The sequence below is a fragment of the Pantherophis guttatus genome, chromosome 3 (assembly GCF_059756535.1).
Source record: "Pantherophis guttatus breed Tessera chromosome 3, ASM5975653v1, whole genome shotgun sequence".
Lineage (NCBI taxonomy): Eukaryota > Metazoa > Chordata > Lepidosauria > Squamata > Colubridae > Pantherophis > Pantherophis guttatus.
Window position 1 is genome coordinate 54777746 of NC_142065.1, and position 144179 is coordinate 54921924.

At 37.8% G+C, this 144179-nt stretch overlaps 7 protein-coding genes and 1 non-coding gene across 9 annotated transcripts in view; 4 read left to right on the forward strand and 4 right to left on the reverse strand.

The window, feature by feature from the left end:
• The first annotated feature begins 4464 nt into the window (after positions 1–4464).
• On the forward strand, positions 4465–11234 carry RBM15 (RNA binding motif protein 15). The gene is made up of 2 exons (XM_087889607.1): positions 4465–7528; positions 10865–11234. The coding sequence occupies exon 1, from the start codon at positions 4645–4647 to the stop codon at positions 7459–7461; it is 2817 nt and encodes a 938-aa protein (XP_087745733.1). The 5' UTR covers positions 4465–4644; the 3' UTR covers positions 7462–7528; positions 10865–11234.
• A 1260-nt stretch (positions 11235–12494) lies between these two features.
• LOC117664063 (uncharacterized) lies at positions 12495–36073 on the forward strand. 2 transcript variants are annotated; one of them, XR_015733070.1, is made up of 7 exons: positions 12495–13517; positions 27769–27829; positions 28845–31073; positions 32164–32272; positions 33851–33908; positions 34689–34811; positions 35289–36073. It is a non-coding gene; the product is annotated as an uncharacterized LOC117664063 (transcript). The 2 variants fall into 2 exon arrangements; XR_015733071.1 differs by lacking the exon at positions 12495–13517 and adding an exon at positions 28555–28649 and having other exon boundaries at positions 17262–27829.
• SLC16A4 (solute carrier family 16 member 4) lies at positions 28429–44383 on the reverse strand. Its single transcript, XM_034414805.2, has 8 exons — positions 44218–44383; positions 39894–40026; positions 39306–39449; positions 37802–37963; positions 36441–37001; positions 34686–34897; positions 32755–32848; positions 28429–28647 (listed from the first exon to the last, which is right to left on the reverse strand). Exons 1-8 carry the CDS (start codon positions 44347–44349, stop codon positions 28523–28525), a joined length of 1563 nt encoding a protein of 520 aa, XP_034270696.2. The 5' UTR covers positions 44350–44383; the 3' UTR covers positions 28429–28522.
• Positions 44384–47394: 3011 nt separating this feature from the next.
• LAMTOR5 (late endosomal/lysosomal adaptor, MAPK and MTOR activator 5) lies at positions 47395–52250 on the reverse strand. Its single transcript, XM_034414806.3, has 4 exons — positions 52121–52250; positions 51884–51945; positions 49211–49328; positions 47395–48215 (listed from the first exon to the last, which is right to left on the reverse strand). The coding sequence occupies exons 1-4, from the start codon at positions 52153–52155 to the stop codon at positions 48155–48157; spliced, it is 276 nt and encodes a 91-aa protein (XP_034270697.1). The 5' UTR covers positions 52156–52250; the 3' UTR covers positions 47395–48154.
• An 18007-nt stretch (positions 52251–70257) lies between these two features.
• Positions 70258–87001, forward strand: PROK1 (prokineticin 1). The gene is made up of 3 exons (XM_034415298.3): positions 70258–70393; positions 84324–84449; positions 85184–87001. The coding sequence occupies exons 1-3, from the start codon at positions 70322–70324 to the stop codon at positions 85301–85303; spliced, it is 318 nt and encodes a 105-aa protein (XP_034271189.1). The 5' UTR covers positions 70258–70321; the 3' UTR covers positions 85304–87001.
• Positions 87002–94047: 7046 nt separating this feature from the next.
• Positions 94048–104752, forward strand: LOC117664335 (embryonic pepsinogen-like). Its single transcript, XM_034415264.2, has 9 exons — positions 94048–94103; positions 94731–94902; positions 95360–95477; positions 98031–98149; positions 99352–99551; positions 100772–100885; positions 101286–101421; positions 102233–102331; positions 104615–104752. The coding sequence occupies exons 1-9, from the start codon at positions 94048–94050 to the stop codon at positions 104750–104752; spliced, it is 1152 nt and encodes a 383-aa protein (XP_034271155.2).
• A 5027-nt stretch (positions 104753–109779) lies between these two features.
• LOC117664068 (adhesion G protein-coupled receptor E3-like) lies at positions 109780–126055 on the reverse strand. The gene is made up of 14 exons (XM_034414809.3): positions 125952–126055; positions 123197–123273; positions 120074–120166; positions 118593–118770; positions 117812–117928; positions 117266–117462; positions 116726–116884; positions 116130–116324; positions 114991–115226; positions 114760–114820; positions 113528–113619; positions 112450–112618; positions 110993–111091; positions 109780–110022 (listed from the first exon to the last, which is right to left on the reverse strand). The coding sequence occupies exons 1-14, from the start codon at positions 126037–126039 to the stop codon at positions 109960–109962; spliced, it is 1824 nt and encodes a 607-aa protein (XP_034270700.3). The 5' UTR covers positions 126040–126055; the 3' UTR covers positions 109780–109959.
• Positions 126056–142250: 16195 nt separating this feature from the next.
• Positions 142251–144179, reverse strand: part of LOC117664067 (adhesion G protein-coupled receptor E3-like) — a 15898-nt gene continuing 13969 nt past the window's right edge. Inside the window, exon 16 of the mRNA XM_034414808.3 lies at positions 142251–143463. Coding sequence (XP_034270699.2) covers positions 143401–143463 — 63 coding nt within the window. The 3' untranslated portion in view covers positions 142251–143400. The remainder of the gene's footprint in view (positions 143464–144179) is intronic.

Below are 144179 nucleotides of genomic sequence, written 5' to 3' on the forward strand. Positions count from 1 at the left end.
CAGGCAGATTCATCTTATATGGGTTATAAGGGGAGTTGAAGGGTGACTGCAGGATTTCTGGTAATTAACACAGTAGTGTCCCTGCAGGATGTTCCACTGTAGATAATAGGGAAGCTTTTATGTTACTTTGTATGTTTACATGTACCAAAGAAGATGACCCGCTTTGGGTGATGGCTCCTGGAATATCTCACCTCCAGAACTCATGACAGAATATTGGATGTTATTGTGAGTTCTTTGTCTGATTTGCAGGGAATCTATAACTCCTGTTGCTAGGACAATCCTTGTGTGCTGCTCTTCTATATTGTGGCTTATCTTTGGACTGTTTTTAAAACTTATGGTTGTACTTCCTTGCCTGAGCTGAACATCCACTGGTTATGATACCTATTCTGATTACGTATTTCCATTATAGTATAAGCACAGAATTTATTTGGTTAAAATAGTGGGATCTTCTGTATTGATTCACTTAACAACCATGTTACTAATTTAACAACTGCAGTGATTCATTTAACAAATGTGGGAAGAAAAGTCGTAGTATGGAGAAAAACAACAAATTTCTCAGTAACATAAATTTTGGGCTCAATTGTGGTCGTAAGTGAAAGACTATCTGCATTTCTCTTCACTGATGGGATAACTATACTAGGTTTGGTTTCTTGCATATTAGAAGTCCAATATTCTCTCTTATTGTAGTAAGGTGGGCGGCCAATAAATTTAATAGATAAATGAATATTGGACAGAAATGTAATCTTGTATTTTAGTTTTGGCAGAAAATGTATTTCCATCCAGTGTGTTAAATGTCGTAAATGGGGGGGGGGGGGGAGAGAAGCAACTGAACCATATAGTCTTCAATAAGGATGCTATATATCATTCAAAAGAACTGTAAATACAGTTATATAAGAATACAGTCTCAGTTCCATTATGATCAAATTCAGCCTTGTATGCTCTTCTGCTATGTCATCCTTCTCCAAACCCAATAAAGCTGCTCAAAATAGAAATTAATGGAGGTTCTGTCAATGTGATTTCAAAATAGATTCATGGTAACCATTAATTCGTTTCTATGACACCCAGTCTGAGTATCTTCTTCTGCCTGACTCCCACACAGGCTCTTAGTATTTTGTTTGGATGAAGACAAGTTATATTGAAATGTGAAATTATCTGGCACTGATTTCTAACCCTAATACTTCTCAGGTTAAATCAACAAATGATTCCTATATAGATTTCATAATCTAACCTAGTGATAATATGTAACATTGCCACTTTACAAAAGTAATCTGATCACATTTTCATACCATCACTACTTTCACTCCCCAAACTTCCAGAATCGCTATGAAGAAAATCTGTGGTTATCTTCAGTTCTGAAATATTCAAATCAAAAAGCAAAGTCAGTCCTGATCTCAGATGTTGCAATAACAAAAATCTGACCACCACCGAATTCCCTATAAAAGGTATAGAAAATATAAAATGAGAAAACCCACTAACTTGACATGCACCTTGCCAGGCCTAAAAGGTGGAAATGGACAAAATACGGGTAGTCCTTAACTTACAACCATTCATTTAGTGATTATTCACAGTTACAGTGGCACTGAAAAAGTGATTTATGACTAGTCTTTGCACTTATGGCCATCAGAACATCCCCATCAAAATTTAGGTGCTTGGCAACCGGTATGTATTTATGATGGTTGAGGCATCCCAGGATCACCTTTTTTGACCTCCCCAATGGGGGAAACTGGATTCACTTAATGACTGTGTGATTCACTTAACGGCAGCAATTTGCTTAAGAATCATGGCAAAAAAGGTCATAAAATCCATGTAACTCACTTAACAATCGCCTTGCTTAGAAACAAAAATTAATTTTTAAAAATTTGATTGAGCTACTAAGGAGACGCTGCAAAGCTGCCAACTAGCATTCCCCTTACAAAATTTCTAACTCAGCTGGGTGTCAAAAGGAGGCAAAAACTTCCTCCCAAGGGGAAGCAGAGCCATGATATCTGAACAAAAAGTCTAGCTTGGCAACCGTATCAACCATGCCCAGAAATAAATGTTTTCAGCTAATTCTGTTCACATCACTGAAACAAGAGATGCACAGTTGACACATATTAAATAATAATTAATAAATAAAATATTAAAGACTAATAAAACTAAGAGAGAAAGTTTGGTGTACAGGAGTGGTTAATGCATCAAGATAGAAACCATGAGACCATTAGTTCTACTGCCACCTTAGGTACTAACACCAGCTGAGTGGTCTTAAATTTTTATGAATTCATTGATGCATCATTATCTGAGATTCCATTTTTAGTGCATGTTTGAAATAATATCCACACTTTAAAAATATTCTTGAACAAAATAACTAGGAAGTAGGAAGGAAGCCATATCTTCGCAATGATAGTGTTGAAGATTGCTTCTTTACTTAGCAAAATTAGGAGTAATTTGTTTCCCAATACTGCTTGAAGACTGGTGATTGCTTCTGTCCAGTCCACTTGCCGTGAATCTTCTCTCCTTGGCCAACATAATGTGAATCTTGGGCAGAGCAGCATCATTTGGAGGGAAGGTTTCTTGGAGAAGTTAATCAGCAACCCTGTTTACTCAGAATCATTGCATGCTGTTGGAAAAATAGGCTAGTTGGCCCCAATTTTCTCCTCCCTTCGTTTTATTATTTAAGTAAGCAGAAGTGGTTTCTCTGAGGACAAGTAAACAAGAAAAATGGCTGGCAGGTCATAATCTGCACTAGAAACTTTACCTTGAGAAAGATGTTCTAGCTAGTAGTCACTAATAACTAATAACTAACTTGTGAAAATCATGAATATGATAGTCTGCTAAAAAAATTGTTCAATAATCTCATTAGAGAGTAAAAATAACATCAAATCAGAGTGCTTTGCATCTTGTGCATTATTTCCATTTTGTGTTTTAAGTCAGTCTGGACTCCTGGAAACTACATGGACAAGTCACCCAATTTTTTCAGCACAAGTTTCTCTTTGCTTTCTATCTGGGGATTAACTGATGATTAATAACTGGATTTGTGCTTAAAGCAGAACTAGAACTTGCAGTCTCAGTTTCTAGTGGAGTAAGTACTTCAACCAAACTGGCTTTCACTTCTGTACTTTCCATTAATTTCAGCAAATGTTTCTTTAAAAATTGCAAGTACTGCAGTACTTTACACATTTGCTCATTTAAAATGATAACTTTGAAATGTGATTACAGTATACAAGGGCAACATTTTGTGCAGTTCTAAATAAAACAAACTAACAAGTCAAGACAGTTCTGAGGTTTAGCCCTCTTGTTGTTTTAGTGTCCTAAAATCATACTTAATTTTTGCATGGCAATTGTACAAAATAAATTAAATGAACAATTTCTAGGTCACGAGATCCTATTCCCCGAAGGATATAGGAAGAAAAATACCCAGCAGTAGTATTGCCTTTGCGGTTCATTTTCTTTTTAGCGCTATATTAAAAAAAATTTCCAGCGAGCCTTTTCAGTCGATTTTTTAAAATTATTATTTGTAAATGCTTTTCTTGTTACGGCCATTTAATGGGATTTATGGATTTAATGAACGCGATTTCCGAGAAGAGCAACCAAACTACTTTAATAAACCGAATAGCTCGGCCCGTGCTTCGAAATATCAAATTCTTTCAGGAAACCACCGAAGATGGACGGTGCTTTCTATTTTCCATGTGTTTTTACATTCCTCCTGTTTTATAGCCTGATGTTTTTAACCCTTTGTAAGCCCCCAGAGTAGCTTAGCGAGGAGGCGGCCTTGGGAAACTAATTTGAATGGATTCCGGGTAAAAAGCGCTTTGCGTTTTGGACGGGGTTCAGATATGCGAGGAGGCAGACTCGCATCCTTTCCGTGATCCGTTAAGCCCGTGTTTCTCAGCTTCAGCAACCAAGATGCGTGAACATCAACTTCCAGAATTTTCTCGCCAGCACTGGGTGGAGAAATGACCTGGCTGGCGGCAGGGGAATTGTGGGAGTTGAAGTCCACACATCTTAAAATTGCTGAGGCTGAGAACCGTTTCCCGCCCAGACGAACACACGCCCGCGTTCGCTGGGGAAAAAACAGAGAGAGACGAAACTACATCCATCCGACAAGTCTTTTCCCGCCTAAGCTAAAAAAAACTCGAAGCTGCGTCCACTGCAGACCCCAAACAAAAAAACCAACTGAGGCCCCCGCTTCCCCGGCCATCTCGTTCGTCTGTCAAACCCAAAGGCTCCACGTGGTCTGAGCACTTTCGCGCGGGTTCAGGCCGGCGGGGAAACTTGAGGCCTTCCACAAAAACCGTCAATAAGAGCGTGGAGGTGGGGTGGGGAAACAAAGAGTTGGGATTCCTGCTTCAGCCAATGGGATGGAAGTTCTTCCAGTTCGGACCATTACCGCTCAAGAAACCGATGAGTGATTGGCCGTTCATCCAACGGCCTGGTGAAAGTAGCGTAGGAAGGCGAAATTTCCGTTTCCGGTGCTTGGAGCGCTTCAGATTCTACGCTTTCCTTCACCGACAGGTCCTTTGTGCAATGAACACGATGGGCTCCGATTAAACTGTCCAATGCCTGCCCAGTGGGCGGAGTTCCAGCCTGCCGGAGGTTCCAAGATGGCGGCGGGTGCGTGAGGCGCGATACTCCGCGCGCGATTCCCTCTTGCTGGCGCTTGCCGCCATGAAGGGCAAGGAGCGCTCGCCTGCCAAGGCCAAACGGTCCCGCGGTGGCGAGGATTCTTCTTCGGCGCGGACCGAGCGGAGCAGTAAGAAGCCCAGCAACGGCGGTGGGAAATCTGCGGGCGGCGGCTCGGGCGAGGGCGGTGGCAGCAGTAGTCGGCGGAGCCTTCATCTGGAAAAAGCGAGCCGGGCCAGTAGCCGTGAATATGAATCGGCCGCGGTCGGAGGCTCTGGGAGCGGCAGCGGCCGCCACGGCTACGGCGGGAGCAACAACAGCAAAAACGCGGAGTCTTCCTCGTCCTCGCGTGGCAGCAGCGGCCGCGGCGTCGATTCCCGCGCGCCCCCCTCCGACTCCGCCGGCAGCAGTGAGTACAAGACGCTCAAGATCAGCGAGCTGGGCTCGGCGCTGAGCGACGAGGCGATCGAAGACGGCCTCTTCCACGAGTTCAAGCGCTTCGGAGACGTCAGCGTCAAAATCAGCCGCCTGCCCCCGGGCACCGGATCCGGCGACGAGCGGGTGGCCTTTGTCAATTTCCGCCGCCCTGAGGATGCCCGGGCTGCTAAGCATGCTCGCGGCCGCTTGGTCCTCTACCATCGGCCGCTGAAGATCGAGGCCGTTTATGTAGGGGGCAGCAGCGGAGGGGGCAGCAGCCGGCGACGCGGCAGTCGTTCCCCAGCGCTTTTGGACAAGGAGTCTCCCTATGGGGCCTCAGCAGTGGGGGTGGCGGGGGCATCTCCCGCCACTATCAGGCACCCTGCAACTGGGGCCACCCAGAGGGCCCTCTCGCCTGCTGGCGGAGGGGCAGGCTTAGGGTACAGAGACTTCCGATTGCAGCAGCTTGCCCTGGGTCGTCTGCCCCCGCCGCCTCTGCCCCGGGAGCTGGAAAGAGAACGAGACTACAGCGGTTTCTATGATCGGGTGAGGCCCACCTACAGTCTGGATCGAGTTGCTGGAGTGGCGGCCGCTGCGTTTCGTGGGGTTGGTACAGGAACGGCCACTGAAGAAGAGATCAGTCCTGAAGATGACCAGAGAGCTAATCGCACCCTGTTTCTGGGTAATTTGGATATATCGGTTACAGAGTCAGACCTTCGTAGGGCTTTTGATCGCTTTGGGGTTATCACCGAAGTGGATATTAAGAGGCCAAGCCGGGGTCAAACTAGCACATACGGATTTCTTAAATTTGAGAATTTGGATATGGCCCACCGGGCTAAGCTTGCCATGTCTGGTAAAGTGCTGTTGCGCAATCCTATTAAAATTGGTTATGGTAAAGCAACCCCCACCACGAGACTCTGGGTGGGTGGTCTGGGACCCTGGGTACCATTGGCTGCTCTTGCCAGGGAGTTTGATCGCTTTGGTACTATTCGTACCATTGATTATCGTAAAGGTGACTCATGGGCCTACATCCAGTATGAGAGTTTGGATGCTGCACAAGCTGCTTGTACCCACATGCGTGGCTTTCCTTTGGGTGGGCCAGACCGTCGCTTGCGTGTGGACTTTGCTGACACTGAGCATCGGTATCAACAGCCCTATTTGCAGCCATTGCCACTTCCACCCCCTGCTCACTATGAGCTGGTAGCAGAAACATCAGCTTTTGGAGCACATCGTGGAGCCCCACCAGATCCACTCCGAGGTGCTCGGGACAGAACACCACCACTGCTCTATGGTGATCGTGATAGAGACTTATATGCTGAAACAGACTGGGTGCCTCCTCCACCTCCAGTTCGGGACCGAGGCAACCGAGCAACTGTGTATGATGCACTTGAAAGTCTGGAAAGGCGTCGAGATGGTTGGTCTTTAGAAAGAACTCGTGGGGAAAGAGAGCTTGGTAGTAGTAGAGACCCACCTAGGAAGCGAAGGCTAGTGGAGGATGGGGGTCGACATTTGGATCGATCACCAGATAGTGAACGTTCATCTTCATCTCGTAAGCGTCACTGCCCTGCTGTAGCATCTCCTCAAGATCGTAGTCCTGAAACAGGCTTAATCAGAGACCGCTATAATACTGATACTGATCGGCCCTCTTCTCGTTTACTCTTGTTGGATCGTCCTTCACCAGTCAGAGAGCCGCGTAAGGGGAGTTTGGAAAGAGGCCAGAGTGAGAAGCGGGAACATAAGAGTTTGATGGAAAAAGAAAGAAAACATCGCACACTTGCATCAACTGCCATCCAAGAGTGCAAGAGTCCAGCTAAAAAGGATGAGCATACTTCTGAAGGGAATAGTAGCAGTGGATCTCGGCTGAAGCCACCCCAAAAGCAGCAACAGCAGGATGGAACCTCAAAGTCGGGATCATCTACCAAACTCTGCTTAGCCTGGCAAGGAATGCTTCTGTTGAAGAACAGCAACTTTCCATCAAACATGCACCTGTTACAAGGTGACCTCAGCGTAGCTAGCAATCTGCTGGTGGAAGGAACAACTGGTGGCAAAGTGGCCCAACTAAAGATCACACAGCGTCTTCGTTTGGACCAGCCCAAGTTAGATGAAGTTACCCGCCGTATCAAAGTAGCAGGACCCAATGGATATGCTATTCTCCTTGCTGTGCCTGGTACCACAGACAACCGTGCCTCATCTGGGGCTGGTGAAGCTAATACCACCTCTACCCAGCGGCCATTAAGAAACCTGGTGTCCTATCTTAAACAAAAACAGGCAGCTGGAGTGATAAGCCTCCCAGTAGGAGGCAACAAAGACAAAGAAAACAGTGGAGTCTTGCATGCTTTCCCCCCCTGTGATTTTTCTCAGCAATTCCTGGATTCTACAGCAAAGGCCCTGGCTAAATCGGAAGATGACTATTTGGTCATGATCATTGTTCGTGGTGCTTCTTAAAGTCCTAATGCTTTCTGTGCTTATCCTGCTGCTTCATACAACTCCCCCCTCCTCCAGTGTCTGCCAGGTGCTAAGCCTTAGCCAATACCCTAAGTATAATTTTAGATCTGTAGTTACTGTTATTTTCCCTTTATTTTCTATAAACTCTAGAGAGCAGATATATTAACTGTTCACTAGGCTACCCTCAACTGTCTTGCTAGTGACAGTATAGTAAAAGGGATGGCTTGCTTTCACTAAAATATGAAATATTGAACAAGCTTGCCTCCCTCTTTTTTCTTTTTTCTTTTTAATTTGTCCTTGTTCATTTCACAACTTTAAAGTAGGTATAAAATCTTTTCCTATACTTACGTTCTAAATTGCCATACTTAAAACAAAAATGGTTCATGCCCATTCTGAGAGCTGCAGCTTCCATTAAACTATAGTTATGATTTCAGAATAATTCCTAGTTTACAAAATGTAAAATTAAATTGAATTAACTCATGGTCGAGTCCATGTAACAGCTGATATTAAGCCTTGATGGTGCACTGTAGTTTTCTTTCAGTTGGGTTTTCAGTTTTTGTTCCCAAATTCAGAGAAATGAATACCCTTGAAAAATGTTCCTAAATGGTATTTTGCTTTGTTGATTTTTTTAAAAAACTTGTGTGCATTTAAGGGTTGTAGTTGTAATGAGAGCTTTACTATAACCCATGAACATCATGAACTTCTGTATTAAAGAAGCAGGTGGTTACTGGTATCATTGTTTTTGCCCATTACTAATTGTAATAGGCACAATGAATTCTAAAGTATAACTTGGGAACACAAGTTTCAAAGATGGCACTTAACTTTCATGAAAAGTTCTGCCACATAACCATTTCAATTATCATTCTATCCCTGTGGAAATAGAAAAGAAACTTAACTGCTCAATATTTTCCAGGTAAAATATAATAGGCATTATGCGAGGTTTTATAGTCTGGTTTGCACTGTTTTAATCTTGACACTTTTGCATTCACTAAAAAAACATAATTCGATTGAAAGTAAGCCTTTAAAAGCAGTTCTTTTTAAAATATGTGATAAGACTTAGGAGGAAAGAATCAACAGTTTAAATGTGTGACTTTTTGCTTGGTCTCTTTTCTAGTCCAATATTTTTGTTCATTTGTAAAGCCACTGTATAGTAATAATATGTTTCTCATGTGTAAACCAATTCTCAAATTTGAATAAGTACAATTACGATAGTTGAAAAGTGGCTTAATGAAACACTGCTCAATGAAATATTGGAAAATATGCTATTCTTAAAGTATTTTTTTCAAGTAGAGCCTCACTTCTGAAACTATTACACCCTTTCACTCTTTAAAAATGTGGGTATAGTAACCTAAATCCCACAATTCTGAAATACAAACTGAAAATATAAATTGTTCTGTAATAAATGAAACTTGGAACTGTGAACCAAATTAAATCCAGCCACTGTTATAGGCAGAGTCACTAAGACAGATTTGTGTGCCTGTACTGCATAATATTATTGGATTATCCATAATACTGCATTTGTCAAATGCAATATGCTAGTGGCTACATAAAGAGTTTTCTTAGTGTATTTATTTGGATAGGGAATTTGCTCTATGTTGAACTAATATATTAATTTGAAAGCCATCCTTGTATTTTTTTGGAAAATCTTTAATATCCGATTCGAAAGTCAAACTTGTTGGCAATAGTATGCATACTGATGTGCTCTCCTTGTTAAAAAAATCCTTCAGAACTTGAATTTGAGGAAAAGTGAACATACTGGCATTTTAGGCAACCTTTGGGAACCGGTGTTGGGAAACCCTACACCATGGATTTCTTTTTCTATTTTAATTGAAAATTATGTTCAGTGCTGCTTCTTATGATTTGAACTGGGTTAAGGATATGTGAAATGGGCAATTCAGCTTTCCAAACCTTTTATCTAAGATTTTTTTTTAAAGAAAGAAGATAGTCCAGTAGTAGCTATAGAAAGAAAGAGAATGTTAGGAGTCCAATTTAGACTAAAATGATAACCAACATTGGATGGCTCAGCACTTAGTTATAGCTGCTATAGCTTTTTGTTTGTATTAGAATAACAGCAGTGCAATTATTCATTTGAGCCAACCTCCAAGACTTCAGCATAGCAAAAGTTAAGTTTTGTGACACATCTGTATGCAGAAAAAGAGGATTGTGATCTTTTGTATATGGTATTATGAAGCGTTAAGGCAATGTATATTTGAATGCTGCAGATGTTCAGAAATTTGTTTCCAGAGTTATAACATTAGGATGGAGAATGTGTTTTTTCCTGACAGTCACTTAATACCACTTTTGGGGGAGCTGGGTAAAAAAATCTTAACTGGCTTGATGTCCTTAGGATTTAAATTCTATAATTGGAAACTTAAGAGTTTGGGTCACCCCCCTCCCCCAAAGTTAACTAGGAGCTTTGCATTTTGACAGTTCATCATACATGGCTGGCTGTCAGTGGAGTATCAATTTAAGGCTACCTCATTTACCAGGATCCACTTTTATGTTTATACAATTGCCTCCCAATTTGGATTATCAAAATTTGGAACACCGGGAGGCAAGATTAGCATTTTTAAAGCCAATATATTTAGCATGGGTCTTTTCTTCCCAAGATATATAAGGGGGAAAGGAAGAAGCCTTCCTTAGGAATTTAAACAAGTAGTAGGAGTTTGACTATGTTTTAAGAGTAAAAGAATGTAGGAATACATCTGAATTGGATAAAAATGGAAAAGTTAAGGGTAGCCACTTAAGTGTACAAAAGAATAATCCATGTAGGGTGCCTGATTGAATGTATTGCAAAATTATAAAGTAATTTGATGTATGTTAATTTTTCTTGCCTTCGGTTTTCCCCCCTGTAAACAATATTAGCTGCTCCAGATGTGTCACTGAAGATAAACATTTCCCTTTACATTATCCAAACTAAAGTATTTTGGAACAACTAGAAAAATGTACACAGATGTGGGTTGAAGCGAATCCGATGCATATTTTAGCTAGTTTTCTCCAGTAAGTAATGAGTCTGTAGTTGGAGATAACATAGCAATGTGAAAAAATACACTTGCAAACAGAACACTAAATATCATGTTCTTGTTTGACTTTTTGAAAATGAGAGAAATTGTATGAATTGTGAAAATTCAGTTGATTTTTCTCCTGTATGTTTTTTTTAACTAGTACAGCTGATTTTTTTTCAATCTCTACCCTATATTTTAACTCCCTGAACTACTATTTGTGCATTTATATACAGATGTTAATTCATTTCAAAAGCTTTGTGCCAGTGAAGGGTGATTGGTGTTTTCAGACATTACTTAGAACGTTAATAGCCTTGTAGTTCGAACAGTTATCTGTAAATGTAGGGGGAAGATCTCTTGTAAACATTTGTACTGAATAACCTCTTCTTTCCTCCTGAAAGCAAGGCTAGTGAAGTGCTGAAGACCACAAGGGATTCCAAACTCTAATGGACCTTTGCGAAGAAAAGCGTTGGCTTATGTGGAATTTACATGGGCCTCATGGAAGAAAGCTTATCTGTTTAGTATTTGTGCATTTTACTAAAATGGCAGCTTAAAAAGTTGTGTATCTGCTATTTGTGATGCCAATGCCCATGTTTTAAAGTGGAAAATTGACCTCTTTGCTTTGTGCTGTGTACACAAGATTTCTGCAAAAGTAAAGGAAAAAAAACCTTTTTATGGCTCACACAGCTTAAAATAGCTGTCACTCAAAACATGCGCTCACAGTCGAGCTGATTTTGTTTCATTCTAAATAAATTGTTTCTTTTGAGGAAAGTGGTTTTTCTGCCTGGAAATGAATTGACGACAAACCTTTGACCCCTTTGTTTGCAGCTGTGGGGGTACTTTACAACTGCTCCTGCTGCTCCTCCTCCTCGATCTGATAGTTGTGGGTCTCAGACAAGAAACAGGGAAACCTTCGCTTTGATATTGACCATCTTTTGTATCAGATCTGAAGAAATCTAGTTTGTTGTGTTGCTGTGTCCTCTTGTGTACGGTGAATGGGGATCAATGGCTGCTATCTCCTCATCTTTACGAGGAAATGGTGCTGTTGCTGGCATGCAAGAAGCAGGGAAAACATCTTAAGTCTCAGAACAGTGTACAGATCTGGGACTGTTGATTTTGAAGAGCTGGAGTTCCTGAATTTTAAGTTCTTGATTTATTTTGTTCACCTAACTTGTTTGGCCTTAGTTCTGATTTTAATTTGAAGAAAGTTTGAAATTGCTTTGCATCTTGCTCATAACCTTTTCACCAAATTGAAAAGAAAAAATAACTCATAAAAAAATATTAAATGATAGCGCGTTTCCAGACACAGTTGAAGAGCTCCTCCACCACCAGGGGCTTTTCTTCAGAGTTATGCAGTCCTGGGTGTAGTTCTGAATGGAAGAAGAGTTCCTGAGAGCTAGAGCGCTGTCATTTAAAACCTGTACGATTGTTATTGGTGCTCTTACTTGACCCGTTTTGAAGCAAATGGTCTACACACCTTGGATGTGCATGCAACCTTGATCGTAGGTACGGCTGCAAACTTTTTAGTTTGTAGTACAGATGATATCAGGAGGAAAAAAAAAGTGGTGAAACTTTGAAAAAAAAATGTGCTATATTTCCTGCATTTGGGGATCTTGAGCTTTGGAAAGCTGTTCCCACTGTGCAGGAGTACAACTCTTTGCTGCAGGAGACTTCGGGGCACAGTTGACTACACATCACCAGAGGTCAAGAGGAAGCGAACAGTGCTGCACCTGCATCGTGGCTGCAGAAACTGCATTTGTTTCCCAAGTCTCTTAGAATTAACTAGTTGCCATTTGACATGCAGATGGAAGACATCTTGAAATGCAAGCTTGCTCTGGTTGCCTTGAAATGCTTAACCTATTGTGGATAAAGAACACTAGTGCGGTCCTATATCCATGCACGATGATTGCTAGGCAGCAGGTGCTTATCAACCAAGGATGCTACGATTGTGTTCCACAAAATATGGGTTCCCATGGCAAACTGCTGTATAAAACTCTTAAACAGGTAAGGGGGTTTTAAGAGGTCAAAGTGAATTGTAATTATAAGGAACTGGGTTGACTGCTTTTAAGGCTTTGCTCATTGTAGCCTTCCAAGTTCTTAAATTATTGGTTCTTACTAACTTTTACAGTACCCCCTCCCCCAATGCAATGAGGTTTAGTACAATTAAGTATTAATTTGAACATCTAATGCCACTTTCATATTGATTCCTGAACTTTTTAAATGATGTAAATAGTTGAGAGGGCTGAGCATTTATGGTGACATTTCTATTCAGTAAATTACAGAAGCAACTAAGAGGCTTGTATCAAACACAGTAATCTCTAACAAGGTCCAGGCTATCCTTTCTCCGTAAGAAAAGTAATGTAAAAAAAGGTGGATATGTATTTCTGGGTACATACGTAACGAAATATATTTATGTTGTGATTGGTCCCTTTCCTCTGTACGGTGAAAGTCAGTGGAATGTGAAGAGGATAGTTTTTAGATAATTCAATTTTTTCAATAGTTAGATTGAGATATGACTAGAAATACAATCAATCTGCTTATGGAATGCTAGAGGATATCAGTAGAGAAACTACTTGGCAGAAATAGTTATAATTCTAAACTTTAGAATTTTTCTCGATTGGTAAGTAACAGGTTCCATTAAGCATCCTTTATTGGAAGAAAGCAGCTAATTTTAATAAATAGATGAAAAGGTTTGGTTAAGTATCCTCTGATTGTAATCTAAAAAATTGTATTCCTAACAACAGCCTTGCTCCTGTCTACTCAGAAATAATTCATGTAAAATGGAATTTACTGCTACATATTTCTCTATAGAATTGCAGCTTAAAAGTTTCTGATGAGGGAATGATACAGTTGAGTTAGCAAACTGAAGAAAATTCTTCAGATCAATTAAATCAAAATATTTGATGTATTTTCCTTTTTATTGTTCAACCCAGTATATAACTCCAGTGCATTTGGTGCTGGGAAATGCTTTTAATAGTTGTTCCATAATAGTTATTTCTTCACAGGATTGGTCAGCCCCTCTGGACTGATTAGAGGGACATCTTTATCTGAAAGGTAACTATTTTTCCCATAAGAATGAAATGCTGCTTAGGTTGGCTTTGACTATGGCATAACAATATAAAAATGGACGTAGCTGTGTAATCATTCAAAGCAGACATGAGAAATTTGTGAAACTGCATTTCCTTAGAGCACTGTCTTAAAATTGTATACTCTAAAACTAAAGTGGAATAGCACAGTTTTAATATTAAACAGCATTTAATATACTAATTTTAGAAAATCTTACCAATTTCATCAGAGAAGAAAATTATCCCACTAAAACCAATGAAATTGAAAAAAATGATTAACTTTGGCTAATACTGTATATAACTTGTACAGTTAAAGGCAGCTTTTAGTTACCAATACAAGCATTAGGGCTATACATTTTTAAGATTTCAGACAGTGAGTATTTCATTAAAAAAGGCAATCAAAATGAAATATTGCCCCTCATCAGAACATACTCTGCAATGGTACATAATCCTTACATTTCTCCATTTTTCTAGCTGAATATAACAAACCTAACTCTTTGTTCTTCTGACTTGTGTACAGTCTTAAAGGTATAGGTATAGTCTTAAAGAAGATTTTTTATGTTTCAACATAATGAACTACAAAGATAGCTACTCTGATTACATTTAATGTCATGATAAACCAAGATTTTTTGTAATGTGCATGACTTTATGAAGCCTTGGGATTATAATACATTCTTTAGGAGAATAGGTTTGTATAGCTTTTAGTTTGATTGTAGTTAGTCACCGAATGCTCTGATGTTTGCATTAATTATATTACATAAACTTGTGTTTTGAATTGGCTTGTTTCAGAAATATTTATAGATGCTCTGGTTAGCTAGAGTTAAATGTTTCTACAAGCATTCTTGGGATCACACAAAAGGAAAGATCCGGGCATTCTGTGATTGGTGTATGTCATGCAATGATTGACTTTGTGTCCATAGTCTCTTTTTTTAGACTGGCAAATTATGTTAATTTTTTCTGCACTAATTTAACAATGGAACTAAAATTTGTTCCATTATTTTATCCCAGATATGCTAAGATGGGGGGGGGGGAGCCTTCCTGATTGTAACATATAAAAATTAATTGATCAGGAAGTATGGCTGTTAATCAGCAGAAGTTAAAAGGACATCCCTAGGGAAATAGGGCTTCAGGCTAAGCCAGGAATTCAAAAAGCATCCCAGAAGATAATGATATCTGTAATGGTTGCTAGAAACTATGCAATTACTGGGATAGTTTCTGCAGTTACTGGGATAGAACCAGGTTTGGTTCAAGGGTATCTATGCATTTTTAAAAATATCTTTACAAAGTATTTTTACAAATATTTTGATTCCAGACTTAAGCATATTTAAATAAAATCCTTTGAAATCAGTGGGTCTTTATTCCTGATTAATTTGCATCAAATTAATCAGGAAGAACGCATAAATGCATAATCAGGAAGAACGCATAAATGCACACTCTCCAGTGGTTGTAGAGTTGGATTTTTTATCCTGGGTAATTTCTTATGTCATGTGAACCAGACTGAATTATGCAAAAAGAAGAGAGAGGGAGAGGGAAAAGAAAGAAAAAGAAAGAAAGAAAAGGCAACTCTGTAGATTTACACAATTACATTTGATTTGAGCAGAGAATACATAACTTCATTTAAAGCCAATCACTATTTAGTATGGCAGATGGGGTCAGAATCAAATTAAAAATATGAAAAGAAAATTCCTTGCTTATATTCTTAAATTAAATTTGCATGCTTCTTGAACAGGTTGAACATTTCAGGCAAATCCTTAGTGTTTTCAAGTGCATTATTTACTAAGTTACTGTCCCCAGGAGCCTGAATGATAATCTTGGTGTTAAGTCTTCAAACAAGGCAAATGTAAATGCCCACTGGTGGTAGGTTCTGGTGATGACAGACTTTGATTATTAAGGACAGTAATGATTGGGCTTTAACTCAAAGAATAATAGGGCATAGAAGACATCAAGGCTTCTATATACCACTGATGACACGTCTATGTACCAAGACATTCAAGTACCACTGAATGCATTTTATACCGTTGGGATGTAAAAAGCATTCAGTGGTACTTACCAAGATACCTTGCACAGTGTGCTGTATATTCATTTCTACTTTCCATCATCATATATACTTGAGATCATTTTTTAGTGATAAAGGTATCTTAATTTCTGAATGAATCTGAAGTATTTAGGAAAAGATATCACAGATTGTAGTATATTTAATTATTTTTTAGATTTTTTTTTAAAAAAACCATTACTTTTTAAGTAACTCAAGGCAGCAAACATACATAATATTCCTTTTATTTGTCCCACAATAACAATCCTGTGAGGTGGGTTGAGCTGAGAGAATGACGGGCCCAGAGTTACTCAGTTGGCTTATATTGTATCTATTTGGATTTTGTTTTTCTTTTTTGTCTTTGGGTCAGCCTTGTTTTGTGGTCACCACATAGATACATCCTTAAGATCTCCAGACAATATTTTCAGGAATAGTTTGTCCTTCCTTCCTTCCTTCCTTCCTTCCTTCCTTCCTTCCTTCCTTCCTTCCTTCCTTCCTTCCTTCCTTCCTTCCTTCCTTCCTTCCTTCCTTCCTTCCTTCCTTCCTTCCTTCCTTCCTTCCTAGTCCTGAGAGTGTGATTGGCCTAACGTTACTCAGTTCTTGAGCCTGAGGCAGGAATAGAATTTAGGTTTCTCAGCTCCTAGTTCAGCATCTTAATCACCAGATCTTACTGACTCTATGTATTTTCTATTAGCAATTTCATTGTTCATTTTCTGGGCCACAGTTGGTGAACAAACCACCCTCACAGTTTTTTAAAAAATTATTATTATTATTATTTTCTTTCTTTTTTGAAAAAGTTTTATTTTTTTCTCTCATAAACATATCTTAAATGTAAAATTTCTTATCTAACCTACACATTTTCTTTTAACTTTCATACTAATACAATCTTCATCCTAAACAATTTAATTATATTCGGGGTTGCTCTTCTACCATTTCATCTCTCTTGTTTTACAACAATCCTTCTTCTCCCTCTCCTCTCTTCTCTTTCCCTTCCCTCCCTTCTTCCATCTACTCTTCTACTTTCTTCTTTCCTCCTCTCCTTTTCCTCCTCTACTTCCCCTTCCTTTACCCCACCACCCTCACAGTTTTTGGAATGGAGAACAGTATTTTAATTTATTTATTTCAACTTAACGTAAAAATAAACAGTAAAGATGGCATATGCCCAGCAAAGGAGTTCAATGACTCTAGTCTGGAACCTGGAAAAAGAACCAGATTTTTTAAGGCCATCCAGAACAGCATCAGAGTGAGTTCCACCTTGATCTCAGAGGAAGGCTTATTCTAGTAGGCAGGTGCTGCGACAGAGAAGGCATGTTTCTGGGGTCCTGTTAAGAGGGCACTACTTAATCAAAGGAACCTGGAATGCCCCAACCCTGTCATGTTGAAATGCCCAGGCTGATATCTGACACAGGGGAGAGGTAGTTTCTCAAGTAATCCAATTTCCTACCAAGTAGATCTAACCAGCATCTGAATTGCACTCAGAAGCAGATTGGAAACCAGTATAGCTTGCAAAGGGAGGTTCCACATGGGCACAAGGGCATATCCATCACTGACTGCACCAGTTGAAGGTCCCAATGAGCTCTTGAAAGGCAACCACATGTAAGATGCGTTGTACATCAAGCTATGATATGACTACATCGTGAATGACTATCTGAAGAGTGTCTAGGGAGATTCTCAGTCATCCAGGTCATGGTTGTCCCAAAGATGCTTTTTCAAGAGGCAACTGGACTTTCTGGTAAGTAAGTAACCAGAAAGTCCAGTTGCCTCTTGAAAAAACACCTTTAGAAAGGCGACTATCTGAAGAGTCTTTGAATCTAGGAAATGATGCAACAGATGAAGCTGTTCAAGAACTTTCGTGGCACAGTGTTACCTGCTCATTGAGCAGGAACTGTGCATCCAGGAGACCCAAACATTGCACACTACTACAAATTGGGGAAAGTGAATACAAAGTGAATACAGGATTCAGAGCATTCTGTTTTCTAGATTAAATGGTTAAAAGAGAAAGCATTTTGATGCAATGTGGCAGAAGAGATAATGTATATTCTAATTTTGTATCACACCATTACATTATCATTTTAGCCAACTATAGGCATGCTGAGTGTATAAGAGGTTTTTTTTTTAATCTTGGAGGATAAATGTCTTGGGTTGAAAAGGCAGAGTTAACAGCTAATTGACTTAGCTGTTGGAAGTGGAAGACAGAGCACAAAAATCATTTTGAGGATATGTCTCTAGTTCCTTTTTAAATCTATTCATGCTTAATTATTACAGTGGATGGTGATATCTTTTTCTTTTGTGTGAAGACAAATAGTGAAGAAAATGCCAAACAATGTTAAAGTTTTACTACAAAATTAAAGAGTAAATTTAGAGATCTGGGCTGCAAAAATCTGAACAAGCATCATAGTTAATATTTTTCTTGCTCTCTGTGCTGCTATCTAATGGTTGTTTGGATAATTGCAGACCAGTAATTGTACTGCCCCCAGAGACTGGGGGCAGTAGAATGGCAGCACAATTGAAACATGAAATGCCCTGGACTTAAAAAACATCACTGTTTCAGCAGTTTCTGATATGCAATGTTTATTTATAACAAGAAAGATCCCCCAAATTAGGAATTCCATTAATATATTGCTACCCACCAAAATGTTCTCAAATATTTTGGAAAGCTTTTTTAGAAAATTCTTCTTGATGACTGGAGCAAGGTGTTGGAGACCATTTAATTCCTATATTAAATTGGATATTTTTTTCACGAAAGACTAGGTTCACACGTGAAGATTCAGCTAAATTAATTTATCGCTAAAAGCCACAGGCTTCAGTTGGCACAGGAATCAGTCGACACCTACTTAGAATTAGATAAAGGTCAGTGGCACCCAAGGGGAGGTTGGACTTGGTTCTCTCGTGGCTACTACATAGGGTTTCTAGGCTGATCCCTCTTTTCACTCCCCTCCCTCCCCCCAGATTCTAACATCCCTTCTACAGTTTTAAAGGCAAATTGCCTAGAAGAAATGTTAAGAATTGGTAAGGTTACAGAACATTATATGAATATTTCTATTGATCTATTACATAAGATAGAATATTGAATTTAAAACTTCAAGAAGGCTTCTTATAGCATCCTTTTTTAATTTATAACATTTTTTATAACTGGATGGTTTACAGTTACATATACAGTTAAAAAAGTTAAGATCAGACATTAAAACCAAGGACACATGGGGAGGTTGTGGGTAGGTGGGATCTGTTTTGTTATTTGGTTTGTTTATAGAAGAATTGGGTGATTATTTAGAGTTCCATACTGGGTTATGGTTAAGCTGCACTTCAATTAAAATTAAAAAACACTGTAAAATATTTGCTGGAAGAAAGTTATAATTAATCAAGAACTACCATTCTTTACGCTGTCTATATTATTCTGAGGACCTAGATCGTTAGGGGCAATATGTTGACTCTAAACCACTTAGAGAGGGGCTGTAAAGCACTGTGAAGCAGTATATAAGTCTAAGTGCTATTGCTATTCAGTAAAAGAAAATATTAAATTTGCCTTGATAATTATTTTTAATATGAAAAGTTCTTACAATTGTTATGATTCTGATAAATGCCATCTAAAAGTTTTGTTTTTTGATATACTGAGTTAGTTATGGGATTTCTGCCTAGGACAATCTGATGCTCCCCAGATGCGCTGGAATTCCCAGTCAGGATGGACACATCTGGAATGCACCAAGTTGGGGAAGTTTAGCTTTAGTACCAACTTTCAGTTTTGTATTTTACTATTACTTTTTTCAATGTATAGTTACAAAGGTGGTATTTGATGATATCTACCAAAGAGACAAGCTCTTCTTTTCTCTTTTCTTTTATCCAGGTAATTTAATGGTGGTATCCCCAACTTGAAAGGAGTAGTTGAGAAATTAATAGCTCAGAATCAAAAGGAATATGGATAGCCTCAGATTGTTACCTAGGTTAGAGCGTGGGTTTGAATTCAAGTGACTGTGTTAATGAGATACATTCTGGGTGGTTCATGAATCATAAAATATTTTTTGTGTGTAAGTCTAGAGTACATGCATATTTATTCAATTTACCATGAGTTTAGACCCTTCTGGTTTGCATTTGACCAAACAGATTATAGAATCTTCCATGTAAAGAAAAAGCACATAAGTTACAACTTAGTGTATTAAAGATTATTATCAGTAAATTTAAAATAGATAATAAATGCTATTATGTAAGTCTATAATGGTGATAAAAATTTAGAATATTATGTGTACTCTCAAAAAGAATCTAAATCCTTTACCATCATATTATAGAAACCCCCATATGTTAAATATTGTTATGTGTAGCCCTAAATCTTATCAACTTCAGGAAGCGATTCCAAGTATTTAAGAAGGATAAATACCAATTGCTCCAGCACTCCTTTTAGATTTTTTGTCCTATAGATAAATATTTCATTCCAAGGAGGAATAACCCATAGTTTATAGACCACAAGAAACCCTTGGTTCCGTTTTCCTACTGGCATCCCAAAGATACTTTTCAAAAGTCAACTTTGTTTTTTCCTTGAAGACATTTTGCTTCTTATCCAAGAAGCTGCTTCAGTTCTGATTAAATGGCAGGGAATGGTTCCATTCAATCACATTGATAACATGGCTAGTGGGAAAATGATTGTGGAGATTTTGGATTGTGGTCATCCAGGTCATAGTTATTCAAAAGGTACTTTTCAAAAGGGAATGGTTTCAATCCCTGCCATTCAGTCAGAACTGAAGAAGCTTCTTGGATGAGAAGCGAAACGTCTTCAAGGAAAAAACAAAGTCCAGTTTCCTTTTGGAAAAACACCTTTGGGACAACCATGACCTGGATGACTGAGAATCTCCACAAGCATTTTCCCGCTGGCCATTTTATCAATATGATTGATTAGTGGGGACCAGTTTGCTAGTTTACTATTAATAGTAACAGAAAACCAGAATCTGCAGTGATCCTTAGGGGATGGAGAAAGCCTTGTTTTCTCTCTAATGCTGCTCACAGTCCTTGGAGATATGAATGGAAAAAGGCCATAAACCAGAAAAAAACTCTTGAATTGTGTGACTGGAATGCCGTAACCAGTGTGTGTGCGCGCGCGCCCCACTGTTGGAACTCTGGAACCAGTTCATAAATAAGCTTTTTTTGGGGGGGTGTCCATCGTAACTTCAAATTATGATGGTCGCTAAGTGACTGTTAAATGAGGACTATATTCTAAAGTAGATCATATGTCTTTTATGAAACTTGGTATTTTATTTTCAATAATCTTTCTAAGTGTATCTCATATCATGGTGTGACACAGAGTTCTGTGGTCGCATATGAACAGTGTGGCCTATATTCATGGTTAGGAATTACCCTTTATAGCAGCGATCAAATATGCAATCCTGTTGTTTTTGGTATATGGAAAAGAAAAGGAAAAAGAAACTTAACTTGATATATTTTTAAACAATTCACTATTAGTGGTGTGTCATATTATGGGAGAATAACCATCAGGATCATTTCTTCTTGTACTTCATACATTAAGAGTCCTTTCTTGCTGATGTTTTCAGGAATGTAGGGATTTGCAGTTCTTTGGATTCAATTTACAAAAAACAACTTGTATCACATGAAAATGAAAACCAGCCATGCTTTTTCATAGGATTGTTCAGTCATGGAAAAAGGTGGCTACTTAAAACAACAACTGCAGACTGCTGCTACGTTTGTGGCCTTGCATGCTTTGAAATATTTTTTAAAATCCAATCCAAAGCATTATACAGCTTCATCGTTCATGTACCTTGATCCTAAGCATAGCAAAAGATTGCATCACGAGGAGGAGAGTTTATAACATTATTTAATAAACATTGACAAAACAAAGTTCTAGGCCACTAAACAATTATACTTCCATTCTGATAATCTTTGATCTTAAGTATAGTAAAGGAATTGTGTATGGATATCATTTCTTCATTGATAACCTATTGGTATGATATACTGCACATAAGTGTAATCACAATCCTAGATATAACTATCACTCAGTCATGCTTATTTTTTCACAAAATTTTTCTTCTTTATGTTAATGATTTTATATTAGAATGAGTTTGAATCTAACCAACAAGTGGCATGTTTGAACATAGTCAATCTAGCAAATGGAATCGGAATGATAGTGCTGGTTGGAGTAAACTTATTTACATCAAGCTACTCTGTTTAGAGACAGGCCTCACAATTGGCTGACAATCTGAGAATGATCCTGCATCATCATATGCGTTTAAATTTTTTTTTAAAAAAAATTTGATTTATATGCCGCCCTTCTCCGAAGACTCAGGGCGGCTTACAATGTGCTCAGCAATAGCCTTCATCCTTTTGAATATTTATACAAAGTCAGCTTATTGCCCCCACAACTGGGTCCTCAATTTACCTACCTTAGAAAGGATGGAAGGCTGAGTCAACCTTGAGCCTTGGCGAGATTCGAACCCTGCAGTAATTGCAGGCAGCTGGTCTTAATAACCAGCTTAATAACAGGGTGCCTTAAACCCCTGTACTACCAAGGCTTTTGGTAAATTTTGTAGAAAGCAGTGATGATTAAGGTAAATTATGGTGGGGCAGTGGCGAAACTGATTAAACATTTAACCTTTCCAGTGAATGCAGCAGATTTGAAAAGGAAAGAGCCAGGAAGAAGATGTCACTTCAGTGCATGTTGTACTGTATTTCATTCATTTGATTTAAAGAACCATTCTAGAGCTAAAACATTGCAGAAAATAATGTTCAGAATTGCCTTATTCTGTGGATGACATCTTAGGCAGTTAGTAATAGTAATAGAAGGAAAGCAGATGACTTTATTTTTCTTCCCATCCTGATGAAAACTGGGAATTGGTGATTCTAAAGATTATATACAATCCTTACAATATCATAAATCATATAAACACACCTTGACAAGTTGAAACAATGCTTTTTGCAGTATCTGCATGGAAAAGTGGCAATATTCATAAATAAGCACAAATTTCATAATGATCAATTAGACTATTAGAGCAGAATTTCAGCTGACATAAATTCCTTGATGACCACTCTACACTGGCATACTTGGAATCAAGATTATTTCCCTTGCTTCTTTTGTTAAAGAGGAACAAGTTTATGCTGAAAAAGCTGAGGAACCAACTATATTTCTTGATATGCTTGTAAAACAATGTGGATGAATCAGGTATTTTCTGAGTAGATTTAGTCAACTGATTTTGTTAATATTGGGATCCATTTCAGTACTTTGTTTTTACCTCTGTTACGCCTCAGGAGAAGATTCTCATTCAAAGTGGGCCTTTACCAGCAAATAAACAACTTTTAAGCTTAACAAATGATAAGCCTGGAATGGGGAGTGGAATGATGTAAGCAAATATTTTGCATCATTATAATTCAGTCTTAAGGAAATGAAACTGGTAGGCACTCTTAAGGCCATCAGTCATTATAGAACTGCACATTGGGATGTTGAACAAGCCAGATAGCGGCCAAGAGCCAAATAAGATAACAAGATAAGCCTGAAACTGAAAAGAAACTGTTGAACATATGAGAAACCACCATAAATGACTGAAGGGCTGCGGTCCTTTAACTGATATTGCCATCAGATAAAAATAATACATTCTACTATTTTCACATGCAGTTGCAGCAACAGGATTGCTACCTGCTAGAGTGTAAATATGTTTTTGTATTGGTCAGTGAGCTCCTTCACATGGCTAGAAAATTAGCAATTGCAACCAGCCAAGCAAACAAAGCACATATGACACAAGAAAACAACTGTACTTCAGATTCCAATTGGAAGCATTAAATATACAAATAGAAAAGTGTCATCAACTTTGGCACTTTTTTCTAAAAATTTCACAGCAAATGTAAGTATTAAAAGGATACTGTCAACTTGATACAACATTATGCAAGATTTAATCTGTTATGCTGGTTCAGTGTGAAAAAGCTCTATTCACTAAGTAGAAAGCCTATTTCACATGCTTCATACTTCTTATTTAGAAGCATGTGTTCATGCAGTATGTAATGCTTTTCCTAGTTTAAGCAAATGACCTTTAAGAATAATACTGGATTGAATCTTAAATCTGACTATTTTATTTTTCTAGCCATTGACCTGTGTTGAATTTCAACTATATGGTCAGTGGCTGTGTTAGCTTGAGAATTCCAGCCCAATGCATTTGTAAAACAGCTACAATTGGTAGGCACACACAGATATTTCCTATTATCTATGAGCTGATTCTTTTTAGATTAAAATTGATAAGATATAAGTACAAAGGATATAAAAAGTCTATATAGATAGTCCTCATCTTACAACAATTCATTTAGTAACTGTTCTAAGTTACAATTGCACTGAAAATAGGGTCTTATGACCGTTTTGCACACTTAGGACTTGCAGTATCACTACGGTCATGTGAACAAAATTCAGACACTTGGCAACTGACTCATATTTATAACAGTTCTAGTGTCCTGGGGTTATCTGATCACCTTTTGTGACCTGACAAAGTCAATGGGGAAGCCAGATTAATTTAACAACCATGTTACTAATTTAACAATTAGTACTGCAGTGATTCACTTAACTGTGGCAAGAAAAGTCATAAAATGGAGCAAAACTCACTTAACCGTCTTGCTTAGCAACATAAATTTTGGGCTCAATCGTGTTTGTAAATTGAGGATTACCTGTACACATGCCAAGTTTGTGAGATGTAAAAAAACAATAGACCAAGATAAATCACTTCAGATTTTTTCCACCTTTAATATATAAACAAGAATAGAATAGAATTCTTTATTGGACACACAAGGAATTGGACACACAAGGAATTTGTCTCTGGTGCATATGCTCTCAATGTACATAAAGAAAAAATATATTTGTCAAGAATCATAAGTTACAACACTTAGTGATGGTCATAGGATACTAAAAAGCAATCAAATCATACCAGGAAACAATAAAAACAATATAGGTTTTAAAGATACAAGCAACATGGATATAGCCATAAGTGGGAAGAGATAGGTAGAAGCTGTTCAATTCAATTGAAAAACAAATCATTAAGAGGGAAATATAAAAATAAAGTACCTACAATAACATGGTTGCATAAGTGTACCTTAAACTAATATTTTATTGAAGCATCTTTTGAGTTTTATGACAGCATTCAGACTTTTGGGGTAGGAGCATATTAGCATGGCATATCTTGCCTTGGGAATTTTGCCTACTCCTTGCAAAAGTGCTCCAATCAGTCAGATAGCAAGGACATCTGTGCACAACCCTCTTCAGGTCACCCTAGAGATTTTCAATTGGATTCAGGTCCAGGCACTTCCTGGGCCATTCCAGAACTTGGATCATCTTCTGGGGAAGACATTCTTTTGTTGATTTGGAGATATGCTTTGGGTCATTATCGTGCTGAAAGGTGAAATTCCTCTTCATCTTCAGCATTTTAGCAGAGGCCTGAAGATTTTTGTGCCAAAACTGATACTTGGAATTGTTCATAATTCTCTCCACCTTGACTAAAGCCCCTATTCCAGCTGAAGAAAAGCAGCCCCAAAGCATAATGCTGCCACCCCCATCCTTCACTGTGGGCACAGTGTACACAGTGGGTACAGTGTACAAAACCACACATGCACAGAGTTGTTTTTACATCAAACATACTTTTTGGAATTATGGCCAAAAAGTTCAATCTTGATCTCATCAGGACCATGGCATATTTTCCCACATGCTTTTGTCAGACTTGATAATAGGTTTTTGTTATTGTAGCTCGGTTTGGATGTTTTTTCTTGCCACCCTATTCCACAGCCCAGACACGAAGAATACGGAAGATGGTTGTCACATCTAGTATACCATCAGTATTTTCCAGAAATTCCTGATGTTCCTTTAATGTTAGGTTAGCAGGAACTAGGTGAGGATGGGAGCTCACCTGTCGTATAGAGCCCGGATCTTTGAAATAGGTACTATTTCGGTAAGATAACAGCATTCTGTGATGTCATGCTGGGCACATAACCTTGGAAATGTCTTCGGAGAGCTCTAGCTCAATGGCCTTAAAATGAAAATGAGTACTGCCCCCTATAACTGGCAACAACTAGCGGAGTAAAATCCATAGGGACTTCTTTTTAACCTTTATTGTTGCTATAGGCCTCTTGGCAGCCTCTTAGACCAGTTTCCTTGTTGGTTTTTCATCAAGTTTGGAGGGACATCCAGTTCTTGGTAATGTCACTGCTGTGCCATATTTTATTTATTTGCTGATGACTGTCATCACTGTAGTTCCATGGTATATCCAATGCCTGGGGGGGAAAATTGTACCCTTCCCCTGACTGATACCTTCCAGTGAGATCCCTTTGATGCTTTGTAGGCTCTGTGCAGACCATGGCTTCTGCTGTAAGAGGCAACTGAGCAGATATCAAAATAATAATAATAATAATAATAATGATAATGATAATAATGATAATGATAATGATGATGAAATATTGTGTCCTGGCCATCGAAACTACACGATTATGAATGAAACATGTCATAGTGATACCCATTGTCATCGGAGCACTTGTTATAATGTCCAAGAATTTTATAAAATACATCAATAAATTGCAGCTTCCTGCAATAACACCAGCGGAACTGCAAAAAACTGTGCTACTTGGAACATCGTACATCTTAAGAAGGTACTTGGTTGATAACTAAGATGCTGGCAGCAACCCATATCAACTATCTGCGCCAGTCAATATTTGTGATACATTTTTAAATGTTCAGTTGACTGAATTAATAAAGATTTATAGTAATCTGACTAGAACAGCTGAACTTTATATGGGCTTGATCAGAGTCACTAATTGATGGCAGGTATGTACTGTCAACCTGTAAATGGCTATTTAACATCACTTTGAATGTTATTGGTTAATTCTGAACACAGCCAAGGCCCTACTTCTGAAAGGGTATGCACACTTATACAACCATTTTATTGTAAGTATTTCATTTTTATTTTCTCCCCTAAAAGACTTAAAATTGTTTTTTAGTTGTTCAGCTTATAGGTTGTATTAAAAGTGGAAAAAATTCTGAAGTGATGTATCCGGGGCTGATTTTTTTTAACATCTCAGAAACCTGGCATTTCAACCACGTGAGTGTAGGCTTTTTATATCCACTGTATATATCTCTATAACAGCCTTAGTTCCCCCCCATCCCCCCAAATTTGTGTCTCATCTCAAACACATTAGGAAGTGGTATAAGTACACACATATATATGTAACAAACTACAATGATTTTCAGATCTGAACAAATGCAATCCTATTATATAAACTTTGTAACGTGAGATAAGCACATTCATATAATAATTCAAAGATTTTCTTTTTACTTTGGGGTGAATATTCCTTGTTGGACATAAAGCCAATTGAGTTTTCTAATTCTGGTAGCTATCGATACGTCTAACTTTCTCCAGTTTCACACTTTCAAGAGATATTGGATTACTGTACCCATAGATCTCCCAACATGAGGCCTTGTGGATGTTGAACTGTAAATCCTACCTATGTTAGTTGAAAATTAAAAGGCACTTATAATCTGACATTTCTGGAGGACATTGTTTGGAAAAGGTTGGAGTAAGATCAAAGGAGTGAAAATGACTTATATTCTCAAATCTTTCTCACACTAAAAACCTCAATGCACAGGTAATCCTCGATTTACAACAATTTGTTACAGCAAAGTTACAGCAGCACTGAAAAAGTGACTTATGACCATTTCTCACATTTATGACAGTTGCAGCAACCCCATGGTCCATGATCAAAATTCAGACACTTGACAACTGACGTATTTATGATGGACAGTGTCCCAGAGTTATGTCATCACCTCTTGTGACTGTCTAACAAGCAGAGTCAATGGGAAAGCCAGATTCGCTTAGCAGCCATGTTACTAACTTAACAACTGCACTGATTCACTTAACTGTGGCAAGAAAGGCCATAAAATGGGGCAAAACTCACTTAACAACTGTCTTGCTTATCAACAGAAATTGTGGGCTCAATTGTGGTTGTAAGGTGAGGACTACTGGTATTGAATATGAATGACAAAACTTGCTTCCTTATTTGGTATGATATTATGGGGAGGAAGTTTTTTCTTTTTTGCAAAAATGAGATCTTGTCCTAATTCTCAGAATATAGTTTTATTTGCTCTCTAAAACAAGGGATGATTTTTTTAGTATGTGTGCTTATTTTTAAATGAAGACTGATGATATGCTAATATGAATTAACTGATGGTTAGCATTTTATCCTGCTATTTCTCCAGGAACTCCAGGCAACGTACATGAAGATAGGTCTTCATTTTATCCCCACCACATTCCTATGAGGTAGGTTGGACTGAGAAAGAGTAACACCATGTGAGTTTCTACATCAGAGATGGGATTCAAATCCCGGTGCTACCAGTTCGCTATTGGTAGTGCATGGGTGCGCATGCTTGCTTTGCAAGCGTGCTGCGCTTCTGCGTAGAGCATTTTTGATGATGTTTGGGTGAGTGGGCGGAGCCTCCCACCGCTGCCGCTACTGGTTCTCCTGAACTGGGGCGAACTGGTAGAAACCCACCCCTGTTCTCCATATAGCTGATGTTATACTTAAACCTGCATCTCTTTTGTTCCTCTATTTTGAGATATTGATCAAGCAGCTGTCAAGATACAAGAAGGGATGTCTAATTTAACCTTTCCATATGCTTTGGATGATAACTGCAATAATTTTCAGACTCGAACACACTTTGCTAAATGAAACAATTCAAAGAGGCCATTTTGACCATGGCATTCAGACTCTTCGGGGGTTGCAGGAATCAAATTAAAGCATCCATAACAAATAGCTGAGCAGCTTCTATTTGACCACATGCAACAATACAGAAATATATAATTACAGCATAGCTTATAGGCATGCAGAATATTAATATTTTTGAAAGACACCTTGTAGCCACTGTCCCATAATTAGTTTATTGTTGAAAATTTATGACTTCTACAAGATGAGTCTTGGAGAATTGCAGAATCTTGTCTGCTTATATAGTGGATTCAATTTTCTTGTCTCCATTTTTGGGCTAAAGGTTCCAAGAATAATGAAATGGATGAAACAAGGAAACATATACCAGTCAAAATGAAGGACCATGCATATGTCTGTGTGTAATCATACAGCCAACCTGTAAGTAAGAGGAACATGAGGATTTGGTTATTAAATCCTTCTCGTTTGGTGTAGTTGTCTTTTCATATCATTACTAATGCAACACTTTAAAACCATGTAGATACCTCAACAATACTGGGTTTGCATCATTTAACCTAAGTGGCAATAAATATTATATCTTATATATTAATCCACCTTAATTGGTTTAAATTGCAGGAGCCGATGTCTTATTCCAAGGTAAATATATTTCATCCCTTTAATATTTCTTCATGCCATGTTTATTAAATAATAATCTGTTTCAATTTTTCTTTCACCAGTCTGTTAATTTTTCTGCTTGCTCAATCTCTGTATGTTAGGATCTGCTACTGCATCCCACATTTGAGTACATTGTTCGACAGCAAAGAAGAGATGGTGGCTTTTGCAGCAGTATTGAGCTATGGAGTACTTGAGTGGTGCAGACTAAACATTCTTATACACCCACATATAAGGACATTTTAATTTTGGCGAATTTTATGTAACGTATATAGAATGAATCCTGGTAATACTCTGTAATATGATAAACTTTTAAGTATTAATAATTTTGAAAATGGGTAAAACACATCTTTTGAAAAAATATATAAATTCATAGTAATGATCTATTATCCTACCCATAACATTTATAGAACAAACTGATCTCTTATTTGGTGAGATCTCATTGGTGTTCACACAGTTACTTTAGGAATACAGTAAATCCCCAGGATCCCATAGCAATTAGGTTGTGGACGATTTTCTTGCTTTGGCAAACTATTAAAATTTACCACCAGAGGGCTTGTTCCCACATTGAAATAGTATGGCTCATATTTAAAGCACTCTGGAGTAGATCCTGCCTGAAAATTTGCTTCTATTTATTCACACTTATGTGGTGCTTCTATGTATTACATGTACGAATTGGATTACTAGGGGATCATAAGATCCTTGACAGTCTAGTTCTCTTCATTAAAATAACAGCCATATAGATGCTTCCTGTATGCAGAAAACAATCCATCCCCTCCAATTAATCTCATACACAACAGTGTCTGAACAAATTCTTTTTATCCCTTAAGGCTTAATACCTATCTGCTTTTATAAAAATGTAGATTCAAACATGAATTTGGCTGTAAATGTCACCCTCTGCTTGTTAGCTTGGCTATTTTGTACCTTAAACCAGGGGTGTCGATTTCATTGAGGGCCGCATCAGGATTGTGTTTGACCTCGGGGGGGGGGGGGCAGGGGGGCATGTTACTCATGTCTGTGGCAGCCCAAGAGCCCTGCCAGCGAAAATGGGCTCCTGATTCTCCATTTTCGGTTGTAACGGTCTCCTGCATGCTGGCCGCATGTGGCCCTCCCAAGCTCTATTTTTGCTGGCAGAGGCATTGCGGGCCGGTCCGTTGCTGTTTCCAGGGTGGCCCCGTGGGCAGATCTAAGCATCCTGTGGGCCTTGAGTTTGACACCCTTGCCTTAAACTATGTTTTTTTTTCCTAATTTAAATCTACAGCAGATAACTTGCACTGAATGAACTCAAATGTTAGAGATATGAAAGAATATGCACATTTACCAAGTATACATATGGAATTCTGACCCTATTCTTTTTTTGAAGTTTCAAGTGCCTTAACATAGTGTATACGGATATGATCATATTTCTGATTATTTCACTTACTCTTTTCTGTTTTTTTCAGGGCTATGAAATACCTTCTGAAACATATCCTGATTATACCAAATAATATTACCTACAGAATTATTTAAAAACAGTACTTGCCATTTTGTTTTCAGTTCTTTTCCTAATAAATCCAGTGTTCATATTTTACTCCCAGTGCATATTATAAGGAATGTTTACCTCAGGTGAAAATCTTTGCAGTTAAGCCTCTACTGTCTTAAGAATATAGGTTTTATCAAAGTATATAACCATGTAGTTTAATGGCTCATTCATTTTTTAAAAGTTCTTCTGCTTTAGGTTTCACTATCTTGAATCACTGAATCCACATCCAATGGATACTATTAATCCCAGTTATGTAGATAAGATGCATGGATACAATTGCAATATAAAAAACATACAAACTTTACAATGATTGTCTTCTGGAAATGAATCCTGTCTCACTAGTACTTCTCAGAATCCACTCTGACAACAGGACCATACCCCAGAAAGCAAGACGGCTGTGGGTTTACTATTTTTGTTGCTAGCTGCTAAGGAAGGGCTAATAAACTAGATTTAAATGTTAACACATTTAAATTTAATTAATTATTTACTAGAAGTTCTTCAAGAATTATGTTGTCATGTAGTTATTAATGTGTTAATTTTAAAACCTCTTACATTTTTTCTATTTGGCACAGCTCTTCAGAGGCAGTCCCTGCCCCATTCCCTAGAATATGCTTCAGGTGTGGGTCCTGCATTAACATCTTTCACAGTGAAGACTGATGCAAAGATTCCAGGTAGAACCTGTACAATTTCCCTATCCTCTTTCTGCATTTCTATTACAAAGGTATTAAGTTTCTCTGGTTAATTTCCTATTCCTGGTTCAGTTCAATAAACATTTTCTTCCTTTTTCCTCATCGGCTGACACTGGTTTTATCAAAACTTGAATCCTTTCCTTATTTTCCTCATGGGTGCTAAATAAAATTTTAACATTGTTGTTTCCCTTAGATTGTTAAATTGTGTCATTGGCTTTTGAGCTTCTATTACAATAGCTTTAAATAAACCTTTTAATTAATTCCCTTACCACATAGGTCGTGTCATCTCAAATGAAATGTAAGATCCTAATTCAGCTCTGGAAATATAAACAAGGATTGTATTTCATCTACATTTGGTCTAAACTGGATAAATGTAACTATTTAGCCTGGGCTAGGATGAAAGTAGACAGTGAAACTGTTAAGTGTAGCCGAAGAAAACATTAGTTTAGCAAATCGGGTCTTTTTTTCTATTAATACAAAATACTTGTATGAATACGAAAAACACACATTTCTCCCCCCCACCTATCTGCCTCTTACACACATACACACACACACACACACACACAGAGAGAGAGAGAGAGAGAGAGAGAGAGAGATGGATGTAAACAACTTGGTCTAGCTGTAGCATTCGTGCTGTAGCATGTTTATTGTTACTATTTATTCATGTTCTACTTATCAACATCTTTCCCAAAGGATATCTATTCTGAACAATAGCTACCTTCATTGCTGCCTTTATAAAAAGAAATGCATTGTCTGTAGTACAACATGAGTGTTTTCTTTTATAATTAAGAACTGACAAATATTTTATATTCAAATTATTATTTCTAGGGCTGTGCAAAGGGTTCATAAGGTGTGCTTTACAATGTTTGGAGGCACCCCTCTTTCTGTTGTAAAAGCAGCTGTAGAACCTCCTTTGAAAATCACAGAATTTCACAGCCTTTTATAACTGAATAATCTTTATGGCTTAAATACCATAAAGACTGAAAAGTATTATCCTTAACCTACAAACAAAGAAGTTAAAATCTATCTATGTAGTTTACCTCGACTTTCAACTCTTTTTTCATAATTTCAGTGATACATCTGTTTGGCTGACAGCTATTTAAAATACAGATTTCGGCTGTGTGTACGCCCATAAGGTTTTTTTTTGAGGAACTAAGCTACTCATTTGGACCTACAAGGAGGTAATCTTATAATAGTAGAAAGGAATAATGCTCTGATATCTATTAACAAAAGTTTAAAAGAAAATTATAATGTAAGAAAAGATAACTTTACTACAAGAAGAGATTGAGGAAGAAATAAGGAAGATAATGATTTCTTCTCTGTAGTAATTGTGGGTGATACATTCTGCTATTATTCTTTACACAGACCGATCAGCATATCTGGCATTTTATGAACAGAAAGAAATCTCTGCTCTTTACTAGAAATAGATTTAAGGGTGATGAAATGAGGGAAAGAGTAGAAGAATATTTAAATATGAAATGTAACACTAAGTACAACATTGCCAAATTCTACACAGATACTTTGTTTACACTTTTGATAGGATTTTTCCTAAATGTAAAATGCATATATAAGTCAAATTATAGTTTGTATTTTGAAAGAAAAATGCAGTGCACTGTACGATTAGAATTATTTTTTCAAGGAAAGAAAATGATAATTATGTTACCTGCTATAGGAGGTCCCACAATAACTCCAAACCCAGCAATGAATGAAGCGACTCCCAAGGCACTATGAAATCTGGCTGCACCTACAAGATCTACCTGTTAAAGGAACCAGTATTTATTATTCAAAAGACAAGTAAACAGATTTATTATAGTGCATGGAGAGAGAAAGAGAGAGAGAAGAGAGAGAGAAGAGAGAGAGAGACACACACGGAGAGATATTTGTTGTATTCTAAGCTTGATAAAGCCATGTTTTTATATTACTATAAATACCTTTGTTGTAATTTAATAAAATTATAATATAGCTATAACAGAGCAAAACCAAATCATATGAGTTAAAGAACCTTAAATTTTCTTACATTGCCAACATTAAAAGACAAAAAACGTCTATCCCTTGTTAAGCATTCATACACATGCACATTTTAATACTGTACAAAAGTGAACTGTTGGTTTCAGTTTATGAACAGCATCTCTTAAAGAAGCTAAAATTTCAGATGCCTTGGAGGCTGCCAAAGCAACCTGGTGATACTGATAATACAGGTTTCAGTTTTACATAGTACAAAGTATATGTTGAATGCAAATTGAACTCAAAAGACAATATCTCAAAAAAATTTAAATAGCCACTAAAAATCAACAAAAATTTTAAATATTAATTCCTATTAGCCGAACTATTCCAAAACAACTTCTCTGATAAATTTCAGATTTGAACTATACCACAATGTCAATGTGTTATGTGATTTGGGATCACATTCTAGCTGCTTGTCTATTAATAGTCAAATATGCCTAGCAGCTTTCAAAGCAGGAAATGAAGTCCCTGACACCTGACTACATTTCAGAGGTGTTACATCTTTGCTTATTGTTTTATAAGTATAATAAGTCTTATTCCACAAAAGTATAGATGGAAGATAAAAGGTCAATGACATAAATGTTTTAAAATGTATTTATCAAATTTATATAGTCATTGACTCTAGGCAGTGTTGAAAATCAAGTAAGTTAAGTTGTCCAAATATATTTTAGGGGGTTTAGCTTTCCATAAATATTTCTTATTAATTACTCTGTATGAAGTATTTATTGAAAATGAGCATTGTTTTTTTGTTTCAGTGCACTAATATGAAATACTGTGAGTGGGTTGAAGAGGATTACAATCCAGGAAACTCAGGTTAGGAGAATGCAAATATGGTAAATGAATAATTAATTTGAAGAAATAGCAATATCTTCAGTCTGGAGCTGTGTTTTCTTTTAAAACCTAATAGTTAAAAGTTAAATATGTAATATTAAAAACAGCATTTTTTGAGTCAGTGTTAACTCCTGGCAACTGTCTGAACTAGTGCCTGCAGTTTTCTTGGCAAGATTTCAGAAGTGGCTTACCATTACCATCTTCCTCAGCAGACTGTTCCCAGCAGGACTAGAACTCACAGTCTTCTGGTTTCTAGCCTAGTACCTTAACCCTTCCACCAAACTGGCTCTTAAAATAGCAGTAACCTAATAAAAATATTGGCTCTAAGATAGTGCAGATCAGTGTCTACAGAGATTCCCAATCATCCAGGTCACACTTGTCCCAAAGATGCTTTTCTAAAAGACAGCTATCTTGAGGTTTTTTTTCCTTGAAAATGTTTTGCTTCTCATCCAAGAAACTTCTTCAGTTCTGTAAGTTCTGAAGCTTCTTACATGGGAAGTGAAATGTTTTCAAGGGTAAAAAACCCCAAGAAAGTGCAGATCAGTGCTTAACTAATAATAAATTAGGATCAGTAAAATATATTTCAGTGTTTCTGTGCAGTTCTTCTCTGCCTTCTAAGTCCATGTTTCTGACTGGACCTGAAACGTGCAATTCTCCAGTTCTCTAGCACTGACTGAATTGAAGCAAATTTCATCATTTGGAAATGTAAAGTGCTACTGTTCTAATATTTTCATTGTTCAATTACTTTTTTCCACTTACCAGCACAGGAAACAACAGTGCAAGATATCCACCACTGAAAATGGCAAAAGTTACAGAGTAACTCATAAGTAATGGGAAGGTTGTAGCCAGAGGACACAGCAGATTAGTGAGCCCGCAAAGAATGAGGTATGTTTTATGGTAATGATATGTCTTAGTCCAGTTTTGATTAGCAATCCAGCCAGAGATCAATAAACTGACTGTCTCTACTATCCCTAAAAGAAAACAGAACAAAAACACATAATGATTTCTAAAACAGAATTCTTTGGGTGCTAAATAAGGATCAAAAAGACAGAACTGGCTCTTTGTAAATTTCTAAAACCTAAGCCACCAATATAGTACCAGTGGACATAAATATATCTAGCAATAATATCTAGGTCCTAGTATCAGATTTTGTGCTCCCCCTAATTTTATTTTGTATTATTTTAATTAAAACATTAATAAACAGAAAAAGAATCATGCTGCAAAACACTGTGAAGAGCCATATGGTAAATATTTATAAAGTGGTTTATAAACTGTCATTCCAAGTCTGAGGGTAACCAGATTATTCTAATTCACATGAAGCAAAAATAATCTGCAAAATATCCTTTTCTATACTACTTATAGACTTGCTGGTAGATGCTCATGCTGCTTGGCTGTGGCCTCGTTTGTCAGATTTCTTATCTGAGAGGTAAGTCTTCCATCCATTTATATTTTCAGTTCTATCATTATCAAGATTCAACACCAAATTCCTGATGACTCTCATTCTCCCACATGTCTCAAAAATTGCCCAGTACGCTGTATGAAAAATTCCTGGATGTTGTAGTGGAGCATCTTTTCACCATTAGAAGACTCTTTTTTTCCCCTTTCTTTTTTTCTTCAGCTCCACATTCGATTGATTGAAGCCCAGTACATGTAATTATATGAATGTTGAATACTACATTTTTGCTTTATTTTTGTTAGGCATATGGAGCTGAAGTTCTGTTTCTATCTGATATATTCATATCTGAGAATTCTAAACATTTCTTCTATGATTAAACTGTACACTTATTCACAAGCTCTGGTCAGTAATTTTATGGCAAAATGCTTTGTTAAATGAAATTGGAGTTTAGAATCTGGAGTAATTGTCCATCCCCCAAATTGCCCATTGGTAAGTTGTCTTGCTACATAAGCTACTTGGTTTTTCCTCGAGAGTACCCAACATCAGGTTTAAGGTGGATTTGGCTCTGATACCTCAGTTTCTTAACCCCTATTCCGTTTTCAGGCAAAATTTAAAGGATTGGTTTAAATTGAAAATGAATAATAAAGTTATTTTAACTATTGGTTTATCTCTTAAGAAAAATATGTAATAAAGATGGAAGCAGTTTTGTACTGAGGCGATTTTTTTAAAGCTAATAAAATATAAGAACATATTTTGTTGTTGTCAAGATGGATTTCCAAAACTATACACAATTTTAGAAGTATGCCTTTGAATAAAAGGTCTTAATAGTTACAGCATAACCACATTTCATAAAGCTATATATTAAATATTTTTTCTAGTGTTATGTTGTAATTTCTTCTTCACTTCAGTATTCATCTAATAATGGAGTTAAGGTTTTGAATTTGAATCAACACACATGCCTTGATTTCTTTTGAGTCGACTTTTAAACCATAAACAATTATACATTTTGATGTGCTACATATGTAATTAGTGATTACATAATTAATATCATGATTTGCACTGATAGGTAATGGTGACATTTTACAAGAAACATTTTAAAAGTTCGAGATTTTTCTTACCAGCTACTAATATGATGTAAGCAGTATCCATTGGGTCAATACCCAATGTTTTGGCTCTGGCTGCAAGGTGGAAAGTTGGGATAAAATAGGCAAGCTGACTGAAGAGAAAGGACCACGTGAAAATAAAGAAAAAGGGATTTTTTAGGTGACAAACAACAAGATGGCATTGCTTCTGGATAAAAGGCTGCATCCTGGATTTTCCTTCCTCATTTGATTGGATGCAACATTGATCACCAGTTTGGCTATCATTCTTGTAGGAGTCCACACAACTGTTTTTCTGTGGCGTTTCAGAAAACTTGTAGTTAATTGGGGCTAAATTATCAGACTGTTGTAGGTTGTCTGATTTAACACATTCTTGATTAGGACGATCCAGAATGTTCAATTCTCTGGTGCAGATTTTATCTAGACTGCCTTTGAAAGTCTCTGGAAACATACTTAGTAGAACTATTTGGCCTTCACTTTTAGGACCTATGTCTCTAGTTTTTCTCTTATAAACTGGCCGTAGTAGCAGGCTCGAAGGTACAAGGTTCAATATGATGCCGCCATATATCAATAAGAAACCTGAATGAATGGGAAAAGATATTTTTAAAAATCATTTTTAAAAAATCATTAGTCACAGAACTAATTAACATCTGGATAAATTTTCCTGTTCAGGGCTATTTATTTTGGTAGTTTTCAAGCAGTATCCAACAATTTCCTTATTCCCTATGCTGTATGGAATCTACTTTCAGCACTGCTTGAAATTATGTCAAAGCTTTTTCTTTTTGTTGAAAGAAAAAGATAAAATTGACCATCATTAGTAGATATGGTAATTATCACTTTAAGTGAATAACAATATTAATAATAATGCATTTGACAATCATCAGAGATTGCCCATCTTTCCGAGATGTCCCCCCCACCCCCACCCCTCCCAATAATACTGATGAACACCCTAGGCCAGTATTAATTTTTATATTTTATAAGTGAAATTTAAAAGAAAAAAAAATGTTTTCTAGCTATTTAAAATGAACCTCTGTTTTAATCTCTCAAATGTTATTTTGGCAGTATTTGTTTCCCGTGTGTCTCTGAGGTGACAAATGAATAGCAATAACTTGGTTTCTATAACTTTTTCTAAAATTGTCCTGTCAGAAACTCAGAGCAATTAAAATAGAAAATCTAAAGCACAATGTATCTTTCCTTTTGTATCAGAAGGATACAAAGCAGATTTCTCATTTCATTTATCTCACTGAGAGGAAACTCAGAGGAAACTGAATGACTGAAAGAGAATGAGAGCTCCGTTATTATTTGACTGTCATTTTAAGTTTATCAACTTACTTTCACATATTAACAGTGTAAAGATATAAGAAATGAAGATGACTAACCTTGCCAACCATACATTTCTATCAGGAATTGAACAAGTGGTGTTAGCACAACACTCAGCCCCATTCCCGAGCGGCCAATTGCATTGGCTAGAGCCAAGTATCTCCTGAAGTACTTAACTACCATGACAGCAGCTATCTGATATAACAGACAAAAACCCAGCCCTAAAGAAAGAAAACATCATGAGCAGAGGCAGAATCTTCTATAGGAATGTATTTTTATTTCATTTAATCAAACAGCCTTTCATGAATACAAGTAGTGAATCGCACAAATACACAATGATTTCAGGTGGACAGTTTTTAACTCTGAAGCAATTGTATTTTAGTCTTTACTTTTTTCTCCATAACAAGATAAATAATTACTTCCAACGATGTTGTTGGAAACAAAAGAAAAAAAAAGTTTGGATTGTTGACTGCTTATGTTGCATTCTAGAATTTCCATATTAATAGCCACAGACAGATCTCTAGTCTGAGGTTTGGTAAGTTTATTTTGAATGCAGTAATCCTTAATTTGAAATGATGTCATGTAAAAAAAGAGTAACTCAGTTGCTGACATAGTACACATTTAGGGACCATAATTCTGTGATATGATGTTACTATGTCAAAGGCTTAATCTTCTCTAAAACAAAATACATACAACAAACATGGAAACCTTAAAACCCTGGCTAATCATTGCCTTATCAGAATCAGCATCATGCCATCATTCTATATAATATTGCAATGTTGTTAAATATCTAACCAGCTTCTTAATGTGAAGTGATATAAAGGTAAGAATATATTTCTAAGAGTAGCAATATAACAAAAGCTTTTGTAGTATTTTATCTTTGTATCTGTCTCCAATACAAGCATTCAATTTAATCAAGAATTTTTAAAGTTTTAAGGACAATGTAAAGAAGTATGATTGAGTACTCTCTGGCCTTGCCTCAGGTAAGGAATTATTCATGTTCCTCAAAAGATGATGCAGGAAGGAACAAATTAAATACCATGGTTTTAAGTATTCCTTAATTACTTAAGGACAGAACATCAACTTAAAATAGTCAGTTGTTGTAGTATTCCATTTAACAGCCTCGATTTAGCAGCATGGATTTAATGTACAAATTTTTTTGGATCTTGTTATTGCCCAAAATTCAGGCAGAAACAAGATTAAGAATGATGTGAATAGTTAATACAACTGGCTAAAAGCAGCATCTGACATTGATTCCTTTCTCTGCCTTTCCTGAAGTACAAAGCCAAGTGTATTTTTGGGCTGGAAATATCTCTTTCACCATTTAATGGATTCCTCTTCTCTCTGAACAGTCCACTAAATTGAGGGGTTTCCTTTTGTTTTGCAGCACTGCCAGTCCAAACAGATTACAGGTCTTTTTGATAGGGAATAGCATTATGAAAATGCCCAGAAAATCCAACTTTCGACAATGAACAGTTGATACACATTATCTTCCTGTATAATTTCAATTTCTGGAAAGTTTCTGGAGGGGCTTCTTAAATATACTTGACATGGTACGCTTACCTGTTAGGAGTCCCATAGAGACCCAAAGAAAAGGAATACTTGTGGCCAGAGTGCTAATAAGAAAACCAGCACCAACCAGGAGAGCCCCTAACAAGGAAGTTTTCCGTTCTCCTAGCATTTCACACACTGTAGTTACCAGAGGTGCTGGAACAGAGCAGATGGAAATTGGCATTAATGATAGCTCGAGAAATAGATACCACTTCTGGGACGGAAAACACCGAGGGGAAAATATTTAAGCTTTAAGGAATTACCAAACTATCTATTTTTGTTTATTAAACTTACAATGGTTTTCATAAAGACTTTGATTTATGAAAACTACACATGAGAACTCTAATGTGTGAGTTATGGTCAGTAAACCAGATTGGCAAATGACTAAAAGATGGGTAAATTGTTTTAACTCACAGATATAGGTAGGAGGCTTGGGGTTAGGCTTTTCAAGCACAGTTGGCATTCTGAGTAAGAGTACCACCTTCCCCCCAGCTCTAGGGGCAAGACTTCGCAAATTGGACACCAATCATGAATGGGCCTTACACTGACATAATCTCAACACAGTCCAGTCAAGTGCATTTAAACCAATATTATACTAACCTGCTAGGAATCGAAGTGAGGACATAATGGAGCCAATCCAACTGACATGTTCAGAAGAGCCACCAATGTCTTCTTGAAAAGCCACAAAGAAAATGGCAAAGTTTTTCAGTGTTCCAATTACAAATACATTTACCTATAAAAATCATGAGTATCATATTAATTGAAATGCAAAATGGAGTATTAATTGGCACTCCATTGTGAAACTCTGCAGTGTTACATTTAAATGATCAGAGGATGAAACTAGGCATCACGTTGTCAGACTCAACAAAGTCCATTTAGTAACTGATCTGAGAAAAAAAAATTAAGGGAAGAGGAATGGGTGACCTTTGCTGAAAGCTTGTAGTTTTATCATGAATATTTTGAAACCTGTCATGTTTGCTCAAATAATGGTGATATGAAGTATTTTTAAAACATAAATTTCATGTTTTGGACTACTTTGGCTGAGCTATGATCTGTCAGCCTTAATAACATCACAGACTTTTGTGATGGTGAACAGAAGAAGGGAGGAAACTGCAAAATTTTCATACAAAATTGTGATAAAGATCAGGCTGAGGAATCCTGGTTTGGCCAAGATCACCAGAAGAGATGAATTCAGATATAATGAGAAGTCAAATCTATGTTTTCAAAAATGGAATGCCCTCAGAACTTAAGCATAAAGGAAAAATATATCTGGAAGAAGCATTGGATACACATTATAAACAATAATAACAAGTCCTTGTTTAACAACTGTCTGCAGTTGTGATGGTGATGAAAAAGTAACTTTGCAACCAATCCTCACATTTACAACCTTCCCAAATCTGTAAAAACAAAGGAAATGTGAAATAGATCATAAGCACAGTAGCAGTTTCACCTAGCGACCAAGTAGACTGTCCCAACTGTCACTAAATGAGGACTTCCTGTATGAGCAATTCCTACTTTATGCCAGGGCTTTGTTGGAGAAACGGTTATATAGACTAGTTTTTGCACACATGAAATCATTGCACAACTGTATGAAAATGGTACATAATATTGGTCTCCATTGGAATTGCATAAATAAAGATGTGTAAACCATGGATTCCCTGAAGTTTTGTTTTAACTCATTAAAAATCATTTTCGTTTCTGAAATGCTTCTTGCTTTCTATCCTTTATGTTTCTACACACCTGAGGCACAAATCTATTACTAGGAGGACCTTCTGATTTCTGAAAGTAATATCTTTGCAGCCATATATTCCCACATTTTGTTTCCTGTCCTTTATCCAGGACAGGAATAGAAGTATTCAATAGCAGTAGCACTTAGACTTGTATACCACTCTACAGTGGTTTACAGAGTCAGCATAAATTCATAAGAATCGAGCTTATTCAAAATTCTTCGGTGAGGGTTTTTTTTTCAGAAGTTGTTTGAACTGTCAACTGTACCACCTCTGTCTGTATCCTGTCTATACACATTCAAATAATGCCCTCTCTCTTGTGCCTCAGTTTCTCTTTTCAGGCATGGCAGACAGCAAATGAGATGGGATGAGTGTTTAAGCTTGCTATGGAATTGACCCAGGGTCAGTATTGCTGGTGGTGGGCCCACAATAGGGCAGAACATTTTCAATCCCATTTCTAAACAGAGAAAGGGATGTGGTTTAGGCACTGGGCTGACAATGGCTATTGTCACCATAGGATAAGGTTGGCCATTAAAAAATATCCTGAGAAACATGATTGTGATGAGAAAGAACTGTGATGGGCTTTTTTGGCTTTCACTTTACAATAAAATCAACCTCCAACTCAACTAACCCATCAAACCTATACAGCCTAGGCTTTTCTTGGCATTGTCTAGCAGTTGTGTGCTTCTAATAAAATTCTAAACAGCAACATTTCCCTTGCTGCAAAACCCCACATTACAGTGATTCAGAGTGCAGACTGTGCAGTGGTCGTTTCTATTCTTTTAGAAACTATTCTGAGTTAAATAGAACTATTTAGTTTTGGATAAGCTTGCTAAACAATCCATTGTATCAAGAATGCCATTGGGTTGGTGGGAGTGCTATAATACCCTTCTCCCTTTGCATTCAGTTCTGCTTCATATATTTCTCTGCCCTTCCCCACACTTTTCTCTCAGACGTACACAGCTTTCTGCTTTTCTTCTGTTTCTCTGATATATCACACAAAATATTTGGGCTTTTTGACAAAGCCCATTGGCAGTCCTCAGTGTTGTGGATCCCAGTATCCTTTTGAATCCCCTGTGAAAGCTTGGAATTGGCTTTCTTTTAGGATACTGCTACTTTGCAATTGGATGAATCTAGTTGGTAGTGACAATTGGGGAATGGATGTTCCACAGATCACAGACACAAGAGTATACTCTGCTTACATCTACATAAAGTGTCTGGGAAAGGTCATCACTTAGTTCAAAGTGAGAGATGAGGTACCTGTGTTTCCCCGAAAATAAGACCGGGTCTTATTTTCTTTTGGGCCGCAAAATAAGCACTAGGGCTTATTTTTGGGAAGTGCTTTATTTCCCCCCCCCCATGTACGGGAGGCCCACTTCTGCTTGCTCATGGTGGGGCAGAAGGCTGTGCAGTGCACCAGTGGCACTGCTGTGAGGCAGGGGAAGGTGGAGCTGCCCCAAGTGCCCCACACAGGCTTACCTCAGGGCCCCCGCAGCCAGGCCACCCATGCCCCAACATCTGCCTCGCCTCACTGCAGCAGCTTTGGCAACCCAGTCCATCAGGATCCTGCATGGCCACTGGGCCACTTGTTTGCAGCCGCAACGGAGCAGGAGGCTGAGTTACGCACTGGTGCCACAGCCACAAGGTGAGGCAGGGGGTGGACCTGCCCCAGATGCCCCACACTCAGGGCTCCTGCAGCCAGGCCATCCATGCCTCGAAACCTGCCTTGCGGCCGCGGCACCTGCACCACTCAGCCTCTTGCTCCATTGCAGCTGTGAACAAGCAGAAGTGGGCTGGTGGCCATGTGGGCTCCTGGTGCACATGGCTGTTAGTGCTGCCTCCGCAAGGCAGGTGTCAGGGTGTGGATGGCCTGGCTACGGGGGCCCTGAGGTAAGCCAGTGTGGGATACATAGGGCAGCTCCACCACCCGGCCTTGTGGCCGTGGCACTGCAAGCAACCAGATGGAATGGGTGGCCGGACAGCTGCACAGGCTCTTAAGTGGGGCTTATTTTAGGCGCACACATAAAACATGCTAGGGCTTATTTTCTGGATAGGTCTTATTTTCAGGGAAACAGGATATTAGGTATGTTAATAATACCTAATTGTATATCTCCTCCTTGGGCCAAATGGGAGATATCCTGATTCAGTGCTTGCAGGCAGGGTGAGACTCAAGCAAGGGGTGAGTGGCTGTTCACTGAGAAGCCTAGTGATGTCAGGATTATACCATCTTTGATTCTTGAAGTTGTGCTCCTTCAGAGAACACCGGCTCATAATATTAGGGTTCTCCTGATTTAGAGTTCCTGGTAAAATAGCAGGTGGCAGCCATGACTTGGAGGGCATTTGCTCAGCTCTGGTTAAACTACTAATTGTAGCCCTACCTGCAAGGATGCACTGAATACAGTTGCCTACACTCTTGTCATCTCTTTTTTACTGTAATTCACACTATATGGCACTGTACTATTTCCCTTTCTGTAGGGAACTGTAACACACAACCAAAAGCAAACTTATGTCAGAGTTAGGCAGATGTTAATTTTTTACAGTAGGAATAGAGCACGATCAGCATGATCTGGAGAGGACTACCTGATTGGTATACCACATTCATCACCAAAAATCAATTGTAACTTCTATACAGACCATACTTACTATGTCCTTCAGAGTAACACAAATTGTTTATTACCAGAGACAGCAGGAATTTCATGGATTCACATATCAGTCTATATGCCATGATTTACTCAACCATAGTTTGCTGCATAAGCCAAAATGTCTGGCTAAATGCTAAAACCAAGCAAAATTATAGCTAAGCACAGCACATGATTTCAGCTAATAGTTCTCCAATTAAATTCATAGTACTAATTCTAAAGATACTAGCTCTAGAAAGATGCTAGTGTATGGATCTTGTACTACAATTTGTATTCTTTGATGTTTTCCATTCTGTTAAGAAATCTGCAAATGATTGATAAGTTCTTACCAAAGGGGCAACAATTCTTACCCATTCCTTAAGTTCTTTGTATAGTTTTAGATTTTGGTGACATGTTACAGGCCATTTAAACTGAGAAAAACCTCTCCTTTTTTCTTCAATATTTTTAAATTTCTACACACATGATAAAATCAAGTGCCTTTTGCATTTGTCATGACTTTTAAGCAACACCAAACCACGCACTACATAGTACTGGTAATTTATCTGCTTACTTACTTACTAGAAAAAAGTTGAGAACAATCAGCCAGCCCCATCCTCCATCAGGAACTGCTGTGCTATCGGGACCTTCACTGTTTTTATTACTTTCAACGGATTCCCCATCCTTTTCTGAACTCCAGGCAGTTGCTGCCATTGGCGTTACCAGAAATGTAATAACCAAGGCAGTCTGCCTCTCAAAACATGTCAGCACAATTGCTTTAATAGGTATGTGCTGCAGGCTTTCAATTTAATCATTAACCAAAAGTCTTAAAGGATGAAACATAACCAAGATGCTATCTTAATTGCTTAATTGCTATCTTTTTAGTTTTCCCCTCTTTTCTGTTAGCAAAGATTGGCACTGCTGTTGCTTCATGGCCCCTGCCAATGCTTTTAAGTAAACAAAGATAGGCCTTTAAAATAGGCATTAAAATAAAGTTGTTCTATAGCCTCTGGATTTTTAAAATGTGGGTCCTGACAAGCAGACCAGAATCTGATGAAAATAGCCCAAAGCTGTTTCTTTTGTGATGTGTTTAGCTTTGCTGCTTCCTCTTTATTTGCTCTCTTCTCCTTTTTCTCAAGCATATTGTTCAGTTCCATTTAGTTTGCCAGAGCACCTGTAAGTTTTGATCAGCAAGTAATCACCTCTTCATCTTCTCCAGTGTAATCTTTCCCCTAGCAACAATGTAATTGAAGATTTTTTTTTATTTTTTAAAGAAACCCTAGTTTGATCCATTTTTCTAAACAAGCAATTATGGATTGTTTAACTTTCTAGTAAGTTTTGACATTGCATTAAAAATATTAAATAGAACTGCTTTAAAAATTAACTTTGTTGTGCAAATATTCAGATATTACTAATGAGCTTGTATTTGTTACAAGATGAACAGGACTTCCTAGATGATTTTTTAAAGAGTCCTGACCCATCAAAAAGTTTCAATGGAGCTACATGTTATTTGTATTCATTTTTGTTGTTAAACATACAAATTTATCTGACCAATGTATAGTCAGTAAAACAATTTTATAGATCACAACTGAAACTATAAATATGGTTGTAACTCCAGCAATTTAAATCAGTTTCCTCTTTTCAATTAGGTCCTGCCTTTTTAATTCAGCTTCAAAGAGAGGTATGTTTCATTGACTGAATGCCAATTAGTTAGATTGGAAAAATCACTTGTTTCTGATATCCAGGCCATGATATTGCACTTTCTTTTATTTCATGGTTGTAATAGACTTTAAAACAGTAATACTCTAGTTTTACATTTGAATAATCAAAAACCATTTCCACAAGTTACACGGTGTCCTGAGAGATGGTTATTATCAGCCACAGCCCTTTAAAAATAATTGCTTGAAAGCCAATTAAGACTAACCCAGTGTTTTTCAAATTTGGTAATTTCAACTCCCAGAATTCCCCAGCTAAGGGAATTACATGTCTAGAGAAGTTGTCACTTTTTATTTTTCTTGCTGACATAAAATAGTTTTGGAAATGGCTTGACACAAAATCATCAGTACAGACTTGCAAATTTAACTTTCCTTCATTACATAAAAATCCTCAGTGATTTGGATTTAGGATGTTCTTCTACAGTGCAGATGTCATATTGCAGTAGAGCCAAGGTTTGGTTAGATATTTTATTCTTAGTGTGAATGTACACATCGAAACAGTAGTACTATGTTGTAAACAGTGGTTTACTGCTGTGGTTAGTAATTGTATACATAGCTTTGTGTTATTTTTTTCCTTTCTGCAGAAACTAATTGCAAGCTAACGAAGCCCTTTAACTAAAATGCCAATTTGTGCATTGTAGCAAGGAACAGGCAGATTCAGCTAAATGTCCAAAGGACACAATACTCATCCAGATGTTTTCTTTCTCTATGGAAGAATGCCTAGTGTCCCAATCATATCCCTGACTAGCATTCAATACAGAGTTTAGGAAATCTGTAGTCACCCACATTGTCAACTGTCAACATTTAAACTATCAGTCTCATATCCCTCTTCCCCCCCAAATCTTATCCGTTTTACCCACAATCTTGGATGGTTTTACTATTATTTACCATTACAATTTAAAAGTTGAAAGGAAGGGAACAATAAAAATATTTCAGAATCTAATATAAAGCCCCGTAAGTTTTCTCCTGTATGCATGGGGGAAGGAAGAAAGTCTGACGGGAAATTGTCTCTGTCCCCAAATGTGTAGTTGGGGAAGGAGTCTGAAGGGCCATTGTTTATATTGGATTCTGCAGAGCTCTGCCCATATTCAAGAGAATGCAGACTCTTCTGAATGTCTGTGGAGTCCCTGGTGCTCTGATGCTGTTACTAGTATTGGATAGAGTACTGATATTCTGCAAGCAAATAACCAAACTCAGAAAACAAGAACTCCACAATTCAACCTTGAGCTGTAGATCACCCACCTAGGTAGCATATTTCTTTCTTTAGGAACTGCTGAGTATAAAGACAGCAAAACCTCTATTCTGCTTGTACAGTAAATCTGTTAAGACTTCCAGCCTTTCTTCTGTGCAATCTTATCCATCCCAGTGATGTGTATTTACCAGGTAGCTGATTTGTTGAACATGTGAAGATGTAGTTGGCTAATTTGTGGCTCAGGATGTTAATGCCAATCCAGCCAATGAAATAGATTTCAGTCAATCATAGTCTAAATAGCATGTTGTGGAAACGTATGGTACTTACTGTTTCTGGCTCTATGATCCTTTGCTACCAGCTTCTATCATCATTTCCATTTCTTAAAAAAAATTATCCCCTTTGGCTAAGTAGACTCTCACAATGCCAAATAATTACTTTTTTTGGCAGAAAACTAAGGGCATCAGATTTCTTTCAAACTCTTGCTGCTAAGTATTTTAATTTTGGAGCAGCAGAATTTTAAGAGTAACTGAAAGGACTTATGTAGTTTTTACTTGGATAGAAAGTCAGTAAAATTGTATTAAAAACAACCCATAGGGTATACCATCTTGTTCTATTTTCTTGTTAATTTCCTTTTATTCAAACAGAACCAGAAGCAGTCCCAAACCTTAATTGAATTATGTCCCTAGGGCTTAATTCTGATGAACTGTTTTCTAAGTATAAGCATACAAATTTACATCTTAAAATTTAGGGCAAGAAACATAGTATTGAACCTGTTGGTATGTTTTTAGTAGCCAGCACATAAAAGAATGTGATAGCCTCATCAACCAAATAAGATCATGACATTAGTTAATAACTGGTTAGAGGAGAAGTTGTTCTCATTTATTTTCTAGGTTACTGTTCAGAAAAGAGCAGTGCAAAAACCACATTGCTGTTATTATGAAACATCTATAAATATTTATCAATATGCAAGGAGGCAATACTTTTTTTGCCTTTTTTTTTTTTTTTTTTGCAAGGTGGCAATATTTGTTCATCCTTGACTGATCTAGAAAGTTATGCTGAATTGGTCATGATCAGTATTTGGACTGAGATAGGATATCGAAAACTATAGACTAGGGTGAAAAATTGAAAAGTATCTCAGAGAAGACGACAATGGCTAACCTTTTGCATTTGACGGCAACAAAGCTACATAAATATGGCCACGTAAATCACCAAGAGCCAAGCTTGAGATGAAATAGACTTTTAGTTTCAATGTGCCAAGGAAGAAGACAAGATTTTCTTAACAGATTCTTCTGCTACATCCAAGTAGATGCACAATATTTAGTCAAGATAGAATGCATTACTGTCCTCAACAATTTTTTGAATTCCTCTAACATTGGGGCCATCTGTTAAGTTGCTGTCTTTCCAGCAATAAAAAAAAAGTGCTTCATTACTCAAAAGATAAACAATGGAAGTTCTGTAGATACACTGTATCAAGATAGGCAAGTGAGGATGTTGATAGATTTAATTAGGTTCTGGCTTCATGAGTTTGGATATCCCATTTGTATTAATTGGCAGAAGACAGTTCCACAAAAGTGATTTCTTGAAGAGCAATGAATACTGTGAATGTGCAAAATTAAGATGCCATTTTATGTACTGCCACTATGATGCCATCATGCTTCTGGATCATGATATTGCTGGAAAAAAACAAAACAAACAATAAATTATAGATGTTTTTTTATATTGTAAGCAAACACAAAATATTAATGAAAATAGTGCAGATTGGGGTTATTGATGATTTTATAATTCCTATAGTTACATAACTGGTTGAACCTGGTGTTTTATTTATTGAATTTATATAGCCACCCATCTCACTTGCGTATGACCTTGTCCAGAATATACAATGCAAAAATTACATAATGAATACAAGTTATACAACTTATACAGTGAAAACACTATAATAATTAAACATGGAAGAATGCAAACTTATACCAGCCATTTAATGGACTCCATGTTTCCATGGGAACTCCACACCCAATGGAAAACCCAGGTTTATTCCCAACGACTCCAAAATATAGCTCATGGGGGTAATAAAAATGAATTAAGGATTCAAATCCAAGATTAAGAGCCGCAGTGGCACAGTAGTTAGAATGCAGTACTGCAGGCTACTTCTGCTGACTGCTGGTGCTGGCTGTCTGCAATTTGGCAGTTCGAATCTCACCAGGCTCCAGGTTGACTCAGCTTTCCATCCTTCCAAGATCAGTTAAAAAAAAGGACCCAGATTTTTGGGGGCAATATGCTGACTCTGTAAACCGTTTAGAGAAGCCTGTAAAGCACTACGAACTCTAAATGCTATTGCTATTAAAAGAGCCAGTTTGGTGTGATAGTTAAGGCATTAGGCTAGGAAACAGGAGATGGAATTCTAGTACCATAAAGCCAGCTGAATAACCTCGGGTCACTTACTCTTTCTCAGCCCTAACAATCAGGAATCAGGCAACTGCAAACCATTTTCAAAAATAATTACCAAAGTTTTTTTTTTTTTACTTTTACAAAAATTAGGTTGAAAATTGCCAAGAACACTCCAGAGCTTGGAGGCAAAAATAGTAAATGAGTTCTCCTTGTAATGGACTGGAATCCATCAATATTTATGGAATCATACATTGGTCTTTAAAACTGTATTAATTATGCTTACCCAGTGTCTGATTCAAGACATACAACAGGAATATCTGTTGGATCAGAAGTTAATTTTGCTGCTTGCTGGGCCAAAACAGATATTACACCTGCATGCTCATCTGAAAGGGTGCCACGACCTAGAAGATAACTGTGCATCATTCAAAAGAAAAATGTTCTGTATTTAGCAATAAAGAAGAATAAACATTCTCCCCAAATAATTAACTGCAAATTGCAGGAATTGTCTGGATTTCTGACAATATGTCCAGTTACTACCGGTAGTTGCAAAGTCAAAGTGCAGCTGATACTGATACAGCTACATAACATTTTCAGAAACTGGTTGACTAATAAAATCCTGAAACAGTTGGACTTTTGGATATGACCAAGGCTTTTATTATGTCACTTATTTGCTACAGCTTTACAATTATTAACTAGATTCTGGGTCTAGCAGAGGGATGGAAAGGCTTGTCTAATGTGGAGTTGCTAATTTTGGCAACTGTAAGCCAAAGGTGAGGAAGATTACCTCTTGGTCTCCTTTGTAAGCTCCAAGCATCTTGGTGCTTTCCTCTTATCCTTTAGGAAGAATGCTTTTAAAAATATTTTTAAAAAAGCGTCTGATGATCGTGCGGCTCAGCTGGGCATGGGGGGGGGAGGGATTTTTGTTACCAGTTCTCTGAACCACCCGCCGCCATCGCTACCGAATCAGGCGATCCGGTCTGAACCGGGAGCATTTCACCCCTGATATGCAGATGATGGGAGCAACATTCATACAATACACTCAATTGCTGGATCTGCATAACGACAGTGAATCAGAAACTAAGAACATGCTGACTAAAATTCAGTTGGCTCAGTAGTTTTGCAAATACAAATTGCTGCAACAAAACTAAGGCCCTTTCTTAGATGGGGGTGGGTGGGCCTTCAGACAGCCACTCATGCCTCAGCATGCCCATCTAACACCTCTGCTTCACAAACCCACTAGTTGGTTTGCTTCCAAATGCAATTTAAAGAACTGTTTTCTATAAAGCCCTACATGGCATAGAGCCTGGTTACTTGAGGGACCACCTGCTTCCCATAACATCTCCTGGCAAATTCAATTCTATAGTGTTGGCACGTTCTGGGTTCCTTCAATTAAACAATGTGATTTTTCAGAACCTCAGAAGTTCCCTTTCTCTGTAGCTGTTGCCTGCCCTCTGGGATGAGGTTGCCCCCAAGATCTAGATGACCCTCTCTCTGCTGTTGCCCAGAAAAGCCATGAAGGCCTTTGGCAAGGGACAGTGAGACTACACACCGCATCATGATTGCATCTTTTATCTTTATTTTTTAAGGCTTAATTGGTTTAATTGTAATTTCTTTGATTGCTGTGAACTTCCTCCAGTTGCTGAGAGTTGAGTGGCAAAAAAAGTTTAATAAGCTGTGATTATCACTGCCACGTTTCTAGCTTGGATTCTTCATCGCTGCCAGAGAATAAGATGTCAAAATTCTGGATAGGCATTCCCAGAATTTAAAAGAACAAACAAAAACAAAACACCACTTGCTATTTCATTTGTTAGCAGGGATTAAAGGAGGCTAATAGCAAGAGGCCCATATAAGCCAGGTTTGTGGACTCTGTTAGAATTTCTAAACAAAAAGAGAAAGAGAGCATGGATGCATGTGAAAATGAGAGAACTCAGCCACCAAGGGGACTGCTTGGGCAGAAGTAAAAAAATAAAAAAGCAGTTAAAGGGGATGGGGGGGGGAGTATGGGAAAACCGAGTAATAAACCCTATTTCAGAGGTCTTCAAACTTGGCAGCTTTAAGACTTGTGGACTTCAACTCCCAGAATTCTCCATCCAACTATGCTGCCCTATTTCATTTTTACTTCTCACAGCCAAAAAAATAATCTAATATAGGTAGTCCTCGATTTACAACAGTTCATTTAGTGACCGTTCAAAGTTACAACGGCACTGAATAAAGTGACTTATAACCATTTTTCACAATTACCTTTGCAGCATCCCCATGGTCATGTGACCAAAATTCAGAAGCCTGGCACCTGGTTCATATTTATGACAGTTGCTGTGTCCGTGTCCGTGTGTCATGTGATCACTTTTTGCAACCTTCTGACAGGCAACATCAATGGGGAAGCCAGCTTCACTTAACAACCAGGTTACTAACATCACAACCAGTGATTCACTTAACAACGGTGTCAAGAAAGGCTGTAAAATGCGGCGAAACTCAATTTAACCAATGTCTCACTTAACAACACAAATGTTGGGCTCAATTGTGGTCGTAAATCGAGGATTACCGGTACATCCTAAATTATCACGAAACTACTTCCAAGAGAGTAGTTTAGACTGGGGGGAGAGAGGAAGCACTGCTGTATAAGGCTTTAATCGAAATTCAAAATAAAGCAAGAACTGAGAAGCGCAGGGACGAAGGTGCAGCGCTTGAAATGGCATGGGGACTAAAGCAGTGGTGGGATTCAAATAATTTAACAACAAGGTTCTCTGCCCTAATGATTTCTTCCAACAACCAGTTCATCAAACTGCTCAGAAAGTTAAAAACCGGTTCTCCCGAACTGGTGCGAACTGGCTGAATCCCACCACTGGACTAAAGTGTTTAAAAACGAAGGAAGGAGAAGACAAGCGGATTTGGAATACGCGCAGAGCTTCTGGCGGGGTGAGAAGGAGGCTTCTGTCCCCGGAAAGTGTCTACTTACAGCCCAAATTTAGCCCCTGAGAATCGGTGCAGAGGACTCCCGCAATGGAGGGATTCTTCATACTAAGGAAAAAGGAGACGGCACGGGTGAGCGTTGAACCGGCCAGAGAAGAAACCATCCCCCAGCCCACCCCACCCCCACCAACCACAGGCCGGCTGCCCTTCTTTAAAAGGAGCGAGAGAACCTGCCGGTCGTTCACGTCCCGCGGGCAGGAGCGCCGTCCTTAGCGTCACTTACGTATCTTCCAAATGCGACTCCAGCGTCCCTTCCATTTTGCCGATCGCAGCTTCTCCGGCAGCCCTCGAATCCTGATCAGCTGATCCGGAGCCACGTGACTGGCAAGGCTCAGACGGTGGCTCGCGAAGACCTAAATTCCTCTCGGTGAAAATTAACGCTGTTCGGAAAACGCGAAGAAAATGGGTTTCTGCGGAAAAGGGATCGCGCTCCGTTGTGTTTAAAACATAGCTTGTTTAGGGTTTTTTTGTTGTTTTTTTTTGGTACGGAACATGTATTTGTATTGGAGCGTTAAGATTTGTTTTATTTCGTCGGCGAGATAAATAAATTCCTCCTATCGAAAATGATTTTAGATTTTTGCTTGGGGTTGAGCATCGTTTGCAACCGTTGGTGCCTGCTTGCACATAGCTAGGATCCTGACATTGTGTGTGAATAATGAAATAATAGTTTTTAATTGGTTTTAACTGGTTTTTAATGGTTGTGTGTGAATTCTCCAGACTGCTTAGCTTTATGTTTTCATTGTGTACGCCGCCCGGAGTCATATGCGCTAGACGTTAGATTTACTTATGTCTAATAAGTAAATAAATATAATAAAACCATATATAAGTCTGATGTTTAGCATCAGATCAGAAGCGCCCTGTTTAGCTTTCTATATCGGTATCAATTCGATGCTGCCACCTAGCTGGGATTTATTTCACAGTATATCCTGCCTCACTTATTTAAAGGGACCGGCAGGCAGTCATAAGAAAGAGCAGGGCGGTGCTGAGAGATGGTGCTTATAATTAGGGGGGGGGAGAAATCCAGCATCTCTTTCACCGACATTAGGTACTGCAGAAAGAGGATTATCTTGAAACCGGTTCTTAGATCCATATTCAGATAAAAGTAAGAGAGTAAGAAACCCAAGTTTGAATAGCTTCATAATCTGTTTAAGGCATACACACAGTGGTGGGATTCAAACAATTTAACAACCAGTTCTTTGCCCTAATGATGTCTTCCAACAACCAGTTCACCAAATTGCTCAGAAAGTTAACAATCGATTCTCCCAAAGTGGTGTGAACTGGCTGAATCCCACCACTGCATACACAACATCCAAGATTTGATCAAGTTTACATATAATTAAATTATAAAGAGCCTTCCCCTGAAATTTTTGAAGCCCAAATCATTCTTTTTACACTACTCAGATATATCTTTTTGTATTCAACAGCATGTAATGTGATAACATGTATTTCTCATATTCCATTAGCTACATTTATTACTGGGAAATTATAAAAACAACAATTTTAAACTATGTTTGTCCAATTTGTTCATTTTTCTTTATTTTGTATTAAACATGTACTTGTATTTGAAAGCTAAGGTCTATTTTATCTCCTGCCAAAGACAGATTCCTCCCATTGAAATTGATTTTAGATTTTTTACAAAAATGAGGATGAAATGTTTACCTCTAAATGTTCAACCAGATTGACTCCCAGAGCTATATTTAATGATTAGAAATGTTGCTTCCTAAATCAAATGCCACATTAATTCTAGTGCATCAGCACTTTCCCCTGATGAGATAGTCAGAAGCAAAAAGAGTGATGCTTCCTTTGCCACTTCCAATCACCAACAGGAATGTGAGATATGTGCCATCCCATCTGTCACAACAACACAGAGCTTGAGTAAGACAATCTCTAAGTTAGTTGGGGAAAATAACATTTTATCATTCTCTGGACATGGAATTATGATCAGGAGAGAAATTTTTGTCATTCTAGGCAAGGAGGAATCAGGAATGCAAAACAGTGCTGGATTTATAGTACATATATCCATTTATTTTACATCCAATCTCCATATACTATTATTATGTGCATTTAATATTAACTAGTGCTTCATAGAAATGGTATATCTTTGTCCAACAGAGCAAAGGCATCTTTACCTTTATATGTTACAGCCATAATCTCATGTGGTGCAGATTAAAATATTTTACTGAAAAATTTAAGAAGTGCAAAATATGGGGTCCCACATAAACAGGCTATTGCTGAGCACATTGTAAGCCCCCCTGAGTCTCCGGAGAAGGGCGGCATATAAATCAAATTAAAAAAAAAAAACTGTGTAAAATCATAGCAACATATCATAAGCAGGATCCATCAAAACAACTTCAAGTTTTTTTTAAATGGGTAAAAAAGTGCTTAAGGGAAGATGCACACATGGACATAGGTATACAGTAATTTATAGTACCAAAGCTATCGTGAACATATTCATGCTTCTACTATCCTGCCAAATTATACTGAGCATTCACTTCAGCATTAAACTGCATAATACTCAATTTAGAAAAGGAGAAATGAAGAATGAGTAAGCAAATTTAAAAGCATAAGAGAAAAAATAAAAATAGAATTTAATCTAGTTTACACTAACATAATTTCCTATGCTTCTCTATACCTTTATATCTTTGCAATATGTTCTTGGTTCTATCATGTCCACACATCACTTCATACATTGCCTGTTGCTCTTTAAATTCAACTCTTATCTCTTGTTTTACCATACATATTTCTAAAATAATCCATTTCCCTCTGCATTCAATGTACTTTAAGGTTTTCCTGACCTAGCTCTCACTTTCAAATTACATAATAGAACCATAAACTTATGCATAACCATTTTTATTTGCCTAAAATCCTAACTACTCATCCAAACTGATCAGTGGTGGGTTGCTCCCGGTTCTGTCCGGTTCTTTAGAACTGGTAGTAAAAGCGGTGGGAGGCTCCGCCCACCCACCCGGACATCACAATTGACTATCTGTGCATGCGCAGAAGAGCGCGCGTGCATGCTGCACTCCCGTTGCAAACTGGTAGTAAAAGTAAGTAGAACCCACCCCTGAAACTGATGGGATCAGATCTAACAGTGACTGAGAGATTTTGGAGTAATGGTAATTACTGAAGGTGTTTTGATCATAATTCTCCCTTGCCAGGCTGTATTTTTTTTTCATTCCCTCTTCTTCCCCTTTGTAAATAGGAACAGTAATGGCATTATTTCAATTGTCAGGCATAGGTGCAGCCATTTACATCCAATAAGCAGCTTAGACACTTCAAAATGTTCCAGGACCATATTTTAATATTTCTTCAGTTACACATCTATACCTGTAACTTTACCATATTTCAATACTGTTACCACATTCATGGATGCAATGATTCACATAACAACTGCGGCAAAAAAGCTGGTAAAACGGAGCAAAGTTTATGTTTATTTTATTGTCATTGCACCTCGTACAACGAAATTAAATGCCATCTTCAGTGTACATCATACCTAAGAAAACTATAAAAAAATAAAACAAAAACATACATCCTTTATATTCTACACAATTGAATTGAAAACCCCTGATACTGCATTAATATTGCACTATACAGTAGAATTCAACATAGTTACTGCTCTGGGATAGAAGCTGTTTTTCAGCCTATTTGTCCTTGATTTTATTGTCCTGTACCGTCTGCCAGATGGTAATAGTTCAAAAAAAGGGTGACCAAGATGAGATGGATCTTTAAGTATATTTTCAACTTTCTTAAGGCAGTGGGAGGTAAAAAGCTCTTCCAAGAAGGGGAGAGGGCAACCAATGATCCTCTGGGCAATGGTGTTAATCCTCTGGAGCACTGTCCTATCTGCCACTGTGCAATTAGCAAACCATACACAGGTGCAGTAAGTTAAGATACTCTCTATAGTGCAGCGGTAGAAGGTCACCAGCAAAACTCACTTAACAAACGTCTCATTTAGCAACAGTAATTTTTGGCTCAATTGTGGTCGTAATCAACTACCTGAAATTCTTTTTTCTTGTATGTTGGTCATACTGCCCCTAGATTATTACGTCTGTTTCTGTTACCATATTTTAGGAAGAACATGGACAGTTTGGAGCATGTCCAGAAGATAGCAGCCAATATGGCCTGGAAGAAAGAAAGAAATATGAGGGATCATTAGAGATATTATGTATATTTAGCCTGGAGAAAAGAATGATAGCAGTCTTCAAGTATCTAAAAGTCTGCAACATATAAAATAAAATTATTCATTTTTTCCAATAGGCTCTAAAAGTCTGTAATGTAGAAAATAGAATTGTTCAGTTTTTCCAGTAGGCAGGGCATTTTTCTTTTGTATCCTAGACCATGGGATGGTAAAACTAATGGTGAATTGAAATTTGCTTTGGAATTTCTCAAACATTTTCTTCCCCTGCCAAAGAAGTTTCCATTTTCTTTCTTCCATTTTCTGCCTTATCTTAGGTAGAAAAGAAAAAGTTTTTGAGAATTTCATTCAAAATAGTGGAGATGCTTTGTACCGTAGTCATACCACCCTAATGCTTCCCTTGAATGTCTAGACTAATCCATCTAAAAAAAGTCCATGAGGAGATTAAATTATGTTTTTCTTGGGAATTAAACACATTCACACATAAACTTTGGCTGCTGTGCAAGTGCAACTCCCTTCCTCCCATATTACAGCCATAATAATTTTCCTGATATTAGAGAGAGAGAGGGAAGAGGGAGGGAGGGAGCGAGGGAGAAGCAAATTATTTTTCATTGAATTGAATGAAATTTGATAGAGAAGCTGAAAGGGAATGTTTCTGCATGACAGAGTAAAAATGTCACCTTTACAAGCACTGAAGAAGCATCCGTTGACAGAGATGGAGGACTCTTATCAGCATGACAACTGCTTCAGTCTAAAATATAGAGAGCTAGCATTAAATTGTCCCAAGAATAATTCTTTAATATAAATGAATCACAAATGTCTCTGAATGTGTATTTCTTTAGTGCATCTGAAAATGGATTTTAGTATCACCATGTTTTTTGCAGATTACATTATGAACACTTGCAATATTTAGCATTTGCATTATAGCTATTTTACACAATGGGCAGGATGATGATGGAATATGTTTTTAAAATTAGTAGAGTTAGGGATAATTCAGAGTAGCAGAATCAATTCACAAAAAATGATTCCTAAAAGGTTTTTCTTTAGTTGTGCTGGAATTACCAACATTTGTATTCCCTAATAAAACTCATGTACTCCAGTGCTATATTTTAAAGTTCAAAATAGCCAATCAGGTGCCATTGAAAACAGAATTTAATAAAGATAACATGCTCTTGGTCAAAGACACCAATTTATTCAAGAAATCTTGTGTCAAAAGATTTCAGAGACAAAGCAATCATACAGAATAATGTTTTCTTCAAGTGAAAAATCATACAATTTATTGCTACATCTGGAGCATTATGCCAACATTTATTGATAATTGGCTTTTCCATTGCAAAGGCCAATTTTAGTTGCCTGGCAACTGCAGTGACACTGTGCAGTTCATTTGCATTTAAGTTTTCAGAGAAGGGTGTATTTCAAATTACAGACAATATTTAATATTTAATGTACAAGAAACAAAGATAAAACTGATGGACTTCTAATATACATGAACATGTGTACACAAACAATTTTTATTTCCAGCTGACTAAACAAGCTTATTTCTACAATTAAATAGTGAATCTGGATTCTGTTCAAAATATCAACAGATTACAAATTCATGAAATATTCATTATCTCCTTACTGTTATTTTAATCCTTTCTTTAACACCCTCAACAGTGGCAGTGAAAGTGTCAGTAAGCTTTTTGGCTGTAAATCTTGACATCACTCACTGTGACCTCATTTGGATTTACTTCCAGGTAAATATTCAAAGAAATGAGCTGTAGAAGAAAAATGGAAGATAAAAAAGATGGTAGAGAAAAACCCTGAATTTCAGATATTGGCTAGGCTGCCTTTAAGTGAGCAGAGAAACCACATCCTGGGTGAATTAAGTAATTGTGTTGTCTTCATTATCATTTTCTAAGTTTTGGAGGCACACTAAGTAGAATATTTCTACAATATAAAGTGTAAATATTAAACTAAAACAATATTAAACTAAATATAACAATATTAAACTAAATATTAAACTAAAACAAAAATACTAAAACTAAGTATTTTTGGAGAATGACCTCCAAAGTAACTCAGTTGTTCAGTGACTGGGGTTGGAACATCTTATTATTGATTTGAAAGGGAAGGATCACAGTTCAGATTCAATCTTCCCAGGATCTCCAGGTAAGATTATAATACTCCTCCCAAAAGGTTCAGAGGACCACTCTCAAAGCACATCTGTACTTAGATCTCCAGTCTTGTACATGCAGCTGTAATCTGGATTTCAATCTGTTCCTTAGCTATGACAACAATGTTAGCCAGATGGATATTTTGTCTGGATAGCAACTAGTGCAGTTCTTGAGAGGTGGAGTCTTCTGCTGGAATGGGGAGTACCAATCTCTTCTATGAAGGTGGGATACTAGATTTCTTTTACTTTCTGGAAAATTAGGGAAGGTCTCGTCTGAAATACTTCTCATGCCTCCTCCTTTTCTGTGGATGGAGAAATCTTTTACATGCCAGTTGTCCAGTCTGTGGCTCTTCCTTGTGTCCCAAGATCATTCATTTACCATTACATTTTTTGACTCAACCTCTTGCCCTGATGACAGAACTCACCTTGGCCCTTTTCTTGTTTGTCTTCTTGACAGCCTTTTATCCTGCAGGGTCAAAGTTGGAATGGGTGTGGGGTGGCCATGAATTAGCCAGTAGGCACAGCTTTTCACTCTATTGTACCCCCTTTTTCTTTTCTGTAGTTGTCTTCAGAAATGCTGTCTCATTATTTCTCCTAGCCCTTCTGCATTGCAGTGACAACGCTTCCATTATTTCCCTGTTGCTTGCCTGCAGTTCAACCAATCAATTGTTAATGCAATGGAAGGTTTGCTGTTAAAACAGGGACTGTCAAGAGGAATTGAAAGGCATAATTTCTAGAAATTTAGTATGGGCAACATTGAGCTAAATGAGTCAGGGGCTTGATTCAATAAGGGGTAACTTCTGTGCTTTATTGATTTTTGTGAAATATACATAGGCTTTAGGGCAGAAGAGAAGAGAGCTGCACTATTATTCAGTTCTTCTTTTTCTTAGAAATCCTTAATATTGGTTTCCCAGGCTTGCAGAATTGTCTGCTTAGGGCACTATTCCCATCATCCTAGTATTTATAGTGTTATCTAATTTTCACTGCATTGATATAAAGTAAGAATTCCATACATTTCAAGATGTCACATTTCCAAGCAATCCAATGTCAACATCAGAGAGACCTACCAATATTCTTTGTGGTATCCCTAGTCATGTGGAGAGGGCCAACTCTGTGGACTGCTACTCCTACTCCATGTCCATTTCCACCTGGCCTTAGCTGGCCTTTCTTCTCACATAATAAAATCATATTTTTGTGAGTTTACTATTTCTAGTCCAGGAATAGTTATTACAACCAACTGTCCCACAGACGCTTCAACAGACAAGTAAACAGATTTATCATAGTGCATGGAGAGAGAGAAGAGAGAAGAGGGAGGGAGAGGGGGGGGATTATAGTGAGGAAGCATTTAGCAGATGAAAATTTCACCTTAGATTCATTGTTCTCTGTGGCTCTTCTCTTTCCTACACAGTCCTAATTCATCTCCTGCAATGCTCAGTTTATATCAAACATCTCACAAATACTTCAATATATTTTGACTAGAATGATTTCCCACTTCCTCCTGACTCAGTGCTTCTTCTGGAACACAACCTAAATGGGGACATTTGCCTAGGACATTGCGTAGTACATCTTTTATCTTCATTTGCTTTGAAATACTCTACTTGCTCATTTCTATCTCTGAATGGGTCTCATTTATCTCTCTTTACCCCAGCCGGTATATATTTTATGTAAAATACAAAAATTAGCTTAGGAATTCTTGTAAGTGTAGCTAGAAGATATTGCCTTGATCTTCTTGTATGCCATCTTATTAATTCTTCTTAAACGAATTGAATAACTTCTGTAATTTTGAAACCTGAACTTACCAAATAGCTGTATTCACACAATCCAATTATTCACAGACTAGCCAATGTGTTTTAGCCTAATTGTTCAAACCTCTTTGGTTCATTCAAGGCAGAATTTTTCATGTGAACCATGGCTTAGTTCAGCGGTCACCAACTGGTGGTCCGTGGACCACTGGTGATCCATGAGAAAATTTTGGTGGTCCGCAGAAAAATTACTTGCATTTTTTATATTGCACTAAATCAGAGGTCCTCAAACTACAGCCCCTGGGACAGATACGTGCAATGAATGCTTGTGTTGCTGTAGAGAGTCTCCCCCTTCAGGGTCTTTTTGTGTAGGTCGGAGGGGGGCAGAAATTCTGACTTTGGGTCTGCTTCGGCCTCCTGGTGTGGGGCTTTGGACGAAGGCTGGAGGGAAGTGCCGCTGGTGGCAAAGAACCGGAGGGCCTTGTTCCAGTGAGACTGCATCATGGCCTGGAACTGGCTGGCCATTTCAGCCCGTTGAGCCTCTAGGCACTGGCACCTGGCCTTGCACTCCCGCAGGCCTTCTCTCTGCTTGGAAAGCCTATGCTCATAGTCCTCAGTGAGGTGCTTCTGATGAGCCTTCTTCTTGGCCAGATCCAATTTGAACTAAGCCAATTGTTTTGCCAACTCTTTCTCGTGGTGGCTGCTTAGCTCCAACAACTGCTTCCTGTAGGGGGCCTAAGGAGCCCAGGCAGGGAGGCAAGGAGTGGCTGGGAGGGGAGGGGCAAGTAGAGGCCGGCGAAGCGCCCCTCAATGTGAGTGACATTGAGATGGCCACACTCACTCAGTCACATGACCACTTAGCCATGCCCACCCAGCCGATCATTAGGCAGATCATATTAGTGGTCCACAAGATTTAAAATTATGAATTTAGTGGTCCCTGAAGTTCAAAAGGTTGGGGGGACCCCTGGCTTAGTTAACCATGGGTAAAGTGGCAAATGAATATAGTTGCTAAGCTTAGTATTTCACAAGCTGGGCTTTATACATGTGCTTAGCTGTGTCTTGGTTAATAGAAAGGTCAAATCTGTCCCTTCTACAACACATCATCACATGCTGAGATGTAATGGTAGGCAGTTGTTGGTTTAAAATACTCCTACAATATAAGGCACTATCGATCAGCACAAAGAAGCTTCTCATACAAAGCATATTCATCCCCACCCTATGTTATCAGTACCAAACATGGACACTTACAGCAAAACTTAAATGAAAGCTAGTCACCACGGAAATGAGACCTTTAAGGAAAGCTGGTGGAGTGACCAAAAGAGATAAAATCAGAAATGAGATCATAAGAAAAAGAATTGGCATAGAACCAATCTTAAATTACATACAAAAACAATGCTGAGAATAGTATTTTAAGGCTTTTAATCCAGTTAGTACTGTAATAAGGGTATCGGTTAGGTCCTCTTTACCCTAGATAAGGCTGCAGCTTGTGCACCAGCTAAAGCTGGGTAAAGATTCTTTCAGCCATGGCCTCTATCTACTGTTCAAACAGGGGTTATAAATCCAAAATGTTTCCCAAACTGAACCTGCTCCTTCACAAGTAGTGCTTGCTTATCTAGAGATACCACTGGTATCAGTGAAGATCTTTACACTCTCCTGGCACAGAGATTGGAGTGGTGATGTATGAACTGTGAATCATCAGCATACAGATGATAATTAATCCCAACCTCTTATCACTACCTTGGACTAGAATCATCTACTGAAGACATACTGGAACAGCACTAATTCCAGTTTCCAACCTCATACAAGCTACTGTGATTGATAGTATTGAAAACTGCAAAGAGGTTTATGTTGGATATTTATCCTACAGTTGGGTAGGTAATATATAGAAAAACTATGTTTGTGACTTTAAATGATATAAGAAGAATGATTGGCTGTGCTATTATCAGGCAGCCATAAAAGTAGACAGGAAGCCCGGAGCTCCTGCTCCTGCTATTTGATGATTGATCTCCTGAAGAGGGACTGTGTGTGATTGAAGAGAACTGTAAGCAAACTATGTTTTGTGTTGGAGAGTGATTATTCGAAGATGTGTTATCATTGTTTTGAGAAACCAAATTTGTTTTTTCACTAAGAGTAAAAAATGTTTTTTTTTCACCGTTCAGAGTCTGTGAGTATCTGTGTGTTTAATCAGCAACGTATCTCTTTGCTGTCCAGTCTGTTGCCTACTATGCAGAGGGAAGTTGTACCCTCAACAGTTTAAAAGGACTAGGAGAGGTGTACAACCTCCATCCAGTCCCAAGAAAGGTAATTCAGGAGAGAGACCAAAGCTAACTCCTTCCCATATCTGGACTTTAAATCTTGATGGAAAAAGATGCAGATAATCTGTTTCTTCTAGAGTGCTACATAGGAATCTGCCACTGCTATCTCAACAATTTTCCCCCAAGAGGGTAGGGTGGAGACTGGCCAATAGTTATTGAGGATCACTTCATGGCTTCTTCAGAAAAGGATGCAGTGAGGTATTAAGAGCCTCACAGATCCAGGCGTAGTCATTGCTCTCCACACTCCTCATAATTGCCAGAGGTCCAAACTGCAGTCAAACAAAAGACAACCTGCACAGCACCCTATCTAGCACTGATTATGTTACCTAGTTTGGGTAATGAAAGTCTGCAAGAAAACAATCAAGTCAGGGCTGGGTTCTACTTACCTTTACTACCGGTTCACAACGGGGCCATGCGCAGAAGCTTCCTGATGATGTTGGGGTCGGTGGGCGGAGCCTCCCGCTGGTTTTACTACCGGTTCTATAGAACTGGTCCAAACCGGGGGCAACCCACCACTGAATCAAGTTCAGAGAACAGCAAAGTCCGCTCAACACCTTTCTGTTCATCAAGGGTTCACAGGCTGAAAGGATTCCTAGATAATATGGCAACAATGTGCCCTATTCACCTTCAAAGATTCTGTTCTTGAGTGGAGACTTGAGGTCTCCACTCCTCCGCAGATCGGAGGAATTTTGTTGACAAAAGTCCCGTTCAAGTTGATCACAGTAGTTAGGTGGAAAATCTCTCTGTCTTCTTCCTAGAAAAGAGCAGCAACTTTCAGTCTATGTTTTATGAGAGAAACAATAGGGTTTGCATGATGAACAACAAATGCCATGTAGGCCATTCACAATTTTTGAACATACTGTAGTTACCACAATGGCTTTGTTTCCCTAGAGCAGTGTTTCTCAACCTTGGAAGCTTGAAGATGGGTGGACTTCAACTCCCCAGAATCCCCTCAACCAAGGTTGAGAAACACTGCCCTAGAGGGATCACACATGAAGCTAGGCTTCTAAAACCTAGTGGGATTATTTTGTAACTGTATTCCTAAAGTTTCAGTGATATGGAGGATTTAAACACAACAGAATAATGTTTTTTTTAAGAATCAATGTTTCAATATCTTGGAAATGTGTTTAGTTTTATATTGGTCTTTTAAAATTATATTAATTGCAGATGAGCAATGCCTGATCAGAAAGGGACTTGAATGAGAATCATGCAAAAAAAAAAAAGTTCAAGAAATTAGCTAAACAATCACAGCTTTTGTTTTGCTGTCAGAGATAACCCTGTTGCAAAATAAATTAATAATAATAATAATAATAATAATAATAATAATAATAATAATAATAATAATAATAATAATAATAATACATAATAATTTTAAAACATGTCTTCATCTGGAGCTACCAGAGCTCAAGTCAAAACAGTTTTTCATGGCAACATTTTATAATGATAGTGTTTGAATTGTTGGGAAGTTGGGTCAGAAGATAATGAGGAATTAAGATTACTGGTAATTTGATTCAGCAACTCTTATGAGCCCTATAGCTTTTCCTAAAATCTAGCAACTACATGATCAGGATAGGCCTGCATTCACATAGATGGAATCTACCCATTTTACAAAACACTTTTGTTTACATAAATTGGGCAAATTGGCCCTTGCATCCTGTCTTCCCTTGTTGATGGAAAATCCATTTTCATTGTCTTATCCCTGTGCAGAAGATCACAGCTGTGGCTAGAGATAGACTAAAACTATTTCTGGTAATTCACTAGTTTAAATCATCCCCAATGCTTCAAATATATTGATGCTTCACTAAAATAGGACTTTTTTTCACTGCTATGCCAATCATCTCAAAAGGAATATTGACAAAGCTGAACTTGCCAACGAATGTGATGTGGTAGATGGCTTTCTGGGCAAACACATCTTTAATTCTTAGCCAAACATTATTACTATTTATTCAGAAATACAGTAAAATAGGACACAATGCTCAGAACCTACTGAAAATATAACTTAATAATAAAATAGAAACAGAATCTTCCACAACAACTGATTCTTCATCACCTTAATTTTTAAAAAATAAAATGGCAATTAATTATGTGTAATTCTACCCAGATCTTTTTTAGTAGATAAAGAACGATCCGAAAGCATTAGCTGTATCATATACAATCCTATAATCCCCATTTTCTTCTACACAGTCCCAACGGTCCTTTTCCAAAAGGTAATTGGACTTCCTTGGGTTTTATTTCTTTGAAAGTATTTTGCCTCTGAAGAAGCTTCTTGGATAAGACATAAAATGTTTTCAAATAAAAAAAAACCCCAAGAAAGTCCAGTTGCTTCTTGGAAAAGCACTTTGGGGCAATCCTGATCTCAATAATTGAGAATCTCCATAGACACTTCTATACAGTCCTTTTTATTAAAAGTCCCAAAACTATTAAGAGTTATAGCCAGTCCTTACCAGATGTTATTCAAGATGGCATGGATATAGAATGTGATTTATATTGGGTAGAGAAAATTAGACAGAAACTGAATTGTTCTTGTGAGCACATGGAATGGAATGAATGAATGTGAGAAGGTTTACTTGTGTATTGTTAGCAGCATTGTGAAACTGTGGATAATAAGTAAACAGCTAAGGGCTGCTCCCTAGTTAGACACATAGCTACTTAAGGCATCTTCCTCTTTCTTCCCATAAACTCTGTGGACTGAGTCATCCGAAGTCATTTTGATCAAAATCCTTTAAGGCTGGTGCTCTCCTTTGCTGTCTACAATGACTTAGCCAAGGACTTTTGAAATCAAGTGTCAGAAAAATACAGATATAAAAGACACACACGGATCACAATACATAGTAAGAGGCTAACACAGAGAACGTAATTTCTTACTCAGCTTCTCTTCTTAGCTGTACTCCAAAGTGGTTAAGACTATCCATATATTAGTGAGCAACTAGATTGAAACTTAAAAATTGGTATGTGGTACCAAAGCTCACTCATTGCTATACTCTGTATTATTTATTTTTCTTGAGATGCTCATGATCCACTAAGAAATAAGGTTTTTTCCTACCTTGAAAAGTACTCTGTCTCATTACTATTTCTAAATTTTAGGATTAACTATTCCATATAATGAAGCAAATAGAATCAAAGCCCATTTGCTCTTATTTTTCTAATAAAGAGTATTTGTTTGTTTGCCCATAAGGAACCCCGATAATCATTTCAGTGAGATTTAAGAAGAGATGTATTGTTATACCTGTAACCTGATATATGTTGTCCTGTGATGGGGGTTGAAAAGTACCCTTATTTCTTTTTGGGTCTTCAAGATTCTTGTGGCTGTTCTCCAGATTCCTAGCCACAAAGGAACACCTGCAGTATCTGCTCACTTCTACTTAAACACTATTCCCCAAACCATAGATCCTACTGCACTGTTTCTGTAGCTCCCATCAGTCCATTACTGAGATCAAGGATTGTAGATCATCCCCTTCCCTTTATAGACATTAGCTAAGAAATAGAACAAACTAATCAAAGGATAACCATGAATCTTTTCCCTTCTCAGATAAGCTACTAGGTGGTGAAAACTCTAGCTGAATACAGCTTTTTTATGATTATATTAGATTGTAATCTGTTTCAGCAAGATATATTTTCTTAGAGCTTATGTTTTAGAAATTCAATAAATATTACATACAAGCATTACAACAAATCCATTTCATCTGACTTATGTTGAAAGAATTATTCTGAGTCCATCAGAGAGCATTTACTTCTAGCAATGGAAGCTATATATCTGCTCTTGGGGCAGCAATCAGCCAGGATTTCTATAATAAATTGGATTTTGCTAATTATTTGAGAATAACAAGCCATCAGTCATCAACAGTCATATTATATGTCTTATAAAGTTTTCTGCAGTCTTGCATCCACTAGAATTTTCTTAGGAAACAGCCAGCTGTCCATGAAAATATGCTGTTCACCACTCCTTCAACTAATATAGAATGGAAGGAAGGAATGTGGAAGGAAGAAGGTGGCTCATGGGGTTAGGATGCTGGGTTGGCGGTTAGCAAGCCTAGGTTCAAGACCTGCATGCTGCTGTGTGGCAAGTTCTGGGATGTGTCTATATGGGATAGAGAGGTTTGCCACCTTTCAGGTTGCTTGAGTGACCAGCCACAGGGGTGGAGGAGCTCAATGCCTAAGACCTGTGAATAGGGTTATTTCTATGCAGAAGAGTGGTGGTGTTTTGGAAAAGCACTAAACTTGATTCCAAAAACAGTTCAGTTCACAAGTCAAAGGATAGAGGAGAGATACAAGGTGAACTTGGAAGGAGTTTCCTTGATACCTTGGGAAAAACCTGAAAAAGTCCATGAACTAAGCAAAATGGTATAGGCGTAAGCAAGACAAAGGGCCTCTATACAATCATTAAAGAGGGCAATCTCAATCAATCAATCAATCACTCACTCACTCTAGGATCCAGGCTCTGGGCCAGCTACATATTAGGGTGCTAATCAACACAACATCTATATCCCCACAAAGCCGAAAATCTACAGAGTTGTCCCCTATCTACTATATGAATGTGAGTCCTGGACTCTGTTCTAAGGACACATAAAAAAAACTAGAAAAATTTCACATGCAGACTTTCCACTCCATCCTGCCAAGACTATGATTTCAATCTGGAGGTCTTTGATCACATGGAGCCCACTAACATTGAATCCCCGATTACCCAGATGTGGTAAGTGGGACATGTCATCAACAATGGAGACCATTGCATGGCTCACCAGTTGCTTTATGGTGAACTAGAGCCTGGAAAGAGACCTTAGATTGCCCACGCAAGTGCTACAAAGACATTAAGAAGGAAACCATATACCACTGTAACATCCAGTCAAGAGAACTAGATATACAGTTGCAGAGAGAACTCACTAGCGATCCCTTTGCTGTGAAGCCTATATCAGTTTTGAAGACAACAAAGCTGGTCAAAAACTGATGGAAAATTGTGAGTGGTATCACAAATTAACACCCAAAGTTATTGAAACAATGGCCAGCCAATGGCCCCATTATGCTAGACTCTGTGCTTCCAGACTGGAACCACATAGCCACCTCCATGTTCACAGATGAATGGCAGAACAGTGTGTCTTCTTCAAACCTGTAAGACCACAAGACTATATATTACTGACTCTGTACTTAAGAGAACAAGAAAGAGTCCAGTCTGAAATGCTTTCTCAAATTATATTTATGCTTTGGGATAGGGCTTCTCTTATCTGATCATTGTCTTGGTTGCCGCTTTTCTCTTCTATCTCAACATTATTTTCACAGCCCATTACAAACTGTAATCAAGTAACTTTTGATTAAGATTGAGAGCGTTTTAACAAACTGCATCACTGTTTGGTTTGGTGGCAGCAGTGCTTCAGATAGAAGGACCATACAGAGAGTGGTAAGGACAACTGAGAAGATTATAGGAAGCTCACTTCCCATTATTCAGAATACTGCTTATAAGCGCTTATGTGCTCAGACAATGAAGTATTGTTAGAGACCTCACACACCCACTTCATGGTCTGTTTCTGTTGCGCCCCACTGGAAGGAGATTTCAAAGTATCTATAGCAGAACTACTAGATTCTGTAATAGCTATGATCCTTATGCCATCCGTCTTGTAAACTTTCAAGATTCTTTTTTTTTTTTTTGCCATGTATATGTGATGTTTCTCTGTGTCATATATGTGTGTGTATGTGGGTATATACATAATGGTTAACTTTTGAGAGTTGAATGCAGCAAAATTTCATTTTAATGAATGCTGATTAGTGTACATTTAAAGTGACAATAAAGTATTCTCTTCTCTTCTCTTCTCTTCTCTTCTCTTCTCTTCTCTTCTCTTCTCTTCTCTTCTCTTCTCTTCTCTTTAGAATGTTACAGGCTGTGACTTGGAGAAGCCTCTGTTTCATGTTAACTTGGCACACTCTTTTCTAATCTGGTACCCTTCACATTTATTGGGATTAGGACTCTCAAAGTCCTGAGGCACCATGGCAGTGTGGACAGCCCCTTGGGGGGAAGGCTAATTTAAAAGTAATAGAATTACTGTGCATTGAAGGTGCCAAAGTGGGTCTGGGGAAAATAGTAATCAAACAGCAATTTCAATATCTATAAATCCAGGATCAGCTTTAAAGATTTTGCTGCTTGGAAAAAGCAAGTGTGCTATCCATCAAGAATAAAAACATCCTGGTAAGACAAATGCTAAGAAGATAAATAGAGTGGACCTAGTATCCAATTCTAATTCTTGATTATTTATTTATTGTATCGCCTCACTGAAACAGCTAGGTGGTTACTTGCAAATGATTTATAATACTGAAAGGAAACATTTCTTTGCATGGTTAAATGAATTTTAGATGCTCTTGCACAAACCGCACATGGCATAAGTGTGCTCTCTGATCCCAAAAGAATCTCTCAGGCTTCTTGCCTGAGATGAACCTCTTGCGGGCAGGCAGTTGAATAATAAGAGAAGGAACACCTGTTCTTGTCCCATGTTTACTATAAAAAGAAGGTGTCCTTTTGCCTGCCTGCCACCTTTCAATGTACATTGGGAAGGTTCGTGGTCAGTGGTGGGTTGCCCCCGGTTCGGACTGGTTTGCAAGAACTGGTAGTAAAACCAGCAGGAGGCTCCGCCCACTGATCCGGACATCATCATAAGCGATCTGCGCATGCGGGCACGATGCGAACTGGTAGTAAAGGTAAGTAGAACCCACCCCTGTCCGTGGGGCTATGAGCGCAGTTTGGTTTCTGCTTAAGGCTCTCCAGTGTTAGATGGTAGGTAGCTTCCCCCAATGCTTGATTAATCTTCACGAGATCAAGATTCAGGAAAAAGGCACTTTCCTTCAAGATGACGATCACAGCAGCTCAGGCTTTGAAATCACCGGCTGCCCAAGGATATTATTGCCCCTCGTCTCTAGAGCAATTGAATAGTTTTGACGGTAAAGTGCATGTTGAAAAATACAAGTGGCACTCATTGAGAATGGGGAGAAAAGTTGATAACTTCTGGAGTGATAGCAGGTAGGGAAAGACTGCCTTCTTCAACACTTTCCTCCTCTGAAAGGGAGAAAGAAGCTGATAATGCAACAGGAGGTAATGCCACATTGCATATTACTTCAATGTGGATACCAGCATCAGACGGAGGGAGATATTCCTACAGCCAAACAGCTGCAGTCCTGTTAATTATCAGCCCCTGCCCTAAGGAGCAACTATTGCATTTTTAAGCACATTTTAAATGCAAAGGCAATATCTGGTTTAGTTTTTATTTTAAATGGGTAAAATGATTGCCCGTTCTCTGCTCATTTCTTCTTTTGCCTACAGCTTTTTATTCTTCGAGCCTTACATAATGCCAGAATAGGTAAGATCTGTCCAACTAAAAACACCCATCTTAAACAGCCTGTTGCCCTTCAAGAGCATTGGGCTGTAAATCCATCACCCCAGAATGTGCTTTTCCAATTCTGCGCTGTCCACCACTAGATATAAAAATAAAATACAACAACGCCTGAGTTAGAACGAAGTGCCTCAGTCAATGCCAGATATATGGTTTGCCCCTCTAAACACGACAGCGAAACTCACTGCTTATGCTACCTCATCTACGATCAATCTGTAAGAGAAATCTGATCCGTGTAGGATGGGAAGAGAATCAGATTTTTTTTAATCAAATATTTTTTTAAAAAAATATCCAACTCCCCCCAAACTTACCTCATTCATTATCAGTTCTGATTTTTTAAAAAACAAAATATGATTCCAACTCAGCAATGATTTGTAAGTTTCTCAGTTGTAAATTAAAAATGAAAACTAATAATTGTGCCTGTCTGAATCTAAGTCTTTGACAAGACTGAAGATGATTGTAGTATTATAACAGTGTTATAGGCTCACATCTCATCTTTGTGTTCTTGGATCATCATACTATCACATCAGCAAACAAATTGAAAGGGGCTGAGAAGATGTTAAATAGAGAATCAAGATAGGAGGATGTGATCAGTTCTCACAGAGTCAGGCAGGCAGGAAGGAAGAGACAAACTTGCAACCTTGTTGAGAGGCTGTGTGACATGTAAGAGAGTGTAAGAAGAAGGAAAATAAGCTTTCCCCACTTCAAGCACCATGAAAATATGTATGCAAATCTTATGCTTCTTTCTTTTACTAACCTTGTACAAATGTGCAGTGATCACTGGGGTAAGTTCTTTCTCTCTTTTCGTTTTTGCTTATGGGCTACTGTAATTGTTGAAGAAGTTGTGTTTACACAGACTGTAAATTTAGGGTCCGCTTACTATGAAAATGGAGTGTGAATTTTGGCAATGTGAGACAGAATGTTTTCTATTATTCTTAACTTAAATGGCATGGCTAATACATGTTTAAACTCTAACACTGAGATTTTAAGTTACCATTGAAAATATGCAAATCAAAACATAATAAAATAAAAATAAGGAAAACTGACTATTAATTAATTATAACTATTGCGTTTTCACAAGTCATGGAAGGGTGGAGGGAGGAAAAACTGTTTCACTGATTTCAAAGGCTTTTTAAAATATTCATAGGCTTGGAATAGAGTCTGAAATGGTAATATAGTATACACACCTACCTAAAAATGGGATTTACTCCTAAGAAAAGTTGCATAGAATTGGGCTGTATGTTTATGTAAAGATTTAAAAGTTTAAAAATGGCATGTTTAAAGGTTAGTTTAGTGAATATTGATGATCTAACATATACAGTTATATTCTTAATGTTCATTATAAGGCAAGTTTGAACTTCTTTAATGGTATTAATATATTTTTCAAAACAACATATTTTCAATATTAGCTATATAAAATCAGATCTATGTTTCTTAATCCCATCTGAAAATAGCTTACACATAACTATTCACAAGCTCCAAATTGGTACAAATATTATATTTTAAATATTATTCATGTTTAGCCTCACATTAATATATTGATCAGCACTTGACAAAGGAACTTTTTAAAGATTTCAACAACTGGTTCTATAATTTGAAAAAAAGAGAAAAACATTTGTGTAGATTTTCTAATGACAAAAACTTCAGGCAATTCCTTAAATTCTAGATCATCCTATTCAAGTAAAATATTGCTTGTGTGACTATTATTCAGATATATCAGTTAATAGATATAGTATTATCTGCAAAAGGTAAATTGAAATATCTTATTGAGTAAGGTTGAGAACAGCATTCTCCTGGAAGTGATTACTTACTTATACTTATACAAGACACATGTGTTGAAAAAAATCCTGTTTGATACATGGAAATGGTCAAAAATTAAGTAGAATCAATTCCTGCTCCAGTCATGAAGCAGAGTAGATCAACTTTCTTGGATGACAGATTGCAGATTATGTTAACGGACAGCAATACGCTGTCAGTCAAACTCATTGAGACTTCTTTCCAATATGGATAAGAGCATTTTGTAACCTTATGTACACGGGCTAATCTGGAACATTAGATCCAATACACATTGATGAGCGGTTACAGTTTTTCCCCATTTCTTGTAGAGGAAGTGTACAATGGCTTGGTCAGAATTATTGGATGTGTTTTAGAATCTCTTGATTCTAAAAATCCAGATGCATACCATGTGGGACAGGAACTCACCCCTCACTGTTGGAAGTTGTTGAAGGTTAAACACACACATGGAAACACACACTCATGTGGGCGCACATGCACACACACGCGCGCACACACACACACACACACGTGGACAGACAGACAGCAGACACATAGCCCTTTGTATTCAATTTTTGTATGGTTTGAAAATCCCTCTTCCTTCTTATAAATGATGGAAGTTTCAGTTTTACACTGAAATTGATAATACAGGTAGTCCTCCATTTACAACAGTTCAATTACTGAAAAAAGTGACTTATGACCATTTTTCAAACTTATAACAGTTGTGGCATCCCCATGGTCACTTGACCAAAATTTGGATGCTTGGCAAATGACTCATATTTATGATGGTTGCAGAGTCCCAGGATCATGTGATCACCTTTTGCAACCTTCTGACAAGCAAAGTCTAAGAGCCTTGGTAGTACAGTGGTTTAATGCACCCTGTTATTAACACAGCTGCCTGCAATTTCTGCAAGTTCGAATCTTACCAGGCTCAAGGTTGACTCAGCCTTCCATCCTTTCTAAGGTAGGTTAAATGAGGACCCAGTTTGTGGGGGCAATAAGCTAACTTTGTATAAATATACAAAAGTATGAAGGCTATTGCTTAACGCACTGTAAGCTGCCCTGAGTCTCCGGAGAAGGGCGGCATATAAATCAAATTAAAAAAAAAAAAAGTCAATGGGGAAGCCAGATTCACTTAACAACAGTGTTACTAATTTAACTGCTGCAGTGATTCACTTAACAACTGTGACAAGAAAGATTGTAAAATGGGGCAAAAATCACTTAACAACTGTCTCACTTAGCAACAGAAATTGTGGTCGTAAGTCAAGGGCTGCCTGTGGAAAGTGGGCTTTATTTTATTTAACTTAAAAAATAACTAGATGGGATTCTTCTTTTATACAATACAAGAATTTAAAGAGGAAGAAAAAATTAACAGTTCTCCACCCCATATAGAAATCTTATTATTGTAACAAAAATACACACATTCTACAGTATTTACCATATTTTTCAGAGCATAAGACACACCTTTTTCCCCAAAAAAAGAGGGTGAAAATCTGGGTGCGTCTTATACTCCAAATGTAGCCCCACCCAGCTTCTCAAACAGAGGTTTCAGAGGCTAAGAAAAGCATCAGAAAAGAAGCTTCAGAAAAGAAGCCCCCAAACAGAGCTTCAGAGGGTTTTTTTCTGAAGCTGTTATGGAGGCTTTCAGAGGCAGAAAAGAAAGTTTTTTCTGAGTTTCAGAAGTTTCAGAGGCAGAAAAAAAAGCAAGGCACAGAGCTCATAACCAAGGAACCTGTTGCTAAAATTCACCTCTGGGAACAGATGATTGGGGGTATTCCGGAAGGCCGATCCACCTGCTAATCAGCTTTTTTCAGGGGTGGGTTCTACTTATCTTTACTACCAGTTCGCAACGGGGCCGCGCACAACTCTGGTGCGTCTTATACTCCGAAAAATACGGTAGTTGCAATTTATTTATTTGTCAAATTTCTATAGCAACCCATTTCAGTCAAGGCAACTCTGGGTAGTGCATAACAATACATAAAAAGCAAGAAAAAATATAAAGAACCATAATAATAAATATACTCAAAAATTGGAAAGCTCATAGTCAAAGGAAATAAAAATAGTCCCTTCAACGATGAACCCATCTAGATAGGTCTTCAGTTCTATGGGAGTCTTGAGTCTGGTCACATAACCAGGTCTTAAGGGCCTTATGAAATATCAAGAGAGATCAGGACAATCTAATTTGGGGGGAAAGAGTATTCCAGCAGAGAAGACATGTTTCCTGGGACCCACCAAATGTAAATTCTTAGCCAAAGGTACCCACAGCATGCCTTCTCTGCCAGATCTGACAGGGCAGGCTGATATAAGTGGGAAAAGCCATGAAGGGCTTTAAAGATTAAAAGCAGCACCTTGAATTGGACGTAGAAGCAGACTGGCAACCAATGCAGCTCAAGTAGCAGAGGTCTAATATGCATTGACTTAGGAGCGCACATAATTGCCTCTGCAGCTGCATTCTGTACCAGCTGAAGCTTCCAGATGCTCCTCAAGGGCAACTCATGTAGAGCACATTGCAGTAGTCCAATCCAAAGGTGACTAAGGCATCAGTGACTGTTATCAGGACCTGATGATTCAGGAACTGTGGAAACGGCCTTCTAGCAACACTTCCACCTACTCCTCGAGAAGGACTCCAAATTGCATGTTGGGTCCGTCTAGGGCAGTGCAACCCCATCCAGCACCAATATATATATTTATTCATTTAAGCAGTGGGTCCCCAAAACCAAAGATATTTGGTCTTGTCAGGGTTTAATAAAGCCTGTTGTTTCTCATCCAGTTCCTCACAGGCTCCAGGCAACGAGACAAGATGTTCATCGTATCACTTAATTCACTAGGGGTAGAGATATACAATTGGGTATCATCAAATTTTCCCTAGTAAAACCTACTAAAATCCAAAGTCCACCAAATTTATTGGGGTTACAACATTTTCAGGGGATGATGGGTCATGTGATCAGAGCAATCATTTTTACTTCTTTAACACTTCCCCTGCCACCAACCCCAATGCCTTCATACAATCGCAGGATGCATATTAGTGGTTCTGGAAATTAAGGTTTGGACATATCTGGAGAACACTAGTTGGGGAAACCACCAAAATGTGTTTATGATTGCAATTTGTTTTCCTATTGATTCCTTTCAATATTGCTGATAACTTTATTAAAGAATCCTGCCTTTAATTTCATCATTAAAGGTATTTCTCAAATAAGCAACTGATTGGATCCATTGAACAGGATCCAATCGGAACACATTATGTTAACCTTCTCAATTATATTTTTTCTCAACTGTGTGCTTATCAGCCAGTTCTATCTGTGTGTTACTTTGGAAATAATCATATACAGTATCTAAAGAAAACCCCTTCTCACTCCTATGTGTCATATGTGTCTTCCTCAATCTCAGGTCCTTTACCAGAGGCCTGGGAATTTGAGGGTTCTGCAAAACACCTTAATTGTTCCTAGCACTGCCTTCTTCCTACCTCTGAATTCTATATATGAGAGATACACGATATGTTGAAAATGAAACGAAACAAAACAAAGTAGAACAAAACAAAAAAGCCCTACAGGTAGTCCTCAATTTACAACAATTCATTTAGCGACCATTCAAAGTTACAACGGCACTGAAAAAAGTGACGTATGATCATTTTCACACTTATGACTGTTGCAGCATCCCCATGGTCACGTGATCCAAATTTGGATGCTCGGCAACTAGTTCATATTTATGACAGTTGTGGTGTCCAGGGGTCCCCTTTTGCGACCTTCTGAAGAGCAAAGTCAATGGGGAATCCAGATTCACTTAACAACAACCATGTTGCTAACTTAACAAATGCAGAGGTTCACTTAACAACAGTGGCAAGAAAAGTTGTAAAATGGGGCAGAACTCACTTAACAAATGTTTCCCTGAGCAACATAAATTTTGGGCTCAATTGTGATCGTAACTCGAGGACTACCTGTATTTCGTGGCAATATCTCATGGGTTGAAATTGTTTAAAATTAGCCTATTCTTCTGTTATCTGTATTTAAAAATTGTTTCTAATTTACTATGCAGGTATTTCATTCAGATTTCAAATAGAAGCTGAATTCAGATGAAATAAAAATAGAAAAATAAAAATAAAAACAAAACAAAACTGTCTGAACAATCCTCTCAGAGTACCTAAAGGGATCTGAATTACAATCAAATCAAATAAAGGCTCAACTCTCTCAAAAGTATTGTAATAACTGGATACTCATATTCTTGATGAGTTACTTCCCATTCCTTAAATAGTTCTGATGACCTCAGCATGACAATTCACAGCCTGGCAGAATTTGATTTGTGTTTGTGTGGTGTTTCTTTGAATAAAACTGATATTTATTTCCTCATCTTTACTTAATTTAAGCTATTTGAATTTTAACAGATGCAGGAAATTGCATTATTACGTTTTTGTCCTGACATTTATCTATTTAGATTGTCACAGCTGTGGCATGTAAGTGACTCAGATAATATTTTAGATGACAGTGGAAGTAGATATTTTTAAAAGAGCAGCTCACTTTGGCGCTACAACCATCAGCATGAACAGAAAAAAAATAGAATTATAGTAAAAATGGCTAGGAAAGAATTTATGGCATTTCGTCAAACCTTTTGCTCATATAATCTCTCTCACACACACAACCATACGCTTAAACACATGCTTCACTTTCATAAGCATCAAGAAGAACCAATTCAATAGCCACCACACTCTATATCAGAAGACCAAAAATTAGGAGGGTACCAGATATTGCTGCAGCTGTCAAAAAAGCTAACACAGTTCTAGGCTGCATTAAAAGCGGGATAGAATCAAGATCACGTGAAGTGTTAATACCACTTTATAATGCCTTGGTAAAACCACACTTGGAATACTGCATCCAGTTTTGATCGCCACAATGTAAAAAAGATGTTGAGACTCTAGAAAAAGACCAGAGAAGACCAACGAAGATGATTAGGGGACTGGAGGCTAAAACATATAAAGAACGGTTGCTGGAATTGAGTATGTCTAGTTCAAACTCGATTTCATAGAGGGCTACATCAGGGTTGTGTTTGACCTTGGGGGGCGTGGCCAGGGGGCATGGCCAGCTTGATGTCACTTATGTCGGGGGCACCTGTGGTGGCCTGAGTGCTCTGCCAGTGAAAACGGGCTCCCGAACTCCGTTTTTGGCTGCGATGGTCTCCTGCAACCCCCTGCCCAGCGAAAACGGAGCTCGGGAAAGCCGCATGCGGCCCTCCTGAGCTCCATTTTCTCTGGCAGAGGCACCGCAGGCCAGTCCTTCACTGTTTCCAGGGAGGCCCCGTGGGCCAGATCTAAGTACTCTGTGGAGCAGATCCGGCCCCCAGGCCTTGAGTTTGACACCCCTGGTCTAGTTTAATTAAAAGAAGGACTAGAGGTGACATGATAGCAGTGTTCCGCTATCTCAGGGGCTGCCACAAAGAAGAGGGAGTCAACTATTCTCCAAAGCACCTGAGGGCAGGACAAGAAGAAATGGATGGAAACTAATCAAGGAGAGAAGCAATCTAGAATAAGGAGAAATTTCCATTAACCAGTGGAGCCACTTGCCTCCAGAAGTTGTAAATACTCCAACACTGGAAGTTTTTAAGAAGAGATTGGACAACCATTTGTCTGCAAAGGTATAGGGTTTCCTGCCTAAGCGGAGGGTTGGACTTGAAGACTTCCAAGATCCCTTCCAACTCTGTTATTCTATTCTATATTCCTGAGAAGCAGAGGTTAAATTTTAATAAAAAAGAATAAATGTTAACATGGGGATTAGATAGCACCTGGTTTATGAAGATCTTATCTTGAACCTGTTTTCTATATCAAAGGTAACTCCTGGGCTATAGGAGACAAATATGTGAGTTTGCTCCCTTTCGATTAACCATAAACAGTTTTCACAGTAAGCAAGTAGCAACTCAAGACTGTAAGATGTAAGCCATTGGGCATCACCATTTTTTCGGAGTCCTGAGTTTGGGGGCCTATAACTACAGCTACATGTTGCAATAATGGCATATTTGAAATATAACAACAGCACACAGACATATACTGCTTCATAATGCTTTACAACTCTCTCTAAGCGGTTTACAGAGTCAGCATATTGGCCCCAACAATCTGGATCCTCATTTTACCAATCTCAAAGGAGAGAAGGCTAAGTCAACCTTGAGCCGGTCAGAATCGAACTCCTGGAGCGAGCTGTGAGTCAGCCTGCAATACTGCATTCTAACCATTGTCCCACCAAGGCTCTTCCTCTGTAAGGAAGATTGACTGAAGTTGCTAGAGAAAATTTGCTGTATTTAATAGCACAGGGGGAAAAACATTTTTTTTCTCCAGCAAAAGACTATTTTGCCACGGATGAGCTGTTGGGCTCCTTTAGCTTGGATTGTAGCTCTGTTGGTGGAGTAAGATAACCTTCTCTTTGCTTCAAACAAAGCAAAGAGCAATGAAGCAAAGGGAATCTGAGAATCTGAACAGTCACTAAATGAATGGCTATAAATTGAGAACTATTTGTATATGTACTTGGTGAAAGCAAGACAGCATGAAAAAGATGAAGGATGTCATTTAGTTAATGCTGATAGTTTTATATCACTAGTCTGAAAGAGCTTTCACAATACAAGGACAGAGAAGATTGAAAATGCATTTTATATCTTCTCTCTGGTCTCTCAGGATCACAGTGGTTGCTTCTTATTGTGCCTGCATGCTCCCCAATGCAAGAAATCAACGGATTCTATGCTGCTTATTGCACCCCAAAAAGTTATTTTGTTTGCCACGATTTGGAGCCAGCTTGATTTCATTCTCAGTCTCAAGTTCCCATTACCTTTCTGTTTTAGATATTAGACAGAAAAACAGGTCTTCACAGGTCTTTGAATGATTACCAGCAGGAAGGATAATAGCCTTTAGGGTGGGATAATCTATATTCTGTGGAGGAGCCAGGCAGTTCGGTTTCTTTCTGTAAAAAAGGATAGACCTGGGGACCAGGCATTGTTGAAAATATCTCCTCCAGCAGAATTACATTTCTACTAGTCAACCAATCCAGAATGATGTTTATCTTCTTCCCCAAATCGCTTCTACACTCTCAGGGAAATCAAACAAAAGCATAGGGGTTTGGAGTACCTTTTGTGTGGCAGTTCCTTCCTTTTGAAAGATCCCTCTCATTAAAATCCTGTAGGCCCCTACTTGTTTAACTTTTCAGAAAGCTGTAAAGAACTGGCTTCTACCCCCAAGTATTGGCTTAAGGTGAAGTTGGAGTTGGAAGAGCTTGTTGTGGGTTGCCATCAAGAGAGATTGGTTGTGGTGCCAGCTTTTCTTGTTGTTTCTGTTGCTATTGACTTCTGCTTTTAAAATTTTTTATTATAACATTGTTTCTATATTATGGTTGTGAGCCACCTCAAGTTCTAATTTTAAGATGGGCCGCCATACAAGTTAATAAGTAAACAATTCACTGATTTTATCACCTGTTATATAGGTAGTTCTCGACTTACAACAGTTCATTTAGTGACTGTTCAAAGTTACAACGCACTAAAAAAGTGACTTATGACCGTTTTTCATATTTATGACTATTGCAGCATCCCCGTGGTCACATGCTCAAAATTCAGAGGCTTGGCATATGACTCATATTTATGACAGTTGCAATGTCCCAGGGTCATGTGATCACGTTTAGTAACCTTCTGACAACCAAAGTCAATGGGGAAGCCAGATTCACGTAACATCCATATGACTAATTAACAACTGAAGGGATTCACTTAACAACTGTGGCAAGAAAGGTCATAAAATGGGGCAAAACCCACTTAACAATTATCTTGCTTAACAACATGAATTTTGGCTCAATTATGGTCGTAAATCAAGGAGTACCTGTATTACTTACATTTTTTTAATGTACACAATTCATCCCATTTATTTTGCAAGCAGTACAGCTTAAAAAATTCTGAACTAAAACTATAATCTTCATAAGTCTTATTTGACAAAATATGATCCTCTATTTGAGTTTTGTGTACAACTCTCCTGTGTAGTTCTGAGTGCTATAAAACTTTAGTTTTTTATTTATTTACCTATCAAATTTCTACACTGAACCTCACCTAAGTGATTCTGAGCAGATTACAAGTAAAAATGAAAGTGTTGACTTGTTCCTGTGACTGCCAAATTGTCAGCCAAAATTATGATTGGTAATTTGGTAATTGCCACCTTGCAGCATTCTGGAATATTCTAGATTGGAGAAGGCTGTTCTATATGGCACTGGAAGATCTTTTTGAGCCTTTTCTGGCTGGACTCAGTTATTTCCCCAGGATAAACATCTACCCATCCAAGACTATTGTGGAATTCAGGCAAATAATGGATATAAGTGTTTTCTAATGAATAACAGTATCTTCTAGTGAAATTGTGTTTCTCCTTCGCCAATATTCTCATTATTCTAGTTGCAGATGTTGCAGATTGGAGTTTCATCTTTGAAGATAATATGGGGCTTGATTTTCTGACTGTTTTATTTAAATTGCAAAACTATTTCTACTGTTAAATATTTAGAAGTTAAGCCACAATGGAAATAACCATTTCTTTATTAAAGCCATTGCAAATATTTGGAATTGATTTAACAGAATATTATTCTTTCTGAATAAGAGTCTTGCAGATTGCCTCATTCTTTTCTGGGAAGCAAAACGATTAAATCATCATTTTTTACCAACAGAATTGTGGCATAATCAGAATTAGATGCCCACTGCAAATTACAAAGTTTCTTAAACAAGGGAGAATTGAAGAAGTGGAATAATTTTCCTGCTTATTATTTCTTCTCCTGAAAATCAGTATATTTATTGCTCTTTTGAGATGCACTGTTATTGCATCCCCATATTTCAAAAAGGATGCCATATAAATGTCATTTCATTTTGTTGTGATGCCTGCAATTTTACTCCCCCTTGTAATAAATGATGAGATTAGTTATAAGCAGTCATGTTTTATTTGCCTGACATCTCTTTCTTCTTCTAAATGCAGCCCAGTTATACACATCTGCTTTTTGATTAACGTGCTTCATAGAGGAAGCAACTTTGCCAGTGTGCTGGGTCGAAGAAGAGTCTAATGGCAAACGAAGTTTAGACTAATTTATATGGCAGGGGTTGCAGGAAAGCTACTCAAAAATTTTGCCTGAGGCCAATTGGCATAGACCCTCTATTAGCAGTCCAGCATCCATGTTCTGGCAAGGGCTCTACAACTGACATAGGCTTAATGAATTTTTTAAAATTAACATGGGCTTAATTCTATGTGTATCTTCATAATACCTGCATGATTTAATGTCCAACAAGCTCCTAACAAGTCTGTATGGTGAAGACAGGTTTTGCCTATCACAAAATCTACAAAACTTCCTAAAGAAGCTTTTCTTAATTAGACATGTTGTTGTAGATTTGGATATTAGTACAGCTTTTTTGATACTTCTGTGGAATGGCAATTTATAGTAGCACATAGTTCTTTGCTTGATCTGAGGACAATCTAAATTGCTTCTCTCCTAAACTGTACCCAATTTTTCTTAAGCAGATTTAAGAAATTCTGGTTAAGTTTGTAGTGGATTGGCAATAGGCTTGGGTTGATGTTCACTCTGGACTATTGACTATTGGAAGATCTGATGTCTTTTTCTCCTCTTTCTTCCCTTCTCACCCATGTAGGGAAAGAAAATCTCATTGACAATTCTGTGTGAACTAATCTACTGTTGCCTGCTTTTTCTTTTTAGGGATTGTCCCTTCCTCACTAGTCCTCATGACTTTCCTTTGATTTCCTAGATATTTGTTATGCATGGATGCCTTTGTATCTGAAATTGTCATTTTCTTCTTTTCTTTCCTTAAAGTAGAATCACTGTTCTGGTGCTACTGTAATCAAAACAATAGGGAAGTTCTTGAGTATCCATTTAACATAATTCTGGAAGTTCAGCTTCCCGTTACTGATTTAATTTGTATTGACCACTGTAATTGTGCAATTAACAGTAGTAAAAAGACTGCTTTACTGTATTATTCAAGCAATTTAATTCCATATGAGAATTAAATTAGATGCCAGCAAAAGATACTGCATAAGAGGAGTGGGCAACTAATACCTGTGGACTTCAACTCCCAGAATTCCTGAGCCAGCACAGAAAATACACATATTCTCTTCTATGAGCTGTTTTGTTGGTCAGTCGCTAAGTTGTGTCTGACTCTTCACGATCCCATCGTCACAGCACACTAGGCTTTCCTGTCTTCCACCGTCTCCTGGAGTTTGCCCAAATTTATGCTCATTATTTTGATCACACTATCTAGCCATCCCATTCTCTGCCATCCCCTTCTCCGTTTGCCTTCAATCTTTCCCAACATCAAGGTATTTTTTAATGAATCCTCTCTTCTCATTAGGTGGCCAAAGTATTTGAGCTTCAGCTTCAGTATCTGTCTTTTGAAAGAACAATCAGGGTTGATTTCCTTTATGATTGACTCATTTGATTTCCTTGCAGCCCAAGGGACTCTTAAGAGTCTTCTCCAGTATCAACAATTCAAAAGCATCAACTCTTCAGCCTTCAGCCTCTTGATTTACAAACACAGCTGAGCCCAAAATTTCTGTTTCTAAGTGAGACGTTTGTTAAGTGAGTTTTGCCCCATTTTATGACCTTTCTTTCCACAGTTGTTAAGTGACTCACTACAATTGTTAAGTTAGTAACACAGTTCTTAAGTGAATCTGGTTTCCCTATTTACCCCGGGACACTGAAACCATCATAAATAGGAGTCAGTTGCCAAGCCTCTGAATTTTGATCATGTGCCCATGGGGATGCTGCCATGGTCGTAAGTGTGAAAAACACTCACAAGTCATTTTTTTCAGTGCTGTTGTAACTTCGAACAGTCACTAAATCAATTGTTGTAAGCCAAGGTCTACCTGTACTGGGAAAACCATAGCTTTGACTGTCCCAAAGGTGCTTTTTCAAGAGGCAAGTGGACTTTCTGGTTTTTTCTTTGAAGACGTTTTGCTTCTCATCCAAGAAGCTTCTTCAACTGATGAGAAAGGAGAATGCAAAAGATGGCTTGAAAAGCAACATTAAAAGATCATGGCATTCAGTCACATCACTTCCTGGCAAATAGAAAGAAAACAAATGGAATCAGTGACAGATTTTATTTTCTTGGGCTCTAAGATCACTGCAGATAGTGACTGCAGCCATGAAATTAAAAGACTCTTGCTTCTCAGGAGGAAAGCTATGGCAAACCTAGACAGCATATTAAAAAGCAGAGACATCACCTTGCTGACAATGTTCCATGCAATCAAAGCTATGTCTATGGAGATTCTCAGTTATCCACGTCATGGTTGTCCCAAAGGTGCTTTTTCAAGAGGCAACTGGACTTTTTGGTTTTTTTTTTGAAGACGTTTTGCTTTTTACTCTTATCAAGAGATTGTTTTAGTTCCTTTTGCTTTCTGCCATGAGAGTGGTACCATCTGCATATCTGACACTTTTGATATTTCTTCCGGCAGACTTAATTCTGGCTTGTGATTCATCCAGCCCATCATTTTGCATGATATACTCTGTTAAAGTTAAATAAGCAGGGTGACAATATACAGCCTTGTCATACCCTTTTCCCTATTTTGAACCAATGAGTTGTTCCATGTCCGGTTTTAACTGTTACTTCTTGAACCGCATACAGGTTTCTCAGGAGACAGGTAAGCTGATCTGGTATTCTCATCTCTTTAAGAATGTGCCAGAAATAGATGGTTTTCTGAAACTCCCTTGTTTTCTCCATAATCCAGTGAATATTGGCAATTTGTTCTCTAGTTCCTCTGCCTCTTCGAAACCCAGCTTGTGTTTCTAGTAGTTCTCAGTTCACATGCTGCTGAAACTTAGCTTGTTTGATTTTGATCATAACCTTGCTAGAATGTGAAATGAGTACAGTGTAAACATTCTTTGGTATTGCCCTTCTTTGGGATTTGAACATAAACAGACCTGTCACTGTGTTGATTTTTAAAAATTTGCTGGCATTTGTTATGCAACTTTAACAGTATTTCAACAACATCATATTTTAGGATTTTAAATAGCTCAGCTGGAATAATGTGACGTCCACTAGCTTTGTGGTTGGCAATGCTTCCTAAGGCCCACTTGGCTTCATACTCCAAAATGTTTGGCTCAGGGTCAGCAATCACTCCATCATGGTTATCAGAGACGTTAAGATCTTACTTGTATAGTTCTTCTGTGTATTCTTGCCACTTCTTCTTAATCTCTTAGAAAACTCCAACTTTTTGCTGCCATCAAGTGGTCACTGGCATTTTTACAGTCCAGATATAGCAGATCTAGCTTAAAGTAAATCCCTTGAAAAAGCTTATATTTTCTCGTATGATCATTAAATCAGTTCCCAAACTTGAACAAATAATTGCATGTAAGAGTTATTGGATAATTCTTAGTATGTGCCACTCAGCAGAGATTACAGTGTGGTCATGTGAAAATTACCCTAATGTTTATGTTATCCCAGAGCTATAATTGCACTCAGCAATGAACTAAACGGCCACCATCAGTGAGCTGTTGGACAGCATTACTTGGTCTGTTGTGTGGATGTTTGGGTGGTTTAGAGGTGGGGAATTTGTGGTGGGTGGGAGTTTGTTTGGGGATTGTTATGTTGGACCTGGTCTTTGGGTGTTAAGTGAATTTCGTTGTATGGGTATACTGTGTATTTTTATTATTATTATTATTATTATTATTATTATTATTTTAAATTTAGTCTCCTATTTGGTTAGCTCTATGACAAAACATATATTTAGCATCAGATATAAAACCTATCATTCAACTATAATAAATGTTGGGACCTACCAGTGACATTTTCCCAGGTCTTGATGTTTTTAATTATTTGTAACATGTTCTTTATTAGAAGACTGCTTCTCTAAAATTCCCACAGATCTGCAATAAAACTATAATGGTAAATAACAGTTTCCTCATCAAACTAGCATTTCCATGATTTATTTTTTATTTTTTTATTTTTTTGCAGGCCTGTGAAAGAGATCTGCAGTGTGGAAGTGGAACATGTTGTGCCATCAGCTTGTGGCTCCGTGGGCTTCGCATGTGCACTCCATTGGGGCGTGAAGGAGATGAATGTCACCCTATTAGCCATAAGGTATTTGTAAGCAGCCTCAACTAGCTCATGACATGAAGTACTAATTGTCTTTCATGCCAACATATATCTTTGTATTGATTTGTTGATATATATGTATATCAGCTGCTGGAGCAAGTGACATTTTCTACAGGCTTCACATTATTTATCACTTGTTTATTAACATACTTACATTTCAGTTTGCATCTGCAGGGTGCAACTAATCCATTTTATGCATTAGTTGAGAATTCTCCAAAATGTGTGTTTAGATCAGGGGTGTCAAACTCGATTTCATTGAGGGCTGCATCAGGGTTGTGTTGACCTTGGAGGGGGCATGGCCAGGGTGGACATGGTCAGCTCGACATCACTCGTGTTGGGGGTCCTATGGTGGCCCGAGCAGTCTGCCAGCGAAAACAGACTCCCGAACTCAGTTTTTGGCTGCAATAGCCTTCTGCAACCCTCTGCCAACAAAAACAGATCTTGAGAGGGCCGCATGTGGCCCTCCTGAGCTACATTTTCACTGGCAGAGGCACCACGGGCTGGTCCTTCATTGTTTCCAGGACAGCTCCATGGGCCAAATCTAAACACCCGGCTGGCCGGATTCAGCCTCGGGCCTTAAGTTTGACACCTCTGGTTTAGATAGATTAGGCCATATAAATCTAAGTGTTTTACAGCTTCTTTGTGCATTTAGTTGCTAATCTTAATTGATTGCAAAGTTTATTATTAACATTATTTATATTTTCTACTTTCTTTAAAAGGTTCCTTTCTTCGGAAAACGGCAACATCATACCTGTCCTTGTTTGACAAATCTCATATGTTCTAAATTCACTGATGGTCGATACCGATGCTCAATAGACTTCAAGAACATGGATTTTTAATGAAAAGTGCTTTGTGACCTTCATACCTTTAAATCCACAGCATGTTAAAAAGTGTTGAAGATAATTGTCAGTTTACACAAATGACTTAAATGGGCTGTCAGTAATTAGTAATTTCTGGATGTGCAGATATTGTTCCTGTAAAACAAATGAAGAGATTCCAGAACTGGGATTAAAAATGTAAACTTGCAGAATGATTTATGTTAGCTGGGTATATTTTTGTAGTTCTGGAAACATCTTTATTTATTCCAGAATATCTTTTTAAAAAACTAGGTAGTTAATATTACTGTTTCTGGAAAAATGATAGATATAGATTAGATAGCTAGATAGATTAGATAGACAGACAGACAGCAAATAGACATATATAGATAATAGATATTTGTGTTCTCCTCATCTTTCCTACTCACAGTTTACTCTCAATGTGCAAAGTCACTCATGGCAAGATTTGTATAGTTTTCCATTGCATCAAGGAAAATTTGCCAGCTTCAAAGGGTTTGCTAACTTTTTTCATGTAGCTCTGATACTCACTAGTACAATCAGAGGCAGATTCCCTATGAAACTATGTGTTTCCAGACAGAAGTGAGAAAATGCTTAGCTCTCATAATGTTGTGACATTGTGGAAAGTTAAGAAGTCCCTGATGAAAGCAGACAAAACATAGCACAATCAATTTCCTGCAGTTTGATTTAAAAGTTAAATTGCCACAGAAAGTTTCAGGAAAGGAAAGCAATTAAATTTGTAGTACAAAGGAAGGAATATCTCTTCTCTTCCATTTCCTTACTGAACTTTTTTCCCCTGTTGCCATGGGAACTGAGGAAGAAAAACATATAGACGTTCTCCTTAATGTGGTCTTGATCAGATTGATTTCTCGCCCCTCTTGAATGTGATTAAAGATTTTATACAATTCCAACTTTGACTAGCTATAATTAACCCGAATGGCTGTTATAGGCAAGGGAAGAACCAGACTGGTGCTCCTTGGACAAACAAACTAAGAATTTTGGATCTGAACCCTCCTGATGTGGGATTCCAGTACTTTCCTGAACCTTGGCAAGCATTTTAATTCTTTAGTGGTCATTAGTTACAGCGTAGTCAATCCTTTAAATAAGTGTTTCCCAACTTCAGTATTTTAACATGCATGGACCAACTCCCACAGTTTCCCAGCCAGTATGCTTTATCAAACAGAGCACTGCCTGAAACCTTTCCTCCACACATGGTATGCTTGTGTGAAATAAAATATGCATAATTGTTATTTAAGAGGGGAGTGGTGTTGGGTTGTTTTATGGATCACATTTTTTTCTGAGATCTGCTCAATAGGATGGGATAGAAAGTATTTAATAATGGAAAGAAAAAAAGAAGACAGATTTGCCACTAAAGACACCTAATCAGAATGAATCTTGCCATTTTCTGGAAATACGAACAAAAATCCTTCTGACATGGTTTGAAAGTTTGTATTTCTGCCTAAATAGGGTTACGTGTAGAACTTTAAAATATTCACCTCACAAGAACTCTCATCCATGATGCTGTCTCAAGAACATTGTTTTGAATGTGGATAGAAGCCAATAATAACAGGGCCTGGATATGTATCATGCTTGATAAGATTATTTTCTCCTTTGTAACATGCAGATATTTCCATTATTGTTATATGTGTTATATTGTAAAATGAAGTATATTACCTGTAGTGTATATAAATTATGTAAGTACTGGATCTCTGTCATATCATGTAATGCAAGTCATGTAATTACTCTTAGAATACTTTGGCCAGAGAAAGAAAATGCATACTTTTTAACCACTTTAGAAAATGATACTTTCCACACACACAAACACACAAAATCTTGCATCAGTTTGAAAGCAGTTCTGGAACTCTGATTCCAAAATATCTTTGGCAGCAGAACTGATTTATTTCTGACTCGGTAACACTATTTTTTTTTTTTTAATAAGGTGCAGCTCTGTGAAGTTTCTATTTTTTATTTCTATTCAGTTAGTTTAGATGACACCTTACTCCAACCATTTTGTTTTTATTTATCCATTTCCCCATTCCTGCTTCAATTTGTCTCCCTGCAGCTCAAGGTAAGGAAGTGATTTTTGCTGTTGGGCTCAGCACTGTAAGGCCAACAGATGGAGAGCAGGGACCAACTTTGAAGAGCAGGGACCAACTTCAAAGCGCTATTGGGGAATGAATGGGAAGCTTGCAGAGGCTCAGAGATTCTCATGGCATGAATGTTTGCCCCTTTTTATATCTAGCCATATTTGGAACTTAATAGACTGCCATGGCAGCAGCCTTGGCTAGCCACAAAATATCATTCTGCAAAAAGTTAGCTGGTAATATGGAGACATGAGCAAACAGATTATAAAGTGAATGAGTGGCCTGAAATTCAAAACACAAATAATGTGACGCCATCATTCTGTCTCCCCCGCCAAAACACAAAAGACAAATACCTGTTTCAGAAGATGGCATTTCCCTCTCTCTCTCTCTCTCTCTCTCTCTCTCTCTCTCTCTCTCTCTCTCTCTCTTTCTATCAGTCAGCCCATATTCCCAATTTCTCTCTTTGGACATATATACAGTAAATAAGGAGACTCAGAGTTGAGGACAAAATTATAAAGAGATCCCATGCAGGATACCAGATGCATGACAATTTATTGGTTCTATTGGTTCAATTTATATGCCACCCTTCTCCGGAGACTCAGGGCGGCTTACAATGCGTTAAACAATAGCCTTCATACTTTTGTATATACCTGCTTAGTAGGGCTTTCGGCCCGCCCTAAGCGGTGTTCTTTTTTATACAAAGTCAGTTTATTGCCCCCACAATCTGGGTCCTCATTTTACCTACCTCGGGAGGATGGAAGGCTGAGTCAACAATCCCTCTCCCCTCCCCCTGTTCACCCATTGATGCACCTTCTTACTTCTTTTCTCTGCAGAAACTCTTTTGCTGCTGCTGGTGGTTTAGGCTTTATCCTCCAATATATTGATTAAAAATGGGAGTATCTTGTGCAGTGAGGACTGAATAATTAACAGCAAGAAGGCAAAAAGAGCAGGGGGGGGGAGAGGAGAAAAGAGCAAACAATCTGGTGGACAACCATCATATTAGGACCCCAACACCATGAGATGTGCTGCTCCTTCCCAAACTATTTTCAACTTAAAAGCATTTGGTGGCACACAAACTGATACATATATGGGCCAAATTCTTTAAATGTTAAAACGTGAACATTCTTCCTTGCTTTCCAAATTTTGCCCCAAATTGGTTTCACACTGATTGAATTAAAATTGTAGGACCTGGGTATTAGTTCAATGTAATATTGGTGTGTTTTTATTATGGGATCTGAGCAGCTTTTTAAAATCTCCCTACATTTTCTTATTAGCTTAGCAACGCTATTATAAATTGGCTCCAGTAAGGAGAAGTTGTACTTTAGTCCAAGTGTCCCCTTTTTGGACTCATGAATACACTTAGAGTTCACTGTCATCAGATGGGGTGATGGTCACAAAAACATTTAAAAGGAGGACAGGGTAGATTCATAGTTGTTACAAAATATATTTATTTATTTATACATTCTGCCTACAGTAAAAACTTTTGGTTTTAATTGCTTATGTACTGCACTTGAATCACAGATGAATCACAGGATGTCTTCTCCAGCTGATAGGGAACAACAGCAGAAATCTGCATTTATGAGCTTTCTAAATGTGTTGGATTGGTTACCATGTGACATAGAATGCTGGACTACATGGATCTTTGGTCTGACCCAGCAACTCTCTTATAGAAGTTCTTATGGGCATACCAAGAGCAACAGTAGAAAGACTAGAAATTTGTCTCTTGAAGGAAAGTATTACAACAGTGGTGGGTTGCTACCGGTTCAGTCCTGTTCTTGCGAACCGGTAGTAATGGCGGGAGGCTCCGCCCCCCCGCCCCAACATCATCACTGACAATCTGTGCATGCACAGAAGCTTCTGTGTGGCACTCCCATTGAGAACCAGTAGTAAAGGTAAGTGGAACCCATCCCTGTACTACAACCTACGATGCCTAAAACATCAAAGAATGTTGCACTCTTCAAATACAATAGGAACAGTAAGTATTTGCAACCTCACGTGTCTTCACCTTGCAAAGTAATCTATTTCCAGGCAAAACTGCTCTGAATTTGAGATGACTGGGAAACATCCTCCCAAAGTCATTAGAAAGAAGGGTGACCTACAACGCAGAAGAAATCTTGTTTGCTTTGTTTAATGCTTTCTTGAGTCAGGATGATAACCTTAATAAAAATATGATTTGACTCATTTAAATATATCAATATCAAATACAAATGACCTTTTCTGGCATGACAAGCTATCTACAAGTCAAATAGCTTTTGGTGGAATTTTTAAGTGATTGCCAAGGCTTACTAGGGCAAAGCCAAAAGTATTCAAATATAAGATTATCACAGGGTTTGCTTTTGAACTGGAGATGTGTTGCTTAGCAAAGGTGGCAAGTGACGAAAAAGCACACGACAGTGAAGGCTTTTTTACTTTTTGCTACATATAGTTATTTACACCAGATCTTTAAAAGACAATCCTGATGCCAGGTTTCCTCCCAAGTCTCCATCTCAGCAATTACTTCCCGCTATCTCTCCTACTTCCTCCCCTTTTCTCTCCAACTCTGTCCTTCTTTACTGGGCTAGACAAGAGACAGAGTGAAAGGAAAGAAACAAACAAACTGGATTACTAAAAAGAGTTCAATATGTCTTGATTATTTTCAGCTCAGTTGAAACACTTTCCATTTTTCCATTGGGGAAGAACCTTTCTCAAAGTCTTCTACCCAGTCCTTCCTCGTAGACCAGGGCTTTTAAAACAACAGTCATTTCCGCTATCCTCTCCTGGGTCTTGAGTGAAGTCACCACTTGCAGCCAGCTAGTACCTGTTTCTTATCCGGGCTCCTGGGTGGAAGTCTTCCTTCTGGTCTTTTCTTGCTTTCTTCCACAAAAGCCACCTCTGAACTGTTCTGTCCCTGAATAGGAGCTGACACTTGCCCTACATGCTTCATTTCAGCCTCCAAGTTCTCTTCAGCCTTTCCTCCAGCTTCTCCTCCAGTTTTTATTTTCATTCCTGCTACATTTACTCTCCTTTCCTTTTCCTTACTCCTTTTTCTCTCTCCCTTTCTCGAAATTTTGCTTAGAAGGCAGCATGTCCTACAGCAACTGAGAAGATGGGTTTCTTCCTGGGGTGAAATCCAAAATTTTTCCCTACTAGTTCTGTGGGCGTGGCTTTGTGGGTATGGCAGGGGAAGGATATTACAAAATCTCCATTCCCACCCCACTCTGGGGCCAGCCAGAGGTTGTATTTGCCGGTTCTCTGAGCTACTCAAAATTTCTGCTACCGGTTCTCCAGAACCTGTTAGAACTTGCTGGATTTCACCCCTGGTTTCTGCCCAGGGTTGTTAGTCCCCAACACCCATATACTTTGCTGCACTAATGGACTGCTGTCTAAAATCTCCCCACACCAGTCCTAGCCAGCAGCCAGGTCAGCTCATCAGGCCTCGTGCTGATGTTGGTGTCCTTTTCTCCTTTTTTCCCCCACTCTAAAAACTGGCTCACACTAGCAGAATAGCAGCCAGGCCAGGCCACAAAATCCATATGCCACAAGGATACATCAACATATTTTTCAAATGGTGCCTCCTTCTCACCTCTAGCCAAGATACACCATACACGATATTGTCCTTTCCTAAAATTTTGTTGGTTCTTCTCACTTTCCCATGTTGTCTAACTACTGCAATGTAACAATGGCATCCCTTGTCTGAAAAAGTATGAGCAGACTAACAAAAGTATAATTTACAACGTTTCTCACAAACGAAGATATTTTGTGGGAATATTTCTCTTCAAACTTATACTCCAACAAGCCTCACCAAAACGCATGCAACACTTTTCTGATATATTGTACACAGTACAGAGTTTAGAGGTCATTGTGGACATGTTCTTACTTCCTGTATCTTTCCCATATCATAACTAAGTTCAAAAATTCCAAAAAGAAAAAAAAATGCAAAGTCATCAGTGAAGATGCTTTAGGATGCTATTGTTGGATGCAATTTTTGAATTCCATTCCCTTGCCTCAAAATAGCATAATCTGGTCCCTTTGTTTGGCATTAATTCTCACTTAAAATAGTAAATTAATAATCTTAGGTTTGTTTTATTGGTTTTAACCAAATAATATATAAAAATACTCAGTAAAGGACACAAAGAAAACAGAATTTTTTCCTTTTGTTAACCAGAAATGTCGTCTTGAAGTTTGTTGAATTGATCCAAAAAATATTGTTGAAAAGAAATGTTTGACAATTTTAGCTGAGAAACAAGAAGCAGAGAAATACAGATACAGTATCACATGAAAATGAATCATGGATATATCAGTTCTTTGTGCTTTGAGCTATGGAATAGGCAAGGAAAAATATTGTAACAAGTAAACCTAACCAAGATTATATTAGTGGGACCAGTAAATAACAGCAATATAGTTCATGTGTGGTTTTCAAGAATAAAAAAAACATTAAGAAACTGGAAGAGACTATTTGAGAGGGATTACTACGCAACTCTGAAGTTTCTATTACTCTAATTTTAATTGTCACTGATTCAAAAAGCAAAGGATATCATGATAAAGCTTTTTACAGTACATTCAGAGGTATATCAGCAACATGATAGCACTGCTAGCAGGGCCTATTAAGAGGTTCTGGTATGTCCTAACATTGAACTTATATTAGTATTAAATATATTTAATTAGTACTAAATATAGATATATTGATATAATCTCAACTTTCCTAAGCGGTTATGCTCAAAAGATACTTGCCAAGGACTTCAGATAAAAGTGGAACATTTGCCTTGGAACCATAAGAACTGGAAAAATACACAAGGTCATGTGGAACTTACATTCTCCCTCACCCCTACATTGACTTTCTTCCTAGCCTTTGCCATTTATGAAAACATAAGACTGCAATGCCAGTGAACAGAGTTCGATCCAGTTAAAAGGAGCATGAGCTATATTGAGCAAATTTACTTAAGATTGGGCTGTTTATATAAGGTTTTTTATGTGTAAACAATAACATAGCAATAGAATGAAATCTAATCACACGGAAGATCAATTGAAATTTATGAGGCTTCATTTAATGTAAACTCCATTAATTTCAATATGTCTGCTCTAAGCAGAGTAAGTCTGCATTTGCATAATAGTAAACTCCTGTTGGAGATTACATAGTAAATCAACTAATGCACAAAATGCTGTCAAAGTATGAACATTTCCTATAATCTGTTGGAGAGAATGTATGTGCTAGAAATGCTTTTTCCCCCTCTTTATATACAGATTATGAATATATCTTTATAAATTCTACTCTTTATAAATTTATGTTCACAATGACCTGTTATCTCACTGTGCACAAATCCTTCATGATATGTTTGACAATTCAAGAGTGAGAACAACAGAATGTTTTGGGCTGGCACTTACAATTTTTTGATTAATGTTTCTTTTTTAATTTTAATTTTTTTATGCAGAAAATTAAAATACAAACTCCAAAGGAATTTTTTTTTTTAAAAAATACAAAAGTAAGACAAAACTAGACAAAAACTTTTTAAACATGTGAATTAAAAGACAAAAAACAGAAATTCATATTATCTTCCCCCAACTGAGCACTAACAAATATGTTACAGAAATAATAGCTTTCTCCCCTTACAAAGAGGTCTTAAGATCTACATCTATTAGTAACCAATTCACCTGTGATACACCTATTTTATATTAATGTAGAAAAATAGTTAATCAACAAGGAAGTTAAACTTCAGAGCTCTCTGCAACAATCTATTATTGTAATTAACTCTTAGAAAGTCTACAATGGTTTCTTATCTGTCACAAATCACCCCAATTATCTCTGATCCAACAATAAACCATTCCTTAGATTACTCTTACTAATAATGCCATTAACTAAGGATCTTCCCAGCAATTGCATTTCATTCACAAGGACTATTACTGCAGTCTCTGATGTAAATATTTCTGCAGCATCCATTGTTCAAAGGTCTTTCTGAAAACACAGCAGCCCATCTTGCCAAGAGAATCCAGTCCATCACACATCATTTCCATTATTTCTGAATTTCTTGTACTTGTTTCCTTTTCAATTTTTTCTGCCAAGGCTATAATAGTCAGACTAGATTTTCTTCTTCATGTCTGGCAGCAACAAATCAAATTCCAATCCATCAGATTACAAATTGAGTCCAATTGTTATTTTCTGCTTTTGGGTACCATCCTGGGTTTTATCTACGCTTTTAATATGGTTTTATGTGCATCATGTTTAGTCAAGGAAAGTAATGTTGCAATAAAGACAACAAAAATGATTCAAAAAAGATGGTGACAAGGGTAAAGCATCTAAGACACAGAATGGTACCCCAATCCTAAACATCTCTACCAGTACAGCATCTCCAATTTGTTGAGGATTTCCGTAATGTTATTTGAAACGAATAGTTTGGTATATTGTGATTGGCAGCTGCTTAGTCCTATACATATAATCAAGTCATGAACTACTCTGAAACTGATTGGCAATGTAGTAACTACAGCAAATGATACATATTGGAGATCCTGATAAGTTTTCAATGTATTTACAGAGAGCAAAGTGAATTGGTCACCAGAGATTAGAGTTTTTTTGTTGAATTAAGATAACTTGTTATTCAGAAGAAGGTGAGTACTACTTCAGTAGCTATAAAATAGCAACAAGATGTAGAGCAGGCACCAGCACAACTGGAGATCTTTGGTGGAAGGAGCAGCATGAAGTGCCTAGCAATTCTCTTCGCTCTTGTGGCTTTTTCTGAATGTTTTGTTGAGTCAGTCCTCATTTTATTACTAATATTTTCATCACTGACAGCTGCAATTGTTTGCTTGTTTACTTGATTTATTCATGAACTTTCTATTCTGGCAATACAGGGGAGATAAACTATGGATGGTATATTCAGATTTAAAATTACATTGTTATTTTAATACAATACAATGCAAAGAGAAAGCAGATTGAGCCAATATTAAAGGCATTATTATACTCTTTTGGTTTTACTAATATGTAAACGTTATCTTAAATATTTTAAATATTCTAGATATTAAATATCTAGAAACTAGTTAAAAATTTCAACTAATGCTTTTAAAGTTTAAGGATGGAATAAATTAACTTGTAGCATTTTCTTTAGGCAGTCGTATCATCTCTTACATTTGTGCAACTCTTTTGGATGTATGGTTTATTATGTTCATGAGTTTGGGCTGTATTAATATTTTTGCTGCTGAAGGAGTCAAGTTGAAAGCCCATGATATTTGACTGAAATCCATAAATGTTTTTACTTAATTTAGATATAGGGTGGATGACAATGTGAAACAGTATAAATTTTTTTTTTCCATTAAAAGGAACACATGTATAGGAGAGGAACGACAACATAGCATCTATTCATTTTGTTCTTGTATGCTAGGGTTCCCCTCTGGAAAGGAGAGAAACTTAGAGATATTCTTAGGAAGAAACATTTGCTGGAAAGTCTTCTACAGAAACATCATTATGACATTAGTACTAAGTACACCACACATTCTCCAGATGTTTTCAATCCTGGTCAGCTGGCTGATGAACCACTCATGAACTACTTAGATGTAAGTTGCTGGTTTTCTTTTGCTTTGCCAATAGGAGAGAATATAGGTAGCTCAGGGTTGAACTGTGTAGTCCTTGATGCTCTCTAGCTTGGAGCCCTGTGTCCAGATAGTATGTTTTAACATGGGAAAACCTTTTCCCAAATGTATGTTATTTATTTCCTGTGATATTTGAATAATTTGTAAATTATTTTACCAATATAAATGTCAAAATGCTAGTGAAATAATGCTAGCTCGATTACTCTTATTTATGTAGCTAACAGGGTGGCACACCCTTTTGTTAATTCATTTGGTTTCTACTTTGTTTTATTATTTCCTTCTATAGATGCTTTTTCTATTGCTTTATTTTGTAACACTTAGGTTTATGGTGTTTATTTCATGCCTCAATATTAAAACATTGTCAAAAAGATCTACTGTACTTAGGTCTTCCAACATATATTTATTATTTACAAATTAACAGTCCCAGTACTATGGAACAATCTATATTGGAACACCACCGCAGGAATTCACTGTTGTGTTCGACACTGGATCATCAAATCTCTGGGTACCATCTATTTTCTGCAATAGTCAAGCATGTAGTAAGTAACTGTCTTCATCAGACTTGATCAAATGGATTCATAAATGTACTAAATTGTATTACATATACTGGATAGCAGTGATAGCTATAAAAGATGCAGTTTCACTGCATCGTAGCTAGAAAATCCTGCAAGATGAAAAAAAAATTGCCCGAAGCCATTGCTCTACTTAATGAAGAACTTCTCTAAACAGGGATGCAGATCTGATAATGGCATGAGAGACCCTGCTCCCTGAAATTTCACCCAGCGGTCCTGAAGGCATGCCATTGTAGCAGAATACACAGCTAGCACTGGCTTTCTTAAAAATGAGGAAAACTCATTTTGCAGCACAGAGGGAAAAGCACTTGATACAGGATGGCCTGCGTTTCTGTGGAGAGGACATTTTGTCTGCTTCACTCCTCTTCTTTCACTGCTGTTTAGCACTGTGTGGGCTTGAAAAGTAGACCAAACAATAAATTAAAGGAACAAAACAAGGTCTGTTAGCATGCTATTGTGATGAGCTCAGGCATAGAAATATGCTTACTTTATTTCATTTTATGTTTTTAAAGATCAGTGGAAGGGTACAGGGCAAGGCAAGAAGTGGGCATGGTAAATTGGCAGTTGATACCAATAGAATACATATAGCTCAGGGTTCAACTTTATTTATTTATTTATTTATTTATTTATTTATTTATTTATTTATTTATTTATTTTCAATTTATATACCGCCCTTCTCCCTGAGGACTCAGGGCGGTGCACAGCCAGAATTAAAAACATGAAATACAAATATTAAAAACAATTAAAATCTATATAAATTTGGCCCAAAATTTAAAAAAAACCACAAACCAATTAAACATTTAAAAATTTAAAAAATTTCTTCCTAAGCCAGCCCGGCTTGCTGGAAAAAGTGGGTTTTAAGGGCACGGCGGAAGGCACTGAGGTCTTGGATTCTCCTTATCTCTGGGGGCAACTGATTCCAGAGGGTAGGTGCCCCCACAGAGAAGGCTCTCCCCCTGGGGGTCACCAGCCTACATTGTTTGGCTGATGGTACCCTGAGGAGGCCCTCTCTGTGGGAGCGCACGGGTCGCTGGGAGGTCGTCGGTAGCAGCAGGCGGTCTCGAAGATAGCTAGGCCCTATGCCATGGAGCGCTTTAAAGGTGATAACCAACACCTTGAAGCGCACCCGGAAGACCACCGGGAGCCAGTGCAGCTTGCGCAGGAGCGGTGTTACGTGGGAGCGCCATGCTGCTCCCATCACTACCCGCGCTGCTGTGTTCTGGACCAGCTGGACTGTGGACTTCTTGGTGCTCTCGGAACTTGGTTGTTTTCTTGCAGACATTCTGTTACCTGGCTGTGTAACTTCTTTAGTGCTAGCACCAAATAAAATGTTTGCAAGAAAACAACCAAGCTAAGAAAGCACCAAGGACTCTCCAAAGCAGTTGATTTCTGGTCAACACCTAAGAGCTGGTTACTTTGCCTGTTCAAGGCTACTGCCCATAAAGGGCAGATACTGATCAGCTGGGCAGTTCAAACCCTATAAATGTTCCATATCCATGTATACATCCAAGATTCAAAAAGATTTAGAATGATAGAGAACAGCATCTCATGAACGTTAAATAAGAATCAGGAGAGTTTGGCAGTGGGATTTTAGGAATAAGGCCCACTGAGCGCAAGGGGATTTGGCTTCTAACAATAAGCATGTATAGCATTTGGGTAACCAAATGCAATCTTCTAAGGCAGGCGTATCAAACTCAATGTCATTGAGGGCCACATCAGGGTTATGTTTGACCTCAGGGGGCCGGGGTGGGTGTGGCCAGGGTGAGTGTGGCCAGCTTCATGTCACTCGTGTTGGCGGCGTCTGTGGTGGCCTGAGTGCTCTGCCAGCGAAAACAGGCTCCCGAGCTCCGTCTTTGGTTGCCACGACCTCCTGCAACTCTCTTTCACTGGGAGAGGGTTGCAGGAGGCCATAGCAACCAAAATGGAGCTCAGGAGACCGTTTTCACTGGCAGAAGCACTGCGGGCCAGTCCTTCGCTGTTTCCAGGGCAGCCCCGCGGGCCAGATCCAGCCCCTGGGCCTTGAGCTTGACACTCTTGTTCTAAGGAATATATTCCACTGAATATTATGGGATTTGATTTTGGGAAGACATTTATATGACTGCACAGATAAATTTTAGTTTGTAAAAGCACAGGGTAATTTTCAGCAAAAGGTTTCAAAATGGTCGTGTTAAAATCAATTTCCGTCTTTGAAGACTGACGCAAATAGTAACATATCATATTTTCCAGAAATAATATTCTTTTTATATTAAGTGATATTCCTCTAGTAAATAATTCTATCCACTAGTTTTATTAACTATTTATGTGGCTTTTCCTTTTAATTGGCTAATAAAAGGAAAGCATTTCCTTTTAATCAGCTAATAATAATAATAATATAGTTCAAATGCTCTGCACTGTAAAGCATTGCAATATTTTTCCTCAGGAAGAAATGTATATTGTACTGAGCTTGATACCCACCATTGATTAAAAGCTGGTTTAATATTAATTAATGACTGGTGTTTTTTGTTTTTTTTTTATATTTAGCAAAACATCAACGATTTAACCCAAGCCTTTCTTCTACTTTCAAGAGCGCAAGAAAGACTATGGCCATTTGGTATGGCACAGGAAACATGAAGGGCTTGTTAGGATACGACACAGTGAAGGTAAAACCATGCATTTCTGTAGCTACCTAAAAGATGAGCAGATAGTAAATGGTTAATAAAGTCTATTTCCAACAATGGTATAGTTCAGAGGTGGATGTTTAACCATATAGGGCCGTGTTGGCGAACCTATGGCAGGCGTGCTGGAAGTGGCATGCAGAGCCATTTTTCTGGGCATGCAAGCCATCATCAAACTCACCTGAAACTGTGCATATACGCCTCTGGTGCACATGCGTGCAATTCAGGGGACCCAGCTGGTCTTTGGAGCTCTCCTGCTCATGTGTTTGCGCATACGTGTGAGATTGTGCACGCAGCGTGCACTAGTGCACATACGCAAAAGCTGTGCGCATGCACAGATGGTGTGGTTATGCGTGCAGCACATGGGGAGGAGCCACGTGTTACCGCAGGTGGCACACGAGCATGCGCAGAGCTCAAAGCGTATTCCTCTTCAGCACTCGGTAAGTAAAAGGTTCGCCATCACTGGTATGGGAGAACATTTGTCCAAGGGATTGTTTGCTCTAGATGTGCATAGTTTATGCTTCTTATTGGTTCTCTTTTTTATTATTTTTTAAAATTGTATACTAGAGTCTGCATGGCTTTAGAATTCAACCTCCCATGTTAGGCTATGGTACCTGAACATATTAGAGATAGCGAGGCAAGTTGTGGGTAGTTATTTAAAAAAATAAAATCAGGTGACATCACAACCATCAAAGCTCCTGCCCTTTTTAAGGGGATGGGATGTTTTTCAAAAAAACAGGTGGGGTTTCAAATTCATGGTTGTGGGCACCGACTTGGCCTTATTGATACCCACCCATCCCATCAACATCCCAGTAACAAGGAATGTATTATGCTCATTTCTGCGAAGGAGGGGGAAAAAATGACAGAAATGACATACAGAAAGGAGCTCACACTAAGGTCTGTGCATGATGCCAGCAGCTATACATTCACCTTGGAGCCTGAGAGCAAAACAAAATAGAATTGTTACTGGTTTTGGGCAAACTCAGTCTCTTCAGTAATTTTAATTAATTAGTAAAAGGCCGTGGCTGACTCAGTTATTGTCTTGAAGCCGTGATATTTATTAATTTAATTGTGTGCTGAAGAATATGAGCCTAGGCTTATGGGGGTGGCCGTCACTCATAGTATTAAAAGTCTGCTCTGGGGTTCACCAGGTTAATAGATAAAGGAAAACTTTGTTTCTCTTCTAGGTGTCCAGCTACTCTGATACCAATCAACCTTTTGGTTTGAGCACTGAAGAGCCAGGAAGCATTTTTACCTATGCAAAGTTTGATGGCATCCTAGGCTTAGCCTACCCCTCAATTTCGGTTGATCAAGCAACTCCTGTCTTTGATAATTTGATGAAAGAAGGTTTAGTGCAACAACACTTGTTTTCTGTTTATCTCAGCCGGTAAATAATATTTTGATCTACCAGTTGTTGTTAGTGGTGGAAGGAAAATGGAATAGATTTCTTTGGCAGCCCAATCATGTCACCTGAATAACACAGAGTTGGGTTGTATTCTTAAAGTGTATGAGATGGCCATGGATTATAACTCTATAACAATTCAACAGCAAAGATTAAGACAGCTGTTGTTCTAGCATTTGAGCTTGCATGAGCTTGCATTTGTGTAAAGGCCAAACTTCTCACAGCAAAATGTCTATGGAGATTCTCTATCATCCTGGTCATGGTTGTCCCAAAGGTGCTTTTCTAAAAGGCAACTGGATTTTCTTGGTTTTTTTCCCTTGTTTTAATTCTTAGAGGCCTGGGGTGCAGTGGTTAGAATGCAATATTGCAGGCTAATTCTGCAAACTGCCGATTGCCAGCAGTTCAATTCTGACCGCCTTGACTCAGCCTTTCATCCGATGTCAGTAAAATAGGACTCAGTTTATTGGAAACAATATGTTGACTCTGTAAACTGCCTAGAGAGGGCTATAAAGCACTGTGAAGCAGTATATAACTTTAAGTGCTATGCTATTGTTTCTCATCCAAAAAGTTTCTTTAGTTCAGAAGCTTTTTGAATGAGAAGTGAAACTTTTTCAAGGAAAAAAACCAAGAAAATCCAATTATTGTTTGAAAAAGCACCTTTGGAACTTCTCATGGCAAGTTCTCTTAATGATTCTGCATTAGGTTTAAAGTAGCATGGGATATCTCTGATTCCACTATGTCAGCAGTAGTAGAGAGCTGAGCCAATGGATTTCTGGGTCAGCTATGGTTGTGTTGAAATTGATGTTTTCTTTTGCAATTCTTTGAAAAGCTGGAACTCCATAGAGCTTATGAACAGATTGTTTCATTAATGGGGTGATCCTTGAGCACTTCTACCTGGTCCTTTGCTTGGTGGCATTTTCCCCCCAAATATGCACAAAGTGAAGAAAAGTCTTGAATGGATGGAAAAAGTGGGAAAGAGCAAGCAGATCCTTTTGGTTTCTTTTGTTGCATGTGTGGATGAGGAATCTTCTTTTAAAATTCTGGGACATGGGAGAATATCAGTTATTATTTAATGTTCTTTGTAATCATGATATGAACATCTTCTGGCACTTTGTAACAGTAAAGCAAGTTTTTGAAAAGTCACAATTTTAGCTGAAAATTTAATATGCATCAAATGGCTTGACAACTTCATATTCATGTTTCAGAAAAGCAACTGGGAGCAAGATCACTTTTGGTGGAATAGATCATTCTCATTATACTGGTTCTATTAACTGGATCCCTGTGAGTCAACAAACATACTGGCAGATTTCAATGGACAGGTAAGCAGGATTTGCCATAAGTACTATTATTTAGATTATAAACAATATACTATATAGATTGAGCTCTTTACTATTATTGGACATTACAAGTGAAAAAAAAGGAAAATAAGTCAAGCTCTGGAAAGAAAAAAAATTCTGGAAAGAAAATTTTGATTACATATGGCATGTTACATACTGGAAGAGCAGAGGTTCCTGCTCTAAAGAATTCCCAGCTACATTTATTATAATTTCTTTCTGCAGTTTCAAACACATATCCTGGTTTTGCCTTGACTAATTATATAGTATAGAACCATATTAGTCACCCTCACAATAACTTCTTAAGGGACACATTAATTATATTTTAACAAGTGGTAGCCTTTTTTATTTCTAGTATCACCATCACATGATTTCTGTTTCTTAGTGTTTTAGTGAATGGTAATACGGTTGCCTGCAATAGTGGCTGTCAAGCAATTGTTGATACAGGTACCTCCCTCCTGGCTGGTCCACCATCCGGCATATCTAGCATCCTACAAGCCATTGGAGCTAAACAGGGGCAGGTAAGATTAAACCCCTTATTCTCTGCCATTGTATTTGTCATTCATTACACTTGAAAGATTCTTCTACTCATCCTTATCACACTGATGGCCATACAGTACCAGGCTGTAAGGGGTTAGGTATGGAAATACATAGATTGGTAGACATCTGATTTGTATTACTGCTCAGTTTGCATTGTGGATTTCCACTTCAGCAGATTTCTGCCTGTACATTTCATTAAAATTCAAATGTAAATTTGATAGTCTTGTTAAGGTTTTGTTTTACTTATAAAGTGTATGAGATGATCATGGGTTATGGCTGTAAAAATCCTTAAATAGTAAAGAATATTAAATCTCCCTAGAGATTGATTAAGAAAACACTTCCTGCATTTATCATATAATCAGAGTAACTGAAACTATCTTGATTTGCAAATTGATGTTCACCTCAAGCATAAAACTTAATGTTTATGGAGTTTCTCAGTCATCCAGGTCATGATTGCCCAAAGGTGTTTTTTCAAAAGGTAATGGGACTCCCCCCACCCCAAAGACATTTAATTTCTCATCCAAGAAGCTTTTTCAGTTCTGAGCTGAAGAAGCTTCTTGGATGAGAAGCGTAACGTCTTCAAAGGGGGGGGGGAGCCCAGTTGCTTTTTGAAAAAACACCTTTGGGACATAACACTTAATAAACATAATAGTGAATTACCATGTAAGACAGCAATTTTACTTTCTTGAAATTTCATATGTGGAACAAAAATGTTGCATTTTGTGATTTAAAAAAAAATACTGTTTGTTGTGATCAGAATAATTCAAGAACACTCTTCCTTGTTTTGTGTAGCGTGTAATCAACTGCAGCAAACCCGGTCAACTGCCTGATATTGTTTTTGTGATCAATGGAATCCACTATCCACTGAGCCCAGCAGCTTATACTAATCAGGTACATAATAGATTTGGATTTATACTCAGTGCTTGGTTACAACTATTTCTATGCAGATTAGAAGTGCATAACTCTGCCCAAGGCAAGGGATGAAAATGGAAAGATGGAGGCAATCTTTTGTAAGAAATATTCTTAGTAATGCAGTTTGGGTCTGGAGATGCTCTTTTGAAGTACATCTCAAATTCAAGGATAAAGGTGCTCTGTGGAAGCGCAATCATACCTGCTCTCAGATACTATTAGATTAACATAGATTTGATTCTTGAATACGGTTTTTGACTTTTAGTAATTTTGTCCTGCAGGTTACATGTTTATCACCATCAATATTTTTTGATCCAAAATTTTCAGTATGATATCAGGTGTCGCAAGTGTTTTTTTAGCTGTTCCAGGAAAGGCAAAATGTGGAAGAAAATAATGCTGTTTTCCCCTTAGTTTCCTCTTTGCATAGAAAATTGCAAAATCTCACTTTCTGCATTTTCTTTTTAAGACCACAATATGTGTTTTTGCAATGGCAGTGAGAAAAAAAAAGTCTGCTCGCCATTCTACTTTTAGTTATTTGAAGTCAAAAGGTTACACGAAAGGAAAAAGAGCAGCTATAATCTAGATCAGAGCTTCTCAACTTTAGCAACTTGGTGGCTGGGGAACTGTGAGAGTTGAAGTCCACATATCTTCAAGTTGCCAAGGCTGAGCAGCATTAATCTCTAGATAGAACATGATGTACAGTATTTTATGTGGAAAATACATGAGACGTAAAGCTATAGTCTGGTAAGTTTTATTACTCCTTTATTCCAGATACCACTATGTCCAACTACCCCAGCACACCATAGTTATGTTCCCACAATAAAATGAAAAGCATAAGCATAGCAGTAAAACAAAGGCCCAAATTTGATGTGCTTGGGAGATCCTTCCTAGCATACCTGTCAAGTGCCAGGGAAATCAGGAGATTCAGATTCAAATAAATCTGAGTATAAAGATTTATTGCAAGCTTAAGCTGTCTACAAAATCTGGGTTAGCAATGGTCAAGGGAAATGAGCAAAAATTAAGAGGCATTTGTGGGCTGCGCTTAGATCTCTTGCGGATTTCAAGGGGCTTGTGACTTATGACATGTTTGACCCCTCCTCAGGTTCAGCCTGGTCATCTCATACTATTCCTGGCATCTCTGCACTAGACTTACCAGATATTGATGCCTGCTGATAATATACTATCTTATCCAATTCAACTCTTCAAATATGATGAATTATAATTCCAACAATTCTAGAATAGTATGGGCCCTAATTATAGCTCTGCTGTCTGGGAATCCTAGGCATTGTCCCAAAACATCTAAGTAACCCTACCTATATTATCTATGTCTGGGGGATACTAATCAGTGAGTAGTTAGTACACCAAAATAATAACACAGAACCAAGTCAATCACCCTGTGAAAAAATAGGCTGTTAAGGAATCTCCTCCATTATATTATTTCAGGGCTCAATGTATATGTGGAAACCACAGTCCACTTCCAAGCCTGAATCTCCTTATAGTTTCTATATATGTGCTTATTGAATTAGTCAATGTTTGAATTCACATAATATTGTATTTAAACTATAAATAAATGGAATAAGATGATTTGCACAACATCCTAAACCACAAAGAATCAAGCCAAAATTTACACTAACCAAGCATATCCATTTGTTCGGATGAGTCTGTAAAGTTTTTAACTGATCTCTCAACAGTGTTATCTCCTGAAAATTTATACTCTTGATATTAATAACTCTCAATAAAAACAAATAACTTCTATGTTATTGATGTCTTCCTGGATTAAAAGTACAGCAATACAAAACAACACTATTACAATGTCCACATAAATTCACTGGCATTCCCCCCCCCCCCCCCGAACTAGCAGAAAGGGTTTCAATACTATCCTGTCTCACTGTATATCTGCTGGCACAGTTCAAAGAGAGGATAATGTTACAGTTCAATTCTTTTCGCAATGAAGCAGCACACAAAGCATTTCACAAATCTGGAATCTCCATACAGCTTTTAAAGAGCTTTCTTACTTGAAGAATTGGATTTTTATTCCTTTGGATATCATCTTAACTAACAATCTCTCTGTAGACCATACACTAGCGTTTATTTTATTTTGTTTATATGTACCTTTATATATTTTCACTTGCTTTTGTGTGTGTGTGTTTGTAGGTTTACTGGTACAATTTGACTAAAATTAATTCATTGAATAACCCCTGCACAGATTCAGTCTTATGGCTGTTTTTTAATTTTTGTTGTTGTTGTCTTCTTCCTTCTCTCTAGATTTTACCAGGCTATTGCACCGCTGGTTTCCAAGCAACTGGTGGGAGTAACTGGATTCTAGGAGATGTGTTCATAAGAGAATACTACAGCATTTTTGACAGAGGCAACAATCGAGTTGGGCTGGCAAAGGCAATCTAAGAAAAAAAAATCTGCTTTTTACAACAGTGAATACTGTATCTGTTTAATCTGTTTATTTACGGGACCGCCTGCTACCACCAATAGCCTCCCACTGGCTGGTATGCTCTCATAGAGAGGGGTTCCTCCGGGTGCCGTCAGCCAAACAATGTCGACTGGCAGCCCCCAGGGGAAGAGCCTTTTCTGTGGGGGCACCTACTATCTGGAATGAGCTCCCCCCGGAGATACGGAGGATCGCGGATCTGCGCACCTTCCGTTGCGCTCTCAAGACTTTTTTATTCCATCAAGCCAGCCTGGCCTAAATCTTTCCCCTTTAAAATGTAAATTTTAATTTGTTTTTAACATTATTGAGTTTTAAATTTGTCTCGGCCAAATTGTTTAATTCGGTTTTATTCTGTTTTTAAAATTTGCATTTATGTGTTTTATTCTGTGGCTGTTCACCGCCCTCAGTCCTTTGGGAGTAGGGCGGTATACAAATCCAATAAATGAAATGAAATGAATGAAATGAAATGAAATGAATCAACACATCCAGCTGTAGTTTAACTTCTCAGCAATGTATTGAATTAACTCTAGTCCTGTATTTTTAAACACAATAGCTGATAATTCGCAAATGATAGCACTATTCAGGTATTTCTGATTACTCTTGCATGCAAAAAATAAATACATAAATAATATCTTGTTCCAAAGCTGTGTTCTTTGCACATATTCATGTCGACTTGCACGAGCTGTGATAAAACATATTAGATTCCTAGACTGACAGAAAACAATCTCCAGGTAGAGATTATACTTTTATATTAGTCATAACTACCTGCCAACTAACTCTTTGAAAGGAAGGTGTTCCTGGTTAGATAGAAGAGATTGGTCTTTGACATAAAACATTTCTTTACTAAGTTCCTATATGTGTGGCCTTGCCATATATTTTTAAAAAAAAATAGGATTCAGGATCACATAGATCAGGAAGTAAGAAATGTGCTTATGCTTATTTTTATTTATAAATGCATATTTATGGTTCTTCCTCATATCTAGAGAAATGTGCCTTGAGTGGAGAGGAAAGTATGTCGGTCTAAAAAGCACTGGCCCCACAGCCTACCTTTAGCAATCCAATTAGTGCTGCTGCCGCCCCACATTGTAACTTGTGGTAGCTTCAGGGTAACAATCAGCAAAATCTCTGATGTCTCTCCCTGTCCCATCAGGGTTATTTATGTGTGGGGAAATGAATTACCAATCATTCTCCAGAAAGTATGACTAACTAGGGTTGGGGAACTTCAAAGATGGTCTGATGCCTTTCTTTGCACTCAGCTAGGATATTATCTGGAGTTGGTTTGTTTGGGGTAGTTCACAGTCAACTTTTACTTATTGTCTGTTTGTTTGTCAGGAGAACAGTTGTCCCTCCATCTGCTGAATGATTTGAAGGCTGATATGGCAAAATAGCCTGTGTTTTTCAAATGGCCGTATTGGAAAGCATGGGGTAAACTGCCCCTAAGCCTTCACTGCTTCTTCTTGTCTTCATTTTCATGTTAAACTGCCTGTCTCAGCAGTCCCGTTGTCTGTCTTCGCTCTGCTCACCCAATTATTCCTTCAAAACATCAGCAGCTGCTGGTCTTCCATCTATAATCTGGCATCAGTCCCACCTATGGAAAAGGGGGCGGGGCAGAGGGGGGGAATACTTGGGAAAGTGAAACATGCCTTCTCGAGGAACTGCTTCAAAGTTGCCTAGCTAGAGGACGGAGGAGGAGGCATACCAGAGCACGCCTGAACTGACCATTAGGAAAACAGCTTGCAAGATTATAATTGGATACTTTAATTGGGGTGGGAAATGAAAACCAATCAAGGAGGGGGAAGGGAAAAGTATAACATTTGGGATTTTGGTGCACAAATCTCAGTTCTGGCTAGGCAATCCACTTGATCTTTAATAAAACTATACCTTTCTCAACAAATGGAGCCAAGGATCATTTTTATTTGGAGATTAAGTGAGGGCAGCTTGACACTGACATTGAATATTGTGTTAAAACACTGCTCCAGCTGGCTTTGGCTTTGCTAAGGGAGCTCCTTGGGAAGTCTTTTTTTTCCCCAATGAAAATAACATTTTGGTGATCTGGGATGTTCACCATCCTACATTGCAGCCCTTCAACCCTGAGCAAGAAGTTGAAAAAATAATTGGCAACTAATTAGTCTCATGGAGAGAACTTTTAAAAATAACAGTAATAAGATAAGGTATCCATCTCCCTGACAGCCACAACAAAAATGGTAATGGAGCACAAAGTCTTAAGCAGCTCTTAGCAGACCTCTGATTTCTTCTCCTCTGTGCAGAAGGACTCATGAAAAATCCACAAAAGATTGAAAACACTTTTTTGTGTTAAAACCCATCTTAGCCTGCCTTATCAGCAGGCTAATAACAAGACAAACACTCCAATGTCAGGAATGTTCTTAGCAAATAATAAGTGGGGTATCTTCATACCTTAGAAAGCAGGGCATGTCTATAAATCCCTTGAAAAATTGCATTTCATTGAAGACAAAACCAATTCATTTCCTACCCAAATCTCTTTGAACCAAATAAACTTAGCTCACATGAAAGAAGTGAAAAGCATGTATACAGGCAATCTGGGCCTATAGAGATGGTCTCAGTTTGCTTAACGTTCAGAAAATTTAAGGCTGTCAATTAATGCTACTGATGGAGGCTGTTTTCCATACATCTTGCATTGCCAAAAGCTGGGGAATAGCTTTAGCTCTGATTTTGGGGGGGCAAGTGGGGATCATCTTTTGACATTCATTGCAGGAATGTCTGACTTCTGAGCAAGGAGAATAGATACTGATATTCACAGGAGAGATTGCACCAAGTGAAAGGATAAAGTTCTTTTTTTACCTTCAGATCCCATGAACTTAATCTGCATAGAAATTAATTGGGGTGGGCATGGGGGGAAGGACAGAGGAAGGAGGACACTTTTATGGACATCAGTGGAAATTTAGAACTCAGAAAAAAATAGATCCAGATCTACGGCCCCAGGTTTAGCAACATCACCAGCTGACATATTTTTGAAAAATATAGGAAACATACAGGAAACTCAAACCCATATACAGGAAACTCAAACTCAAGAACCATCAAAGTATGAGGTTGTAAATTTTATACTTCTTTATTTTTCTACAAAAACAAAGGGGAAATAAAACAATAAAGAAAGAAAGCATCAGCTAGTAAAATTATTAGCTAAGTTCAACTAATTAATGCATTTAAAATACCTTAGTTTTTATAAATAAAGTATTTTAAACGGATTAATAAACAGATAACTAAAACAAACACACACACACCCTTAAAAAAACAGAATCATGGACATAAATCAAGAACCATTTTGAAAAAGATTAAAATGGTGAGTTCAAATCTCAGAACATCCTCCCAGAGTATTTGAAGAATTGGGCTTAATATGAGAGCCAATATATAATGTATTGCTTAAAGTATTGGACCAAGAGCAGGGCGATCCAGCCAGATCCAGCCAGATAATACCTTCAGCAATGAAACTCAATAGCTGACTTTTTCTCAGACAATTTTATCTCACAGCATTATTGTTTTGGAATAAAATAAATAAGGAGATCCTCAGGGAAGCTGCCTTCAGCACCTGGAGAAATATTTAACTGGATTTGGTTCAACAATTAATGTTTAACCAGATAAAATGATAATAAAACGATCTATCTTATTACTTTTTGAACAAATTTATTCTCATACTTAAAAAGAGAATAACCATGATGTATTAGAGTGCTCAGAGATCTTGGAACAGTAGTTGATTCCAAACTCAGTGTAGGTTTGCAGTGCAATATGGCTGTTCCAAGAAAAATGCAAATTTAGGGCTTTGGGGCTTTGAGAATTGCTTAAAGCAAAAATAACATTTTAAGAAGAATTTATTCCTACAAGCAATGATAATGAAATTTGTTGCTATGACACAAGTTCCATTTTTAAGTACGACATACAAAAATGGAATCTAGACTGCAGTTTAAAATTAACAGCAACCTTTTATAAACTATTCCTAAATATTCAACTCCATCTGGATTGATAGGATTGGAAGGATCAAGTTGTTCCTTACAATTAACTGTACTATTTTTGTACCAACATGGCTGTAGAATCTTCTAATCTTTACCCAATGTATGTTAAGGATCAGTCTGAGTCTTTGGGTTCAGAAGTAGAAGAGCTTGACCAATCTGAGCTTCAGCCTCAACCACAGGAATTGGCTGAAGAGAGGAGGTAGAGGGTTGGTGCAGGCTGAGTCAGCTGATACAGAAACTGAGCTAGGTAAGTCCCACCCAAGCCCAGGAAAACACCACAAATTGACAAGAGGAGAGCAAAGGAACTTGAGTCATCCACTTGAAAGTAAGAAGCATGTCTCACAAATGAGCCATACTCATTGGTTCATCCTGTAGAAATATGGTCTGTATAAAGGAAACTGTGCCTTGACTGGCTCTTTGTGGCAATCAACATTACACATTCCCATCCTCAGACACATCCCACCTACTTCTAATCTAGCGTAACTGTATGGCGCTTTGACATTCTTGGATAACCTAGCAGAATTTTGGTCTGGAAACTGACCATTCTTGGATCATTTCCAAACTGGCGTTTTTGTCTCTCTGGACTATTTCAGTTGTGTTTTCCTTCTCTAAGCAGAAATGTCTGTAGTTTTCAATGTGTTTATGTTGCCACAGATAAGGATTTAGGACTGCAATAAATACTTTTTTTTTTGGCAGCACAAAAAAGAATCTATTGATCAGTTTAAAAGTACACTGTCGTTATGAAGAGGAATGTTGCTGTCAAGATACTGTTATGTTGGCACATCCTTTGTATTCCTTCAACCCATGTTCAGCCTTAGTAAACATGACATTCCCTAAAAGAGCAATGTACAGAAAAAGGTTGGAAAAGTGCTGTATCAGGGTTGTATAAAACATTTTAAATATGTCCTTTGCAAAGTTGAAATACTATGAATGTGAAACAGTTGAATACTGCATTATATATACTATATATAGTATATACATTATATACTATAGGGAGAACAGAGAGAAAATGGCAATGAAAACAGGGAATGAACTAAAAGTTATGTTTCCAGCATGGGTCTGGATTTAATTACATTATTACATTAAAGGGCTGAGAGAGCCAACAAGAAAACAAAGGGTTTAATATATTCAATTTTTCTTCAGTTTTCTCCAAACAGAACAGAAGAGTCCAAAAGAGTGAACTATGTTGGGTTTCCCCATTCTACTTTCTGGTCAACCACTGGCGTAACACTTGGTACATTTGTCTGAAAAAATAACAAGAAGCTTTTATTAGGTCATGAACTAAATGTGAAAATAATACAACATAGTAAACTAAGGTTGGATTTAGGCTTATGCAACAAACCAAAGTTGACAAGTTCAATGCTTATTTTTGCATAATATATATCAAAACAAATAAACCATGGCTTATTGTGTTAGCCTGAGCCACATAACCTTAGTGCAAGGCAGGGGTGAAATGCTACCAATTTGGCCTGGTTCGGCTGAACCGATAGCGATGGCGGCGGGTGGTTCAGAGAACTGGTAGTGATGGTAGCGCGAGGCTCCGCCCACCCATTGTTATCTCCTTCCTAGGCCTTTTTGGTGAAGATAATGGCAAAACTAAATCTCAGCAACATCAAACTAAGCCAACTACAGGTAGTCCTTGACTTACAACAGTTTGTTTAGTGATTGTTCAAAGTTACAACGGCACTGTAAAATGTGACTTATGTCCATTTTTCATACTTACGACCTTTGTAGCATCCCCATGATCATGTGATCAAAATTCAGGTTCTCAAAATTCAACTGGTTCATATTTATGACCTTTGCTGCGTCCCAGGGTCATGTGATCACTTTTTGTGCCCTTCTCACAAACAAAGTCAATGGGGAAGCCAGATGCACTTAACAACTAGGTTACTAACTTGTCCGCTGCAATGATTCACTTAACAACTGTGGCAAGAAAAGTCGTAAAATGGGGCAAAACTCATTTAACAAATGTCTCACTTAACAACATAAATTTTGGGCTCAATTGTGGTTGTAAGTCGAGGACTACCAGTGTTTGCCCCCTTTGCCATCTGTGGATACGTGGTATTTGCACTGTAACAATAATATTAGGTGGAAAAAATAATACTAATCTCTGAAATATGATATCCTATGCATGTTTGTCCTTGCAATATTGGGTTGTAAAAACTGTTTATCCATGCCACTGCAAATGTAATAAAAAGTTTTGATCATGCTTACTGAAGGATTGCTGATGGGTAAAGAGGTCACCATAATCTTAGAAACCTCAGGTGGACTCTCTCTGTTGCAATAGATCCAATGCCAGTATGCTTCTCTCACCTGAAAATCCAAAATTCAAAATCAGAAGGAGGAATCGTCTACTAGTCTCCTATTAGAGCGGGAAGCCCTCATTTAGCAACCATAATCAGAACTGACAACTTGGCCTTTAAGTGAAGTCGTTGCTAAGGGAAAGTATGCTGTGCTTATGACCTTATTTCAGCTTTTCTTTGCTTTACAGTTTTGCAAAAGTTGTAAATTACACAATTGGTCACAAAGTTACTTTTTTCATCACTGTTGTCATAGCAAAAAGAGGCGGTCGCTAAATAAGAACTACCTGTATGTTGAAATATTCCAAAACAAAAGAATCAAAGCTTTAGTTTGGTTTGTGGATTTGTTTGTGTTTGTGTATATTAGTAAACAAAGTAATTAATCTGCAGTGTTCCCATTGCAAAGAGGCTGTTGTGATGCATTTTTCTTCTATTTCCCTAGTCTGTTTATTTTCTCTAAAGGAAAATTAAAGATTATACACATTTTTGCCATTTCTGAAACCTCCGGTAATGTCTGGTTGTATAATGATGGATAAACGGTTAAGAAGATACCAAAATAAAGAGACTGTACATATTTTGGACAGCCATTTAGTAAATTCCGTTATTGATCTGTCTATAATCTCCACTGAACTTCACAGAGACTAAATTATACCTGTGCTTTCTGAACAGACTAGGTAAAAGGATAGATAATTACACATGAGGTATAGATGAATTCAGGTACAAATACAAAATCTGAAGCCTGGAGCCACTTTATATTTAGCAACAAACAGCCTCCAAAAAAACAACAACCCCAAAACCAGAACCCACCACTTTGCAATATTCCAGAAATGTTCAGTGAAAAATGAACACATTTCCACATAGGCATGATAAATATGGCTTCAGATTCACAAGGGACGCAAATATGCCACTCCATACCAATCAGTTAGTGGTCCCGCTGCTGACTATAACGGGAAGGATTTATGCCAAGGGAAGTCCAGTTTATTTGCAGAGTGAATTTGAAGTAACATTGGTTACTACCACATTTTTTATCTCTAGCATGGACAAGAAATTGGGAGTGGGAAATGGCTCTGACTATTCTTGTACCAGGAGCTCACAAAATCTTGAACCCAGTCTGGAAAACTTGAAATATTAGGTTGTTTGTGTGGTAACTTACATTCCTGTGCAACCCTCTCATTTTCTACATCAGTGATTCTCAGCCAGGGGTCATATGGATATTTCAAGGAGCACAAAAGTGAAGAACACATAAGAGGAGGCCACAACATATGCTGAGATATATAAAAACTGGGGAAATGGCAATCTTTTTCATCAATAATGTGACCCAGATAGGGGACCATAGGGAGGAAAAGATTGAAAAATATTGCTATACAACACCTTTTGGTTGAGCAAGCAGTGCACCAGGAAAATGAAGATTCCTTGCACACTGTTGGTGATGGTGAACAGATATGCCATAATGTCTTCCACAGGGCCATATTGAAAGAGGCCAAAACACCAGGTCACACCCAGGATGATCACATGGGCTATAGCCTTAAAGATCAGTGACCTACAACAAAGGCAAGAAATCAACAGGGAAATGACACTGCTGAAAAGAGAGCATCTGAATCAATCTAAAGCAGGGCTGGGCAACTATGACAACTTTACAGCCTGTGGACTTCAACTCCCAGAATTCCTGAGCCAGCATCTCTCAGTTCTGGGAGCTGAAGTCCACAGGTCATAAAGTTGCCATAGTTGCCCAGCCCTGATCTAAGGTAATCCTCTCTCTCTCTCTCTCTCTCTCAACTGATTCTGTGGTAGGTTGAAACCAGAACTTTCACTTCATAGGAGAGGATGTAAATGAGACATGTGGAGCAATGGGAAATGGCTAGAGTTGATTGTGGCCATAGTCAAAGAAGAAGAGGAGGAATGGGAAATTAGTACAGTAGGCCATTATCAATCACTTGGAGTTTCCCCTTTGCTGAGACAGTTCACCTAACATCTACTGCTAATATCCAAGATTAAGATCACTGCTTTGATATCTGATGACAAAATGCTTAGTTTAAAATCAATGAATATTGAGACATCCTACTTCATATTGTACTTATGCTTCAGTAAAGTCATTGTCTTCTACAGATGCCCAACCAATATGTATCCATATAAGATATTTCTGCAAAATGGAGGAACAACCTAGATTCTACAATTTTTAACTCAATGGAAAAAAAGATGCTGACTTCCATCAAGAAAAGGATCCTTTTGCTACTGATAGTTTCTAACCAATTCACCCCTCCCCCAAATTTTGCCAACCTCATGCATACAAAGACCTCAGCACTGTTCTCCACTACATGAATTTCTACATTTGCTCTCGAATGCTCTTCTTACATTGTACAAGTTTTCTATCTCACAATTTGTCATGAAAAAGAATTTTGAAGCATTGTTATTATCCACATTTCATGCTTTATGATACAGTAGATCTTACCTGGTATTTCTGACTGAAGATATTTTTGAATTGAGAGATGACAATTTTTTATGCAGATTCTTCAGAATAAGACAGAAAAACACCAAATTGACCTTTGGGAAGAAAAAAAAATCTTCAGAAAGAAATAAAGTAATGATAACAACAGCAGATAGATAATGTTCTAAGACTAAATAAGATGAAAAAGAGAGAACAATTGTTGGTTTTAGATCGGGGTCCCCAACCCTCAGGCCGCAGCCCATTTAGAACTGGGCTATGGCCCAGTTAAAACCGGGCCACACAGGTCAGCGGTAGTAAAACTGGTGGGAGGCTCTGCCCATTGACCCCAACATCATCAGAACGCTTCACACGTGCACGAGTGAAGCAAGCGCGCATGCACGGCCCCATTGTGAACCAGTAGTAAAGGTAGGTGGAACCCACCCCTGACCCAGATGGTGTGTGTGTGTGTGTGTGTGTGTGTGTGTGTGCACAGACCAGGGGTGAGTTCTACCTACCTTTACTACCGGTTCGCATTGGGGCCACGCGCAGAAACATTCTGATGATGTCGGGGTCAGTGGGCGGAGTCTCCTGCTGGCTTTACTACCGGTTGTATAGAACCAGTCCAAACCCGGGGCATCCCACCACTGACACAGACCCACTTGCGGGAGCAGCAAGCTCTTGCGGGAGTGATGCAAACTTGCACTCATAGACACATGCTTGTGAGTGGCAGATGCTTGCGCTCACAGTCCCTCTGTGAAACTGGGCGCACATACATTCCTGTCCCTCATGCAAAACCATCCCATCTCCCCCCCACTCCATGCCAGATTGCCAAACCAGAAAGGTTGGAGACTGCTTTTTTAGATAGTGCATTTTCTTAGCTGATGCTTTTAATGAATGGACATCTAACTCTATTTTAATTACAGATGACAGAAAAAAAATAGAAATTTCTGCAAATCAGGACAAAATGAGTTATCTTTTCACTATCTAATTCATCTTTTCTTTCTTTCCCTAACACCTTATCCTTTAGTATAAAATTGTAGCTCCTTGCAAAATATTAGAATTAATTAACCGAAAGAACTAATTTTCCTACATTTTCAAAAATTTATAAACATGTTCCAACACATTGTAAATATAGAACGACGGACAAGGTTGATGTTTCCATTTTCGCTACCTGAGATCAAGATCTTTTTCTCTTCTCTCTCATTTCAGAAAAAAAAGTTATAAAATTCTTTAATTTCTCTACAATATTTGCTCACCACAATTATCACACAGACAGGTCCCATAAAGCTCCAGATAAAATTTGGATTAAGCCAGCAGCTAAAGAAAAAGAAATATCATCAGGAGAAATTTAGACAGATATGCCAACAGTTCAATGTATTATACAGAGTTGTGCTCCCTGAGTTGTACTAGCAATTGTGCTCATGGAGTTTACATCTTGGTGGCACCTGGCTGAGGGAAGCAGCTTTTAACCATATGCTAAGACTTACCGATAAAGAGTCCCAAAGGCTCCAGGTTTTATTGCTGCAGAAATAGCTACAATCAGGACAGGACACCCATAACCAATGAGGTACATAGATATCTTCATATACTTGCTGGCCCCGCTGTAATTTGCAACTGTCAAGTTTCTGACAGTGAGGTAGAGATTGACAGCTTCCAAGAACATCCAGACAAAACAGGCCAAAAAAAGATACTTCAGAATTCCAGCTATGACCGAACAAATGATCTGAATCAAAAATAAAATGTTATTTAAATATTCCTTTATCAGCATCTAATTCTTGAATTGCTGGTTTTGAAAGAAAATCAAGAATGGGCTATAAAAAGCAGAGAATGGAACAGATCATATTTGACATTCATGCTTCCACCAGCAGCGCTACAGGTAAAATCTGTGCACCGTATCTCTTCTTTCATTTGAGATATGTCACTATCATAAAGCTAACAAAAAAAGCTTAAAAAATGGGTTTGCAAAGAAAACTGACTCAATTTAGTTAATCTATAGAAAAATGAAGACTTCCTAAATAGGCAGCATACCAGTGTTGAAATCTAAAATTTGTTACTACCGGCTCTGTGGGCGTGGCTTGGGGGGGTAATGTGACTGGGTGGGCGTGGCCATTTTTTTTTTTACTTTTAAAACCATTTTTTCGCCCAAGAGGTTGTAAAAAAATGCTTTCAAAAGGCTCTGACAATCCCAGCTGAGTTCAGCTGAGTTGCCTGATCGGCAGAGGCTTTTTTTCTTTTAAAAGCCTCTGCCGATCAGGCAACTCAGCTGGGATCGTCAGAGGCTTTTAAAAGCATTTTTTCTACAACCTCTTCAGAAAAAATGCTTTTAAAAGCCTTTGACGATCCCAGCTGATCCACGTGATCATCAGAGGCTTTTTTTTTTAACTTTTAAAAGCATTTTTTCGGCCAAAGAGGTTGTAGAAAAAATGCTTTTAAAAATTAAAAAACAAAAGCCTCTGATGATTGCGTGGCGCAGCTGGACATGGGGGGGCGGGCAGGGATTTTTGCTACCGGTTCTCCGAACCACCCGCCTCCATCGCTACCGGATCGGGCTATCTCCACCCCTGCAGCATACCCAGATGGGGTTCTCTCTCCACTGAGCAGAGCATCACATATTCTTCTGAAATACCTTGTTGCTGGTTTTATCTATTCCAAATATGAAGAGGAGGTCTGCAAAAAACAGGCAGAAGCTCAATTGTAGGTGGATGAAGGTGCTGCTGTTGTGGCTGGAGCGGCAGAAGAGGAATGTGACAATACACAGGAAGAGACAGATGACTGAGATGGACAACCCAATGTAGCTAATAATGGTGAGGATCAGATCTCCCTGTAAACAGAAGACAGTTGTTCTCAAAATCATATGAGCCACCTTTTGATAACAAAGATGTGTTTACACTTTGTCGAGACCATAGATCTGACTTACATATAAAAGCTATTCTATTACCTGACTGCTTTTGTTGTATTGTGATTGGAAAGGAAGTGTCAAGATCTTTAAATCTTGAGGATTACAAGCATTTCTTAGTTTACTTTTCTATATATGAAAGAAGGGACCATGAATAATTATGGAAAACCCGGCAGCATGTCAAACAGAAAAATGCTGCTTCAATGATGAAAATTGTTATCTTCTAGACAACAGCAGGACACAACAGTAGATATAACAAGTAAGAAAAAAAAATAACCTGTTGTTTACCACAGTATAATTCTGAGATGTTTTCAGAAGTAACATACATGTTTGTGAGTTGTGGCCATCAGTACAGCAAAACTGGACAGATGTTGACAGCTGCATTCTGTATGGGTGATGTTAGAAAAGAGCTGTTGGCAACCATGATTGGACAAGGCACCAGAAATCCAGTGGACACAGAGAACCTTTTCCTGGGCAACTTTTTTCTGCAAGAGGGAAGTAATGTTGATGGGAGGTAGGGAAAAAAATCTACATATTTACTTTATCTCCTACCGCACCATTTTAGAGTTATTAAACATTAACAAGGAAACAACTGTAAGACATGCAAAAGGAACTATGTCAACATCGTAGAACTTAAAGACTAGGGGACACAAATACTATTAAATGCATAAACTTCATAAAAGTTGTTAGTGTGAAAAGGTGCTATCAAACTTCTGATTTATAAAGCTTGAATGACAATAAAGTCTACTTAGAACATTTATACAGATTTACATTTTTCTTGATATTCTGCTTTCTTCCTTAATATATATTCATAAGATGGATAGAAAAAAATGGCTTGGTTTCCAAGGTAGACTTCATTTACATACCTTGAGATGCTGAAAAGTGAGATTGACCGGGGTAAAAATATTCTGTATTTTGCTCCTGGCAGAAACGCTTACCAGCCTAGAGTTCATATGAACATCTGTCAGCGTTTCATTCTCCAAGAATGCTCCATTCTTCAGTAAAGTGTCTTCTAAGAGTGATTTTAGCCCACCATATGATATAAAAGCCACAGCAACAATATCTGCAAGAGACAGAAGGAGGATCAGGGAGACACATAAAACCAAATAAAGTATACATGATTTTCCGAAACTTGGGAAAATGTTGATAATGAAAGGATCAGTGTAGATCCATATATTTACTTTTTGGTAAAATAGGTACTATGGTACCAACTACTTTCTATTCCCTTTCACCTTTCCCAATGTGGATTAGATTAGGGATTGCAACTTCCCTAATCTAAACCAGAGTGATAAAACACTCCACAAACTCAAAAAACCTAGGGTTGCAGCTGACAGGGAGGGAGCAATAAAATAGATAGTAAAAGTAATTTTGGATCTACTCTGTAGAAAAACTAAGCTAGTTATGAGCAATACCTGTGGTCATGGCAGCTGCTGTTCTTGGGTGGATGGCCATTCGATCTCCTTGAGCTTTTAACGTGAGTGCTTCATTCTTTTCAAAGGATTTTGGACTGATAAGTTTTGTTTGGATCACTGAAAAGACAGAGAAATGTCGAGTTCCTGAATGGATCTAATGAATTATATCTATCTATCTATCTATCTATCTATCGATCTATCTATCTATCTATCTATCTATCTATCTATCTATCTATCCATCTATATGTACTTATTAAGTATATTATATATATATATATATTTAACCAGAAGCTGATATCAAATAAGAACCACATGCCATAATAGAATGAAACAAAAATCCTAATTATAGCACTTGCTTTGAGTAAATGCACATGCTTTGAGTTAGAGCCTTACAAGTTGATGGTTCATTCATGAAAAACGCTATTAACTGAATTGATTACAATGCTGCTGGTCTTATTATTACTTGTGATATTAATAAATCTTTTTGTTTTCATTTTTTAATGAATGATTTGATTAATTGTGACAGCTTATTGGAATGTTTCATGCAAAGGTAGGAATCAAATTTAAATGATAAATGAAATAAATAAATTGAAAACATGTCTGAACTCTCATATATAGGTTGCTTTCATTAAAGAAGTCAAAATTGTGAGTTGGCATGTGCACCCCTAGTTGATGAATGAAAGAAGACTCAATACAGGGAATTTGACTTGTACAACATATAGGCAAATGCCTTTCTTTTTTTTCCCCTTCAAAGACAAAGTTCATCTTTCTTTTTCCTTACCTGTGAAGTTTCGAACCACAGTTTGAGAGATGTTTCCTGGATTTGCAAGAGCTGTTAATAGTGCACCTGAGCTTATTTTTTCCGTAATCATGGGCAAAATTGTAACAAAATCCTTCTTTATGTTATTATCCCAGTGAGAGCGATTATCAAAAAGATTTTCAAAGGAATTCACCGAGTCCTGCAGCATTACAAGAAGCAAACTTTTCAAATCTCATTTGAGTTTTTCTCAAGCATTTCATTAAGAATGTTCTTGTCAGGAATTGTAGAAGACACTCAATATACTTCAACTTGAATCTTACACTGTTATATCGCCGTATGGCTGGATTCAGATACCATGCATAGCTAAAAGATGGTTTTATCAGCATAGCCAGAGTGATCATTTTAGAAATCAATGCCAAAACAAACCCTGGAACCCAGTCTGTGGATATAAAAACTTCACCTGCTCATTTTTTCAAATTCAAAACAAAACCTAAAGTTGTGATATCAGTTCCATGGTTGACATTAAAAAATTAATTTGAGTATCCTTTTACTTTTTTGCTGCATTTTTAAAACCTTCACAATTTAGTTTTTGTGGAGTTCTCAGTATAGACTTCATCCGTTTCTAATTTTCATATTAATTAACCCTAACCCTAACTACAGTAGGTTTTGTGCCATCTTAATGTTTAACAGATTAATTATGCACTTTATCAGAAATGGATTCATTTCTCATGACTCAAAAAAGTTTACGCTACAATACAAGAGATGAAGTCCTTTGTTTGGGATCAAAATACTAACATGGTTCCTCAATGGAATTCATACAATCATGGATCTTGTATTCTTAATTATTTGTTAATTTTAATTAACAAAAGTATATATAAAACTTGATTTTGCATACTAAAATTAAATAAAATGTATTTACAAAATTAAAATGTTAAAAAATGGAATCTTTTGAAGTATGGAACCAATTTATTTACTTCTATCTTTATTTATTTTATTTATTTATTGGAATTTGTCAAACAAAAATGAGAACAAGAATAAGAGAATAAAAATACAATGACAGGGACGATAGGCATGTTAGTGCACTTATGCACGCCCCCTCTACTGACCACTTAAGTATGAAGTAAGGTCCACGGAAGTCAATTTGTGACTGAAACTGTGAAAATTTGTAGCTGAGACAACTGAATCAGGTAGGGCATTCCAGACTTTGACAACTTTATTACCTTATTTTCCATAATTTAGTTTTCCAATTTCTTTTCCACTAAACATTGACAAAGTCCCTTCCCTTCCCGATGCCAATCCCATATTGAAACACAGATATTAACTTTTGAATGAAGATTTTCAAATCTTCATTCGAAAAACTGATTTAATTCCTAGAATAATGACCTAACTTTTCCTCTATCCACTCATCATCAATGTACACAATAGGAAACCATACAGTCTTGTTTGTCAGGAAAGAGAAGCTGTGGTCAAATGTTGTCTCTGCAGTTTTCAATAAATCTCACTTTCAGGGTGGCTTCAGTATGCATGTCACTAGCACCAAGAGGATTCTCGAAGTTCAGGGCTGAACCCATCACTGAGCAGTATAAATTCTTTTCCTAAAAGAAAAGGAGAAAGGAAGCACGGTGTTCTCAGAGTTGGCAAGTGAAGAAAGAATCTCTGCATAGTTATTTTGGCTGGGGTCTCTAACCTTGGCAACTTTACGACTTGTGGACTTCAAAAACTGGTAATGTTGCCAAGGTTGGAGACTCCTGATTAGGACAGGACTGGAGACCTGTAGAAACCATCTTTACCACAGATGCCAGATCAGTTCATCAGACCCTGAAAGCCATGTTAATTTAACTTTCTTTTCTGGACATACTGATCCAGGGCTCTTTTTTTTTTCTCTTCAGAAACCATGTTCTGAACACATATTTTAGGGACTAGCAAACCTTCAGCAGGACTGGAGGTTACCATACATTTCTTTTGAACACTTTGCTTAGCAGTCAGAGATAAAATAAAAATTATACAAATTAGTGGCAGTGTTTTCAATGCTTGTCTTAAACTCTCTTTTAAAGTGATTTTTTATTAAAAAAATTGACATCAAGGTTTCTGTTTAAATTAACCAGCAATATTTGACTTTTTTTTAAAAAAATGGATAAGCTTATCCATAATTGGCCACTGTGATCTGCAGAGACTTCAAAGCCACATATGAAGAGGAGTATTGGAGGGCACATATATGCTAAAGGGTGCTCATTCTTTGATTTCTCTGGACATAAATAAGTGGGAATAGAGGCATAGCTAGGCAACTAAGCAGGATGGCCTTGTGGGCAATGATAGAGCCAGCATCAAAATGGGAGGGGGAAAGGATTTAGGAGGTAGGGTCAGACAAGACTTCATAACAATAAGAAGACCAGCAATTACATTACTGGTGTCCCCAAACTACTGCAGAGCTACAGCAAGGGAAAAAAATCCGCCGGTTTTACCATCATCCACATATCCCAATTTCTCTCCCAGCAGTAAATTGACTCCCCTCCCCCTCCCACTTCAAGCTGATAATATGAGCTCAAGCAGGTTCACAATTGATTGTGAACTGCCACAAACGCCACACACAAAGGTTTCTTGTGGTTAATAGCTTGTCATTATTCAAAACACGTTTCACATCAACTACATAACTCTGGAGCATTGGTAGTATAAACTACCAACTTGGAAGGCAGGGCGGAGGATTTTGGACAATACCTGTATGACAAAATCGCTCAGATCCGGCGGGATTTGGACTCTGACTGGGTAGATCAGGGCAGAGTGACGAGGAATAGTCTTGAGAATGTTATCTGGGAGGAGTTTGACGCTGTGACTCCCGATGATGTGGACAGGATTTTGGGGAGACTTAGTGCGGCCACATGTTTACTGGACCCGTGTCCCTCCTGGTTGGTACTGGCTTCCCGGGAGGTTACACGAGGCTGGCTCCAGGGTGTTATCAACGCTTCGCTGAGTGAGGGCCACTTTCCCATTGCCTTGAAAGAGGCGGTGGTGAGGCCTCTCCTCAAGAAGCCGTCCCTGGATCCGGCAATATTGGCCAACTATCGTCCTGTCTCCAACCTTCGCTTTATGGCGAAGGTTGTTGAGAGTATGATGGCGCGACAGTTCCCACAATTCCTGGAGGAAACATCTTATCTAGATCCATTCCAGTCAGGTTTCAGGTCTGGGCACAGCACGGAAACGGCATTGGTCACATTGGTTGATGATCTCTGGAGGGCTCGGGACAGGGGTTGCTCCTCTGTTCTGGTCCTGTTAGATCTGTCAGCGGCTTTTGATACCATTGACCATGGTATCATGCTGCACCGGCTGGAAGAGTTGGGGGTGGGAGGCACCGTGTTGCGGTGGTTCTCCTCCTTTCTCTCCGACCGGTCGCAATTTGTGTTGGCAGGGGGGCAGAGGTCAACCTCGAGGCCTCTTATCTGTGGAGTGCTGCAGGGATCGATCCTCTCGCCCCTTCTGTTCAACATTTATGTAAAGCTGCTGGGCGAGATCATTCGTGGCTTTGGGGTGAGATACCACCAGTACACTGATGACACCCAGCTGTACATCTCCACCCCAGGCCACCCCAATGATGCCCTTGAAGTGATGTCCCAGTGCCTGGAGGCTGTGCGGATCTGGATGGGGAGGAACAGGCTCAAGCTCAACCCTTCCAAGACTGAGTGGCTGTGGCTCCCGGCATCCCGATATAGTCAGTTGACTCCATCACTGACTATTGGGGGAGAGTCTTTGGCCCCCCACAGAAGGGGCTTGCAATCTGGGAGTCCTCCTGGATAGGCAGCTGTCCTTGGAGGAACATCTGACAGCTGTAACCAGGGGGACCTTTTGTCAGGTTCGCCTGATTCTCCAGTTGCGGCCCTTTCTTGATCGGGATTCCCTGTGCACAGTCACTCATGCCCTCGTCACCTCTCGCCTTGACTACTGCAACGCTCTCTACATGGGGCTCCCCTTGAAGAGCACCGGGAGGCTCCAACTGGTCCAGAATGCAGCAGCGCGGGTAGTGATGGGAGCAGCATGGCGCTCCCATGTAACACCGCTCCTGCGCGAGCTGCACTGGCTCCCAGTGGTCTTCCGGGTGTGCTTCAAGGTACTGGTTATCACCTTTAAAGCGCTCCATGGCATCGGGCCTAGCTATCTTCGAGACCGCCTGCTGCTACCAACGACCTCCCATTGTCCCGTGTGCTCCCACAGAGAGGGCCTCCTCAGGGTGCCATCAGCCAATCAATGCAGGCTGGTGACCCCCAGGGGGAGGGCCTTCTCTGTGGGGGCACCTACCTTCTGGAATCAGTTGCCCCCAGAGATAAGGAGAATCTAAGACCTTAGCGCCTTCTGCCGTGCCCTTAAAACCCATTTTTTTCCAGCAAGCCGGGCTGACTTAAGAAGAAATTTTAAATGTTTTAATTGGTTTGTATTTTTAATTTTGGGCCAAATTTATATATATTTTAATTGTTTTTAATATTTGTATTTCATGTTTTTTAATTCTGGCTGTACACCGCCCTGAGTCCTCAGGAAGAAGGGCGGTATATAAATTTAAAATAAAATAATAAAAAAAAAACAACAGGTTGATTTTTTAAAAAATGATACAAATTTAACATATAATGTATTATACTTACTGTTTTTTGTTCATTTAAACACTGATTTGAATTGAAATTTTTTTCCACTTCTTTTATTTTGGAGTCAAAGGGATTTTCTGTAAAGGAAAATACAAAACTGTAAGGCCAAAGTGAACTGTCCACTTAAAAAGTTTAAATACTTCGATGGACGGATCTCATGTTCAGGGGGGTAACATTCTGGTCCTTTCCATGTGTATGAAGCAGCTTTGCTTACTTTTTATAATTGCATGAATTACCCCTTCATCCAAATTTTATGTGGCCCCATCCCTTGGAACAAAACAATCATTTTGGAACAAAACTCATTGGAACTCATTTTGGTAAACTCATTGGAACAAAACAATCATTTTGTTATTGTTGAGAGACAAAACACTCTATTACAATTATTTGACCTTATGCAGCTTTATTCAGAAATTAATCTTATTCTCACTTCTAAACAGACAACTTATGATCTAACCAATTATAACAAAATTTATAATGAGCAGTTATACATTTCCAATCTTCCCATTTTACAGTAAACTCTGGAGAAGACAATGGAACTTCATTTATAGAGGATCCTAGAAGAAACATCTTTTCTGGAATCTTCAACCAGGGCTCAGGCTGGGAATGGGGCAGAATTGATTATCCTGGTAGATGACTTATTTTGGGAATCAGGATGGAGTGCATCATTCATGGTCATCTTAGTTCTTTCAGCAGCATTCAATACGCTTGACTGTGTTATTTTTCTGGACACAAGGAAGGGTAGGTGTTGGAGATTGTTTCATCTCTTTTCTATGAGTTGTTTTGATCATTAGAACAAATTGTGAGAGATAGATAAGGACAAGGTCTTTACATATTGTCTTTTGTCATCTGGCACCAGGCTACTGTTATTAAATGATTCTTTGTTTAAGAAAGAACAAGGAACAATTTCTCCCTCTTTTTTTCTTCTGCATCCCTCTTTTCAAGGTTTATTTATAAACGTGTGGTTTTTCTATCTTCATATGTTTCTGTTTTACGTCATGAGTATATCCTTTAAAAAACACTCAATACTCGGCTCCTGCTGAATTTAAATTCCTCTGGTTGAGGACTGGAGGAATTCTGCAGTTATATCACTCCTTGCTTACTGGGCAATTTCAGCTGTTGTATGGGAAAAAACTTGAAACAGTGGTTGCTACAATATGGGGTACCATGGGGTTCAATCTTCTCCCGCATTCCATTTAATATCTTCCTAAAACTTCGGGGAGAAGCCATCTATCAATTTTGGGTGAGATGTCATCAATATCACTACCCAAATTGAGCCAAGTATACTCTGGTAATCCCAATTTGGTGTCTGGATTACTAAATGGGCAAAACAACTTCAGATTAAATCCCTGCAATTTGAGAACATTGCTCTTTGTTGGGAATAGATGTGGCTCTATCCTGGTTCCAGTTTTAAGTCTTGATAGAGTCGCCTCCCTTGTAAGCAGCAGCATCTGTGCAATTTTAGGATTTTCCTGGACCTACTCTTCCTTCTGAAACTACAAAGAAAAGCTGTAGCCGGGGCTTTGTGCCTATCTCTGACTGATGTACCAGTTGCAGATCTATTTAAATAGGCATGCTCTGAGTTCAGTGACTCATGCCCTTGTCAGCTCTCAAACTGCCACCACACCATCTCCATGAATTTGCCTTTGAAATGATGTGAAGTGCATCATCCCATCTGCTTGCTTGAAGTAGAATATTCATCTATCCTACACCTTTGTTATAATTACAGCATTGGATATGATTTGTTTATGGATCCAATTAAAAACGTTGGTTGTCATCTTTAAAACTTTATGTCGCTAGTCTTCCAGAAAGCTACAGAACTGTCTCTCCTTTGAAGATACAGTCTGCCTGAAGCAGGAAGGAATTTTAAAGGTTCCCTACTCCTTTTGTTTGTTCATTTGTTTGTTTGTTTATGCTGTGAAAGATATTTTCTCCTAAGTTATAGAACTCCCTTGGCTTTCATAAATTGATTAAGACCAGACTGTTCTGCTGTTCATTTATGTGAATTGTTTTTTGTTTTTTTTTAGAGAAAGAGATTGTTAGGTGCTTCTTGCTGCCATTTTATTATATGTACCTTTTGTGAGGCACCTTGCCTAATTTGGAAATGAATAGTATATAAAAGTTCTTGAAGTCATTCGGTGACATTGATTGGAAGGAGAGTTAGAACAGAAGATGCATTTCTTTTTACAGCACATAACTGACCACAAAATCTCGTAGTACTCAGTAACTTGGATGGTTTTGAGAAGTGGTCATCTAAATTCCCACAAAATAGGTTGGATGTTGGATTTGAATTTCATCTTCTGATTGTGAAAACTACAGAGGCATCTGATTGACTGGACAAAATGGAGCTTGGTATAATTCATTGTGGTACTCTTTGTATTAATTTGTAAGAGAAATATTATGTGCAAAAGCCAACTAATCCAATTTTATTTATTTTTCTTCTGTGCTAGAGAGAATGTACCATCTGTGTAAAATTCAAGGTGAAATGTAAGGCCATTGGCTGATTTTAAATGTTGATAATTGCCAGAAGTTTTAACTTTTTATCTTTTAAGAAGAATGCTGTCAGTGAAGGCCTTTGCTCTCAAACCCATATTATGTCATAGACCTTTATTAGTTTAAACAGCTCAACAACTCTCCATAATAGAATATTTCATTTATCAAGACATTTGTAGTAGCTGAAAATTACAATTCTATTAGTTCCATTCAGTTAATCTCAAGAAGATGCAATTGAAAATAGTCAATGAATGAATACACTTACTGTCAGGAATATTATTATATGATCCTGGCCAACGGTTTTTGCAATTGCTGCCTGGAAAAATAAGGACATTTTCAGTGACCATATTCATTTTAAGCAAAATTAGACACAGTATTGTGTCTTCCTTCCTTTAAGCACATTATTTAGCATAAACTAACTGAAGATTTTAGGAAGATATAGGTCACTGGCAGGTGGGGGTTTTTTGCACTAAAAATGTGGTCCTGATTTATTTATACGATAGTAGCAGCCAATGCATCTTATTAAAAAAAGGCAGGAGTAACATACTAGAAATATAACAAACTTAAATTCTCTGCATTTTACCATGGTTTTTTTTTTCCAATTTTTTTATTTTATTTTTCAAAACACAAAATATAAAATACATCTTTTTAGAGCAGGTGCTTGTTCCGTCATATAATAAGTACAATTATTAAGATTCCCACAATCAATTTTGTTCCCATTTTTATCCAATTACATCTTTTAAAAAAAAAAAAAAGAAAAGAGAAAGAAAAAAATCTTATTCTGAATATTTATCATTCAATTATTTCGCCCAACATTCTAGACTATAAACACCATTCTAAATCTCTATCATTTTAAACAATCAATATTCATACACATTTCTCAATTTAAGACCCATTACACCAAATCTATATTTCACCTCTTCTTGATCACAACTAGTATCCAAATCTTATCAAAAAATTATTTCCGTTTTCTCTTAGAATTTTTACAAAATCAATCAACATTTCGCTCTGTAGTTTATTACTTCCAAAGTATTTTATTTTGATTTAGTTACTCCATAGTTATTCTCTTATACTATTAAAATTATTTTGGCTAATTCATAGTTTATGTAACTCCAATCTGATTATTTAACTGGTTCATAGTTATATTATTATTCTCCTGTAAAGTTTCTTCCACTTCCTCCTAATTTTATTTTTTAGCTGGTTCACATCTTGATCTGCTGCTTTCCAGCAAGGCTTACCTCCACTCCTGACCTTAAATTATTTTGGCTGGTTCACAGTATGATTTTAACTACACACCAACCTTATCTCCTTTACTCCTCCTATATTTATTTTATAACTGGTTTGCAACTTAAATAGTTGCTTTCCAGCAGTGCTTTCCTCTGCTCCCACCTTTATTTTTAACCGGTTCACAACTATATTTCAATTGTTCCCCAGATATAGTCTCCTCCACTCCTAACTTTATATTTTTTGGCTAGTTCACAGTTTAGCTTTAGCTGTTACCCAATATATGCTTTCCTCCAGTCCTAATCTATATATTAATTGGTTCGCAGCTTTACTTTAACTGTCTTCTAGTGCATATTTTCCTCCGCTCCTACCCTTATTTTTAACTGGTTCACAATTATATTTCAATTGATCCCCAGGTATAGTCTCCTCCACTCCTACTTTTTTATTTTTAACTGGTTCACAGTTCATATAAACTGTCACCCAGTGTATGCTTTCCTCCACTCCTAACTCTGTTTATTGGCTGGTCCACAGCGTTGCTTTCACTATTTTCCAGCTCATGCTTACCTCCACTCCTAACTCTTATTTTAATTTTTAACAAATTCCAAGTTTTGTTTCAACTGTTTTCTAATATAATACCTTCCTCCACTCCTACCATATTTATTAACCTGGAGCAAAACTCTACTTTAGCTAATTTCCAAAATCATATTTCACATTACTCCTAGTTTCACATATTTAATTGATTAATAACATTTTGTTTTAATTATTATCTTGCTTGCATTTTCCTCCCTTCCAACTTCTCTTATTCAATCTGTTAGCTTCAAATTATTTCACAATGTATTACCCATATTGTTTTTCCATTTATTCTCCTCCATATTTCTAATTTAAAATAGAAATATATTTTAACAAATATCTTCCAATGTCTTAAAAAACCTTTTCTTCTAAATTGTTGAATCTACAGAAAATTCAAAGTTTAAGAACAAGTTAAAGCCTCCAGAGATCGTATTTTTCTTAGATCATTTGTGCTCTTATTTCTTAATCAAATTATTTGTGTATTTATATATATATAAAAACAAGGTGGTGATAGTAACAACAAGGAAAATAATAACAATAGTAATTACAATAAAAAAATAAGGAAGTAATAGAGACATCAGTAAAAAGCGAAAGGGGAGTTTAAAAATAACAAAAAAAAATTTAAACAATTATATTAGAGAGAAAAGAGAGAAAAAATAAAGAGGGGGAAAAAAAGCACATGAGAAAAGAGTAAAAGAAAGAGAAAAAAGAAAGATAAGAAATAAAAAGAAAGCATGGAGAAGAAAGAAAAGTATCTCCTAACATTAATCATTCACCCAATAACCATTACATCCATTTGAATCAAAATGTGGCGGTTGGCGCCATGGGGATACAGATGGGGAAATGACAAGCTCCACGGAGCTCTGCCAAAACCCCGTCTGCCAAGCTACCACCGACAGGTCTTCGGACCTCCCCTGTCTTGAAGGGACAGGGGGACAAGAAGGGACCCCTTGGGTGGCTGAGAGGAACGAGCAGGTTCCTCGGGGCTGGAGGCTTTCCCTTCACGCCGGCGGCAGTGGAACAACAGCCATGGCAGCTGTCCCGAAACCGCAGCAACCGGGAACAAAGATCGTGCTGGAGGAGAGGAAGAGAAGCGGAGAAGAACAGGGAGCTTGTATGCTGGGTGAGTTTAACAATTGCCCAGATGGGAGCTGCCCTCAGATGTGGATTGCAACAAGTGAGCCCCTGTTTTAATAGCAGCTAACAACTACAGGGGCTAAATGACAAAGGACCTGTTTGATAGAAAGCACTTTGTCAACTTGCAAAGCTTTCAAGTTGCCATGAGCAGGAGGGAGGGAGAACTGATAGAGCTGATTGATTTCCCTAACTGAAGTGCATTCCATGCACTTACATTCTTCCTGACCGCAATCAGAAGGAGGATTTCCCAGCCAGCCAAAGTGGTTAATTGGAGAATGTGATTTATGACATGGCCAGAGAGGAGGGGAGAGACAGGGTCATAGGGGAACGTAAATCTACGTGGGATTAATTCTAACTGCATCCAAATATTGCCGAAATGGTGCTCCTAATAAATGACTGTATTTCTTTTGAAGTTCGGCTCATGGCTCATGAATTAATTAGGGCATCTTTCGGAAACTTCACACACTTATTATGACTGTGGAAATGGCTTAGTTACAATTTTTAAAACTATTTTTATTTTTATTTTTCCTGTGGATACATGAGGCTAGACTGATTTTGTGGAGTGAGACTGGATTATATCTGGGAGAGAGGAAGGAGAAGAGGAAACAACTATGTTTTAAAAGTAAAGACAAAAGACAAACGGTGATGGATAAAATGGCTCCTAGCTCTGAAGTGAAAGTTTGAATCCCAGACTATTTGTTAATTGAAAAGAGAAACTATGTCGCTTGTTACTTGTACTGAACTGACATTGAGAAAAGACTTAGAGACCTTGGCTTCTGATACATAATCTGTTCACTGGAGGACTTATGGAAGATTTGAAAGAAGAAATTGAATGGAATAATGGAAACTGAACTAAATAAAAGTGAATATAAGAGAAAGGTGTGGCAACAAAAGAAAGACATGATGATACCATATATGGAATAGTTCCAGAATTAACTTTGCAGAACTTATAACTTTGATGATATTGAAAGGGGAAAAAAATACATTTGGACAGATTGGAGGAAAAAAAACCAATGGAATAAATCAAGTAACAAGATAGCATTTTACCATGGTTTGATTCTGACTTAACACATGCCAATTTTCATTAAGGAACAGCCAGTGATATGGAGCAAAGAAAATGTGTAACTTCCGTCAGTCGAGGGGGAAAGGCTCTAAACCGATTTATCAGCAAGTATTCAAGGGTTGTATTAACTGTAAGAAGCAGTTGAGTCAGATACCAACTGTGTATCTGACAGTTCCACAGAAGGGTAGTAGTGTGTAGTTCTGTAGTTCCACAGAAGGGTAAAACATCAAAAGGCCAAACCTGTGCTTAGTATGGCTCAACTTTTTGAAGTAGTCTAGACAAGAAGCACCAACCATGTAATGAAATTATATTTCACTTCACTTGTATGCATTTGGGGATTACATGTGATAAAGGGGCAGACTTAGTTTAAAACTTACCAAAATATGATGCGAACTGACACAGGTAAAAGTAAAATCTTGATTCACCAGATGTTCCTACCGAAGAAAGCAATTCCTTTCAATCTTAAGACAATCCAGCTGAGCAAGACTGCTAGAGTTTCTTTATTGATGTAAGGATATAACCAGCCTTAGATAATTGCTTGTTACATGGGCATGATGGAATATTTATCAGAAAGAATAAAGGAAATAAGAGAATAAAGGAAAGGAAAACCAGAAAGGAAAAGAAAGTTTTTCTTTTCCTAAATTGTGAACTACAGTGATTCACTTAACAACTCTGGCAAGAAAGGTTGTAAAATGGGGCAAAACTCACTTAACAACAGAACAACAGAAATTTTGGGCTGTTTGGGCTCAATTGTGGTCGTAAGTCGAGGACTACCTACACAGATGTTCTGAAAATGTTCTCCACCTAATCTCTACATTAGAAGCCTAACAAGTTTGTATTATTTTATTTCTCAGTCTGATAAAGAGTGTTACAAACCTAAAACTTTCGCAGATTTCAGTTTGTTAATCTTGACAGATCTCTTCCCATAAAATGTAGCTACATGTAGACATGTAATAATATTTTTGTGATCTTTTCAGTGCAGTAGTTTATTTATAAGTATGCATTTTATATTAAAGAAAGGGAAGGTAGCAAGAAGGAACCTTTTCTCAGTTATCACAGTTGTCTGTTTTGTTGAGGAGTAGGAGGGGGATAAATAGCAATATATTCCATAGTTTGGATAGGGTTCCTCTATATAGAATTCAACTTTTTATATCTGCTATAAATTCATTTTAGCAGGAAAAGTAATAATCTGTCAATAAAAATTCCATCCTGAAATAAACATAAGCATGCATGACACATGACACTTTTGATGCAAAACTGGTCATACTGGAAAAAGATATACCGGTATATATAAAATGCACCCATTTCTCTGCAAAAGAAAATTAAAATGTTTTTATTTCAGAAGGTGTATGACTATACTTGCCTATACTAATTGGAGATAACTCTGAAGATGTACCCATATGGTGTTACTATGCAAAAGGGATTTGTTACTATACAAATCCACATTCAGTTTCCCTAAGTTGTCCATCTTTCCTCCTGACTTTTTTTTTTGTGCCACATGTTTTGCACATCTATACCTTCCATTGTACATGGAAACTGCAGTTCATTACAAAGAAATATATATATATTAGCTGACATTTGAATGACAAGCACAATCGGTATTTAGGATCACTTCTTTATACTATTCTTGTGAAGGTAAACAAGTTTTACCTTTTGCATTTGCACAAACGATTGCCAATCCAAGACCTAAAATAAATAAAATTCAATTATAATAATATAAGTATAGTATAATTGTCTTAAAAATGCAAGATCGTCCCCCTTCCTTTTTAACTGAAATAAGTTTGACCTTTGAAATTTCAGTTGCTTTGGCATAAACTTGGATTTGTAATTCCACTTGTATTATGATTCATTTAAAATTGTTATCATCATTGCATCATTACACTGTATAAAACCATCTGCTGGAAAAAGGATTATAACATTGTTAAAATTATTCATTGTGTCAAAATAAGAACATTCTGACTGAATATGAGCACTACATTAAAAGTTATGCTGAAATGCATGAAAAAAATTCCCTTAAGAATTATATAAAGTGTTTTAAATAATAGATGAAAATTCATATGAATTTTAGAGATCTTGCAAAGTACTCATGACTGTTGCTTGTTGAGATCAGTGTCATGTCCTAAATAAGAACTGTCCAAGGCAGCCATATTCAAACAAAGTCTTTTTATTAGGAACATATCCAATTGGCAAGGTCTCGGTGTAATTCTGAATCTGGCCAGCCTCCAGAATTACACCAATATATACAATATATATATATATATATATTAAAAGTTAGAAACATTCTTCTCAGGATCACATTCTCCAATCGGTTCATAGTCCATCAGTCTGGTGACTCCAAATTCCACCTTCCACCATCTGCAGGCACTTTCACTGTTCTCACGGGAAGGAATGCCATCTACCCATAACAATCCCCTTATCTCGCCTACCTCCCTTCTTGTTACCAGACGTGGTGAGCTTGAAGCACTGTTAATCCCCATACAGCATATTGAAAGAAGTAGGAAAGAATATGCATAAGAAATGACTACAATTTAAAATGGCTACGCATATTTCAGCTTCAGGGTCGACAATCAGAAGGTGGTGTGCTATGCACAAAAGAGGAGCCATGAGAAACAGATTAGAGTTGGAAGGGACCTTGTAGGTCATCTAGTCCAACCCTCTGCCCAGTGCAGGAGACCCTGAGAGGCTCCTTAGCAGGAAGTCTATATAGAGTTCAAAATATCTGTTGATATTGAAGGTAAGAGTTAATGGAAATTAAGTGTGGTTGGAAATCCTACTTTCTAGCAAAGCTAAACCATATGGCACAAGTGATCGTTGGATTGTAGCTTTTTTTAACTACCTATTCAACTGAACTGGTAGCTAACTACCGGTTCGCCCAAACCGGTAGCTTTTTAAACATACAGCGCGCATTTGGTGTGCACTGTACTCCACACTGGTCCACACTGTGCATGCAGCACGACCGGCGCAGCACGACCGGCGAACCGAGAGCAAACCGGTTCAGATTTCACCACTGGGTTGGACTTAGACTACTTGTAGCAATGTAATGACTCCAGGCTGATTCCTCTCTTTACTCCATCCCCAGGCTTTACTTCTCCTTCTTGTACATTCATGAATGAAAATAGCAGTATGATTACGTGGAAGAATTAAGATTGTAAATCTTCCAGTATTATATCAATATTGATTCTTCTTAAATTTTTAAATAGTTATGGATACAATTTTAGGGATTAGTCGGAAATTGCTGAAAACAAACTGTTCCAAGTCTTCAAAATCAATGAAACTGCCCCTGCTTAACCACTCTCCCACCTTCCATTCTCCACACTCCCCCACCCTAAAATTTCCTAAAAATTCTGTCTTCATTGGACTTTTTGAAGGAAGCTCCCAGGTCTTCTATGACCTTAGAACTTCTTTTAGGAGTAGATTTACTAAATACTGACCTAAAGTTTCTGATAATGACCATTTTGGCTTGCAGAACATGATACAACACAACTGGGTAGAAATACTTTAGCTGTAATATACTGTTCTCAGAGATGTCTGGTAGGGCTGAGACATGGGCAGTTTAGCCTTAGCACCAGAGAGCCAAAGTGAGCCAAATACTCACTCCTCCATTCTCAGCAATTGCTTTAAAGCTGAGGTGCCCTAAAGCAGCAATGCCACCAATTGGTTTCTCTTGTCTCAGTACAAATTTTTCCCATTATATGGAACATTCCACCTGGAATGTATCTGCTATACCAATGAGCTATTATCTGATTTCCTTAAACCAGGAATTGTCTACTCACCCAGAACGATGCAAGTGAGAAGATTCCTCATTGCCTTCTTGTGTGAGTGAGTGAATTAATGACTAATTTTAACCTTTCTCTTTCTTAAGAGGTAAAGCATAAAGGAACTAAAAAGTGCTATGAATAACCCAGTGCATTAATATGCATTTCCTATAAGGAAAGGGTGGGCAGAATATTAACCAGCACAAAAAATGTTACTGACTTCTGCTCTTAAAGTCACGCTTTAAACCTATGAGTTATTTTTATATATACCCAGACTTGCTGGCTGGGGATTTCTGAGATTTGAAGTTCAAATATCTTAGTTGCTAAGATTGAGAAACACTGACACACGTAATGATTCTTTTCAGTGCAGTTGTTTTCTTACATGTGTTTTTCTTCAGAATTGCCAGTGAATAAAAAATGGGAAGCTGACAAAAAGGAAGTTTCTCTCAGGTATTACAGTTGCCTGCTTTTTTTTTTTTTTTTTTGTAAATTTTTTTTTTTCCAAACATAAACATAAAATATAACTTTCAAGAACAGAGTCTCGATCCGGTCATAGATGGTTACCACGCTTACATTCCTTTAACAAGCTCCATTCACAATTTCTTATTACATCTTTTAAGAATAAAAATTCAAAACATAAAAGAACAAATTTTAACATAAATTCTAGCATCTTCATCTAAACAAATCCATTATCTCATAGTCTCCTCCTAAACCCCCTCCATTGTTTGGCTGATTTCCAGCATAATCTCCTCCAACTCTCCTCCTATTTGCTTGGCTGATTTCCAGCATTTTATTAGCTGATTTCCAGCATATTATGTTTGGCTGATTTCCAGCATAGTCTTCTTCAAGGCTCCCGGTTGCCTGCTTTTTTGAGGAGGGGGAGGGGACTGTAGCCATCAAGTCAATAGATACAGAGAGGCTACCACTCCCATACGGAAGCCTTGTCCCAATTACCAAAATACCCCCAGCTTGGTCAGTTGCAAAAAGACTCCTTCCTGCCTCACCAGATTGACCAGATACATCAGTAACCTATGGACTCTGCTCTAAGTGGGAATACAGTAGAATCTCTGGTCACGACCATAATTCGTTCCATAATTTTGGTCGCAAACCAATTTGGTTGTGATCTAAACCTAATTTTGGAAATTTGCTGCTTACAAAAAAATTGGCGTGGAAGGGGAAATCAGCTGCAGAAAAAAAAAGTGAATTTTTTGGTCGGAACCCTATTTGGTCGTGATCAGAAGCATTAGTGACCAGAGGTTCTTATGTATACAGAAGTAAGATGGATACCCCCCACATTTCTATCCTCTACTGCCAGAATCTACTGTGAGTAGCTATATTTCAAAAATTTATCATCTATCTATCTATCTATCTATCATCTATCTATCTATCTATCTATCTATCTATCTATCTATCTATCTATCTATCTATCATCTGTCATCTATCCATCTATCATCTATCTATCTATCTATCATCTATCTATCTATCTGTATAATGTCTACATTTACATCTCTCTTCTCTCTCTCTCTCACATCCATCTATCTGTAGCTCTATCTATCATCTCCAACTACCTACATTTATTGAAGATTACTTCCTGAACATGAATACGTACACAAGGCTCCTATTCATAAAAAGGGTAATATATCACTTAGGAATCCGTGCATAGAAGTACACATTCTGTCTTCCTGAGTTCACTTTCCATTCTGACTTTTCAAGCACCACCTGTTATGTATAGATTCCTGGCTGATACATCTAACTTCTAGTACACATGGAGAGGAACAGTGGTGGGTTGCCCCCGGTTCAGACCAGTTCTATAGAACTGGTAGTAAAACCGGTGGGAGGCTCTGCCCACTGACCCAGATGTCATCAGAAGCAATCTGCACATGCACGATATGAACCAGTAGTAAAGGTAAGTAAAGGTAAGTAGAACCCACCCCTGGAGAGGATGTACAATTTCATGCGTCATTTTTGTTCCCAGCCTGAACACAATTATCTGAACTAGCCTCTGCCTCTAATTTTAACCATAGTCTTCGCATCTATTTAATCTGAGTCCTATAGGTAGACAATATGACATAAATTGTAGTTCATTGCAAAAAATGAACTGAGCTGACATGCAAACTATAGCTCAACAAGCATTTAGTATCACTTCTTTCTCTGAAAAGATAAATAAGTTGTACCTTTTTTGACTGTATAAATCATTTATAATTAATACCTAAAATAAATGAAATGGAATTATAATAGTATACTGTATGCTATAATTGTCTTTATAATACACTTTAACAAAAAAGGTACAACATGACAATTTGATTTGGTCAGTGGCAATATAAAACATTTCTTTCTTCCTCTTTTTCTTCCTCTGACTATGGTTTGTAGGAGTGAATAAATAACCAATTATAGCTCTGACAATAAGATTTAAAGAATAAAGGAACTAAAAAGTGCTATAAACTTTGTATTGCATTAATATACATTTCCTAAAATCAGAGGGAGGTGTATTAACATTCATTAAAAAAAATACTAAAAAATTATTCACTTAGTCAATCCCAGGCTTCAATTAGAGCCAAAATTCTTCATGAAAAGTCAAAGTTTGGCATCCTCTTCATCTCTTTAAAAATTAAAATGTCCACCAAATTTATGTTAACATGTATAATTATTTGAAACCAAAAATTAGCTACGAAGGAATCTTGTGAATTAAATACCATGCTTTCAAATGTCTTACCACTCTAGAAAACAAAATCTAACATCTACTTTTTTTTAAAAAAAAAATATTCCTTGGGAATTTCCCATGAAACAACATTTCTGATGACTGAACCTCATCCCTAAATCTTGGAAGTACATAAGTCTTGAAGTCCTGCTCAAAAATAAATGTCGAATTGACTATTGCTACCCAGAATATTCAGTTTTACATACGTAAGCAGTGATTTTCTAAGGCAAGGAAACACTGAGTTGTTTTTAATAGTCCCACTTAATACTTTTTAAATACAGGAACTGGACAGCATGGCTGCACTATGTATACTGGGTAAGTGTTTATTTGTTTGTCTGTATGTCAAACTAAGAATCACCTCCCTCCCTCCCACCCAGAGAGACTGTGGAATTTATTAGGTCTACTAAACTTGTGCTTTACACGAGAAGGATACCAGTGTGTTTCAAGCTATTTTCTTTGTCGCCTGACAGGATCCCTGCACCTCCTTCTTTAAAAGAAATCAATACATAGAAAAGGAAAAAAATGGGGATATTTTATAAAGTGAGGTACAGCATCACTGTGATTTTCAAGAAAGACACTGGACCCCTAAGGGACGCTAACAGCATATTCAGAAATAAATATGCCTCTAGCATCATTGTTAATCCAGAAGAATATTCTCAGAATAAATTCATATTCTCAGAATAAATGTCGAGGGATACAGTAATTGCAAATATATCCATCTATCTATCTGCCAGCCTTCTTAGATTGATTGGAAAATCATGGTTCAGGGGATCAACCTGCTAAGAAAACTTACACTGGGAAATGTCAAATTGTTGGACAACCATTTATCTGAAATGGTTTAGAGTTTCCTGCTTGAGCAGGGTGTTGGACTAGAAGCAGTGGTGAAATTCAATTTTTTTTTATCACTGATTCTGTGGGTGTGGCTTGGTGGGTGTGGCAGGGGAAGGATACTGCAAAATCCTCATTCCCACCCCACCCTACCAGCCAGAGGTAGTGTTTGCCAGTTCTCTGAACTACTCAAAATTTCCACTACTGGTTCTCTGTACTACTCAAAATTTCTGCTATTGGTTCTCCAGAACCTGTCAGAACCTGCTGGATTTCACCCCTGACTAGAAGATCTCCAAGGTCGCTTCTAACTCTGTTATTCTGTATATATTTAGCCCCCAGTGTGGGGAAACAAGTAAAGAGGAAGTATACACAGCCACAATGAAACTCCAGTTTACCTTAACCAGGTTGGTGCATAGGGTTGAACTCTGTCTTAAACATACTTGGAGTTGCCTATTTTGGGAACAAAGAAAGTGTGCAAGAGAAGACTTTCTGACCAATTGAAGATTGGACACACTGTAAATGAAGAGGAGGAGGGAGTTGTCAGCATCAGGAACTACAGGGGAAGCTGCTGATTATGATAAAGATGCTGGGCAGTCTGAGATTTGGATAGTTTTTTATTAGCAAAAGAATTTTGGGGAAAGCCTGAGAGTGTCTGAAGATAATGAGGGTACTTTTTTATTTTAAATAATTGATTTTCATCAATTATCATCAGCCTTTCTGAATAATCATAATTTGAACACATGTTAAGGAGAGGGCTTTTTTTTCTTATTCAAAACTACATTACATATTTAAGACAAAGACATGTTTCACAATAAAGCTCTCTTTCTATTTTTCAACGTTTTGTTGGGGGGAAAAAATTTACTGAACCGTGACCAACGGAAATAGGCACCAGCTGAAACATTGTACAACCTTATTTGGTTCCTCATATTTTCTTCTTGTTTTCTTTTTGTGAAATTGATGCTCATGATTCCTCAGTGCCTCGTGGTGGGTATCATAATGTAAGAGGGTTTATTGTCAGTAGACAGACAGTGCAGATGATCAAAAGTGTTTAATATCATCCAGTGATGTCTTGATTGCATCCTAAAACCAAGTGATGGACAGTAAACGCGGAACTTTTCTCTCTCAGCACAGTTTGCTATTTTCTACAGTGACCCTTTCAGTAAACAGAATCTTTCCGGTGAAATAGTTGAGAATAGTGGTGGAGCAGTGGTTAAAATGCAATACAGGTAGTCCTCGATTTACAACAGTTCACTTAGTGATGGTTCGAAGTTACAACGGCACTGAAAAAAGTGACTTAGGACCATTTTTCACACTTATGACTGTTGCAGCATCCCCATGGTCACATAATTAACATTTGGCAGCTTGACAACTGACTCACATTTATGATAGTTGCAGTGTCCCGGGGTCATGTGACCATCTTTTGTGACCATCTGACAAGCAAAGTCAACGGAAAAACCAGATTCACGTAACAACCTGGTTACTAATTTGAAAACTGCAGTGATTGACTTAACAAATGTGGCAAGAACCTTGGTAGTACAGTGGTCTAAAGCACCCTGTTATTAACACAGCTGCCTGCAATTACTGCAGGTTCGAATCTCGCCAAGGCTCAAGGTTGACTCAGCCTTCCATCCTTTCTAACGTAGGTAAATTGAGGACCCAGTTGTGGGGGCAATAAGCCGACTTTGTATAAATATACAAAAGGATGAAGGCTATTGCTGAGCACATTGTAAGCCGCCCTGAGTCTCCGGAGAAGGGCGGCATATAAATCAAATTAAAAAAAAGAAAAAAAGAAAAAGAAAAAGTGTAAAATGGCGTAAAGCTCACTTAACAGATGTCTCACTTAGCAACATAAATTTTGGGCTCAATTTATTATTATTATTATTATTATTATTATTATTATTATTATTATTATTATTATTATTATTAATAATAATAATAATAATAATAATAATAATAATAATAATAATAATATTTCTATGCCGCCCACTCTCCGAGGACTCTGGGCGGCTTACACCAAAGACAGTATACTAAATAGCATATTGCCCCCAACAATCTGGGTCCTCAATTTACCCACCTCGGAAGGATTGAATGCTGAGTCAACCCTGAGCCGGTGAGATTTGATCCGCTGATCTGCTGAACTAGCAGTCAGCTGAAGTAGCTGCAGTACTGCACTCTAACCACTGCGCCACCTCAGCTCTTTTTTGTGATTGTAAGTTGAGGATCATCTGTATTGTAGGCTAACTCACTGCTTACTGCCAGGAGTTCGAATCTTATTAGGCTCAAGGTTGACTCGGCCTTCCATCCTTCCGAGGTCGGTAACATGAGGACCCAGATTGTTAGGTACAATATGCTGACATTGGTAAACTGCTCAGAGAATCCTGTAAAGCACTATGAAATGGTACAGTATATAAGTCTAAGTGATATTGCTATATGTACTATATGTGAAGGCAGAGAAGCCAGTTATCTTATTCATAGTGTGTATATGTGTATGTGTGTGTACATAAGGGGGAAATATGATCATAAAGTTTTGATTGTTAAAACAAGATAAATTTTCACCAAGTACATATGGAAGTCCTGAAAAAATTGTACAACTATTTTCAATCACTTAGAGATTCTCACATTTCAGTAGGACTTGGTTTCTCATTAGGCCTACAGAAAACCAAGCAGACCTTGTCAATGTTGTAAATTCCCTGAAAAAAATGTTTGGTGATTCAGGATTCAACCTTGCCTCAGATAATTACTCTATAAATATTGGCAGGTATAATGAAATGCTGTTGCTCCTACAGAAGAAATTAAGGGTGGGAAAAATTAATAATGTTGGTTGTGCATTTTGTGCGAAAGATTAGAACAACTTTATTTTGATTCTTATAATTCATGTTGGATCTCTGCTATAATTCTGAAAAAGTACCAAAAATATAAGAACCTGTTTAAGAATATATATAATACAGTAACCAGAAAGATCTGTAACATGTTACAATTCAGTGGTGGTATTCAGCCACCTGCCTGGACATCATCATGTCCCATTTTTGACGCACTGCACATGCGCAGAGGTGGTCCTGCGCATGCACACATGCCCCCATTTGCGAACCGGTAGCAAAGGTAAGTGAATACCACCCCTGTTACAATCTGATGGTTAAGCATCTATCCATATGGAAAAATTCTTAATATTTGAAGTGGCTTTAAATGCTGTTCCATATTTCATATGGTATTAATGAGCCCACCCCACCACATTTCCAAAAATGGGAGGTACTGAGAAGTTGTTTGGGATCTGAGAACAAAAACAAGCATATAGTTTCACGGCAAAAGTATATAAATGGTTTGCTTTCTTTCTAGAAAATATTACTTCATCATAATGCTGCCATATGGACCTTAATTATATTAAGTTGTTCTTCCTATTTTAGAACAAAGATGATATGGCTGTCTTATCTTTTAGGAAGACCTTCAGAAGTGAGATCAATGCCTGTTTATAGGTTTCACTGCATTGTAAAGAAGCTGGATCTTGGTGGATCATCTAAAACTATGTTGAAAAAGAGAACTCTTTAAACTATCTTGTTGAATATAAAGCAAATATTCACAACCAATAAAGAAGGACTGAGGGCAGCAGATACTTTTCAAATATTTCCTAATATTCTACTATAGAAGATAATTATCTTCATGTGGCATTCATGCAGTGTCAGACCTTTGTAAATATGAATTGCCTTAAAAATAGTTAAGAATTTATCCCAAATGGTAAGATACCAGCTACTGAATAACTGAAGTAAACAGCACTGTCTTATTATCCTAATTCCCTCCTCCCCTTCCATTCAAATTCTCAGAGACTGCTTGGACGGATTCCTACATTTTACTTAGCAGGGTGCCTCCTTCCTAAGGCTGAGAGAAAGTGACTGGATCAAAGTCTCCCAGATGGCTTTGTGGATACACATTGGACAATGAGGGACTAGAATTCACAATCTCCCAGTTTCTGGCCGAATGCTTTAACTATTACAATGAACTGACTCTCAAATAGGTATTACACTCATGCTTTCTCTAAAGACATTTTCAACGTTGTGGTGATGATGATAGAAATTGGATACTCTTAGGGAATTCAGAGTATGTTGTAGCCAGATTGTACGCCAAATACAAAGAAAAAAACTCTGTAGTAATGGTATTCATCATCAATACGTATATCCAAGAAATAGATTTGTACTGACTAATCCATAAAGTAAAATTTGCTACACACTATATAGAAATTTGCAGTTTTAAAAAAGTTTGTTTAGAGTTCAGTTTGCTTATTAAAGACATATTGCCCGATATTGTTTAGGCGTATTTCTTGGTTTGGGTTTATGGGACAATGGCTCCCAAAGCAGCCCCATAACTGGCTTTGTAGTATTTATCCCTTTATGATGTTATGGTTGGAAAAAAAAGAGGATTTATTTGCTGAGACACTGAGCTTGTTGATCAGAAAGGTCGGCAGTTCGGCGGTTCGAATCCCTAGTACAGGTCTCCTGCGTGAGCAGGGGTTTGGACTAGATGACCTCCAAGGTCCCTTCCAACTCTGTTATTGTTATCTCCCTCTGACCTTGTGGACATGACAGAGACCAGGTCCAGTTTCCCCGTCTATGAAGTTCCAATATCTCTAAGGAAATTATTGCCTTTCCAGAACAAAGCCTTACCAGAAAGAAAGAAAAACTACTTGGTTTAACAAAGGCAGAACGAAATTGACTTGAGCCAGCAGAGATTCAGCCCCATATAACTAAGGCAAACTTGATAAGGAAAATGTCAACAATGTAATCTTGTAAAGCTATCCTTGAAGTATGTTCTCCTGGTTTTATTGTAATGTGTATATATATACTGTATGTTAGATGCTTGCTTTAGAGTGATCTTATTGAGTGAGCCGTAGCCTTTGATTGACATTTGCGACTTTCCTTGCCCATTTCCCACAAGCAAAGTCAATGGGAAGGCCAACAGATCTGGCTTCCTGGATAATTAGCAGCCAATTAGAGTTTATATTAGAATCAATCCATCAATCAGTCCAAATTACTTCGGGCATCATTATCATTCTATTTATCCTACAGCTGGCATTATAATTTGAGGCAGTTCTACAAAGTGACTTGACATTAAAATGGAATAATAGCTGCAGCTAATAAAGGTAACCAAAAATACTCAGTGACATATTTAAATATGACTGATATTTAAAATACCAAAATTCACGTGCATGATGCATTATGGTGTTGATGAGCTTTGGACCATAAACCTCAAGATACTTTCTTGACTTAACCACTGGGAATATACAAAGCAAACAGACAAATGTAAAGTATATAATTGTACATTTATAAAAGTCCTGAAAGGGAAGGGAAGGAAGTAAATAATAAATATATTAAATGTCAGACAGTGAAATTATAAATTCAAGTACTTAATGTATTATTCTTATTATAAAGCAAAACAATAAAGTTTACCTACATGGAGTATAAATCACTTAACTTCAATGTCTTAGCCAGGGGTCTGCAACCTTAAACACTCAAAGAGCCATTTGGACCCGTTTCCCACAGAAAAGAAAACACCGGGAGCGACAAAACCCTTCCTGTGCCTGACTATTTCTTGAGCGGCCCCAAAACTAGCATATGTAGTTGAATTTAACATTCTGTTTTCTTCTAAAACTTTTATTTTCTTGGATTTATCCATGGTTAGCCTACTGGGGGTTGAAAAGCTCAATAAATCATGTGCTGGCAGATGTCGCACATTGGTGGTTGTGATGCATATTTTGAGTGACAGGGAGCCGCAGCAGAGGGGTTAAAGAGCCGCATGCGGCTCCAGAGCTGCAGGTTGCTGACCCCTGGTCTTAGCAATATATTGTTCCTTAAAAACCAACAAAATTATGGCAGAAGAGTGTTCTATGCATTCCAACAACACAGGAAAGAGCCATATCTTGAGAAAGATGTATCGTAGTTAAGATGGTTCAAAGAATGACACTTGGTTTACAGTGTAGTCACAAGTGAAACTGCCTCTTTAAATAATTTGCAGAACATTATCAATATCTACCTGAGAAATAAAAACATTTTATCCAATACTCTATCTACAAAGATATTAATGCATAAGAAGGCAATCCATTAGGAAAAGTACTGATAATATATTCATAATATATGAAAAAGAGATTTAAATTCATCCTGCATTATAGAGTTATTCAAGGCTCTGTGTTTTTAATTTAGTTAACAACATATCCAGTTGATATTATAGTTAGTGGCAAGCAGATTAGCTGCCCCCTCTATATTTTCTTTTACCACCCTATTTCTGGTTAAGTGAGTTAAAACAAGGAATGGGTTGGGGGGAAAAAAGTTCTCCACATTGGAGACAATGTGGCTCCAGAGATCAGCAAGGAAAGAGAATTAAAAGTGGCTGACTGTATCCCAATTTTCTTCAGTTTCATTCAACTGAACAAAGAGTCCAAAGGAGAGACAGTGTGCTATCGTTGTTCTTCCCATTCAATCTTCTGGTTATGCACTTCATTAATAGATGGTTCATTTGCCTGGGAAAAAAACAATAACCTCTAAAAGTTTGCTTTAGAATGAGCAAAAGGTAAAAACAATATACAATAGTAAATGAAGACTGGGCTAAAATCTTTGTTTACTGAGCAAGCTAAACTAAAGAAAACACAAATGCTATCTTTACATGGCACAGTATAATATTTTTTTTATCATAATCTAGCAACAATCTCCACTTTTTAACAACTTGCTCAGATGCTTTTTGCTTTTAAGTGAAATGACAGCATTTTTGTGGGTAGGCGGAAAAAGTTCAATTTTCAGTTAAAAATTAGGACTTTGTAGAATCTGCTAATAAGTGAATGCATCCCCTACATAATTTTCCATCAAATGTCAGCTCTCTAAAATATTTGAATCAAAGGCAGAAAATATTATTTTAGCTAATGGATTAGTTCAGCCCTCATTTAATGAACGTCTCCTTTAGCAGGAGTTTAAATTTTAAACTCCATTAAATTTGCTTTAGTCTGCAGTTACAATGATGAAAAAGTAACTTTGCGACAAATCCTTACATTTATAACCTTTGCAGATCTGTAAAGCAAAGAAAGGCTGAAATAAGATTATAAACACAGTTGCAGTTTCACTTAGTGATTACATCACTTAACAATCGAGTTGCCAGTACAAATTGTGGTTTCTAAATAATAATGAACTGCCCGTATTTCCGAATTTCTCTGGCACAGCACCAAAAGAGGAAAAGAAGACCTAG

Bases quoted from the DNA above. Each gene is read 5' to 3' on its own strand.
- RBM15 (XM_087889607.1), top strand. From the start codon at position 4,645: ATGAAGGGCAAGGAGCGCTCGCCTGCCAAGGCCAAACGGTCCCGCGGT.
- SLC16A4 (XM_034414805.2), bottom strand. From the start codon at position 44,349: ATGGCAGCAACTGCCTGGAGTTCAGAAAAGGATGGGGAATCCGTTGAA. The intron at 34,898-36,440 runs GTAAGAAAAATC...GTTTTCTTTTAG, and splicing joins TTACATCATATTAGTAGCTG to GGATAGTAGAGACAGTCAGT. The intron at 32,849-34,685 runs GTAAGTGGAAAA...TTCCTTTAACAG, and splicing joins CACTGTTGTTTCCTGTGCTG to GTAGATCTTGTAGGTGCAGC.
- LAMTOR5 (XM_034414806.3), bottom strand. From the start codon at position 52,155: ATGGAAGGGACGCTGGAGTCGCATTTGGAAGATAC. The intron at 51,946-52,120 runs GTAAGTGACGCT...CTTTTTCCTTAG, and splicing joins GAGTCGCATTTGGAAGATAC to TATGAAGAATCCCTCCATTG. The intron at 48,216-49,210 runs GTAAGCATAATT...GTTTTTTTCCAG, and splicing joins TGTCTTGAATCAGACACTGG to CAATATCATGATCCAGAAGC.
- PROK1 (XM_034415298.3), top strand. From the start codon at position 70,322: ATGAAAATATGTATGCAAATCTTATGCTTCTTTCTTTTACTAACCTTG. The intron at 70,394-84,323 runs GTAAGTTCTTTC...ATTTTTTTGCAG, and splicing joins AATGTGCAGTGATCACTGGG to GCCTGTGAAAGAGATCTGCA. The intron at 84,450-85,183 runs GTATTTGTAAGC...TTTCTTTAAAAG, and splicing joins GTCACCCTATTAGCCATAAG to GTTCCTTTCTTCGGAAAACG.
- LOC117664335 (XM_034415264.2), top strand. From the start codon at position 94,048: ATGAAGTGCCTAGCAATTCTCTTCGCTCTTGTGGCTTTTTCTGAATGT. The intron at 99,552-100,771 runs GTAAATAATATT...TTCATGTTTCAG, and splicing joins TTTTCTGTTTATCTCAGCCG to AAAAGCAACTGGGAGCAAGA. The intron at 100,886-101,285 runs GTAAGCAGGATT...TCTGTTTCTTAG, and splicing joins TGGCAGATTTCAATGGACAG to TGTTTTAGTGAATGGTAATA.
- LOC117664068 (XM_034414809.3), bottom strand. From the start codon at position 126,039: ATGAATATGGTCACTGAAAATGTCCTTATTTTTCCAGGCAGCAATTGC. The intron at 117,929-118,592 runs GTAAGGAAAAAG...CTGTCTTTTCAG, and splicing joins TGTGGTTCGAAACTTCACAG to TGATCCAAACAAAACTTATC. The intron at 110,023-110,992 runs GTAAGCATGATC...TTATTTTTTCAG, and splicing joins TACCCATCAGCAATCCTTCA to ACAAATGTACCAAGTGTTAC.